The 144179-nt window shown below is 46.3% G+C and overlaps 2 protein-coding genes across 7 annotated transcripts; one reads left to right on the top strand and one right to left on the bottom strand.

The window, feature by feature from the left end:
* Positions 1-7955: 7955 nt before the first annotated feature.
* RGMA (repulsive guidance molecule BMP co-receptor a) lies at positions 7956-33281 on the top strand. Its single transcript, XM_027719890.2, has 4 exons — positions 7956-8261; positions 15387-15502; positions 27428-27939; positions 30135-33281. Exons 1-4 carry the CDS (start codon positions 8248-8250, stop codon positions 30828-30830), a joined length of 1338 nt encoding a protein of 445 aa, XP_027575691.1. The 5' UTR covers positions 7956-8247; the 3' UTR covers positions 30831-33281.
* A 2642-nt stretch (positions 33282-35923) lies between these two features.
* CHD2 (chromodomain helicase DNA binding protein 2) lies at positions 35924-105762 on the bottom strand. 6 transcript variants are annotated; one of them, XM_039385932.1, is made up of 43 exons: positions 105374-105762; positions 102675-102745; positions 101863-101948; positions 97756-97816; positions 89234-92391; positions 88764-88898; positions 76023-76230; positions 73258-73344; positions 67640-67701; positions 66544-66666; positions 66085-66231; positions 65041-65174; positions 64172-64397; positions 63345-63445; positions 62702-62746; positions 62365-62540; positions 61570-61694; positions 60734-60950; positions 60013-60102; positions 58894-59084; positions 57693-57881; positions 57013-57175; positions 56506-56658; positions 55955-56026; positions 54598-54747; positions 53837-53985; positions 53224-53320; positions 52397-52489; positions 51745-51918; positions 50685-50860; positions 49170-49211; positions 48026-48165; positions 47158-47299; positions 46867-47017; positions 45421-45543; positions 44982-45110; positions 44089-44229; positions 42807-42941; positions 41514-41692; positions 40856-40955; positions 40164-40380; positions 39549-39798; positions 35924-39435 (listed from the first exon to the last, which is right to left on the bottom strand). In XM_039385932.1, exons 6-43 carry the CDS (start codon positions 88823-88825, stop codon positions 39102-39104), a joined length of 5493 nt encoding a protein of 1830 aa, XP_039241866.1. In that variant the 5' UTR covers positions 88826-88898; positions 89234-92391; positions 97756-97816; positions 101863-101948; positions 102675-102745; positions 105374-105762; the 3' UTR covers positions 35924-39101. The 6 variants fall into 6 exon arrangements, with proteins under 6 accessions (XP_039241866.1, XP_027575665.1, XP_039241868.1 ...); XM_027719864.2 differs by having other exon boundaries at positions 47158-47296; XM_039385934.1 differs by having other exon boundaries at positions 102675-102741.
* Positions 105763-144179: the final 38417 nt, after the last annotated feature.

The following is a 144179-nucleotide window of genomic DNA, read 5'->3' as shown; positions in this document are numbered from 1 at the left end:
CCAGCAAAATGAGATATTTCACTGCATCTGATCCTCCCTGGGAGAGATGAGAACAAAACCTCCTAATGCACATTAATCCCATCACCAGAGCACTGCTGAAAGATGGTTGATACTTGGGATAGGAGCACTCACAAGGGATAGGAAAACCTATATCAGGACTCCCACATCCCACCCCAGCAGTGGCTGCCTATCAGTGGTTGGTGAAGATATTCTCAAATATAATTTTTCCAGCAGAAATAAGTCTGGAGCAAGGCTCACCCATGATCACACAGCACCATGGTTCAGGCTCTTTCATCTGCCTATGTAATGTGTTGCATCATGCAGGGAGGTGGCCTGGTAGTTTGGGTGATGGGCAGCAAACACGCACTGCTGTGCACGTTGGGTCAAATCTCCTCCTCAGCAGGAACACTTGTGCCTCCATCTCGGAAAAATGAGACAACCAGAATGAGACAACTTGCATCCATGGGACCTTCATGATCCACTGGTCTGGGGGAGAAGAAACCCTCTGGCAAACACACTGAAATACAAGCAGAGCCTGGATGAAGGGTGACACCTTCAATGGGAGGGAGGGAGAGTCAAGCAGCAATTTCCATCCTGGGGCTGGGGCAGGTGGCAGCAGCAGCCGGCAGGCTGCGCACAGACTTGTTCTCATTTTTGTCCTTTGACCTTCTCCCCCTCAGCAGCTGAGCCTTGTTTACTGGCATTTCGGCAGCCCATCTCCTGTTTCCATTAACCCTCAGAGAGGTGGGAGGCAGAGAAAAGGAATGGGTTTGCAAGCTGAATGGTTGGTGCTCTGCAGGAAGGGCAGCGAGCTGCTCTCAGGCAACACCACGGCGAGAGGCTCAGCCTGTATTTATCCACAGGGGAAGCATGGAGACAGCAACCTGGCAGGGACTTGCTGCTTTGCCTGGTCCACAGCACACTGGTAGAGACAAAACAGTTATAATGGCTCTGGAGTCACCAGCTTTGCCTCTGATGCTGCACATCTGTGGGGGTTTCACTGTTCTAATGATTAGACAGACAGTGTCAAAACTAGCCCTCCTTTGCCTTCAGGCTGTGTTTATTCAGCACACAGATGAGACATTTTCAGCATTCCTCCACCGAGTCTGACCTTGTAAGAGAATAAAATCCAAAGGACCTGTCCCCCTCAAATGACACCGTGGAGACTTCGGCGCTCCTGAACAACCAAGCCCCACGGGTTAAATCCGAGAGTTTAACGTACAAACAAAGGGGAAATATTGTTCTGTTGACAGTGAGAGCCACTGAATGCAACTGATCTGAGCCACTTCTGGCCAAACAGATCAGAGATGAATGATACCTGCTACAGGCAAGAAGACACATTGCCCATTTTCCCTCTGATAACACTGCAGTTACTACAGCATGGCTGGTATCCCAGGATATAGATCAGGATTATTTGTGGGGACAGTCCTCAGACAGCCCTGAGCCATCCTGGCTATGAGCTAGGCCAGTGCTGCCCTGTGAATACCCAATTAAACTATGCTCCAGGGAGCACACATCTAGGAAAAGCCCTCCCAAGTAATTTTCAATCCATAGTGAGAAATAAGCTCTGCTTACCTGCAAACTGATCGAGGTTTACAATTGAGATATTTATATTTGTGGAGTTTGGCTTACCTCTTCTTTTTTTTTTTCCTTTTTCCTTATTGAATCTATTGTTAACAACAAAAAAGAAATTTCATCTCTGCACCACTGCCAACTGCAAGGTATCAGGCCCTGGTTTGGAGAAACCCCATAAACATTTTACAAGATAAATGCTGAACCTAATGACAAGAAGCTGCCACGCAGTTGTTCAGGATGGATAGACAGACAGACTGAATCTCCTTCCACTCCATAAGTGGAAGGATCTGTTTCAGTCCTGATGCAGTCAGTCATGTCAGTCATCCTGGCTCAGCCATAGGTATATTTGTCATACAGGGACCTGAGGGATGGTGAAGGGCACAGATTTTCATTATTCCTGCAAGTGCAGGTTCACCCTCCCCACCCTGTGCCTTGGAATTAGCAAACGGCACAAAGAACAAATTGAGGATTAAAAAGACCCCTCGATCCCTGCAATGTCCTGCTTTGCTGCTTGGCCCCAGGGACTCAGCACTTCCCTTCCCTTTGTCTGGTCTGGACTTGGGCAGGTGGCGAGTCATTGCTGGACTAGACACCCCCCAAGCTCCAGGGTGCTGATGAATATCCATCTAATTAGAATTATGGATTCTCCAGACCAGCCCTTCAACTGCAGAAATTAGCTAGTTTATTCCAATAAAGATGCTAATATGGGGGGCTTTGTGAAGGGCGAGAAATTCCCATTGTCATTCAGAAGCAATTTGTAGCGGATTTGAAGCCTTTGAAAAGGTGACGCGCTGGTGGCTGGGTTTGTATAATACCCAACCCCGAAATTCACAGCTGAGCATTCTTTCCCTCCATATGCTTCAGTGCCGCCCAATTTGTATTCCCCCGGTGAGGAGGCGCTGGAGCGGAGCAGGGAGTGATAGCGAGTCACCGGCAGCAGTGAGGGGAGAGTGGCTGGTCCGGGGAAGGGGAACATCAGCCCTGCACGGTGGGGCTCCAACCAGGCTGAAGGGGATGGAGATGCTTCACTAACCTCTCCACTGGGGCGGGCAACACACAGCCTAAAACAGCCTCTTTGGGGGAGAAGGGTCTCAGATGCCTTCAGCCATCGGTATTAATAACTTAATGCTTCTTCGGGGTCTTCATGACATTTTGCTGGGAATGAGACTCTTCACACAGCTCCTTTGCTTTTTGGAACTCCAACCTTCATTACTTTTTATTCCTAGTGATTGAGACTGAAGTTAACACCATCTCTCCAGAACAATCCCAAAATCCTTAGCTGAACTTTCCAATTGAATTTCATTTTCCCCCACCACTCACTTCTCCAGATGCAGCCTTCTGAACTGAAGACTCTACAGCCTGGTGTCTTGCCATCTGATGGGACTGAATTATCTAGAGGAGGCCTAAGCTCTCCAAATCTTGGCAGGTGCCTTTTTACTCACCTTCTAGCCAGATTTGTCTCTAGCATACCAGTCTTTGCAGCAAACCTAATCAGCATTTTAGGAAGGAAGCACTTTTGCAAGCTGCAACCTAAACTCACATAAAATCCAAATGCCTCCCTAAACTACTCTTGTAGATTGCTCTAGGAGACATAATGAAGTAAAAATGTTTCTCTAACAGCTACCTGGAAATGGAGGTAGAGCTCTATACCACAGCGATGGACTAATTTTGCAGAGAGGGCATCCTCCTGCCACTGACTTTCTATCCTTTGCTCTTTCCATCTTGTGATATAAAGTCAAAGAATGACAGCAGAAACCACGAGCAGCTGGGGGTGCTCTCCAGAAGTCCAGATGCACTTGACTCCTGTCCATCTCTCTGTCCCTATGGCTTTATCCATGCACAGCCTGGCACCGAATTTCATGACTGAGAATACCTCAGTCAGGTATTCTAACTTGTGCCTAAATTTAAACACAGGATGTCCATGCTGAACCCAAGGGGCTACTCCCATGCCTGCTGCAAATACCTTGAGGTCAGACGGTTTAGAAGCACAGGTAAGGGAGGAGGAATGTTTCCACTCGCACAGTATCTTGCCTTTGCCCATGGGCCATGTCCCCACAGCATTGACCAGTCAGAGCCCATAAATGCTCACTCTCAGCCGTGGTGAAGAGCTTCACATCTCTGGGAATGAGCCCATTAGCGGCTGCAGCTGAACCGGAATCAGGTTTTGATGCTTTAAGCAAGCGTCAATTTAAAACTAATAAATAGAAGAATATTAATAAATAGCTACATAGGCAAAAAGGAGGTTTGGTCCCCAGCCAGGGCAGCTGATACATCTGTGAGATGTTGCTTGGCTGTGCGGCCTGGCTTGCCATGGGTCTCTCGTGTGACCAGAGTGCAGATGAAGATCATAACAGAGTAGGAGAGTAGTCTTGGCTGAGCTCAACTTTATGCTCTGAAATAAGCTAAATTCAGCTCTGAAACCCCCTGAGTAGGGATTACAGAATCTGTTTGTGATCACAAAGCACTACATAATTGTAACTGAACACTTCTTATCTTATTTGCAATATTAATATGAACTTTAATGAAAAAGAGAGGGAAAAAATGTTTCTCAGACATTTTGGCCAGCTCTGAAGCAATGCTTTGCATTATCTACCCAGGAAGAATAGCTTCATTAGCACAATAGCTTTTCTTTTTTTTTTAACCTCTTGAAAAATGGAGTGAAGATAGTATTTTATTTTGGGTTTCCAACTGGCTTCATTTTCTCTGCGGGGCTCAGAATTGGGGAGTTTTCTCTGGTCCTCGATGAGGATGAGGCCATGGTACCTTCCTCCCAAATGCAACAGGGAAAGGAGAAAGGAACCCATTTCACTGAAATGTCCCAAATAGGTAGGTCAGGCTAAAGCCAAGGAAAAGTGTAGTGATCAGAAAAGACCCACAGCACATGCTGACAGCACCTCCACACTGAATAGTTCACAGGGGAGAGGGGAAAGGAAAAGTTACTGTGTTCCAGGCAGTAAAAGCACAGCCTTGCAGTCCATCCCTCACTGATTCCCTGGTTCTCTCCTGTCTGGTGACATCCATGTCCTCCCCAAGATGAAGAAACCCCATACAAAGCTAAATGCATCCATCACCTGCCCAGGGGTCAGGTCTCACCTGTGTGTGTAGGTGTCAGTAGCTCTGTGGCACTGGAAGGATGAACACACCTCCCTGTTCCCTAGCCCTTCCTCTCTTCGATGGCTCCACATGCTTTAGCTCTGCAGTTCAGGATCTTAGGGACCCCAGTTTGGTGTAGCCCATGATGTACTGAATAAAGGAAAGGGGCTGGTAGGAAGGATGCCCTTCCTCTGACACACAGTCCCCATGGGAGGTTTCCCAGTGCCACCATCAGCCCTACCAACACAACTGGGTTGTCACCTCCTGAATAGTGCTATTGTTCCTGCCTCCAAAATAAAAGAGACACAGGAGGCGTTTCCACCCAAAGAAAACCAGTTTCCACTGGTGACTTCTCCCCCCTTACTCGAGAATCCTCCCTCCCTCCCTTTCAGGGCCCCTGTAGTTTTCCTTTGTGCCTCTTCCAGGATGAAAAGAGGTAGTCATTGATTGTATTAATAATTCAGAGCCTAATCTCACAGACGGGTGTTCACGGCCTGTGAGGTGGCAATCTTTCATCTAGAGATCAGGATCAGCCAAATCTTTTAGAGGTCAAGGAAGATAGCTGCAGCATGGAAAATGCCTTCAAAATAATAGGTTTAGGCAACCCTTATGCATGGATGAACATGGCAGATGAAAAGTTTGTGTGTCTCACACTCTCCATTGCCCTGGCATCCTGTGTTGGTGATGCCCACAAACACTTGAAGATGATTTCCATCAGCATCAGTGAGCTGTGGAGGGATCTCTGCTACATAACCCATTGCAGGAGGGCTGGAACTAGATCATCTTTAAGGTCCCTTCCAACCCAAACCATTCCATGATTCTATGACATGTCCCAACTCATCAACGTTCCCCAAGTCATCTGAGCCCTCCTGCTCCTCAGGACAGCCACCTGACTCCTGATAATGGATCTTCCACTACTGTTCTTCTTCTCCCATGACCAAACTCCCCCTTTAACTGCCTTACTTGTCTTGTCTTCATCATTTCTAGACGGACAAACTCTATTGACACTATTTGCTGTGCTTGTTTTGTGGCCAAGCAGGTCCCTGTTCAGGCAGAGGGGCAAATTCACTTCCAGTACAAGTAGGCGAAACTGGTCACAGGCACTAAATTGGCACAGACAAGCTAAAGAAAAGGGAAATCTGAATATTCTGGATTTAATTTTCACCTGGCTGTGCTTTACACACCGGGACCAAATGTACGTCAGTACTCTTGGAGCCTATCTGAAAGGACAACAGTCCACCCTCCACTGAGTCCTTCTCTTCTCCCACGATCCGCAGTTATCTGCACTAATGCCCTGCTGGCTGGGTGTTGCTCTCACCCCAGGGGCAAAGCTCACACGGAAGGGTACCCAAGAAGGGCTGCCGTTACACCCACACCTCGGCTCTGCACCTCGCCAGGTGTTTATGGAGGAAATGGGAAGGTCAAAGACATGCACCTTGCACGTGGAACTGGAGGTGCCAACTCCTGTGGTGATGCCAAAGATTAACGGCGCGCTGATAAGAGCTGGGGGAAGTGGCCAGCGGAGACTTCTGAGAGTTCCCACGGACGCAGCTGTGCTTTGCTGGAGCCTCCCTGCTCCAGGGCTCCTGGTTCCCAACAGGAACAGGCTCAGCACCAGTTTGCTGCCGCCGAGATGCTCTGCCGCTGTTACCAAGGCACCTCAGCTCCCCGTGCATTTGCATTCTTCTGCCTTGTGCTTTGTCTTCTTAGGGAAGCACTTCCACAGCACAACCAAAGCTGCTGTGGTTGCGGTGGCAATGCCTCCCCTGAAACGGTGGGGGCACAGTCTCCAAGTGCTGGGATTAGTAACGCTCCAGTGTGCAGTGTTTTACAGCCTGGGACTCACGCCCGACCCACTGTGCACACCTGCAGGAAGGCCTGGGCTTGCCATCACTTCTCCCCCACTCCTCTTTGTCTGCTGCATTCACTTGGGCTCCTCCGAACAAGCAGTTTACCTTCTCCCAGGCACGGTTTGTGCCTGGTTTCCTGTCTGTGCAGCATCCCAAACCTGACAGAAGCAGCTCTGTCTCTGCTATAGTGTCCAGACACCACAGTATCCAGAACTGTGGACTGATTTGCAAATAATTATTACGGAAGGAAGCTGTTCCTTCTATAGCTGATAACTTATCTGGTATACATCAGCCTTTCCCCAGTCTTCTCTCTGTTCTTGCTTTAGCCACTCATCCCCAAACACATTGTTCCTTTGTCATGACTATACACCCGTTGTGTACACATTTAAGAAAAAGCCCTTTTTGGTGGCAGGGTTTCTGTAGCAGGACCATTTATATTTGTTGTGGTTAAATCACATCCATTTTCTAATTTGTACCTAACACACACTCAAATCCCTCCTTAAGCCTGAGCTGTACAGGCACATTTTGTCTTTGCTGCTGACTTAATCAAGCAGCAGTGAGCTGCTGCGTGCTCTCTGCAATCTCTGTCTCTTGCACTGGGGGAAAAAAAAAAAAAAGGAAGGGGAAGAAAGAAACACTTTGCAAAGGGCTGCTATTACCCATGCACTACAGCAACAGCATATTTAGTGCTTGTGGCTCTGGGGCTGCAGTAATTAATTGTGTGTCTGACACTTTGGCTGGCACAGCCTTGCACCCAGAGCTTTCCCATCACAGCAAGCACCCCGGTACCCATTCATGCCAAAATCAGTCCCCGCAGGCCCCTCTGAAAGACGGGCACTCACCCCAGGCACGGTGGGGAGGTTGCGGGGGGAGCTGTCCAACTCTAGGCAATGCTGGGAGCTGGGGCAGCTGGGGTGGGGGGCTACACCAAGGGGCTGATAGGGAAGCCTGGAATCTCCATCCCTTCCCCACCTCATGAACACAGCTCTGCTCGGGGTCCTCCTCCCACACCCAATCCCAGTCTTGGACACAATCCTGTAAAGTCCTCATAAAGATGCTCTTTGCTCCTATACAAGCCCCACTGGCTGGAGAGAGGGTGTCTCCCCAAATCCCCCTTTCCTTTCATTCCCGTGGCAGGTGGAGCATCCCCACCCCTCCGGGAGGAGATGAACGCTGCAAGCCCTCCTCCATCTCCCCCAGCCCTGGCTGCCTGCACAAGGAGAGGAGGTTCTGGGGGTCGGACGGGGGGGTGTTGAAGCGGGGACCCTCCGCCCGCCCTCCCCGTGGCCGCGCCTGCCCTCCCTCCGCTGCTTCTTGCGAGCGACGCTGCTCAGCGTGTGCTGAGGGAAGGAGGGAGGAGGGAGAAGGGAAGGAGGGAGGAGGGAGGGGACCTCCCTATCTGGCTCTATCTTCTCCGCTGCCTCTCACATGCTCCGGGAGGGCGATGCGGCTCCCCGCGTCCCGCTGAGCGAGGCCGCCTGCACCCCGCCGGGGCTGCCCGCAGGGCGGGGGGCTGCCCGCGCCCCCCTCGGCCTCCACACCCCCGCCACCCCCGCTCCGACCCTCGGGGGCTTTTATTATTTTATTTCGTTTGGGTTTTACTTTATTTAGTTTTATTTTATTTTATTTTTGTTTTATTTAACCCTCCTGGAAAAACAAAACAAAACAAACAAAAACAAAAACAAAGCCGCCGCTGCCTGCACCGACCCCCGCGGGGCTGGAGAGGCTGATGCGGCCGCCAAGGTAAGCGGGGCGGGGGGCTGGGGGCCCCCCCGGCCGCATGTCCCCGGCTCCCTGCATGGCCCTTCCTCCTCCGGACCTGTTGAGGCTCCCGGTCCCCGCCTGCCTCCCCCCTCCCCGGCTGTTTTTTTTTTTTAAGGAACCTCGATTCTTCCCATTTTCCCTGCCCAGCGCTCCCTGCCCGGCTCGGCGCTAGCTGGCGTGCATGCGGTTATTCATTTATCCTCCCTTCTGATGGTTGCCACTAAAGCTGCTCCCTGCTGCGCTAAGTCAGTCGAGTAATTCCTTGCAGACCACTGATGAGAACTGAAAACATCCTCCCCAGTATCTCCCCCTTTTCCTTGGATAGCTCTTCCCGGGGATGATCGCGATTATCGAGACCGGAGCGGGGGCACAAAGCTTTCCTTGAACTCCTCTGGTTGCACAGCGCTGGGGGGTCTGCCAGCTCCGAGGGGAAGAAGGTCGGGAGGGTGACAGCTGGACAGATGTGGGATATGGCAGGGATGGTCGCGTCTGTGGATGGGCAGCTGGCGCGTAGCTGAGCAGGGGGAGAGAGTTTGTTCCTGATGCCCTGAGTCCGTAAATTGCACTAAACCTCATCCAGGGGACGGGGGACAAAATTCAGCCCCCAGCCGGGACAGTTCAGAGGCACCGGCCAGCGCAGCCCCTGCCAGTGAGCCCCGGGCTCACTGCCACTCTGAGACATGCATGTTGCCCTTCCTAAAAATTATATATATTTAAGGAAACCGGGCTGCGTTTGCAAGACAGGTGCTTTTTGTTGTGGTGGTGGTTGCGAGGCAGGAGATGAAAGTTTGGTGTTGTTTTGATGTGATTCTTGATTGCTGCCTGTTGGAGTAATTGCATCGCAATTGCTCAGAGGTAGAATCAATTTCCCCAAATTGAGATTTTAATGGGAGCTCGCAAGCTGCTGTTATGTCATGTGGTTTAAGGCGGCGTTGGATTGCATTTATTTTATAAACTGGATACTTTTGCAGGCGGCGCAGGGATAACAGCACCACCCAGCGGGGCCACAGCCCCGGCCCAGCCCAGTCCCAGCCCAGTTCCCCCCAGTCCCAGCTCAGCTCAGCTCCAGCTCCAGTCCCAGCCTTAGTCCCAGCCCAACCTCAACTCAGCCCAGTCTCAGTCCCAGCCCAGCTCATTCCCAGTCCACCGCAGTCCCAGCCCAGCCTTAGTCCCAGCCCAGCCCCAGCCCAAGCCCCGAGCCGGGCACACCCGGGAGGGTGCCCGGTACCAGCTCCAAGATGTTCCCCCTCCACAAAACTTCCCAGTTTCGTTTGCCAAAATCCTACAGAAGTGTTGGAAAAGTTGTTTGGGTTTTCCCCCCCTGCCCATAATAAGGAATGTCTCTTTCTCAGATATTCAGGACAAAGTTTTAAATCAGCTGAGGACACTGTCACTTAGTGTTTCATGACCAAGAGGGCAGGAAAGGTTTCCTGTGTTGGGTTGTATTTGGGTTATTTGTATTTGGCCACTGCTGTCAGGAATTGACAGAAGGGGACTTGGGAAAGGTGGCTGGGTTTCACAGAGCTTTTTCCATAGGATTCTTCAAACACCCCTTGCTCAAAGGGCTGCAGATGTAGATTTGCAAACACTTGATGCCATCTCCCACCTTTAAATGAGATGGAGGAGATGTCCTTAGCTGACCTGTCAGTCAGAAGCGGGGAATTAGAGAGCTATGTTTGCACTTTCTCAATATATCAGGATCTTTTAAAAGCAGCAGAGAAAGACTGTCCCATTCCACAGACTGGCTTCTGTCTCTGCTGATAAACACACAGTTCTCTGCAACTCTTCTGGTGTCCCTGCCCAGGGCAGAGGGGCTGGAACTAGATGATCTTTAAAGTCCCTTCCAACCCAAACCATTCTGTGATTCTGTGATTCTATGATTCTGAGCATTTTTTGGCAGTTCAGATTTAGCCATCTTTTCTGCTGAGCTAACATTTGGCCATTTGAACTCGGTCTTGGGAACCTCCCAGCCCATCTTCTCTGTGTTTCACAGGGGAGCCAAGATGTGAAGAAGATACACTAAAGAGATATTGCTTGATATTTACCCCAAAGAGAAGACTGGGCCAGGAAGACCAGCTCCCTGCAGAGAACTAAATATACAGATGATGAATTCCAGCCAGCCCTCCAAACACTGCCGAACAAGGGATGGCTACATGCTCCCATGTGTAGGAGTCAGGCTTTGCAAGCAAGGGAAGGGGAGAGACACAAATGAATGTCACCAGTCAAAAAAAAAAGAGTTGACTTGATGAACTCTGAAAATATCGCTGCTTGTTTTGCTTTCTGTCATGGGTGACAGCCCATCTTCCCTTCCCCTTGTCCAGCCTGGCTGGTTTTCAGCATTTAGAGGTGATTTTTATGGCTGTGAGCTTGAAGCAGGCATTTTGAGCAGAGAGGGTTGCCCACCACAACTTCAGTGGGGGCTGCTGATAATCCGCAAATCTACAGATGCAAAGATGCAAGTCAACAAAGCATTCTTATATTTTACTTATTGGTGGTACAAAGCTATATTTTATTCCACCTTCAACCCACCAGCCTCTTTTTGATGAGTTGATGAGTCTGTTGTTCACAGGGGCAGCTGTGGGGAGGGGGATTATCTAAACCAGCAAACTCCTCTCTGCACTTTGCTATGCAGGAGTGGGTCAGTCTTCTGAGCCCAGATCTGTGCCATCACTTCTGCCTTCCCCTTTCAGTTGCTGCCCAAGTTCACTGCAGGGCACTAAGGAGACCTTGAGAGGACACTTTCCCTGTCAGCTGCTCTACCTGCAAGGCAACTGGTTGGTAGGGAAGGGGGTTTAGATGTGTATTCAGCAGCTTTGAGGTGCACAGCTCAGGGAGAGCATATGCTTGTTCAGCCAGGGAAACTGTAAAATGATAAAAAAATGGAGTGATGAGTAAAAGGAAGGTCTTTGAAATTAACTGCAGTGTTTTCCACTATTGCAGACATCAGAGGTGGCTGTTACTGCATAAAGATGTTGGGGTTTTGTTGGTTCTTGTTCAGAGGTTTTTTTCTTTAATAAGGGCACTATTCAGAACACAAGTGTTTGGGTTTACCTCCACAAACATTTTGACATCAGCTGTCAAACTTCTCCAGACAAAATCTTGGGGGTTTACACTCCAAACTTCCTTTCCTCCTCCTTTAAGGAGCAGTTTGCTTTTTGCTGCTTCCCCTAAACACACATATTTCTCTGCAGAACATTTCAGGATTAGCTTTTTGCAGGGGTGATCATGGCTTATCCCAGACAGGCCATGAGATGAATACCTTGTCCTGAGGCAGAACAGGCAAAGGCACATGTGTGGAGATAGTGGTGTGAAAAGTGGCCATGCAGAAAGTTCATGGGAGAGTCAGGAGCAGACACGGAGCCTTGACATCCATTCCTCTAACTACTAGTTGCAGTCCTCAGAAATACCCATGTTTACTATTTTAGCCATATAATTACAGGTAGTGAATAATTCCATTAGGAAGGCTGTAAGGGGAGCTCTCATCTGCAAACCTTTGGGTGCAAATCAGCCACATTCATTCAGCCCCACTAAATCCCACAGCCACGGTGTGACGCAGGGCAGAGGAAAGTAAAGTTCGGGCTGGTGATCCCGGCTGAGTGTCCCATGGGAACTGGGAATCTTCCAGCTCATCCTGCAAAAACCTCGGAGAAGGCTGTGATTCGCAAGTCACCCCTCTGCAATGACACCAAACACGGGGATCAATGTGCAGATGACCGTGGAGGTGCCTGTGCCCTGGGGCTGAGCCGCTGCACGGCCGAGCTCTGCCGTGGTTGCGTTTTAGTGGTGGGTGGTTTCCCACACGCTGTTTGCAAAGAGCAGTGGGCTCAGTGCTGCCTAAACAGGGAGTCCTGGATGGGATTTAAGAGGGAAAACACAGTTGCTCCATGTTTCCAAGCCTGGATATCCCCATTAAGCAAGGCAGAGACCCGAATTTCACACAGCCTGTGATTCAGCAGGCAATTTAAAGTCCAGGTCTTTGATTGAGCTAATCAGAAAGGCGAAGGTTATTTGAAAAGCACAGGAGGGGGAGCAGGATCTCAGAAACGCACCTTATTTGGGGCCTTTTCCTCCCTGAAGTTACGGTTTGGACACATCTGTTGTTTTCTCCAGCGAAATCCGCTGCTTTGATCGGTGCCAAGAACAGCAATCCCATTTGCAATGCATGATGCAACGGAGCAAAATCAAGGAGAAATTTTTACAAACTGGAGCCAGGGGCACCCGACCGTTGCTTTATGGCAGTGCAGTTTTCCCTACACCAAAGGCAGAATTTCCATCAAGGGTCTTATTTTAAATATGAGGCTTCAAACTGGATTCCAGGCTATCGTTGCAATGTGTCAGCTTGCCCCAAAACGGCAATACCAAAGTGGTGCTTTAGGTCAAACCATCAAAACAGCCTCGCAGCAGCTATTTAACAGCTGGGTTTTAAAAGTTCATAATTCAGATTTTTTTTTGAGTTAAAAATAAATAGATCGTGTTAGATGTCATCAGTGGGGATAACAGCAGAAGTGATGTTTTTCATTTTGAAATAAAAGCAAAAGTCACATTGCAAGAGGCGAGGGTGAGAGCAAGAGAAAGGAATTTGGGGTCTGAAACCCCATCCCCTGGACCTCCCCCCCTTTCCTGGGCTCCCCCTAGCTCACAGATCCTCTCCCTCCTCCCCTCGGGCTCCTTCCAGCCTCCCAGGCCCCTTCCAGCTCCAGCTGCCTACACATCCCATCAGCAGGCATTTCTTCTTGGGTGGTAGGAGCAGCTGGCAGGGTTTGGACATATTTGCCCCTGTTTGACATCCCCCACAAAGAGGTGCTTCGAGTCGGTGTTCCTCCCACACTGCTTCTGCTACAGGTCTGGATCCGGCCTGCCAGCTTTCATCTCCTGCCCAGCTCTGCCCGCTCTGGCAGCTCCTCTGCACACAGAGCTCCTTCTGATTTTAGTGGACACCGTCTGACTGCAGCTCTAGGGCCAGCAGGACCAAGACAGATCTCCACTCAGGCAGGAAAGGCCACAGGATTTTTGGATCCCATCTGGGTCCCAGATGGAAAAGCCTCAATGTTTTAAAATTCCTGTTGCAGCCTGGATAAAGCCTCAGAGAAGCTCCTCCTTCATTTGAAGGCAGGGGGCTCACACCCCTCACAGAGAAATAGGTGTTAATAGATATCTTTGCTTCTTGGATATTTATTCCCACCTCTTCTTCCTCCTTCCATGGGATATTTGTTGTAGCTGAATTACAGATTTGACCCAAGACAGGGAAGAGATCACAAACTCTTGTTGGAGACTTTAAGCTACTGTCACTCCAAAAATCATCCTTAAGGATGTTTGTGAGGTGGAAACTAAAGAGGTTTCCAAGGACAACTAGAAGAAAAGTCAAGGAGCATCCCAGGCCTACAGCTTATAACAAGTTGCAGGAGAGAAGACCCATGGTCTTACAGAGTTGGAAGAAGGGTTATGTAAAACAACCAGCCTCCCTTCATTCTTTGTCTAAGAAGCCCAAGAGAAAGGAGATGAAACATCGGGGTGGCAAGGGGGCATTCAATCAAAGGAGGGCTAATGATCCAAAACAGGGAAGTTATTAAAGCCTACACCCTCATTCAGAAGTGAAATTGTCTTAGTTCACTGTGGCTAAAACATCCTTTAAGGGAAATTTTTAAGAGATCCAAGCTAAGTGGATGCCTTGCTCCTGGCCTAGCCCTCTCATGGGTGGAGCAGACCCCTGAGTTGGTGGGGATTAAGATCCAATCTGCTCACCTCCTCACGCTGTGAGCAGGAGGTGGAAAAGAGCAGGATCTTGAAGCCCAGCAGGCAAATACCTGTGTGCTCCAAGTTGCTGCTCTGTCCAAGTGGGTCATGAGCAGGTAGAGTTCTCCTAGGGTTACAGTCTCCCTGGGGGCAGCCCAAAGGGTCTCTGAGGGGGGCTTACAGAGTGAGACCCTCAGGACAATCCTACCAACACACCTGGTAAGACTTTCCCCCAGGAAATGCTGAACAACCAGTTCTATACGTGGGCTGGTGGTGCAGATGAGATTGTGATGGAGGTCCTGAGAGAGTGCAGGTACATGTTAGTCCACTCCATCAGTCCTTGGCAGGCTAGCAGCTGGATTTGGGGTACCTGACAGTTATTCCCTTATCTAAGGAGTGACAGCCTAATGATAAGGATCTATGAAACTTGCTGTTTGTGAGTCACCTGGCCTTACTTCACCACTGCCAGTGCCAGTGCAGGTGAATGACCTGGCACAGTTGTGAAACACTCACACCTACCACGCTGCCAGGGCTGGGAGGACATGGAGGAGCTCCTTGTGCTGAGGCAGTCCATACCCCAGCAGGCCGGGGTCCTCAGCATTGCTCTCACAATCAATCTCTGCCCCGCACCAGCTGTCTGGAGACTCCCTGACTCAGTTTCCCCCTCTGTTGTATGACAGCCCCTTTGCCCCAAATTGCTTAATTTTTGGGCATTCCAAAGCGCTCTTGTCAGGCCCATGGGAGAAAGGCAGAGAGGGCACAGTGGGTGTTGAGACCCGACGGGATGGGAGGAAGCCTCTCTCCCAAATTACCACCGAGGTGCGATGCGTGACGGTGGGGAGGAGACGGGGAGACATCAAGAGCCCTTCCCGCAGCCCATCTTGCGTAGGACCACTGCCACCCCCTTCCTACAGGGCACGGGAGAGTTTGATGGCTCCATCCACAGCAGTAACCCCCTTGCCTGCGTCTCGCCGGCTCTTTTTCCCCGCTCCTTCCCTCACTCCCATGGCCGCAGCCGCTCCCGCCCCTTCCCGCAGCATGGCCGGGGAGGCGGGCGCGCTCGCAGGAGGAGGCGCCGAGGAGGATGCAGGCATTGGGAGGCAGCGGGATGATTGATGGTTTGGGCTGGTTTGTAATGGGAGGGGACGGAGAGGAGGAGAAGGAGAAAAAGTCTGTGTAATCTTTCAGTGCGGAGCCCGGAGCTGGGGCCGCCCGTCCCTGCCGCGCTCCGCGGAGCCATGTGGGGCTTTTGATTTCATTTTTCCCCCAGTTCTTTCTTTCGATTGATTTATTTTTCCCCTTTTTTTCCTCCCTCTTCCTCTCTTCCCTTCTCCCCCCCTTTTTTTTTCCCTTTTTAAACTCTTCTTCCAGGGAGAGGATAGTGGTTAAAGCTCGAGCTGGATGGATGGGTATGGGGAGAGGGGCAGGATCCACAGCCCTGGGACTTTTCCAAATCCTCCCTGTCTTTCTCTGCATCTTCCCTTCAGGTAAGAAACAGCCTCTTTATTTTGCAGACTTCTTCCCTGTGTTTCTGGCAGCCCTTGGATCGCCGCCCCCGTTCCCCTGTCCCTGGGCCTCTTTCCCTCTCCCTCTCCTCGCAGCAGTTTGCCACATGTTTAAAATAAGCAAGTGGGGCTCAGATTTGGTGCGTGCCCCCCCAGTTCCCCTTTCCCCGAGCAGTTGCGGTGGGTGTTTTTCCTTGACCTCATCGTCTTTGTCTCCCCGCTCCTCATCCCACAAGGAAGGAGATGGTGGAAATCAAAGCGGCGAGGGCAGCCGGGGGGGTGTTCCTGACAGCGCCAGGTTACCTTGTTCTCCCCTTCCCGGGTGCCGTGAAAGGAAGGGGGACACGGGGGGGAAGGGCGGCACACTTGAGCACCCCGACGCCAAATTTCTCCCTTGAGAGCAGTGGGGTCCCCGCTCGGAGCGCCCCCGGGAAGGGCAGAGCCAGGGAGCGGTTGCGGAGGGGTTCAGGGGTGTCGTTGCTTTGTGCTTTGGGGAAGGTGGGGTGTGCAGGGGTCGCAGGGCCCCGCGGAAGGGGGAGCGCGGCCCCGGCGCTCACCTGGGCCGGCGGGCGGAGGATGCGCGGGCGCTCCGAGCGGGCGCCCCTTCTCCCCGCGGCTCCTCCCGGGGGTTTGGGGGCTCGGCATCTTTATTTGGTTGGAAATCGCGCCCCGGCTGGGCTGGGAGCTGTTGTGCTGTCCGAGGGCGGGATGGCAACCAAATGGTCCCGCGAGCATCGGCACCCCCGGGCCGGCCGCTCGCACCCGCCGCGGGGCTCGGCCCCCCCTCCAGCCCCAGCCCCGCTGTTTGTATTGTGTCAGAAAAGGGGAGAATTTCAGAATTACAGCTGAAAACGCCATCTGTTTCCAATGAATCCCCCATAGTTTTTCACAATGTTTTTGGCAGATCTCTGCCTGCAAATTCCTTCAAGCCCTGAGTGCTTGTTTTTGTTGGGGGAGGGGAAACCCAGTCCACAGAGGCGGATTTGTTCCTTCCAAAACTCTCCAGTTTCTTTACCTCTTTTTTTTTTTTTTTCATTTGCAAGGGGGAGAAAAAAAAGGAGAGAAAACAGGAGGGAGAAAGAAAAGCTCTAAGGCTTAAATCTCCCCATCTCTTTTTTTTTAGTTTAGTAAAACTTTCCTTTTACTCTTTTTAATTTATTAATTTTTAAATCGCCTCTGCCTTTCTTTTGCATAACCGTAGGTGAAGCAGTCTTGCACACACATGTAGGAAATAAATAAATAACTGCTTTCTTTACGCCCTTCCTCCCCTCTTGCCCTCTTCGCCCTCTTCCGAAGGCGAAAGGAAAACCTTTCCAGCGCTGGCCCTCTGGACCTCACTTCTCCCATGGGACTTCCCAGCAAGGCTGGAAGCTGAACCCCCTGTTTTTTCTGGAAACTCTGGAGCTGCTCCCATATGTGTTGCTTAACGCCCTTTTCGGAGCGGTTGAGTTGCAAAGCGTCGAGGCTGTGAGATTTACGGTGCAAGAAAGAACTTGATAGGAGATCTGGCTGGCTGCTTTGTTTGATTCTCCCTTCAGCAGTCAAATAAGGTGCAAAGAACTGGCAGAACGAGGCGATCCGGAGCCCGCGGGAGTGGGGCGCAGGCGGAGACGGGGCTCCCCGTGCCCAGGGCTGGGAGCACGCTGGGGGCTTTTTTGAAAGCTTTTTGGGGTGGGAAGGTAGGAAAAAAGGAGGGATTTATTCCTTGACATATCCTTTGCCCCTTTTTCCCTGCGCTTCCTGGGAATTTGTGGGTTCCCAACAGATTCCCAGCAACGAGGAGGCTTCGCACCCCTCCTGAGAGCCCTGGGTGAGCAGGGCCGCTGGAGGCTGCCCAGGCGGGCGCTCGGCGTGTCAGATCAGTACCTCGCCGAGTCCTGCCCTATTTATTTATTTGCTTAAACCCCCCCTACACTCACATCCCGGGCTGGATTCCCACTTGTGCTGCTTCGCCCTGCTGCCTCCTGGGCGGCCCCCACCAGTGAGTGCCCTCGGGCTGGGGGCACTGGCATGGGTCAGGATGACCCTGGGGCAGCTGGGGAAGGGGGTCTGGCCAGAGCAGGCCACTGCTGACAGTTTTCCTGGCAGAAGCCCTGCTTGGAGCTTGTGTCAGGTCTCAGTGTTGAATGCTCACGGGCGCTCTCCCCTCCCATCTGAGACCCTGATTTCCTGGAGTGCTCAGCTGACCCTCCTCTGTGCATCCTAGTACGGGCTGTGCTGAGTTTTCTTGCAAATTCTTTTGTACTCTTTTGTACTTCCAAAATGTGGCGCTGGGTGTTTTGCTCCAGGGGCATCAGGTTTTGCTCTCCCCCTCGTACTACGCTTTGGCTGTTCCCGTTTGTTTTCAGCTTTGCCACTCCTGCCTCCAAAAAAATTTGGAATTTTCTAGCCTTGGTCCATCCAGGCAATGCAGTAGGTTCTAGATAAGGGTCCAACCCACTGGGAGATGGATCTGATGAGTTGATAAATGACTTTTGTCTCAGTAGCAGGGAGGTGATCGCAGCATTAAGCTGAAATTGAGATGGGGGGCTTAGAGGCTGCTGAGGCAACACCCCCACAATGCTGTGAAGGGGGAGCCCAACCTGGGGAAGGTGGCGGCAGGGGAGGAGGCGCCAGTGCGAGATGTTGTCAGGGCAGAGAAGAAGGGAGGGATTCAAACGTAAACCTGGAAATATTTTGGCTTCCCTGTTTTGTTGCTTGCTCGGAGCTCATCTGGTACTTGGAACAGTGAGTTCTTTGCCATTGCCAGAAAGGCTTGTCGTGGGGCTGGAAGGAGGCACCTTGTTTTTAAAGTAGGTGAGGTGGATACGTTGCTTTTTTCCACAGAAAATCATTAAATTCCTGACCCTTGGTTACTGGGAACAAGGTGATATTAAGAATGACTGGATTTATCATGGGAGCAGCTGAGGTTTCTTTCTCTGGCCTGGACAGCTGTGCCGAGTCGGATGTGCACATGAAAGTGCTCACAGGGCTGGGCAGCCACAAAAACTTCCTGACCTGGGGCTCTCGGGCTCTGCACCGACCTGCTGTCCCTGGAGAGCCAGGCTGCGGCCCCAGTGACAATGAGTTTTGTGGTCTCTCTTCTGGCTCCCTAATGGGCACATCCCATGAAATATTGTAGACTCTGGCAGGGCTGTGTGGCCCAAGTGAGCCCCTCCTGAGCCCAGGGGATCCCACAGCCAAGCCCTACTGCTCTCAAGGGATGAGTGGTAGTGGGACAGTGAAGAAGGTCAAAGATGAGGGCTTGTGGTCCATTTGGATGAGTGTGATTTGGTTTGATTTGCTTTTCCTCTTGGAGCAGACACCAAACTTGGAGTAAGGGGGAGTGTGGGAACCTAGGACCAAAAAAGCCTCAGGGTCCCAGGTGGTTTGAAGGGGGATGAGGTGAACTCAGGGCTGCTGCAGTCCAGAAGTGATGTGTGCTAGGGTGATAGGGAAGGGTTTTTGGAGAGCATGGGGGATGCTTGGAGGTGCAGCTGTGGTGGGGCAGGTGAAGGGATACCTTGGCCTTTTTCAGGCTGTCCTGGTAAATCCCATCCTGATCAGGAGCAAGCTGTGCAGGCAGGGCCCTGCTTGGCCACGTGCAGCATCCGGAGCACAGTTGTTAGAGGAGAGCTCCTAAATGCCTTTAAAAAGCTCTGTAGCCTGCACTTGGCAGCTACTTGGATGAAAAGAAGAGGATATTTATTCCCTTGTCCGTGAGCTCTCAAAATAACAGGGCGTTCGATTGTAGCCTCAAGATTGCTTTGCACTCAAGTGCAGCCCGGCTGAGTAAATCACTGCTCCACCAGCTGAAATTCCTGCAGCAAGGGGGAGAATTGAATTATGGCCAACTGCAAAACCAGATGCCATCCCCTTGATGAAGTCATCGGGCTCTCACTGCGGAGAACAAGCTGGCTCCGACACACACAGCCCTGGTAGGCACAGACTGAGCCACTCTGTCTGACTGTGCTGTGTGGGTTGGCCAGGGGCTCGTGTCCCACAGCTGTGGGGACAGCAGGTCCTTCAGAAGGGTGTTGAGTCCCACTTTCTGCTGCATGAGCATCCATGGGAGCTTGGCCATTCAGTTCCCAGCAAGCAGAGCTATCGCTGACATACAGGGTTTTATGGGTCAGGCAGAGAGCAAGCTTCACTTGAGCCCAAAGAATTTTCTCCTCCCTCGGTTTCCTCTCCTTCCTGGACAGCTGTTGACTTTGGTCCCCAAAGCCCTAGTAATGATCTATGGCGGTTTGGGTTTTGGACAAGCTACCTTTTTCTCTTGCTGTGTGACACACTCCAGCTGGCCCTTTCTGAGATGACAAGGACATGTGGCAGGACATTTTAGGGATGGATCGTGACTCTGGACTTTGCCAGCTCACAGTGATGAGAGTATCACTGTGCTCGGGATGGGAATGGGGGAGCAGCGGGACTGGGGGTGTGGATTCAGTTAGACAGTTACTTTTTCTCTTAAAATTAAAACCTGAGCCCAGGAGGGGCAGCAATCGAATGCATTTAAAAATAAATAAACATCTGAAGGTCTGTGGCTGTGAAGGACGGACAGATATTGAGGCTTCTGTGGGGCCTGAGTGATGGGGAAGGGAGTCTGGTTCTAGGTGGGAGCCCAGCCTGCAGGAAGGGATCCACAAGATCCCCTGCATCCCTGGGCGTGGCTCCAGCATCAGTCAGGTGTCCACATGGATTTCTGATGGGCTCATGGGGCTGCTGCCATCCAACCGGGCAGCTGCCACCCCACGCCCTGCACAAAACCAACGCCTCCGATTGAGATGCCGCAATTTTTTGGCAGGCATTTAATTGTATAAATTTGCCTCATCCAGATTTATGTGCTCCAGGCTTTTCTCCATCTCGTCGTTTTGTATCTCATTTACCTCTGCGTTTGAAGGGTTGAAATTTCACAAGAGCACGGCAGGGATGATTATTCCTAGAGGGAATCCACACCTGTGAGGAGAAAGCGTTTCCCTGCCAGCCCCGCCGCGGCCTGGGCGAGGGGGAGGAGGGTGAGGGACCCACTGCCACACCTGGGGGGCCCCGGGCGCTGGTGGGTGGCAGCTGTGCCTTCAAAGGCACCCTGGGAAAACAGTTTTGGCATGGGGAGAGCGATGACTGCTGGAAACCTGAAACACTCAGCAGTGGAGGTGGCTGGCAGAGGTGACCTTATCCAAGTACCGCTGCTTCAGAGGGAGGGGGACACGGGTGGTGGTGGCTGGGGAAGGAAGCTGAGGGTGATGTATCGTGCAGGGATGAGAGTGCAAATCCACTTCTCTTCCCGCTGGGCTCATCTTTGGTGAAACCCTTCACATCCTCTGTGTCCTCATCTGTAAAACGGACTACTTCCCCAAGGAGTTTTACTGGCTCTTGGGAACTCTTGGTGAAAACGTCGGGGTGCTCTTCAACTGGGAAAGTCAGGTGTGCAGCTCCACAACAGCTTCCCAGCCTGCAGCACACTGTGGTGCAGAGCCAGCACTTTTAGTGCCCTTCTGCAGATGGAGAGTCAGAGGAGATCACTTCCCTATTGCTTCCCTCCTTCCTCATCCTCCACCCACCAGCTCGTAGTGGAGCAAAATCTGCATCCTCTGAACCATCCACTGGTGCTGCTTCCTCTGAGCGGGTGAAAGCTCAGTGTTTGTGGCAAAGGCAGCACTGAGGCGTCAATCGCAGGAGGAAGATTTGAGAGCAAAGTCTGCGACCCCATTGCTGCATTGTCTGATTCCTCCTCTCAGCCCATCGTGCCTACTGAACTTCCCAAGATTTTTCAGTAGTTCTCAGAGCAGCATGGCCCTGGCTGCCACCTCCATGGCTGATGGCCTCTCTGGTGGTGTCTGCCCACTCTTCTCCCTGCACGGGGATGTCGAGGTGAGGCTGGAAGAGGAGCAGGGTTGGCCGGGGGGGCTGGGGAGAGATGCATTTGCTCCCGCTGAGCATGCCGGGTCAGCGGTAAGCTGACTCTCCGAGCCAAAAGAGCTGACTAAGTGACAGGAGCCATCAAGGGTTCCTTCGGCAGCATCCGACAGTTTGTGCTGTAGCCGGTGAAGACACTGACTCTGCTTGTTTCCTGCCTGTACTTGCCCCGTGTCTCTGCGACGCCTGGAGAGGAGGGATGGGGGGCCGTGAACTCAGTGCTGAGGACAAAAGGGAGTTGGCCGTGGCAGGTCCTCCAGATGCTTTAGTGATTGACACAGGTTGAAACGAGAAAACTCCATCTTGTGTCGTTCTTTTGACTTAAAGGAACTGGTTTCTCCTTTCCCCAGCATCCTCTTGAGCAAGACAAGGATTGGGTTAAACGAGGCTGGGTGGATTGAGGTGTGTGTGCTCTCTGGTATATCTAAAGTTACTCTGTCATACGCAAGTACAGCCTTTGCCTGGGTTTAGTGCATGTGCTGCTTTTGCCAGTGAAAAAGAGCACAAAACCCCGGCCCCAGCGTGGAAGGTGGCCCCACAGAGCCAACCTCCCCACGCACACCCTTGCAAAATATGAGCCTGAGCTCTTTAAGAGTCAGGTTTATTTTTCTCCTTCAGTTCCCTCCTCCCGGTCCTGCCCCCACTTCAGTGCAACTGAAACCTGATCTAATCCCTTTGCACATGGGTAATTTATTGGTCTATTGGGCTTTTCTTGATGGCAAATTGCATTGTCTTTCTTCCTGGGTTGAGGCTTTGGAGCAGTTTGCTGCATTCCTGCAGCTTTTTTCTCTGGGCTGATCTTTCACACCCCCTCTGAGCACAGTCAAATCAGTTTTATTGGGCCTCTTTGTTATGCAAACAAGGCAATAATAACCAGGCTATTATTCTGCAAGATTGTGCTTGATTAACAGTTCAAAGGAGGTCGCTGGAAGAGCCCGGCGCTGCCTTCCCGCACAAATCCTTTCACCAAGCTTGGGTCAGGTGGCCCTTGGGTCTTCCTCACCCCAGGGTGCCCTGTGGGGCTTCGGGAGAGCTGCCCCTGCCCACGACACCCCATCCATCATCCCTCAGGGCTGCCGATGGCACCGACGGGCTCGTTTCTCTCCCTGGTGTGACAAGGCGCCGGTTGATCCGTGTCATAAAATAGAATCACAGAATGGTTTGGGTTGGAAAGGACCTTTAAAAATCACCTTGTCCAACCCCCCCTGCCATTGGCAGGAACATCTTGGATGTTTCCACGGATGGGGCACTCACCACCTCTCTGGGGCAACCTGTACCAGTGTTTCAGCACCCTAATTATAAAAAGTGTCTTCTTTATATCTGATCTGACAACCCTCCTGGGCATCAAGATGTGGCACCAGCATGGCCACCACTGGGGTGGCTCATGTAGACTTCCAGCAAAGGGCTGATGTTCGTTCTCTCAGTTTTTGCTTTGGACTCCCGAAACCTTGCTGGAAGGAATCCCTTCAGCCATGTTTTAAGCAGCAATGTGATTTATTTTTTTCTAACTCTTTTGGGGTCATTTTGGTGCTGGTGGTGACTACTGTCCGCCTGTGAGCAGAGCAGCCCACATCTCCTGGCAAATGTTGCTGGTATTTAGCACCTCAGAGAATCGTGCCTTTCCTATTGAGGTGTCAGCATAAATATGTTTATTTAGATTACTTAAATAAATATGTGTTTAGGAGCCTAAGTCTGGGTGCTCAGATCTGAGGCCAAAGGTAATTACGTTTTACTGTGTTCTCTGAAAAAGCCTTTTACTGCATGTGTGAGGCTTGCACATCTACACTTCAATCCATGTATTTGGAAAAACGCAGGATGATGTATTTGCATCACATGTGGGTGATGAAATACTTTCCAGCCCGTTAGTAGATATTAAATAACATCTCTTAGCAGTGAACACTTTAAAATTAACAGGTCTGGTTAAAATGCAATCAAGAGTCTTAAAAGAGTTGGCTTTTGCTTACTGAAATTAATTTCCAGTAATTCTCTTTGTTAGAGAAATTACAGGAGAATAGATGAAATGTTGATTTTGTGCTAGTTTTCTGAAAGCGCGTGATTTGGGTAAACGAAATCCAGGTTACCTGACACCAACTTAAGGGAAAATAGGGAGGCACTGGTAATTAAGTGCTATTAAAATTAGATGTGTGCATGTAGTATGTTTGAACACTTAATTTGACAGCGAGTAGTATAATGTACCGATGACAAGGGCAGAGCAGCAGGACTGGGGTCGTGTGATAACCCAAATGCCTGAGTGTGTGTTTGGTGATCCACGGGATGCTTTCTCAATGGAGGACCAGTTCTCTCCAAACCAGGAGCTCTGGAAAAGGTCACATCTCAGTGCCTGCTCAATTCAGTGTCCCGGTGAAAGGGGCAACCTCGGGAGAGCTGTGAGCGTGTCCTTTATCCATATCGCCTGTCGGTGTGGTAGGTTATGCAGGAAACAAGGCTGCTGGAGGGAGGTCTGATGGTGGGGCTGGGCAAACACCTTCCAATGAGAACTTAAAAGTGCAAACCGTTTAGCTTATCTGGAGGATTGACAAGGGACTTGATTGCAGTGTGTAAATATCTTTGTGGGAAACACACCGGTTACTAACGGACCTTTTACTGCTTTGGAGAAAATCACTGATTCTTTTTATGTCCTTACAATGAAGTCAGATAAAATCCACTTAGAACCAAGACCCGTGTTTTGTAAAGGTGATAAACTCCTGAAACAGGCCGCCGAGGAACGGGGCAGCTTTTCAGTCTGCGCAGACCGCAGGAATCCTCGTGGGAGGTGTACCTGAACAAATGGGGGGCACTGGGCTACACGGGGGGGCTGCCCTAGTCCAGGTGGTTTTGTGATTTCCTCTGGCTTTAAACTTTCCAAACCCGTTGGTTTCAAGATAACAAAGGAAATTTTGTCTCTGGTTTGAGTGCCACCAAGGTCTTGAAAGGAGATGATGGGGAGTTTGGAAGGTGGCTGGAGGGGTTGAAGTCACCTGTCTATGGGATGAAGGACTCTTTGCCATGGACAAGAATTCACCCAGACCTGGGGATGTCTCACAGATCCCAGGAGAGCCTTGCTGGGTTCCTGCTTGAGAGGGATTTGTTTCCGTGCTAAGTCATCTGTGGTTGAAAAACAGATCCATTGTGAGTCGATGGAAAATAGATTATGCGAAATTGAATAAACATCGTTTCTTGGCCTGGGTACAAATGAGCCTGCACCGCTGTGCCAAAGCTGCTGCCAGAGGGGAGAGGCAAGGCTTGTCGGGAGGGGTAAGGGTCGTGTTTGCTCTCCTCCACAGCCTTTGTTGGCCGTGGTCCCTGCCCAGCAGTGTGAGGGAATCACCAAACCTGGTGGCTGCTGGTGAGGTTGGAGAAATGTCCATGGGAAAGGCCAGGCATGAGTGGACGGGGAGGGTGCGCGGCCCCTGAGCTGCCCGTGGCACCTGGCCTGGGAGATCGGGCCTTATATGGGGCCCTGAGCGAAACAGCGAGAAGGGGATGGGTGCCAAAACTGGAGCGATAACATCTCAGAGCAGAACGCTCCCCCTTCAGGCCCAGGGAGGAAGGAGATGCGCTTCCCTGCCCTCCGTTTTGTTGGGATTTTTCAATTCAGTACCTTATAAAGTCATGTGTGACCCTGGGCAGAGTGGCAGTGTGGGATGCTCAGCACTGGGCTGTGTTTTGTACTGAGTGTTGGGGGGCTGTTTTGCAGAGCCCACTCTGCCTATAGGCAGCTGCAGCTCATGCCTGCATCTCCTCATCCAAGTGAATGAAGCAAGTCCTGAAAGAACAGGGGGCTGTGGCTTTATTCCTGCTAAAAAATTCCCCTCTACACAGCAGCTGAAGGGCTGGAGCAACCAGAGTACTACTGCAGCCTGGACTCTGCTCACAGGATGGGATGCTTTGTGCAGTGCATCCTGGTGCCTTACTGCGCTGTGAGGTGTGTGGGTCCTGTGTGTCCAGGGATGTGTCCTCCAGCTCTTCCTGAGGCTGTGCTGGCAAGTCTGTCTGCAGTGACAGTGCCTTCTGCCACGTGCAACCTCAAGGCATCCTCAAGCTGTACATTAGCATAACTACTAGGGAGCAATGACTTTAATTGCCTGATGCCACAAGGGTTTGGGATAACCAGCAGTGGTGGCACTGGTCACACTCCTTTGTGCTGTTTTGACTCCTACCTTCCACTATGATAGTCCTGGAAAACCATAGTCCTGGAATAAATGAGAGAGGGATATGAAAGAATAAATATTTTTAAATGTTTTCCATGCATGCAGAAGACTTAGTAGCAATGTGAACCTGTGTCCCAGGTCAGACCTTTTTGTTGACTCAACCTTTTTGTTGAGTCACCTCTGGTCGATGATGAGTTAAAGGCTTTCCACAATGCTTCTTGCAGGTTTAAATGGGATGCTGCCAAGACCAAACAGCTCCTGGGTCCTCGGTGCTGTTGCTAGCATCTGAATTTATTAAACATGAATTTTAAAACTGTGAGGAACCTGTCACCATTTCCTATTTGCACTTCACTCTTCTTGGAAACAGAGAGGAGACAGGCTTATTTCTCACAGCTGAATTGCTCAGTGTTTTATAGTCTCAGTCTCCCTTTCTGATTTTCTAGCACCAACTCTGTTTAGGTTTCCATCACTGTGATGTTTAAAACTAAAACATACTGTTTTCCCTGAAACAATGCTGGGTTTTGTAACTTTCTTTCTAAACAAATCTGAAATGTTTTTGGCACATATGCCTTGCCAAGCTCATTCTAAACAAACCCCGAGACGGGAATATATGGGTACGCCTGCGAGAGGCACCACAATAGCATCTGGAGATGGTGGGGCTTTTCTTCTCCTCCTCCTGCTGCCTTTTGTGCCTGAGCCCATCCCGTTTCCAAGCACTCCGAGGGGGTCGATTAAGAGGAGAGGAAGGAAAATGCCATGAATTTTAAGTGGTGTGAGCCTGGGTTCACCCAGCAAGACTCCAAATTGGCAGGGGCAGAGCAGTGTCTGTGACAGTTCAGCGATGGCCAATGTGCTTTTTGCACAGCTGCTTTCCAGGCTGCTCCAGGGAAGCCACACTGCCCCAGGGAGCAGACGTTGCAGGGGGAAAAAAACAGGATCTGAATTTTCTTTGCCTTCCTCCTCCTTGCCAGGAAGTACCGGGGCTCCAGCTGAGCCTGGCAAAGGCCTTGTAGCCTCTGGCTTCGCCTCCGCCTGGGCGATGCACGGCGGGTGGGAAGGGGAGGCGGGGGCTCACTGGCATCCCCGTACCTGCCACGCCGGTTTTTCTCCTCCACCTCTTGTTCTCTCTCAGCGGGCCGTGGTGGGGAATGGGCTCCCAGGGCTGGGCAGAGCCACACAGCAGCCAAGAAAGAGGTTTTTTTGGCTCCTGCTTCTTTCTGGAGGCGCAGGAACACGGGCAAGTATTGCACGTATTGCACCCATCACTGCTGCAGCCATGGGCATGGTGGGGGGGCCTCTGGCTGTGCTGCGGGGTGGGTCACGGTCCTGCTCTAACCTGGCATGTGGCTGGGCACAGCGGTCGTGCCAGCGCTGGGTTTTCCCATGCCCGTGAAGGAGGATAAGGAAGGAAGGCAGATTTTTGTGCTGGTAGACCTCAGTCTGGACGCAGCACCCAGAACCTCATGCAGCACAGAGCTTTGAATGTCAAACCCTAAAGAGGCATTAAAAACCCCATTGCATCTTCACACCACATTAATGGTCCTCCCTTATCGCTGCTTATGAATATGTCCCATTCTTCCACGCCATGGTTTTCCCCCAGGAGCATTCATCTAAAGGCTGGGTGCTCTTTTCTCTTTTTGGCTTAAATTGGGGCAGACTCTGTTGGTTTCTTTGCCTTTGATGCATGAGAGTTGGGTCATGTGAGAGGGTCACGTCTGGTGAGTGAGTCCCATCACGCGGTAGAGCCGGTGTCATGAGTTCGGGCCGCGGGAGGAGGACGCAGCCTCTCGCTGGGGGTAGAGCTGGGTGTCCCACAGGCGAGCACTGACCACCTTGTGTGCTTTCCTCCCCTCTCCTGCAGTGACGTCTCCATGCAAGATCCTCAAGTGCAACTCTGAGTTCTGGGCGGCCACGTCGGGGTCCCACCACCTGGGCGCGGAGGAGGCGCCCGAGTTCTGCACGGCACTGCGCGCGTACGCGCACTGCACCCGCCGCACCGCCCGCACCTGCAGGGGAGACCTGGCCTACCACTCCGCCGTGCATGGCATAGACGATCTCATGGTGCAGCACAACTGCTCCAAGGATGGCCCCACGTCCCAGCCCCGCCTCCGGACATTGCCCCCCGGGGACAGCCAGGAGCGCTCCGACAGCCCCGAAATCTGCCACTACGAGAAGAGCTTTCACAGGCACTCGGCCACCCCCAACTACACCCACTGTGGGCTCTTTGGGGACCCCCACCTCAGGACTTTCACGGACACTTTCCAGACCTGCAAGGTGCAAGGGGCTTGGCCGCTCATAGACAATAACTACCTGAACGTCCAGGTCACCAACACACCGGTGCTGCCTGGCTCCTCGGCCACCGCCACCAGCAAGGTGAGCCTCAGACATGTCTCCAGGGGCTTCTGAACAGCTTTTCTGTCCTCCATCTCTTCCCCCACTTGCACTTCTCCTTGGGGAGGGTAAGATGGAGCATGAGCTCCTCTGAATTAGAATGTTTGTCCCTAAATATGAGATGTCCGTTCTTCTTTTATCCCCAGCCTTGAGTGGCCTGTGGTTTCTTCTTGAGCACATCCAGCCCCATCATGGTGAGCAGGCTGAGGATACTGCAGCTCAGGGGGCCATCATGGCCAAGTGGGGGATTTCAAATTAAGAGAGCTCCCACCTTGGAACTCCAGATTGCTGAACAGCCAGCCCAGGAATGATGGTAGTACTTCTTGGGGGACACCCAAGGCCCAGGCAAACCCAGGACTGCCCTCTAGGGAGGCTACAGCTTGCAGGGAAAAGGCTGGAGGGAGCTGAGCTCCTCATGCTGCCTTCCCCTTTGCCCAGGCTTGTAATTGTCTCTGTGGTTTGCAGCCAAGTCAAGGCATTTTGTGGGGAACAGTCTGTTCTGGAGGTGCTTTGACAGCCTAAATAAACATCCTGAAGGTACGAGGCAAGCACTGAGAAAACCCAACTGAAAATGTGCTGCTGTCATAAAGCAGGACTTGTGTGGCACGGCCTCAGCTTCAGGAGAGACCTGGAGCTGAGGAACTGGTGTGCTACCCCATGGTGCGCAAGCTCTAAAGCTAACAGGGCAATTTTTGTGCCAAAAAAAAAAGGGAGGCTCAGCAGGAGGCATCTTCTTGCTTTTGGAAAATGTCCTGTCCTGCCACATCTGGGAGTTCCATGTCTTCTCCCTGTGTGTTGGGAGAGAAGCATGTGTAGGATGGGCTGCTTCTCAGCTCTGGATGTGACCTCTTTATCCTGAGCTGGAGCTTGCATTGAGTTTTTGACCTGTCCCTGATAAACCTCCTAAAGGATACTCTGAACTCCTTACTTGCTAAAAGACATCAAAACCTGCTGAAGCTTGCAAGTCTGGCTGGAGGAAAGTGGTCCTTAAGGACCTGCTGGGATCGCAGGATCACCATCTTAATTGAGCCTTTTCACTCCTTATCTGCCTCACAGGCTTGTGGTGAGGAGGTATTAGTCATGAGATGTGCAGCATGAGCTGTGGAGAGCACTGCTGTGTCATGGCTGGAGGACTTTACGCTGTTGGAAAGGATGGGAGCACTCGGCCCATAGGGCTCTTTGTATTCTCTGCTCACTTCTCCAGCCCTGCCTCACTCTGGCCAGGTCTCAGTCTGCCCCTCCATAGAACCACAAGGAAGGAGATCCCCTTTACCACTTCTCCCTCACAGGCAGAGGTGCAAGAAGAGCAACTCTGCAAGAGGTAGAAGAGGAAGCATCGTTTGTGATGATCCTTCTCCTCAAGTCTGCCCCATAAAGCCAGGTCAGCAAGGGAAGAACAAGTGCTGTGAGGTCCTTCCTCTGGCAAGGGACCTCAGCCAGGGGTGAGGTTGGGCTCAGTTTGTATCATAGAATCACAGAATTAATTAAGGTTCAAAAAGACCTCTGAGATTATTGAGTCCAACCATTAACCCAGCACTGCCGAGGCCACCAGAAAATCACCCCTAGAAGGGCCATCCCATGGGAACACACTGAACACGTGTGTGCCTATGTGGTTCTGCGTGGTTGAGGTGGAGCATGACATGTTCTAAGGCCCACAGGGGAAGAGTCGGTTGGTCTGTGAGTGGACAGAGAAGGGAAGAGGTCCCAGCCCTTGGGATGTAAATGTCATGGGAGTGAGAGAAGCTCCACTGCCTCTAAGGGAGTCAGGGCTCATCCCCCGCTGCCATCTGGCAGCCCTGGAGGCGAGGCAGTGCTGCGTGCACAGGCATGCCACCACAGGCCTGGGAGTAGGGATACTCCACCCAGCTCCAGCTGCAAGGAAGATCCTGCGTTGGGCCTGGAGATAACCTTGCAGATTCAGGTGGTACATTCAGTTCAGCCTTTGGGTCTTGACTCCATACACCCTGTCCATATCCCTTTGCTGGAGCAGGATGACCATGTGTGGGTGGCTAAAATTGGGGCTTTTAAGCCTGAGGCACCTGCCCATGAGCTGAAGGTCACTCTCCCATCCAGACTCAGCATCCAGCTCATCCACCTTCCACAGCACTCCTGGTGGCGGCTGTGTCCTCTCAGGTGGTCATCACTGGTTGTAACCCTGTCCCTTTCCTCCCCCACAGCTCACCATCATCTTCAAGAGCTTCCAGGAGTGTGTGGATCAGAAAGTGTACCAGGCAGAGATGGACGAGCTCCCAGCTGCCTTCGCCGACGGCTCCAAGAACGGTGGGGACAAGCACGGAGCCAACAGCCTGAAGATCACCGAGAAGGTGTCGGGCCAACACATCGAGATCCAGGCCAAGTACATCGGCACCACCATCGTGGTGAGGCAGGTGGGGCGGTACCTCACCTTCGCTGTGCGCATGCCGGAGGAGGTGGTGAACGCCGTGGAGGACCGGGACAGTCAGGGCCTCTACCTGTGCCTCCGTGGTTGTCCACTCAACCAGCAGATTGACTTCCAGACCATCCGCTCGGCTCAGGCCACGGAGGGTCGGGCTCGCAGGAAGGGGCCCAGCCTGCCGGCCCCCCCCGAGGCCTTCACCTACGAAACGGCCACAGCCAAGTGCAGGGAAAAGCTGCCCGTGGAGGATCTCTACTTCCAGTCCTGCGTCTTCGACCTCCTCACCACGGGGGACGTCAACTTCATGCTGGCTGCTTACTATGCCTTTGAGGATGTGAAGATGCTTCACTCCAACAAAGACAAGCTGCACCTCTATGAAAGGACACGGGAGCTGGCCCCGGGCAACATGGCTCCCACAGGAACACATCCTACCCTCTGGGTAGCACTGCTGTGTTTGAGTTGGTTGTGCTTGTTATAGAGGTTTGCTCCATCACACCATGGAGAGCAGGGAAAGGGGAGCAGGAGGGAACCAGGGATGAGATGGAGGTGCTGGAAACTGCACATGTTGTCCTCAGACCTCAGTCTCTCTCTTGGCTGCAAGTCCTCCACCTTCCCAGCTCTTGCCTGGGAGGAACATGCTGCCAATGGGACCAGTCAGGAGTTTTTGCTGGACTGTACCTTGTCTGGACCTTCCTTACCTCCCCCCTCCTCCTACTCCCAATAGAGTAGGTGCTGAGGAACCCTTGTAGCTCCTCTCCTCATAGCGCTCCCCCTGGTCCCAAAAATGCACATGGTGACTCTGACACTGACGTGCATGAACGTGGCTTTGTCTTCGGTGGCCAGAGCTTGTGAGGAGGGCACGGAGCAGCAAGACAGGGCCAAGCCTGGCCAGCACAGCAGGGCTGGACATCCTGATCGCCATGGCCGGACTCTGCTTTGTGGGCATGTCCTGCCCACAGCCCTGTTGTTGCAGAAGGTGATGCAGAGGGCCAGAGTGGTGGGGGATGATCCCACGCTTGCTTAGCTGCTAGTGCCAGGCATCTTCTGAGTGGAAGGAGGATGTGTTCCTCAAGCCTTGGCCTGCATTTGCTGTGGTGCAAAGGGCATAGTTCATCCGGCTGATTCACTCAGTAGTTATATTCCTGTCTCCCTTGTCTCTGCCCGGACCCACCATGGACTCTTGATAGCAGTGGGAGAAACCTGGCCAGTATTCAAGTGGTTCCTGCAACTTCTGCCCAGCGTTGGATGAGTTTCTCACAGCATTTGCTCTCTGGTCCCCTAAAACTGGCAGCAGGGCAGCTGCTCAGTGGGAGACCCAATCCACACATCCTTCCAGCCCCTCACCAGCTCGGCCTGGCCCTGGGGTGGAGCAGGAGTGTGGCATTCCTTTTTTGCTGCTAGGTCTCTGCTCTGCTCCCCATCCTGGGGCCGCGGCTTGCAACCCCATTGCAGACCAGTTGCACCTTAAGCCGTTCTGGGCTTGAATCAGAAATGGGGCAATGTTAGAAATCCAGCCAGGAGACGGGACGCAGCAGAGGACCCCCCCCACCTGCCTCCAAATGTCTGTTCCCTGTCTCAAAACCATCAATAGTCTCCTCCTCCACCACGTAATGCTGCCCATCTCCTCCTCTCCATGTTCCTCTGTGGTTCACCCCATTGCTCACTGAACAAATCAAGACCACCTTTGGTCTGCGCCTTTGAGACCTCCTGATGGGTTTCCCCTCCTTTCCTCAGGGCGAAGTTTCCAGAAACAAGCCCCAAAACACGTGTCACACTTGGGGGCACCTCTTTGCTCTCAAGGGAGGTCTCTGGGCATGATGAGACAAGCTATAGCACCAAAAGAGGTGGGAACAGGCTAGGTTTGGCTGGTGCCAAGAGGCAGCCTGGTGTAAATACTCAGCGTGACTATTCATTGTGTCCTAACAGCTCTAGAGCTCCATTTGTAAAGCAGCAGAGAAATGCAAACTTGTGTCAATGGATGTAATTTATATTGTCTCTTTAATATATAGAGCCCTGGCATTGATCTCGTGTGACTGTACAGATGAAGAGATGTAATTGGTTTTTAAATGTTTAAGGAAAGAAAAGAAACAAAAAGATGTGTTTACTACTTTGCTCCTTGCTTTGTTTGCTGGTGCCCCAGATACTCTGTTTAGGGAGATTTTGAAATAAGGATATCACAGTTTGGAGACTCTGAGGGGAGCAGCCACTGGACCATGGCACAGGACAGTTTAATTTCCCAATGCACTAGTTGTTCAGCCAGGCTGATTTGGACTTTTTATTTCCTTTGTCCAAGAAAAAAAAACAAGTTTTTATCTTCCCTAGAAATTCAAAACTCAAGTTTTAAAAGCCAAAATTTGTCTCTGGGTCAGAGGAAACATTTGTTTCTTGCAGTGTTGCCCCATATCTGACAGCAGCTGTGCGCAGCATCCCTCTGAAGACACGGTGCTGCTTGAAAGCTGCCTGAGCTGGCCCAGCCACAGTGTGCCAACAGGTCAGTAATTCCCCTAAGACCTCCCTTTCCTGTAAAACAATCACCCCACGGCACAATGTGCTGTGGTTTAGGGGTGGTTTCCACCCAAGGGAACTCTGGTTATGGCGTGGCTCAGTCCCTCTGTCCAGGTGGGCGCTCCGGTGGTGGCCGCTGGCGTACGGTGGTTGGGGCATCCCTATTTTAGAAGCAAACAGTGAAGCACTTTATTTTGGTTGTGTTTGACCCAGTCCTGGTTAAAGGTGAAGTGTGGCCAAGAAGGACCCGATACTTGGAAACAAAAGAAAAAAAAAATACATAGGCAAAGGGGGGGGGCATTATGAGAAGCCCCCCCCCACCTCCTCCCTGCGCTGAGACCCTCGGGAGTGTCACCATATGTACATACTGTAAATTATTTATTGAGAGAAACGCAAGTAAAGTTTGAGGTTTTTTGACAATAAATGAGTGGGTCTCAGTTTGTTCCCGGTGTGTTGCCTGGTGCTGTTCCCCACTTGGGATGTGAAGGCTGCCCTATTTCAGCATTCACTCCCAAAGCATCTCTTTCCCACCTCTAACCCTCAGAGAGCTCATTTCTGTCCTGAATTCTGCGAATTTTGTTCTGGGTTTATCTACAGCCAAGTGAGAAAAATGAAAAGGGGGTTGGGGAAAAAAATATAGATAATAAACCATTAGAACCTTGCCTCACTGGGAAAGCAGATGTGCAGCAATGGAGTCCAAGTGAGTACCATCACCCTTCCCCTGCTCACCCCAGCAGATTGTGTCCTGCATCTGGTAATGGTAATTCCTCCGTTCCACCTCTCCTGTCCCATTTGGGCTTGTTGCTGCCCTCTAATGAGGAAAAGCAAAATTGCAATCTTTTTTTTTTTTTGTTAAATTTTCCATTTTTGAAATCTGAAGGACTTCTTGTCACAGCAGCTGGGGACAGGGACATTCTGAGGGCAGGTGGAATACCAGCACCAACTCAAAACACAAATTATTTGGCCGAATCCATGCAATGACACCCAGTACCAGAGATCTGAAACCTGACCTCCCACTCCTTCAGAGCCCTGGAGAACTAGAAGCTTTTGGAAAGAGCCAAACCCAGTCCCTCTGCCACACGCTTCACCAGAGCTCAGGTTTAGCCAAATCTGCAAAGTCATCTAAAAGGTGCCCAGAGCACAGGGGCTGGGGGGGAGAGGGAGGTGTCTCTCTCACTCAATGGTCCCCTGCTCTCCAGCCTGGGGCAGCGAGCAGGCAACACCCACACATCCTGGTGGGACAAGGTGCTGATGTGAGGGCATGGTGACCCTCGAGGGACGAGGATGCCCCATCCTCATTAACCACACATGGCACTGAAGCTTCCCCAGGTGAGCAGGAAAGGCACAGGCTATGCAGGGACATTGGTAGTGGCAGCAATGGCCCTGTGGCACCTCGGGAGGTTCAAACAGCTCTGCAGACCATGCTTCGTGGACAGTGAAGTGCAGCCCCTGGGGGCTGCAGAGTCACATCCCATTGCCCTGCAATGGACCACAGCTCAAGTGCCACTGCCTGCCATCTGGAAGGGGTTTCCAGCCCCACTGTGGCTGTGCCTGCCAATCCCCTGGCCTTGGGCCACTGCCTCAGGTGGTCTGAGCTTTGCATCCGAGCACTCGGGGTGCGCAGCCGCTCCACACACCCGGCTGTCCTGTCCGGGAACAGCCACAACCGCAGGATATTGTTGTTCACCAAAAATGGCTTTTCTTCCGGGAACCGGCTGCCCTCTAGAGGGTCCACTCTGGCATAAAGCACAGCAGGGGGGCTTCCCAGCCTCCCCATCCCTTCACTGAGCTGGGTGCAAGGCAGGGCTGGAGGTCCTGCTCCCTGTGCTGGCATTGCCAGACACCTTGGGTCCCCTTGCCAAGGTGAGCCAGCAGAAGGACTATCCTGTGCTCCCAGTCGGAGCCCCAGCCCTGCCCAGCACCCTGGGATGGTCATGGCACTGCATGGACCACGTCCTTATGGATGATATGCTTCTGTGGGACTGACTGGACCTGCCTGGCAGTGAGATGTGGGGTCATTTCTCCATCAGCTTTGAGAAGGATTTAACTGTTCTCAGTGTGGTGCTGTGGAGATGGGTGGGCAGGGGATGCTGGGCTGAGCTGTGCCAGAGAGATGGTGTCCCCGGCATCAGGGTGCCCATATCCTTACCTGCCTCCTTAAATTAAAAAAAAAATAAAATTAAAAAAAATCACTGGCCTCAGGTAGATTCACCCCCCTGTGCTCCAGGCACGTACACCCAGACCAGCTCCCTGCAGCCCCTGTGCCTCCCTCCAGCCGAGCCCCTCTCCCTGCTGCAGCCCCATGGCTAACAGCCAGTCACTCTTTCCATTAGGAAATCCATTTTTCAGGAGCATATAACTCAGCTGTGAAATTTCACTCTTGGCTGAAACTTGGCTTAGCGGCAGAGAGGCTGGGAAGGGCTGGACCCAGTGGCTACAGGTGTGAAAAGTGCTTTTTACAATGAGCTTTTATAACTTGGGAGAAATGGCTCCAATCCCTGCTCCCTGCCCTGCCGTGTGGGCCTCAGCATGAGTGGTGGAGGGTAACAACCAAAGCAAAGCAGCCCACGGGGCGCCATCACATCCCACCTGGGGAGAGGCACATCCTGCCCAGGAGGGTCCAGAGACAGCGTGGAGAACTCCACCAACTCAGCAGGAGCAGAACTCCTTTTAGAGAATGGGGAATTCTTCCCAGAAAAGGTCAAAAATAAGTTTACATGTGTCCAGAGATCCAGAAAATATGGAGGCTGGATAAACACATAAACTTTGGTATCATCACAGTGAAATCCTGGTGGATATGGGTGAGGGAATGCCTGGCTCCTCCTGATCAGGTGGAAATTCCCATCCAAAAGGATTTCCAAGTCTCTATCACTGCAGACTGCGAAACTACGTAAAAGCAGCCAAGAAGAACATGCTTATTCCTGCACAGTGAAAATATCCATCGTGGCTTGCAGGAAAGGGCCCTGTCATCCCAAAACAGCCCCAGTGTCAGGCTCTCACCCCCTCGACCTGCCTTTGTACCCAGGGGCCGCAGGACCCCCCAGAGACACCATGCTGGGGCCGTTCTGAAAATCTCAGTAACACTTTTTAATATACAAGAATCAAAAGTACAGCAGTTTTACAAGGTAGGAAAATTTCATACATACTATATAAACAACATATTTACATCAGAAATCACTAGGACAGTGGCATTTCTTTCACAAATATAAATTAATATTAATTACTGTTTTTAGTCAACAGGTTCAAAAGTCCGCATTTTTTACAGTAAGAGTCCTTCTCTCCCTGGAGGGGAGGCAGAGGTTGGGAGGAAATGGGTGAAAGCAGAATAGTATTTTTGTGAGGATCACAAACCGTTCACGCAAGGACTTCAGTGCGTTGTTACACATCCGTTTTGGTTGGGACCACATCGCCTGTCCCCACAGCAAGTTTTGGTCTGCAGGACTTGCAACATGTGAATTCATAACTTTACACCGTTTCCAAAGAGGTCAGGCTAAAAAACTTTTTTGTTTTTTTTTTTTTAATAAAAACCCATCAAAATACTAACCCAAGTTAGTACTTTTTCCTGCAAAGAGGCTGGAGGGAATCCAGCAGCCGGTTCGGAAGGAAGAGCTGTACCAGGTGTTGACACAAGCACCACAGGGAAGTTTATGGCTGCGGACGTGTCCCCTCTGATCCCACTCATATCCAAGTGATTGGGTCTGGTCATGGTCCCTATGCTGAGGGGACATAAAATGCATGTGTGTGTGCTCAGGGAGAACTTTCTCCCAAATCTCATTCTCCAGCTTCACTAAAACCAAACTCAGCAAAGACCTGCCCACCACAAGTGGACAAAATGATGTGCCTTCAGCATCACTATGAAGTGACAGCAGGGACAACTCTCTGGTGGACAAGAGTAAAGCTGTTGCTGTTGCACAAGAAGGAAACCCAAACCAACCTCATACCTGGAACCCATGATGTGCAGAAACCCCCACATCTGGACACAGAAAATGCTTCTTGCTGGGGTTCAAAGTTTTCCTGCACCAACCCTAATACTGGCTGGCCAGTATTGCCTTTGCTACAAGAGTATGGCACGAACTTCCCATCATGACAGCACCGCTTGGGGACAAAAAGAGCAATTCTCTTTGCCCCCTCTGAGGTTTCTTCCATTTTCACATTAAAAGCTAATACCTCTGAAAAGAAAGGACCTCTTTGTTGAATACCACAGGCTGCAGTCACAGCTTAGTGGGAAAAGCTGCGGAAACATGCTCTCTCCACACCTCCCACTGCCTGGCAGCTCCAAGGGGGACTGTGGAAGACTTGCATTAACCTCACCCTGCACAGGTAAACACAAGTGTAACACTTTCTCAGGGCAGCAAGTGCCCCTAAGGAAACAAAACTGCCCTGAATTTGGTGGAAATCTTGCAAAATAAAAACAAAAAGGAAGAAAAACCCTTCCCATGTGTCCCGTTAAAGCAGCAGGCTCAGAAGGAGTGATGGCAGCAGATTTCCAGGGATACGCTGCGTGGAGGGGACATGGGATATATTAGTGTTGGTTTGCATGCGCCTTCCAAGGCACTGGCTGGAGTCAGGAAACCAGCCCTGAACACCCACCTGCCCTCAGTCTTTCGGGGAAAGGACATCACAGCTTATTAGGGTCAAATACTGGCATCTTAACAGGAGGCCCAGCTTCTATCTCTCATCAAAGAGGGGAGTCTGGAACAGCCTGGTCTTTAACACTGAGCTCTGGGAGGTGACGCATCCCCACACACCACACTCTGGGCAGTCTGTCTTTTGGGAGAGCTTTGTGGTGTCCAGGGAACTCCAACCTGAAAAATAATCACCCAAACTACTTCTGGCCAGCAATCTGTGCACAACCACAGCAGAGTCCAGGTTGGATACTGGTTTGCATCAAATGCTGTGGCTTGAATACTTGGAGTGTTTGCCCTGAAGTCCACTGAACTGGGCTGCAGACTCCTCTTTTCCCTCTGCCATGCTGGGCTCTTAAGACGTTTGCTCCAAGGATCGGTCCTGAATTCCTTATTTGCTCCCTGCTCACTGAGGTGCTAAGTCCCCAGGCTCATTTCCAATTTAGACAGAAGGTCTGTAAGTGCAGGTACTTTTAGCAATTCTGAGTCACTGCCAGAAGGGTGGCAGGAAAGTGACTATTCCTAAACAGTGGATTCCTATTTCCCTTTGTTCTACCATCCTTTATCCTTCAGTTGCAGTAAAGGTTTGTGATCACTGCTTCGTGAAGCACAGAGAAAAATTATTTGCCCAAAGACCGGAGCACTTCAGTGGGAGGGAGATTGGAAGTTCCAGGATCCCCAGATGCCCAGAGCCATCTTTTGATCATGCAGCTCCCAGCCAGCACCTGTTAGTTCCTGGACCACCCAAGCTGCCCATGCCAGAAGAGAAGCGTTTTGTTGTGAATTCCTGATCCCTGTCCACTGGGAAATACTGTTCTCACCCCAATTTCTTTACTACTGGTTAGAAGTGAACTAAGCCTTTGCTAAGGAAGTCAGTCTTTTTTTCACATATCCCAACTCCCGCCCTCCCCAGAGTCAAGATTTGCCAGTTCCAGCCCTGGAGATGGGAGGAAGATCACCCCCAGCTCTCCTGTTGCAGGGGACAACAGAAATCAAAGCAGAGTCAGTTTCTTGAAATGGATAAAGACATGGAAATGATAACATGGCCAGGAAAGTGATGGATTGTCACCAGCATAGCTCACTCTCAGGGACAGCAAGTCCCTCTTTCAACCAAAGTTGGCTGCTGAGGGTCTTTCCGTCCCTCCTTGAATACATCCTCCCATTGCCCCATGCTGGTTACACACAAATCCCAGCCCAACCAGTTTATCCTCAATCCCAAAGCAGCAACTGTCACATAACATCAAGTTGGAGCAGGCTCACAGCCTTCTGCACCATCCTAAGCAGCACTGATCTGCCTTCTCCTTCTGAGGAAACACCGGCTGGGGAAAATTCCCTTGGGTCCATTGGACTGAGGAAAACAGAAACAAAACAAAGACCGAGGCAGCAAGGCTGGTTCCATGATAGAACAGTTCAATGGTAAAAAAGGGGAAAGGAAACGGGAATCCAAACCAGAATCAAGAATTAGGGAAAATCTTCCTCCACCCACTCCCCCATAATCCTCCTTGACCCAGCCAGATGATAGCAGCATGTTCAGAATTTCTCGTTGCTGGCTTGGAGAAAGCAGCCACCGCCACACCAATCCAAGTATTTCAGACGTGCGCTTCCCCCTCTCAGTCTCTTTATGCTTTCCGAATGTTCCAGTTATAATCTGGATTGTTTTTCTGTTCCAATGACCTATCCAGAGGTGACCTGTGATCGAGAGGTGACTTGGAATCATGGGGGGATTTCTGAGAGGGGGGAGAGCGAGGGTCCGACACTGCAGGGTGAGATGGAGGGAGGGGCTGTTTGTAATCTCCCAGTTTGTCTGTGTGGAAGGACCTGTAGTGGTCCGAAGGTCCTTGGCCATGGTATCCCATGGGCGGCCTGTGATCAGACATCCGTCGGAAATCCTGCTGGTGGTAGTTCTGAGGCCTGAAGTCATCAGATCGTCGACGTTTGGACTCGTGGTGGTGCCTGCAGAGGGAAAACAAACGGATGGAGATCAGTTTCCCAAGGCAAGCCTGGCCAACACGGTGCATCCTTTCGAACTCCTCCCAGCCTGCCTGAGGTGGAAGGGAGTTAATTACCTGTCATAATAGTCTCGGTGGCCCCTGTGGTCTCGGTCGCTGTTGTACTGCTCGTACGGCCTCTTGCGGGAGAGGTTGTTTGGTCTGTAGTTCCCGGAGCTCCGGTGGGGATCCCCCCGTGACCGCCGGTCCCCGTAGTGGTGGTCCTTGTACCAGTGCTGCTCGTACTGGTGGTGCCTCTCCCCACCCCACATCTGGTTGCTGTTGCCACCATAGTTGAACTTTCGATCCCTCTGCCAGTCTCCTCGGTCTGCCACGAGGAAAGAGCACCTGTAAGTCTCTTTCATACTTTAGTTTAAGCCCATTACTTTGCTGAATTCTCACAGAAATTGTAACTACTGATGCCCCTTTAACCTTCTCCTCCCTAAACTACGTGGGCCCAATTTTCTCCTTTGAATTTCTTTATCATTATTCTGACAAATCTTATTGTGTCCCATTCTTATATTCTTTTCCTCACTACATCGTTATGTTTTCTCGTCCAGCAGTAAGTACACAATGGTAATATTTGTTCTATCCCATCACCTTTACACGAGACCAGTCACAGTTCCCATAAGGATTAGTGTCCAGGAGCATTAGGTTAGAAGGGGTGGTTTCTCCTGGCTTGCCAGCACTAACCTGTGTTGCTGAAGTGTCTCTTGTTTGGGTGGCCATAGTTGTCACGTGGGTGCCCGTGCATCTGCTGCTGGGTGTGGGAAGGGGGCATATGGATCTTCTGGGAATGAGGATTGTGAGGCACGTGAGACTGGGACATCACGGAATCGCGGCTGGAGCCTGAAGGCTCTGGGCGGAACGGCTTCTTCATGCTGGACGTGTCCTCCTTCTTTTTCTGCTCCTGCAAGGTGGAAGAGAGGGATACAGCTCAGCTGGTCTTCCATCAGAAGATTTGGACTCTGTGTGGAATGGCCTTGTCTGTCAGGCTCTGGATTTTCCTGCCTCTTTGAAGACTTGGTGAACCAACTGTGCCCGAGCACGGTGCAAACGTGGTGGAGGACAGGCACGGTTTTGCAGCTCTGCTTCTACACTTATTTCTACAGGGCAGCATGCCAGGTTTTTCACTCTAAAGGGCAACTCAACACCATATGCCACACCAAACAATGCTTTTTCTTGGTCAGAACAGCCAGGACAAAGTGACCAGAAATGCCACATGAAAGAGAAGGCAAATGCAGCCAGACTGTTTAGATGTTGAGAAAATCACACACTGACAACAACAACTAAGAACACCCACAGTAAGAGGCAGAAAGTATTGGCACTTTAAGTGCAGCAACATTTAAAAACAGCAATCAAAGGAAAGGCACTTCAGCTCTCACCTCCTCTTCCTGCGATCTTTTCTTATGAGCCATCTTGTAGAGTTTGTGTAGTTTTCTGGCATCAAATTCTGTGAATTTTGACACAAATATCCATAGGTTCCTAGAAGGACATGAACGTTTTCTGTTAATTGCTACATCAGCAGTTTAACTGCCAACTGCTTCCAAACCAACACCAAATCAATTTGACCCCCTCTGGAAAACGGTCTCAACCCAGCACACGACAGGATGATCAGGAGGGCTGGAACCAAGTTCCTCAAAGTAAAATAAAGAGGTTTGCACTGGTTTATCTAAACTACCTTTGAAATCCAGGTAAATGAAACCAACACTTGCAGAAAAAACCCTCACCTGGGACTGGTCATGGAAAACCATCCCTGGAAGTGTTCAAGGCCAGGTTGGATGGGGCTCTGATCAACCTGGTGTAGTGGAAGATGTCCTTGCTCATGGCAGGGGGGTTGGAACTAGATAATCTTTAAGGTCCCTCCCAACCCAGAACATTTCATAATTCTTTAATTCTATGAACTGAGTGGGCTAGAGAACACAAGATTTCACTGGTTAAATAACAAGCAAATGGCACATTCACTCACATAAAACTCAGCAGCCTCTAACTACCATTTCAAAATATCCTAGACCAGCCAAGGAAAACAAAATGATCCCTCACCTTCTCCATAGCTTGATGTGATCCTGGTCAGTGTAGGCTTTAAGGCACTCAGAGATGCGATCACCAATTTTTAGGAGGCAGTTGCGTGTGTGCTCCAGCTGTTCTTGAACTGTCAGTCCTTTATCAGGCTTATCAAGCTGCTTCAGTGCTTTTTTGACTGGTCTCATCCTTTCCTTGCACTTGAAAGAGCAATAGAGAGGAGAAAGTCATTAATTTGGCACAGGTCTCTACACTGTTCCCCTGTTAATCAGAGCTGCAAGAAGTTCATTAGAACGAGATATTAGCTTTATCTGACCATTAGACAAGGAGAAATCAGCTATAAAACAGCAATTTGTTAGACATGCTGCAGATAATAATCAGGAAAAGACAAGAGTCTCCCCATCTCCACTGCCTCTGCCTTTTAGAGGGGAACAATTTGCCTTGCAAGCCATAACCACACATGGTCTGCTCCCACACAGATCCCACAGCAGGTAGAGAGGCATATCCAAGTATCCACACACTGAACCAGCATCCCCAGCTGAAGGAGAGCTCACTTAATCCTGTTCATCCCTATATGCAGTCACTTTAATGCTCCCTTTTACCAAAACTGGCAGGCATGAGATGAAATCATCTTTTTCAGCTGTGCACATCAACACTGGGCACAGACAGGAAATCAGACAGGTTTCTACTGCCTGACTGGACCTTCCATGTATCACAAGAGGGAAAGTTATAGAAAAAGACAAAAAATAACATAGACCTGAGGTGAACATACAGCTTTGCCTTGAGAGAACTGTTTTTAAGAAGTGGTATTTCAGCCAAGGAGAATCTGCCATGACAACTTTTACTAAATGGTTATTTTTGCAACGAGCCTTGTGGGCACATTTGCTGTGAGAGCATTTACACAGCTCTGTACCTCCCAGAGCCATACAAGGTCACCCTGTAAACTCTATTTCCCTGCCTGGAAGAGCCCCAAATGGCTCCTTGGCTTCTATAGGGAAGGGACTGCCACATAAGGCTGCAGGGTCTTCTGTAACCCAGGGCTGCCAAATGAGAGATGGGAATTTACCAGCTGAAGCAGAGAGCTCTTGTGCTTGCTCTGCTGACACGCTACCAGTGGGTAGCACAGAGGCTGGTGGTCAGATCTCATCCAGGATTGTCCTGCCCTGCTCTCAGATTGACCAGAGGAAATCCCTGTGGGGCATTTGGAGAGGGTTCACACCCTGACACCTACAACACATCCTTTTAAGCAAACCCCAACCGCCTTGGGCTGGACTCTCTGCCACTGCCCTCCCATCTCCCGAGGAAAATACTCACTATGCTGAATGTTTCTTGGTCCAGATCATCATCCTCATCTTCGCCAATGGGGATCGGTTCACTCCCTGCAGTAATGTGGACGGGACCTTGTGATCTCTTCCCTTTGCTCCCAGATTTGGCCTCTCCACCTTTAGGCTTTACAAGGACAAATTACACACATCACATGATGAGCCAGACTGCAGGATCCCAAGTAATCCAACTAACAGCCTCTGCACTATTGTTACTGGCAGTTGTTAAACCCTGGGCACTGCTCCTACAACTTTCCTCCCAGAATCAAAAACTGTTGAGCTGCAATGGCTCTATTTAGCTTTACATCACCCCTAAGGGAGCAGAGGGAAGTCAGAGCCAACAGTTTGGACATGAATATGATATTCACACTCATGGAGAGAAAACCAAGTGCTGAAGACTTGGAAGAGAGTGTAAGTGAAAGAATATCCCTCCCTTGCAAAGGACAGAGCTCAGGGTAGTCTCATGTCTACAAGGATCTGCAACTTCATGTGATGTCACTAGTTCTCAAACCATGGCCTGTTTATGTAAAATTTTACTTACATGACTTATCTGCAGTCAAAGCCGTACCAAATATCACTGGAAAGAAAACCTTCCCCTACATACTCAACAAAACTTCTTGGTTTGCACTTATGACCTCAGTGTCAAAGCACACTCACATGCAGCACATACCTGTTCCTTGGACAGGTACTTCAGGTCAGTGTTATGGGAGCTTTTACTCCCCTTCCAATTTGAACCCAGCCTCAGGGCAGTTGCACCCAAGATTCAAGAGACATTTTAGTCTCCAACATACCAGGGATGTTGAAACACTCATTCTGGTTGAGTCCTGAACAGTGACAATGACAACTTTTCAGTCTTGATGGTGTGGGCAGTTGGGTCATTTGGGTGAGTTTAAATTAAAGGGGAATAAAGACAAGGAGCTGCCAACTCTGTGATAAATCACAGCTGAACAGAACTTTGATCTGAGTGCTCCAGGCTCTTCCCCTGTTCTTCCTTAACATCAGCTATGTGGCCATATCACTGTCACAGGGATAGCTGTACTTTAAAGGCAGACTGACAAAATCTCTTCCTTTTTGTTTCATGTTCCATCAACCTTTAGGACATACTGCCTTTTCTACTTTTTATGGCAAGAAGGGCTGAAAACGGGATACCACCTCACCCCCCAGTGCTTCATTGATGTCTCTTCACACAGGGCCTTCCATGAATCCTAAGTCTCACAGTTTGTCCTTCTGCTCAGGGACTTTCCTATCAAACGGCTCCTGAGAGTACCACATACCTTCTCTTTCTTGTCTTTTGTTTTCTTTTTCTCTTTATCACTTTCCTTTTCTTTCTTAGAGGATGTCTGTTTTTCCTTGTTCTCTTTGTTCTCTTTCTTCTTCTGTTTCTTTTTCACCGGGCTCTTGTCCAAGCCATCCTCCTAGAAAACCAGCCACAGCACAAAGTTGGAGTCCTCACCTCATGCACACTTTCTTCCAATAAAACTTACAACCTTAAAATGCAGGCAACTTTTGAGGTACATCCAAATTTGCCCTCACACCTCTTTAACCAGACAGCAAGCCCTGCTTAAGCAGCTGCCATCCACCCAAACTTGACAAAAGGGTATAAAAACCAGAGGAGCCCCAGCCTGTGACAAGCTAGCAAGCTGCAGATCTGCACTGCTTTCCTGTGCCAGCTGTGCTCCAGAAGGCTCAGCCCCTGAGGTAGATACTGATCAGCACATGAACAAAAAGCCTCAGACTACAAGCCAAACCACTCAATGACAGAACGTTTTCTAAGCAACAGCATGACCTTGGTAAACTCCAACTTCACCACTGGCTGACGTGCCCAAAAGGAGAGAGAAACAATTCTTCTTTCTCTCCTTTATAAGGGCAGCAGGCTTTGTCCTAACACAACCTTTCCTCCAAGTCAATATGTGGATGTGTGTGGCCACTCTAAGATGCCCAAAAACACTTAAAGCACTGACCTAAAAGAATAGGTGGGAAAGGTGCCTCCTTCACCCTGACAGCTGTATGTACGTTTTTGTAAGTCTGTCAGTCCTGTGGAAATTCACTCTGTAGTGCCTCCTGACTCCCCAGGGCTTTGCTGGGGGTGCTTCTCAAGGTGAGTTTGGGCAGTAATAGCACAGCTCAAGGAAACCTGGAAAAACCACTATCCACCAGGTTGACTCACCTTGACTTCACCTTCTTCTGACTGGTTGTCCGAGTGCCGAGGAGAGGAGAGTTCATTCCCATGCTCATCTTTGACTTTGGGAGCCTTGTTCTCTTTCTTTACTCGTGGTTTCCTCTTCTTTAGCTTGCCCTGGTGAAAACACAGAAGTAGTCAGAGCAAGCAAATAGCTACTTCCTGGGGTCATATTATATCTCCTGAACACCTTGCAAACAACTGCAGCCCTGCAGGATGGCAGGAAGCCCGATGAGCCCGAGTAAGTGCAATAATTACCTGCCCCTCACTAATTATCACTTCAATATCACAATGCAATCAGACAACAGACAAGCCCATATTCCCTCACGGAGATGATGTTCAGTGACCTGAGAACACAGGCTGTCCCCTGCCATCAGCCTGCCATCACTCCTCTTGAAATCCCCAGAATCAGGCAGCCACATCTCACCTCTTCCCCATCTTTCATGTTTTCTTTCTTGTCCAGGTCTTTCTTCAGCAGTTTCAGTAGATAATCAACTCGAGTCTGGAGCTGTTTTCCCTGAGGTTTCTTATCTGTCTCAACAGGTAGGATCTTCAATAAAGCAGAAAACAAAAATATATACCTTCATGCACAAAGCTTGACAAAAGAGATACACGCTATCAGCAGTCCTTCCAGGCCCAGCAAAGGGCTGGAGATGCTGCACCTTCTGGGGGAACAAGCAGGCTCAAGCATTCCTTCCCCCCTCCTCACAGACTCTCCCTGTCTGGCTAAAAGTGAAGCTCCCAGCAAACAAGCATCCCTCCCCTTGGACTTTTGCAGAAGTTGAAGGACCCCAAGGCAGCTCTCTAGGTTCTCTGGGATCTTTCTTGAAGAAAAAAGATCTTTTCTAGAAGAAAAAAAAACCTTTACAAACTATATTTGGGACCTTGTGTTGCAAAACTGAGTCCACTCTCCTTAACACATCAGATTTGTTTGTGACAGCCTTGTCACAGCAGGCTGGTCCCCCTGGTAACCTAAGACATTGCTACAGCAGTGGTACAGATGCAGAATTTTTAGCGGAAAACAAGGCTCCAAGGGGCCACTTTGTGGGAAGTATCTCAGCTCATCAACTAGGTTAGTTTCATACTTCATTGGAAACTGGGTGGTGTGTCTCAGGCAGTTGTTTCCACTATAAGATGCCTTTCTGAACTCCACATATTAAGGGCTCTCAGCCACAGCATGATCTTTGCTAAAAGCACTAGTAGGGATGGGAATGTCACATACTGGCAGCAAAGCTGGCGTGGAGATTCCCGATGCTCCTCAGCCCTGTGCTGCAGTTTGCTCTTTCCACTGCACTGACACAACGGATGGAGGCTTATTTTTAACCCAGATCATTTCAACATGGTCCCCACAAACTGTTCTTGTGGGCATGACTGAGGAACAGAGGAACTAGATGGAGGCTTTCCAGCTGGCTGTGCTGCCATCACCAGTCATGTAACTATACCCTCAAAGCTAACACAGACCAGTCTTGACATAAGCAGTGTCAAATCTGTGAAAAATTACTTCCACGCAGAAATTCAGACTCAGCTTCTTGTGCGATGCGCAAGGAAACATCAAGTCATGATTATGCAATGCAGCCTCTTCTGTCCTGTGCATGTAACCACACATGTCAGCATTGCCATTTTCTTCCTGCATCGTTTCAGTGTGGTTCATGTGGTACTGCTCAGGGAAAATGTACTGCCCATCAAATAAGACAGCTCTGCTTTCCATCGAGCATGCAACATTCCATGAAGGTCACTGTTTCCCTCATTATTATTTATTATTATTATTTTTGGAGTAGTTATAAACACAAACATCTGTTTCTGGAGTAAATGAAGCATGTTCTCTATGAGCACTGCCATGGACCCAATGGAATCAGCAAGCGAAGCGACCTACCTTATCAGATAACTTCAATTCCGGATCTGTTTTAATTAGCTCCCAGTTTCCATAACCATGCTCGTAAATTCCCACTAACAAGCGAGAATCCTCCTCCACTCCCCAGTCTACATCAAAATGAGCAGCTTTGACACGGCACGTCAGGCGGTACCTAAAGGCATTTCAAACACGAGCTACTTTTAATGCTGTGGAGGATAAAGCAAATCCACATATCCAGGCTATTCACTTTCCACTACAAAATCCAAATTCCCTGAGCCTCTTTCTGCATTGCCTAACTTTAGCCAAACTCACTTCTTCCTTTCCTCTGGGTCTGCAGGAATGGATTTATGCAGCATTTCAAACTCCTCTTCGTGCTGGATGATGGATTTCACGTTGACTTGGACACCAGAAATCTTGATAGTAGGACCTCGTCTTTTTCCAGGTCCTTTCCCTGCTCAACAATAAAACACAGCAACTAAGAGAACTCTTACAGAAAGAAGTGCCTCTGTAAAAATGGCTTCACAGACAGTGATCAAGGCCTTGCTTCAACCACTTATTTAAACATAAGGCCCAAAATATAAGTTTTCTTACACTAACTCACTTAGATTTGCAATCCAAACACCTCCCAGTATCATTTTCTTAAAAACACATCCAAGTATGCTCGAGCTGTTGCTTCAGCAGTTTTGTTCAGCTGCAACAGGCAGAGACCCAGCAGGAAATCCAGACCTGACCCTTTATCTCTAAACCAACAGCACAGAACAGCCATACAGAGAGCGGATGATGATTCCAGCTCTGGGAAGTGCTAACTGTGGATCCAGCTTTACCATGGAGTACATAGCACCAGTTTGCTTCCCAGTCCCCGGAGCAGTTAAAATTTGGGCTTTGTGACCCAGCATTAAATCAGCTGATCACTTCAGTCTCTCCCCATGAAAACACATGTCCAGCAGAAACCAGCAGACCCAAGCAGCACTTTCCAGTCTGAGCAGAAGGCTCAGGAGTTTCTCTCCATTGGTGACAGCTGCCTGGCAGAGATGGGATGGTTTAAGTGTGTGCTTGTTTTATTGCTTCTAAGTCACAAATGTGGCACACCTCCCCAGCCAGCATGGCAACAGTTTCCTCTCCAGCTCCATGGAACAATCCCAAAAACATCATAACAGCAGCATACAACCCTCTTGCCTACCTTCCCCTGGATTTTCTTTCAGCTGCTCCTCGTATTCTTGCATTGCTGACACACAGCTGTTGTGGATGAGCTCCCCTAAACGTTTCAGATCAGCCACAGATTTATCCACCAGCTCAGCATCTCGGGCAATACACTCCAACCTGGGAAAGGGGGAAAGTGTTTTGTATTTGATAGAGAATATCTCCTCCCAGTCATCTCCTAATCAACTGTTTCACAGCTTTTAGTACTCAATACTGTACATATACGAATGTATGAAACACGCACAAGTTGAGTTTGTGCAGGAAGCAACTCAGTTTTTTGGTCTTTTTTTAGGTCTAACAGCTGCAGTTCAGATGTAGAATAAGTGATCAAATCCTTTGGATTTTTTAGTACTAAAGCAAAGGTGGGAACTGTCTGTCTTGGGGACAACAGGGGCCCTCTATGACTGCCCAGTGTTCCCTCAGGCTTTCCTAGTTCCATATTAACTCCATCTGATGGTCCAAAGCTGCCATCTGCTGTCCCTTTTGCCTGCCTGAAGACTCACACGCAAGCCTTGTGTTTCACAACAGAAGAGTACAACCAGCTGAAAAAACACTGCAATTCTCATACAATATATGCAGGGAACCCTGCCTCAGCCCTGAGACCTCAGCAGGGGCTTTCCAGCCCCAGCACATATGGCATCTCCCTTCCCCCCTCACTCATGCTGGGTCACAGCACTCAGCCAGGGCTCTGCTGACCCACGCTCGAGGATGGTCTGTGCCTCTCCCCGTTTCCCTTCAAGAGGGATAGAGCATGGAAAGATGCTCCAAATTCAGTTTTGAGGCTAACGTGCAGAGAGAAGCTTGGCAAGCGTTTTGGGTAGTATTTGCTGTTCCAACAGCTGCTCCCTCTCTTTTCTAGGCTGAGTGGGAATGCCCCAAGGGCCGGACTCTGCCAGCAGGACGATGCTGTTACAGCCCGGCGCCACGACTGCTCGAGATGCTTTTGGCCAGCACTCATCAGTGCCCATCAACTGAGGCACAAGGGACTGCACAGCAGTGCTTATGTTCCTGATGACATGACAGCAAGGTTCAAACACCCACAGCAATGTGTGTGTCTGGCTCTGCTCAGAAATACAGTGTCCCTCCGTGATTCCTCTCTGGAGCAGGGCCAGGGTGGGACTCACCTTTCAAGAGGCAATCCAAACTTCTTGTAAGCCTTGATAAACCTAAGGAAAAAAAAATAAGAAGAAGACTAAACTAACTGCCATAAAAAGTAGGTCCAGTATCACAAATACACTTGAATATATGAATTACAGTCTGCCAGATTATCACCCTTGCATTCCCCATTGATTAGCTCAGTATCCCTCAGCACTGGGAAGCTTCATCCATTAGCCCCCACAACGAGTTTTGTGACCTTGGCTGGAGAAGAACACAATATTATTATGAATTTTGAGTGCTTGACAGATGACAAAAAAAAAAAAAGGAGAGTCATAACTGTAGTGTAAAAAAAAAATAGAAGAAAATAGAAAGAAAAAATGGAAGAAAGCAGTGGCTCACACCATGCTGGTAATTATTAACTTCATTTTTCCAGGAAGAAAAGAGGCATTAAATCAATGTCATTAGTAATTTTAAGGCTCAGGCTGTAAATGTAGCAACCCATCACAGAAGAGCCAAGCGTGGTTCAATCCATCACAGAGGTTTGCAGACAAGGATTGCTATTTATTTTTATGTCTTATTTTTATTGTGAAAGTCCCTGCCATGGCTAACACAACTTTAGGGCAAGAGTCAAATGTTGCTGCAATCAAACAGTGCCTTGTGTTAGGAGTAGACCCAATGGCTACAATTACAGGTTATTTTTTAAATTAATTATTTTTTTGCCTTCTTTTTTTCATCTTCTGCTCTTTCGGCCTCTTTCTGTTACATTACAATAAATGGCTGCTATATTCCATATTGTAACATGTCCTTCCTGCTCCATGGTTTCAAGATGGATATAGGGCAGGTACCACAGTCCAGAAAATCTGGTATCTCCTGCTTAAAAATATAGCAACTCAGATATGGAAAGAGTCAAGGAAAACTCATAGCCCTCTCTTTTCCATCTTTGGCTGAACATGTGGGAAGAGCTGTAAGACAAAGATCTTTGGGAAGCATTCAAGAATTAGAAGATAAAAGAAGAAAACAATACTCGAATTCAGCCCCCAGCTGCCTCCAAGGAACTGACACACAACTGCTGGGATCAGCGGGACCAGTGCTTCTCATGGGGTCACTTTGCCAGAGCCTGCCTTTCACTTAGAGCTTAAATCAGCAGGATAACTGCCAGAAAAATGTCAGGAAGGCCAGAGCCCTTAGCTTCTCCAGCTCTGTATCTCATGGCACCTAAGATCTCACGTGTTACATGGAATTAGCTCAATCCCCTTGGCCCAGGAAAGGCAGTTACAACAAGGATTAATCTCAGGAAGGCACCAGCTTCACTGTAGCCTGACTAAAGACAATCCAGTCCATTTTTCACTGACCTGGATGTTAAGGTCAGCTGGGAGCAAACTGAATTATATAAAGGTGCAGAAGCTGTCTCAATGAACCAGCTCCACCTAACCATTGACGTGCTTACAGGTGAACGCGTCCTGGATTAATCTGGGATTTTCTCCACCTGCATGGCATTTCTATATTTGTTTTCTGAACTGTCTCTTGTGCTCAGCACTGACCTCCTGATTTCAGCATCAGTAAATCCTTCCACAGTGTCTTTTCTAACACTCCGAGGACGTCCCCTGCGCTTTGGTCTCTTCTCGTCATCGGTGTCGTCAGTCTCGCTCTCTGATCCAGATGATCTCTGCAGCCTTCTCTTAGTTTCTGCATCTGATTCACTGTCATTTGTCTGAGCCTGTATGTACCAGAAGAACAGTAGTATAGTTAACAACTGCTAATCTAATCAGCTAACAACCTTTTCTGTCCCTCCTGCACTGGCACTATTTAATGTACAGGCTGTAAAACACCTTGGCATTTATTCCTAAAGATGCAAGAGCTCATGTAACCGTCCTAGAAAGGCTGCACACCCTTGCAGTTCCCAGCTGACAAAGGCTCTAGTGGTCATCCTCCCTGTAGAGCCAGCAGTTTCACAACTGTATTTTGATTTACTAAGGTTATGAGACATTAAAACACACTGATTTCCCTTAGACTATTTCAAAAACCAGGACTCCATAGAAATTAATCTGGATTCATCCAATATGAATTATCCTTCTCTCTCTGTTTTTCCCCAGCTCATCCAGAGAACAGTGCATAATCCATTAAAGTCCCATATCCCAGAAGAACTTCCTTGCACAGCCAGCTTTCTTTTGGATTGGGGTAGATCCCATGACCTAAAGAAGGACTCAGGAAGACACCATCTCCTTTGGCCCTCAAGATCCACATTTAGGCAAGAGCAGCCCAGGGAGCTAGCAAGTCCGAGGAAAACAAACAGCCAGAAAATGGCAAAATCTGCAGTAAAATCCAATACAGTTGGATACTTTGCCTTGTGGTCACTACAAGTTCTCTTTAATTTTGTTTGCTAAGATGAGTCGGACCAATTTAAGTCTGGGCCCTCACACTGCATCCCAAACCATGGGCCCAATGCATGATGCCAACAAGAGGTCAATGTGCTACCTCTGTGCTTTATTCCCAACCAACTTTGGAGGAGGAAAAGAAGCTCGATGGCAAGGAGGCTTCCCTTGAGTGTTGCCTTTGCCAGCTCTTGTCTCCTGCCTCTCAGCTCCTCGAGATGGGCTGTACCTTTTTAGTTGAGCTCCGGATTCGAGGCAGCATGTAGATTTCCTCCAACTCTTTCTGCCTTTCTTCCTCCTCCACCTTTTTCCTCTGTTCCTCTGGAATGATATCATCCCAGTCCTTCTGGGACCGCTCATCCAGCTCCGTCTCTTCCTCCTCCATGGTTGCAAAGTTGGCGACCTTTCACAAGCACAGGAGAAGTTTTAGCAATTCCCTCCCCTGGCAGGAACACTCCTGAGCTGTCTGCTAAGCCTCAACTCCTGCCCCGTAGGAATTCTGCCAACACTTCCATAAACTACTGCATAATTAATTCCTATGTCACTACATTCCTGGTTCCTTGCCACGTTTTTGGACTTACAGCTTTTGAGGAAGTACGTGCAGTTTAAGAAGTCCTGCTGAGCCTTTGTTAATTATTGGCTTTGCTTCCAAATTTGGTAAAATCTGAATTTGATTCACAGCCTTCAAAACCACTTACTCGAAAGCAAATTAATACCTACATCGGGGGGGGGGGTTGGAACTAGACAAGGTCCCTTCCAACCCAAACCATCCTGTGATTCTGTGATCTCTCAGAGGTGTTCCTGCCTGTTACTGACCTTACCATGGCAGGATGTGGGGAGCCACATTCCCACACCCCACTACAGAGCCTGGGGGTCCATACCTTGAACTGGGAGAGGAGCTCGTCGGTGGCACTGGTGGACACTTCATTCTCCCGTGTTTCAGCCAGACGCAGAATCTCATCGATGTCCATCTCCTACCAGTCAGGGAGAAGGAGGGATAAAGCAGAGGATACCGAGCACAGCGGGAAATAAGAGGCTTTGAGAACAGACTCGTGTGCTGATATGCGCTAAATAAAGTGCAAATATCTGCAGGGTATCATCCCCGAGGGCTGGGATGAACTATCTCAAGTGGTACAACAGAGTATAAATAAGGTGACAGGACAGAAGAAAAGGACTATCGAGGCTGAACAGCCCGGAAAATTTCCAGACAGTGAGATATATGAACTGTGGACTGTCTTCCTCGGGAGAAGCTCTGCTGCTTGGGCCATTTAGAGAATCGGTCAAAGCACTCCACACTAAATTGTCAAGCAATGCTGCACTGAGGCAGAAGAAAGTGACCTATTCACTTCACTGTGCTGACTCCTGCTTCTCAGAGAACAACCAAAAAAGGATGCTGAGAACAAGTGCTCAGAAGAGGCAGGGAGAGCAGCTTTCAGCAGGCTGTGCTATAACTAGCTAATGAATCCTCACCAGACAAGGGACTCCCTTGGTGACCTTTACTATTTAATCCCCAACAGCAAGGCTCTCCTCAACCCCCTGATCCTCCAATCCCAGACTCTTCCTTCAGCTTCTCCAGACTCACATGTGTCCTATTCACTGACCTGCTCTCATGCACAGGACAAGTACAAAGTGGGGACAACCACACACAATCCCTCATGCAGACCTGCAGATGACAACAAACTGCTATGTGATTTCAATTTCAAACTACCTGAGGCTCTGACTCTTCCCCTTCAAGCTCCTTGAAGAGATCTTCAGCTCCAAACTTCAGAATAGCTGTCAGCTCCTCTTTGTTGAAAGGATTTGAGCTGCAAGAGCAAGTGGGAAGGAAAAGGTGTTTTGAGTTGTTAAGTCAGCACTGCTACAGCACAAAACCACACCAAAGTTTTTCCTAATTGAAACAAGGAGTAAGTTTTCTACCCAGCACTATAAAAGGCTTTTTTATTAATCTCTTTCCTGCTCTAACAAGGATAATGACTATAAAGGGAACCACTTCCATCTACTGGGGGGAAATGGTGAGAGTCTGAGGTCACTGCCAAGGTGCAGCTTTTCCACAACCACTGGTTCCCTCAGACCAGGTGATCTCTGGGTGGAAGGCAGAAGTAAAAACAAGTAATGCATTAAAACTAGGTTTTAATTTTTGATCATCTTTATCCTATATGTCCAAATTAATGGCTGCATAAGCCAAATCAGTGGAAGCTGCCATTATTTATTAGCCTTCTGCCCTATACCCTACCCAATAAATATTGGGAAATATCAGCAGGTGAGGCTGGTTATGCCACGCACTGTTCCAGACATCTCTGCCTCCTGACACAATCACATACTTGGATCTCCCAGAGTTGTTGTCCAGAACAGTCCGGCCAGTGGTGTCCATACGCTGGATAACCAAATGATCCAGCACCATTTTCTTCTTGGCTCTCTCAATGATCTCCTCCTCCACTGTCCCCTTTGTGACCAGGCGGTAAATATTCACCTAAGGGGCAAAAAGAGAACAGAGCTATTTCCTGGACCTGAACATGCTCTGCTGACACAGCAATACAACCCTCAGCTACTTCACAGGAGACTGGTCTGCTGACACTGTCTATTCACACACAGATGTGGTTTTACAGGAGAAAAACAAGCACATTCTCTTTACATCTCAGAGGACCCTGTTAAAATCAGGATGGTTAACACACATCTTGTAGTGTGCCTAAGCACAGAGTAAATTTTCTTCTGAAACAATCATGCTAAATCCAAACTAGCACCAAACTTTTCGCGTATCTAATAAACCCCCAGTAAAGGTGATGCTCTACTTGCTAAGTTTTTCTGGGCAAGAAAGAACAGAGTCCACTAGGCAGAGAAGTGTAACAGGTTGGGTTCTTGGTTTTGAACCATCTCAGAATCCAAAGCCAACACGAAGACTTGGCATATGACAAATCTGGACTGATTTTTTGTCTCCTTTTTTCAGTGAGATTCCCTGAGGCTGGCAGCACTCTCTGGAGTCAGGACTGGGGCAAAAAGACCATATTTTCTCTGGTGTAGTGGGAGCCTGTTTAGATGCTCACACTGAAGCCACAGACAAAACGACCCAGGCAGCTCTTCTGACCTGCTTCTTTTGTCCAATCCGGTGAGCTCGGGCCTGAGCCTGAAGATCATTTTGGGGGTTCCAGTCCGAGTCAAAGATAACAACAGTATCAGCAGAGGCCAAATTAATTCCAAGCCCTCCAGCTCGTGTTGACAACAAGAAACAGAAGTCCTGAGGGGGGGGAAAAAAAAGCATCCATGAGTTAGCCAGCCTGTAACTGTGGACATAAAATAGCAATGGTGACTCAAAAGCTGTACAAGCAAATGTAAGGCTCTGTTGCACTCATGCTTCTTAAAGCAGAAAAATTATTTCCTTCCCATACACAGGCTAAGCACCAGTGGTCTTTAAGCCAGGACCCATGGTGAGGCAGTGCTGGCAGGGCTTAAAGATGTGCTAATCCAGGTATGCAACAAAGCAGCTCAGAGCAAGGGCACCTTGGAGTCACTTTTGAAGGTCAGACTACTAGATTCCTACAAGGGCAGAAGACAAACATCTGCTTTTTCTTGCCTGAACCCTGTTGGGAGTGAGACCAGTAACTAACAGACTGTTCAAGTTACTGCCCAAGGGCACAGGATGCCAGGTTAGAGCCAAAACACCTGAGCCCCTACAGATGCCCTCAAAAGAAGGCAAAAGGGCAGGTTCTATGGGCATTCTTTCTCCTTTCCCACTCACACTGCTGTCTCCTTCTCACTTTTATTTGTTAACTTTCCCACAACCATGAAGAGTTTCTGTATCTCCTGTGCCAGCCAAGAATTCCCTTCCAGCCCAGGCTTCTGGAGTGAGGAAAGGTATTTGTCATGGCTGGGCTGACTGACACAAAAACAAGTGCCTTGCACCAGTCACTGTGAGTCAGCAATCCTGGATGAGAGGTTTGAGATGTCCTCTCATATTACACTGCAGACTTTCACCTCCAACACCAGACTCCACTGCCTGCCAACACTAAAAATCCTCCTTTTGCCTTTGCTATTTCATATCCAAAACCAGCTTCAGACTGGAATCATTTAACAACCATCTCTCATTGTTCAGACCAGAATCATTTAACAACCATCTCTCATTGTTCAGACCAGAATCATTTAACAACCATCTCTCATTCTTCAGACCATAGGGAGAGCATTGCTAAACTCTGGCTCTTCCCAGCCTCTTCTGGACTTTCTGGAGTTGTGACTTGCAGCCCTGTTCCTTGGACATGGCAGATTTAAAACAAGCAATACGGCCAGTTGCAAAACCTGCTATATCTGTGTCTTCAAAAGTATCTGGGGTCCTGTAAAAAGAAATGAACTGAACTAATCCCCTCTTGGCAGTCACAACCTGTGGCTCAGCCACAACACCCACTGCCCGGGCAGCCCACCCGGCCCCTCCTGAGGCAGGACTGTGGTACCTCGGAGCCGTCGGCGTTGAAGTGATCCAGCGCCTGCTTTCGGATCTCCCCCTTGATCGAGCCGTCCAAGCGCTGGAAAAATCAACAACAGTGATAAAAGAAAGAAGGTAAAGGAGCCCTGAGGAACTGGTGCACCCAGGTCCTGCAAGCCCTACAGCCCCTCTCGCAGCCTGCAGCGTTTGATTGTTAAAAATAGCCTCCAATTAAAAATAACTGCACTGCCTCAGCTGTGTCACAAGGACAGGGGGGATGCTCACACAGCGGGTGACACCACAGCTCCCATTACAGGCTCCCAGCCAGGCTCTCTGTGTTCACTGTCCTCTCCTCAGGGTTTATCACAGGACACAGGCCAAAGGGGCCTGTCAAAGGAGTTTTGCAGAGATATGGCCACACTGAAATGAAGGGACATGCCAGTTCCCTGCAGTAAATGCAACCTGTAATCCCAGCCATCAGCTTCTAGGAAACTCAATGACTCCTGTTGCTCAAGCTCCCTCTGCATTTTCATACGTTTTCAAGAGAACCCCACTGTTCTGCATGCTGATGTTTCTCACCTGAAAAGGGTAGTGTTTGATAGTCAGGTACTCTGCCAGGATGTCCAGCATCCTCACCATCTGGGAGAAGATCAGCACTCTGTTGCCTCTCTCCCGCAGCCTGGTCAGCAGCTTGTCCAAGAGAATTAGCTTTCCACTGCTCCTGATCAGAGACTGAAGAAATAACCATCATTTCAGCTGATGTTTTCCAATCTTACATTATACAGACATGCACAGAACTGCTTCTTTTGGGGTCATGCATCTCTTGTACATCTTTAATCAAATCATCTGGATTTACACAGCAGAGGCCACACACAAAATGAATCATTCAAGACATGTTACACTGCCTGCAACTCCTGCTCTAGATGTCCACAAAATGTTGCCTCCATTGAACTCTCCACTGAGAGTTCAAGTGGCTTAGTTGTGCAGACTAATTCTAAAAGAGAAACCACAGATGTTATCTTGCTAGGAGGACAGAAGGAAGAGGGAAGTTAAGGAAAAAAGGTGGTGACCAAAGGCACCACTCACCTGCAGGGTCTCAAGGCCATTCTCTCTCTCATTTTCCTCAGGAGGTTTGATAAGGTAGCAATGGTTGCAGCACTTTTTCAGTTCCATCACAATGTTCAGGAAACCAGATGTGCTTCCCCTTGTTCCCTTTGAAAGAGCTTTGTAGTTTCTTGTCAAAATCCACCTGCAGGCAGGAAAAATGAAAGTCCAGATCATTTCACAGCCCAGAGTGCACCTGCTGGAGTCTTGGAGGAACAAAACCTTCCGGGAAATCTCGTTCAGGCATCAGAACTATCTCTATCTATCTCTCCTCCCTCTATCTCTCCTTACTTCTTTTACAGGATGTTGCTCACTAGAAACCATGACCTTAATTTCCTATTGATATTATCGCAGTTTAATACTGAACAGCATCACAATTTTGTGCAGATCTTTACTCCCCCAGAAAAGATGTAACCTCTGTCCTGCAAAGCTCGCCAACTGAACTGTATTATTCTACAAGAGCATCTCCAGTGGTCTGGAGATAATTTTTTAGAAGGAAAGATACCAACTACCCTACCTCAGCTTCCTACTGGGAAGCTCATGGTACTACAGGTGATGGCTGTCATATTGCACTCTGAAGGCCACAGTATCCACAGTATATTGAAACACATTCCCAAGGCCCATTACTACTGGCACTCCCAATAACTTATTAAATGACTCACTTGTAATACTGTTTCTGCAGAGCAGACATTTCCACTCGGAGGATCTGCTCCACTTTGGCTGGCAAAGATTTCTCCACATCCTTCTTCACTCTTCGTAGGAGAAAAGGCTCCAGGACTTTGTGAAGGCTTTGGTAGCCATTCTCTCTACCTTTCCCATGATCCTCTTCAAAATCCTCCCAGAACTCAAACCTAGCAACAGAAATGAGGATCAGGGAGAGGTCAGAATGTCTTGTCTTACGGCACCACACGGCATCTATCAGATATGCTCCTGCTGCACAGGACAGGAGATCATCAGTTCAATGGAAACAGTGGAAGATAACAGGTTCACTCTGCTCTTGCTAACTAAGCAGATTGGTGGCAAAGCTAGAAGCTCTTTGGGCTTAGGCGCCTTCCTAACATCTTATATTTGAGCTCCACGCTGCCTCCGAGGACCCAAACTTCCAAGTTTTCCAGTATTTTACTCTGCTGACATTTAACTGGCAGCAGTTTCCAAACTTTCCACAGTGCCTTCCCCCAGGCAGGGCTTTGACAACTGGACTACGTTTTACCCTGCTCTGAAGGCTCTTTTAGATTGCTGCTTCCTCTAACAGCTCCTTTGAAATGCGGAGATATGCTCCTTCTCCTCCACTTGGGAGACCCCAAACCCATCCTTCTCTCTTTCTGCGATCCAACAAAAAGAATTTGGGGGACAGCTCTTTTTTCAGTCAAACATGACTTTATTGAGCTTTGGGGCATGCTTGCCTTAGCCTTAGCAATGCCCATAGATCATTTTATTTTAAAGAAATCAAAGTATTTGTTAAACTGTGGACACACAATCAGCCAGACAGCACTGTCCTGGAGTGACACTCTCAGGGCCTGCCATGAAATGGTTGGCGAGGGTGCCTGAACCACAGTGTACTGGAAACCTCAGAAATGGCTGATTGCTTGAAACAAATTTAGCTTTTTAGAGATGTCTCAAAGACAGCAGACAGATTTAAAAGGCACGTATCAGGTTTCCCCATTCAGTTTGCTGCCAGAAATACTCCCTGTGTTAGTCATTTAACCTCTGATTTTCCCCAGCAATGTCTGTTCCCCTTTCGTTGCTGTCACTCCACCAAGTTTAATTCAGGGATTTAATTCAGGGATTTCTGCCATCCTGCACTCCCTTGAGCCTATTTTACAGACAAGAATGGACATGGAGGTATTTCTTGGAAGGACTCACTTCTCTGGCATGATGAAATGCAGCAGGGACCAGAGCTCCTTGAGTGAATTTTGAAGCGGGGTGCCGGTGATCAGCAGCCTGTGGTTGGACTTGAAATCAATCAATGTTTTGTACAGCAAAGAGTCGTCATTTTTCAACCGATGGGCTTCATCCACGCCTAGAAAGGCCCAGTTAATACTTCCCAAAACAGTCTGGAGGAAGAGAAGAAAAAAAACACAGGTGCCAAGGAGACGCTGGGTCAGACAAGCCCCACCACCCTGCCCAGGCCTTTCTCTCCACGGCCAGTGTGTGCAGCCCAGGACATCCTGCCCCAGTCAGACTTCGTCTCACAAGAGTTTCTTGCTAACAAAATGTGGAGACCAAGATTCCTACATTAGTTTTTCCTCCCCAGAAATGAAAAGGTGAATGTTAGCCATGCCATGTAACACTCCTGCCATACCTGGACAGTCCTGCAGTAAGTACACCTATCTTAATCCTCCTTTGCTTTACCCAGAAAGCACAGTCCTCCCCCAGCTCTTTATTTCCCTCTTTCTCCATGCCCTTGGGACCTTGGGTAGCACTAGTCCCACTGCAGCAGCAGCAGGAGAGCAGATGAACAAGACTAAAAAGTTGAGGTAATCTGAGTTGTGATTTTTTTTTTTTTTTTTTTTTTTAAAAAGCTTTTTTTGATTCCTGCTAGGACTCAGTGATGTACTGACAGGGCTGATGAGTATTTCCTAAGCAGACAGATTTCTCCCAGGTGCAAAAATACAGATATTGCTAACACTGTGGCCAAAGGGTCAGGTGCAAAAATACAGATATTGCTAACACTGTGGCCAAAGGGTCAGTGTAATGTTTTGTTCTCTTAACAAGCCTAAATTAAATCAGGTAAAAATCCAGCTACTGTCCTGCCAGATGCCTCACAGGTGAAAAGAATAAAACAACTGTGCAGAGCAAGAGAGAAGAGACTATAACATGTGTCCCACATTCCCTGTGTATTACTGGCAAGTGAAAGGAAATAGTAGCTGTATGTTGTCCATCACCATAGAGGGAAGAGGTGAAACCCACTAGCTAGGGACTGGCTTCCCCCTTTGAAATGAGAGAAAGTTTAAGTAAAAACATTCTTGGACCATTGCTCACCTTATCCTTGAGGAGGATCTCATATGTTGTGATAAGTGCATTAAATTTCAATCTTTTAGATTGAGAATGAATCCACTCATATTCACGTATCTGTGAGGGGAAACAGATGTTAGCTTCAACCAAGGTTATCAAAAGGAAAGAGTTAACAATCATTGCTTTAATGTAGCTGTACACAGAGACTCCAACCAAGTCCAAAACCCTGTTGTTCAAGGTGCCATTTGATGAGCTCAGGGTGCCCAAGGAGCAGCTTGTTTTACTGCACACATGGTTCAACTGCCCTTGCACAGGTAACAAAATAAGGTCAACTTGCTCTTGTAACTTTAACCTCATCAGCTAAATGAGTGTCACCTCACTGTGGACACCACTAGACTCCCAACACTTGTGTGCTCTGTTGTCTGAATAATTCCAGACACAGGAGACAAGCACTTTTACACTGCTGGACTCCTCACTGCAGCATGTTTCAGCCCAGTAGTAGTTTCTAGACTCTGAGAAAAAACAGTACTCCTGTGCTCAATCCAAGAGGGAAAACAGGGTATAAAATTCCCTGCAGCAGAGGATTACAGCCATGAGCTGTTACACCAGCTCCAGCTGCCTGCAGTGCTGCCAGTAATATTCAGCAGCTTCTCCAGCAGAACGTGTGTCACACACATCACACAGAAGCTGCTGCTTTGCACCCAGTGCTTCAATCCAACCCCTCACCCTTTGCTCTCTGATTACACACCATGTTCCTGCTCATGAGGTCTCCGATGTAAACCACCACGTTTATCTCGGGTGCCCACACTTCAAACTCCCTCTGCCACGAGGTGAGAGTGGACAAGGGCACGACCACCAGGAAAGGGCCATACAGCTGGTGCTGATGGAACAGGTATGACAGGAATGATATTGTCTGAATCGTCTTGCCCAGTCCCATTTCGTCAGCCAGGATCACGCTGTTGTTCCTGGGAAAGAGGAGAACAAACAAAATGGTGACTGAGTGCAAGTTTCTGCCACTAGCAATTTAGTGTGCTCCACAGAAACAGCAATCCACAGCAAGGGTAGAGATGGGCAGTGCAAAAATAGTTATCTGAACACTTCCAAGTGGATCTCAGGGACATCCAGACTGTACATGGCACAATAACATTCAAAAATGAACTATGATGACTCCAAACTGGAGGACAAAGGCAAAGGGAGAGGAGAATCAGTGGCCTAATTTTAGAAGGACATGTCTCAAAGATTTCAGTGAGTATATAAACGTGCTAAGACAGAAACCTTTTTTTCCATTAAGTCAATGGAAAACTAGGACTGATGTGTACCAGGCTCACACAACAGCCAAATTCAGCACATGAACAGGCCCAGACAGGGAAAATGCTTTTTGTTTTCACACAAGGTTTCTAGAGTTCATGCTTTAGATAGTTTCTGCTTGCAGGGTCTGCAATGCAGCTGGGCATGATAACATTTGAAATTCTTCAAGCTGCAGAAGGAGGGTGGGTAAGGACCTCACTCGAAAACAGGAGGGCCAAATCCTACTGGGGCAAAAACCAGGAGACACAAAATGAATGTCACAGCATCTGTACATACTTGCACCAGGAGTGAGCGAGCCAGTTGAGGCCCTCCAGCTGGTAATCCCGCAGCTCCAGGTTCTCACCGCCGATGTACGAGGGCTGCTTCTTCAAGGCAACAAACCTCGGCCTCTGCTTCAACACCTGAAAAAGATGCTGCCATAAGTCCACTGAAGAGAAGGACAAAATAGTCAGTGGTTGAAAGGCTGAAAATTTAGCAATGATATCTAGGAATTCAGCAAAGACTGCATTTCTTTTCATTGATTCAAGTCCCAGCTAGTGCTTGTGTCTGCATTTCTTGTGATTTGCCTGCTGTTGTCTGGTTCTGAGGATCAGGATTCTGAGTCCTCCCAAGAGCACAGTAAGCTGCGCATAAAGCACACAGATGGAAAAAACTCCACTTTCTTCTTTGCCCTCTTTTGATTTTTCTCCCATTATTTTTGTCCCTCTCCTCCACTGTATCAGCATCTTGCAGGTTTCCTCTTTTACCAGGTGTGCTGTTTTTTCATCCAACTGATATTAAAACTCCTGCAGCTCCTTCTGAGGAGGAAGCACTTTGCAAGGCATAATTAAGGCTCCCACTCCCCAGGGGGGACATAATGTTCTCACTGTGCACAGAGTAAATGAAACTTAAAGGGGTTCACATCTCTGCCTAAAGTACAATACAAAAATAGCAAACAACGCTTCCAACACAGGTGGGAGGATGGGAAAATGTTCTCTGACATTTATCCTGACAAAACTTCATGTTCCCACTGCTTGCATCACCCCCCAGCCTGGAGAAACCCAGTAAAGGAGAGGAAAGAAGCCAGCAAACCTTGCAGTCCCGGGTGGGAATTGTTTTGGAGTTGTTCCGACTATTGAAGCTGTCGATGCAGTGCTGAAATTTCTTGCTTATCAGAGCCTCATCTTCCCAGCTGCACTCAGCATAGGGCAGCCCCATCCACTTACACAGGTATTCGGGGTCATTTGAGGATGTTTTGCGACTGTTTGCTGTAAAATATGCAAAAACAAAGCCCAAACCTCAGTACCTGTGGTTGAGCGGCTGAACCACAAGCGCAGTTCACAGGCACAGGCTGAGCCACCCCTACAGCCACGAGACAGGTCTTGACAAAGTAGGAAAAGTGCAGAGGGACTAAAAAATGCTCCTTTACCTGGGAAATCCGAATGTCCCGTGGCAGACTTGCTGGTCTTCACAGCTGTGTTTGGAGAGAGAAGGGACAACAGGATTGGTGTGCTATCAGCCAGCAGAGGGAGCAGGGTAGGCTGTCACTGCCATACACCACAAGTTTTTATAGGAATTCTATTGGAAACAGATTAAATAGCTCTCCAAGCCAGTTCCCAAAGCAACTGAGCGTTGGCACCTCTAACTGACATGACTGTGATATTACCAGTGCTGGTTTTATTAATTAATCATGACAATCTAACCCTGAGCTGCCTTTCAGCCTAACCACATCCTCAACAACAGAAAGTGGTCGTCACAAAAGCCAGGCCTGTACTGCTGCTTAGGATACAAACACTTTGCATCCAGAGGGCTGAAGTCAAAGAACTTCAGCAGCAGCAACACTCCAGAAAGGGAGAGTGACTGATTTCTATTGCTTGTAAATACAGATCTGTAAACCTGGATTCCTACTGTCCAAATTCCTAAATTTCACACAATGAAATACACCATTTTTTTTAATTCGGAGACACTGAGGGACAGGGAAGATGAGAGAACTGTACAGTCATTTTGCTTTCATAGAGATTAAAGACCCCAATCTTACTTCATGCCTTTACAAAAGCATTGGCTTCACTTACCAATTACTCTCTCCACTATTTGATACTGTTTGTTCAGCTCTGAAGCCAGCTCTTGTTGGCAGTTGAAATATTCCACATCTTCAGGTGATACTTTGCCCAGCCTAGATGGAAAAAAATCCAAACAAAAAACCACTATAATGCTTCTGTCATAATGCTCGTGGATGTCACATATAGAAGATCTACTTTCCTATATGGTTCTGTCATTCAGACAAGCCACCGGAGCAGACTACTGCTTATATGACGTGTTTCTTAAATTTCCCATAATTATAAATCTTTACTGGAAGCAAATGTCACAGATGTTCAGACTGTCTACCTGTTAAATGATGCCTTATTCTGATGCACAAGTCGGTCTCAAAACCTGAATCAGAGAGAGATGGAAGCTGCTAATCCAGCTTTAGCACTTTGGAAACACACCTTAGCTCCCCTTATAGTTCCTGGGGCAGCTGGACATAAACTGATGCAAAAACTTGCACATAGACAAGCCCACAACTAACAAGAGTTAATAAGGCTGCAAGGCCTCACAGCACCTCTTGGGCCAGGCGAATTTGTGCAACATTTACTTGTCATCAGCTACCCCAATTCTTAAGCCTGGGAAGTGGCAACAGTGTAGATTTCATGCCTCTTCCTCTCCATTTCACAGACATCAACACCACAGGTATCATCTCTACGAGCGGGGATGTTCCTCAAGAGGGTTAAGAGAGACCAGAGTTTTGTGCACATGAAACACACTTTGCAAGAAGAAATCAAATGTTTTCAGTCTCGGCTCTGCAAACCTCTGGCTAAAGATGACTTGCCCGAGGCCAAATCACTGGTTGAATGAAGCCTACCATTGCTTGATCTCCTCCTCTTTTTTCTTGAAGTTTTCTAGCTTTTTCAGGCCCTTCACTTTCTGCTGCTGCAAGGACTCTTCGCTCTCCCAGGTGCTGTGGATGTATGACCAGCCTTTCCACTTGATCAGGTACTGAACTTCCCCCTCGTCCTTTTCAGGATCGAAGTCCGCGCTGGGGTTGCCGTTGGCTTCGGTCGCATAAACGGTGGTGGAAGCACCAATGGCTGCAAGAGAAATCAGGCTGCAGTTGGTACCTTCCTTATCAACCACTGGACTTCAAATGCATTAGAGCAGAAAGCTACTCTTCTAATACATCTTTTGTGGAAGCACAAAGACTATCCTACAGATTCTTCAATCCTATAAGGCAGGAACACAAAAGTTTTCCATACAACAGAATCTTTTAAACTCTCTCTCTCGTAAGTACCTTTTCTTTAAGTATAATCAAAGGTCTCTTGAAAAGTTCACAACCATTCAGTTTTACAAAACACTTTTGTAAGGGCTTTGAGAACAAAACATAGGCTTTATTTTCATTATGACTTTGTCAATGGGGCTATGAAAACTGACTCCACTGGAAGATCTATTTTATATTTCAAAGAAGAGAAAAGCAGGAATTGCAGAACAGTGACTGCATCTTTAAAATGTGTGCAGGTTAAATGAAAGCTGAACACATAAACTAGAGATTCTAGGTTTTTCAATACTACATGTTACCAAAGCTGCTACAAGACATAAATAAGAGGCACAGAGGAAAGGGTCAAAAGCACTGAAATAATCCTTGATCCCCCTCTGAAGTCCCAAAAGCATTGCACCAGCTCAAGAGAAACTATGAGTACACAATCAGAAAAAAAGGCTTTTTCCAGAACTACGCACCTCCTTTTTTTCCAAGCCTGATGTCCAAGACTTTCTCAATAGTTTCACTGTTGTCTTGCTGTTCATCAGCTCCTTCCCCAGTCATCTCTATCAGGTCATCAGAATCTGTCTCAAAATCATCATCTTCTTTGTAACTGAATAAGAACAAAACCAAACTGATTTAAAACCCCCGACTCCTCCCAGTCCACAAACACACAGAACAGCACAGACTGTGGAGCATCTTCTCCACCATTTATCCCAGGATTCAGTGAATGTTCAGCACACACATGTCTTAAGTCATCTACTCAGTATTTTTCCCCAAGACACCCAGATAGCTACACTTTATCAGACTAATCCTATATCTTGTCCAGGTAAGTTTTTCTGACCGTGGTTAACATCAGATGCTCCATAAGGAGGTGGAACAGTTGCTGCAGCAGAAGAAAGGCTATCAACAGAGAAAGTCTCCACTATCCAGGGAAAGATTATTTTTTAAAAACAGAGGTTTCAGAGCATCAAAAGCTTGCATGGGTGCCTATACTGCTCTAGGAACTACACTTCTTATCTTTGATGAATGTTTAACCACCACAAAATATTATTTGAGTGGTTCTTTGCAACTCCCTTACTAAGAGTGCTGAAAGGTAAGAAGGCATATTGGGGAATGGACAAAGCTTTACCTCCACCGTGCCTGAACGCTCTGTCCTAAGGCACAACCCATCAGCCACTCTCAGATAATTGCTCCAATCCAGGACAGCTGCTCCCTTTTGCTCATTTTCAACTATAATTTGCAATTATTAATCTCATCTGAAGCTTCTTTAGAAACATTACACAAACCCCCTCACATTTCTCTAAGAGGAATTGGTAAATACTCCCTCCTTTACAGATGGCAAAACAAGGCAAAGGCAGATGTTCACAGCATGAACCTGTCAGAATAACCACACCTCAGCCACAGGTATGTGCAGGGCAGAGCAGGGTCTCTGCAGGATCACTCAGGCAGTCAAGAGTCCCCCAGTGCTCCCTCCTCCCCACCCAGCTCTCATCATTGAGCAACCCCACACTTCTTCATACCTGACATTTTTGGCTGCTCTTCGTCGAGTTTGTCTCTTGGGGGTCTCATCATCTTCGTCATCATCATCATCTTCAGATGAGTCTGGTTTCTTTCTCTTCCCACGTTGGACTTTGTGGGGCTTTTTAACACCAGTTTTGGCCACTGTTCTAAAATAAGAATTAATAAAGCCATAATACAGCATGGTTTATGTAAACATCTGCTTTAGTAAGTCTTTTAGAATGCATGAATCTCAAATATTAGACTCCTCAGGGCTTTAGTCTGCTCTAACTATCATGGAAACCACTGTGTCACTCACTGGAGCACTAGATGGGGTGATGAGGAAGTACTAGGCCCTAGGTTTACTAGGTCGTAAACGAAGTTAATATTACAGGAAAAAAGCCACATTCTTTAGTGACAAATAGACATTTTCTCTCTACCCAGCACAGGCAGGAAAAGAGACTGAACCAAACAGTCCTTACCTCCTTTGGACAGGTCTTCTTGCTTTAATTTTCTTCGGTTCAGGCTCACTCTCTCCACTGGTGCCTTGCTCCCCTCCATCTTCATCCTCCTCTCCAGCAGAGACCTCTCTTTTCCATTTAATTCTACAGTCAGAAATGTAGGTCATGAAGGGCAATGATATTTCTACACAAATACTTGGCTGAACAGACATCCAAGCCATCAAGGCCATAACTACAAGAGAAAGTTCCAGGCTGCACCCTCGGCTGCTCAGTGCAATGCAGGGGGCATGTGATGGTGCAATTCTCTGCTTTTAAGAGGTCTTAGGCACCTGTGTTTTGATTCACAAAGTGGTAGAACTGCCTTGATCTCTTGAGTGAGAGTAGCTCTTACCACATACAGTGTGCTGGTGGCAGAGCTGTACTGCTCACACCTGGGTGGGCAAGGGCTTCAATTGATTGATTTGTTTTCTCTACTTCTGCATTTTTGAAATGGGCTGGAAAGATCTGAAGTGCTCACTATCGCTTATGGAGTATGAGCCACAACATTCACAGTTCCATGAGCTCCCTGGAGCCCAGAAAATGGAGCAAGAAGTCTCTTGCCATCTAAATTCAGGGGATTAAAGTTTCCAAGTGTGAAGCCAAATCATGCTGTACCACTAGTGGAAGGAAGCATGTTCTCTGTGGGCAGCTCAGAGCAAAGCTGCAGCTCCAAAATGCCATTGGAAGGAGCCCCTCCTCTGTCCGAGGGGGCATGGAGAGTCCACAAGGATCATTCCCCTTGCCCAGGAGAGGTCCATACTACCACAGTCCTCCCTGTGCTTTATCACCTTCCCTCCTGCACTGATGTGTACAGCTAAATGAAGAGTTAAAAGACAAAATGCAGGAGAAAGGGAGCAGAATCACGTGGCTGTGCTTAAGTTTTCTCCAGCAAGCAGCTCACAGTTCCGTGGTTCTCTTTAGTGTTTGGAAAAATTAAGTATTTTTACTGGAAATATTAAAATTATTTATTTTACAAATTCGCCATGTTGACAACTCCCAGCAAGCAATCCTGTGCACTGCTGTTCTGAAAAATAAACCAAAGTACCACCATTCAAAACCCTTTCCCTAGAAAACTTACTTTCTTTTCAACTGCTTCTGACGTCTTCTTTTTGGGCTCTCATTTTCAGATTCGCTACTTGCCTTTAATTGAAAAGAAAGAAAATCAGGTTGTAGGCTTCACTCGGGACTGACTCCTCAAGGATGCAACTGAAACATGTGCACGTGGGCTGAGCCCAGGCCCTTTCCCTGCAGGGCTGGAGGTGCTTTTGAGCAACGGGGCTGTGCAGTGTGTGCAACAGCCCATGGATTACAAACACACAGGGTGAATCTGTCCACCAAATGAATTATGATCTAGAAATTGATTATGATTTCTAGAAGGAAGGAAATTCTCATAAAAAGACAACATTCTCATCACAAGAGTGTCCTTGCTTTGCTGTTGGTTTTTTCTCCTACAGCCAAAGTCACTGAGGACCTGAATGGGTCAGAGCCATGTCCTGCTGCTTTCCCTCCTCCTAATCCTGCAGTCTCACCAGTGAGACTCTCTCTGGCTAAATATATCTACAGCTATTCTAACTACTTGCTGTACTATTTTAAATGGGCGTCATTAACTCCTACAGACCAAGACAGCTAAAAAAAAATATCTTTAGGCTGGTTGTACACAACCCCATTTTCGTAAAAACTAGTCAACCATGAAAACTGATCACCACACTTGCCCCAGAAAACACAAATAGCTAGGGACAAAACTGAAGAAACCCATATGAGATTTCTAAATGAGTATTAAGATGACAGAAGTAGCCTCCAAGGCTGCTTTCTCCGCACACTGGAAATCTTCCACTTCAAACTGCTTTTTGCTGCAGTATTCATCTTTGGCTCTAGGTACTGTCTGTCCATCACCACGGGTACCTCAGTTTGCATCCCCTGACACCCTCACACAGCTTCAACTGAGAGCTGTTCACACAAGGATTTTGTGAAACAGTATGATCTGCAACATGAAAAAGTGGAGGTTCTGGAGAGCCATGGCTCACCCCTTTGTTCTCTTTCTGCACCCTTTATTTCCATTTTCCAGCTTTCCTTCCACCAACAGAAATTTCCCTCTCACTTGCACAGTGCATCCATTAAAATACACTGAAACACTGGATGCCACCTTAGACCAAGAGCTTCTCTGCATTTCACCGTGGTTTGGTGTCAGATTTGCACGTGACACAACACCACCTTTTGCCCCAATATCTCACTATAAACACGAGTTGATCCACCTGTTTCACAGCCCTGTGTGAAATCCCTGTCTCACTTACGAAGCATCCAGGAAGCAAGTGACTGGCAAACACCACGGAGAGCCCTACCTACCCTTACAACACAAGCCAAGCATTCCACAGATTTCAGTTTTGGCAAGCAAAAGTCCTCAGTTTCCTATTTTTCTCTTTCAATCTCTTATCTGCTTTCTGAAGCTTTGCCATTCCAATTTGGCACAATTTTTGAGAATCTGTCCCTCAGCGCACGTTTACTTTTTTCTGTCCTTTGGCAAGCCAGAGGCAAAGAGAGGTGGATTTCTCTCCTGCTCTGTGTCAGAGAAGATCACATTTGGAGAAAACCAAATACAACCTTCAGTTCTTTGAAACTAACTCCACTTCTTTGCCAAAATCCCATTTTTCAAGCTTCTAGGGTGCATCTTCCTAATGCCTGGACTCTCCCCCTGCTCTGTCACTGTCTCTACAAAGCTGATGACAATCTCTTAATGACTTTTCCTCCTCTCTTCCTCCTTGAAAAATTTAACTTGTGACTGCAGCTCAACTGCCTTCAGTTACATTTTTCAAAAACACCACTGTCTGTTTTGGATGTGTGTCAAGCCCAGCAATATCTCCTCTGACACAGCCAGTCCCCAGCCTGAGTCATCTGCCTGACTTGTGCTCCCACATCACATCCTCCCTGTCCCAGTAGAGAGTGTCAGGAAACACTGTGCCTGCAGCTCCTCAGCCTCTCCTCCCTGCTCCCTTACCACCAACCCTATCTCCTGGAAGCAAACTCCTCGGTTAAGGAAGTGCAGATGCAAACCAGAGAGCTGGGGGAACACCAGGTCTGGAGTGTGTACCTGAGGTCCCATCTGCACTCCAGCTGCCACACACCACCATCGGGAAGTGGACTGGTTGGGAAATCACATGCAACTTGAATTTTAATAACGGCACCTCCCTGAATGATACAAGCTAAGCCAGCGAAGTCCATCCCCAGTCCTCAGTGGGATTTTTGTCAGCCCAGCAGGAGATGCCAGGGCACACTGCTCGCCCTCAGAGCCTGAGCGCCAGCGCTGGGCTCCAGCTGCCCCTCTTGGGTGCTGTCGCCACGGCCAAAGGGAAAGATGACTTGTCTTCCCTTGTTCTCCCCTTCCCAACCAAACACCACAGATGTGCCCAACTTATTCCTGCACCACTACTTCAAACTGGACTAGGAAGTGGAAAACAAAACAATTTGTTTTCCCCACCTCCAGCTGAAGGGATCAGCCTTCCCTCTCTATGCGTCGCTGACTCTTCACATCTAATTAATTCTCTGTCCCAACACATAAAGTGCATATGATTTTACTACTTTAATTAGGCTGCATTTTGCCATGGAGCAACACTGTACAAACATAATGATGCTGCATATGTAGTAGCACCAAGCAGAGCAACACAGCAGCAGTTTTAAAGTTCTGTTCTTTCAGATGGTCCGTGTCATTACTAGCACAGGGCATGAGAAATGGAGTCTCCAGACCACTGGAAAGGAGGCCCAGGTGAGCCTCTGGAGCTCACGATGCCTACTAGAAGAGATAAAGACTTGCTTAAACAGAGGCAAGAAATATTTCAGACTACAGTCAAAGTGAGAATTTGCTCATTTCAGGCTTAACAGTGGTCATGCTCTAGTGCTCCACAAAAGCTGGAAAACCTCAGTTCACCAGGTTAGTCTTATGTCTGCTGAACTTCTCTTTCCTAGTGAGACCAACAGTGTTTGAACTTTCAGCAAATACATGAGGCAAAGCATTGACCAAAATGCAAATGAGCAGATTTTTTTTTCCAATAATAAAACCAGTTGTATTTTCAGAATGCTCCGGTGCGTGTCTTGTGGCCTCTCTCTCTCACAGAAAAGATGCACTGTGACATTTATTACTAACTTCAATCTGAAACCACCCTTTTTAAAGTAAAAAGATCATGTCTGTTTTGGGGCCCAGAATGACGGAATTATAAAACAGTTTGGGTTGGATGAGACCTTACAGACCATCTCATTCCAACCACCCTGCCATGGGCAGGGACCATTCACTAGACCAGGTTGCTCAGAGCCCTGTTCAGTCTGGCCGTGAACACTTACAGCGATGGGGTACCCACAGCATCTCTGGGCAACCTGTGCCAGGGCCTTACCACCCTCACAGCAAAGAATTTGTTCCTTATATCTAAATTAAATTTCCCCTTTCAGTTTGAATACTCTGAAAGGCACCTGGCTTTGCACGCCTCACATCCTCTGGCTGAAACCTGAAGCTGATTTATTAACTGCAAAGAAAATGCCCGAGGAAGTAGTGTTTTTACTAAAAAACTCACACATGCTCTTGTTCTTGGAGACAGCCCTAGTCTTCTGAGCAGCTCTGTGCTCTCATGCACAGCTGCACTTTTGCTTCCTGATAACTCAGCCCACGCCTGGGTATTGATCACGAGTTATCACCCTCTCTGATCACAGCTCGGGCACCTACACAATCTGTCCAGAAATCCCCAGAAGGCAACCATTTCTAACACACAAATAACCTACTCAAAGTGCTGCTCTTGGAGGACACAGTGATTGAGCAATGCCCCAAAACCTGAACCAGCTCCTCCTACGCGCCATCTCCCTCGTGCAGGTGAGTCACGGGACGGCACGTGGGGAGCTGTGATGCCTCATCCTTGCTCTGGTCTCTGAGCCTGCCACGCTGCCTGGGTGATGCTCTTTGCTAATCTGCAGAGAAGCATTAGGGAAGAAGGCAATTACAAGCTCCCAGACACTGTGCTGGAAGTCCCAAGCAGCAGGAGACAGGAGCAGGTCACTGGCGACAGGATTAACCCTGCAAAGGTAAAAAGCAACCTTGAGAGGTGTCAAGCGCCTTGGGTTTCTGCCGGGTCCAGCAGCAGCAAGGAGTGCTCAGCACCACGCAGGCTTGAGCTACATTATTTCCTCCCTCTTGGTGTTTAGGTCTTCCAAAAGCAAGACTTTCCATGTCCTCCTGCTCCCTGCGAGGCCCCAGCACTGTGCTCCTGACACGTCACACCCTCCATCGGACTCTGCTGCAGATGGGAGCTGCCCTACGAGGACGAGTCAGTGTTGCTTTGGGGAGAGAGAGGGGAAGGGGGTGATCCAGTTTTGTTAATTTTGGCTTTCTGTGTCATAGAAGTTGCAGCGGGGTCATTTGGAGGGTTGGATGTCTTTTTTGTTTTTTACAATATTTTGTGGTATAGCAAAGTTTTTGCATCTCAGATTTATTTTTTTTTAACTTTATCGTACCTTAAATAGTAGGAAATAAAGATATCGAAAAAGAAACCAACATTTGCAAAACCACGTAATATTGTAAAACAAACAAAGATGGGACTTACCTGAGCCCCTAAGAGGGCAGTGGGGTGTGCAGCGGAGGTCTGAGGTGGGTGTGACGTCGCCGGCACAGTGCAGGCGAGCCTGGCCTTTGCCGAACTTGAAAAGGAAAACAAAAGCTACGTCAATGGTGTGTCCCAAGCCCCTTCCTAACCTGCTGCTCTGTGGGACGTCCAGCACAGGAGTCTGGGGGGGCAGGTGGTGGCACTGGAGGTGCCGCAAGGCTCAACAATAACACACCAGAGCAAGGAGATCGAGACCCGCGTTTGCCGTGTGACTCAGACCCCTCAAGAATTCAAATGCACGGTTTGGTGGTGAAGCACAAACAGCCGGAGTCACAGAGTACCACTTGGCTCCTGCTCTGCTGAAAGTCTCCCACTTATCTTCAGATTCCTAGCCCTAAGCCCCAAGCTTTCCATGGAAGCCTCTTTCTGATTCCCTTTCCCCTCTTCTACAACTTGACCTTCCTGAAGACCTGCAGATTCAGCACTCCATGTACAAACCCTGTTAGATGCAAATGAAGGTGGCAGCTAATTCCTACATCTTAAATAAAAAACAATGTTCTAAAAAAGGAACGATTAGGAGGTTTGGCTGCCAGGCTCTGACCACTGTCACCTCCAGCTGAAGCACAAAAGACTCCCCAATATTCAATCAAAGAAAAGTGATGGCTCATAAAGCTGCAGACACGCAAATGTATTTATTAGTGGGATCCATTCCAGTATGGGCAACAATGACTGTTTTGTTGCTCTGAGGTGTTTCTGGGAACTTTCCTTTATTCCTGATTGGATTTGTGTTGTGTTTTGGTTTTGTTCTGTTTTCTTTATTACGCAGACTCGTTCTCTCCAGGGTGTTCCTACAGCAGAGCATGACTTGCATTACACCCCGTTCCAGCAATCAGATCAGCACATGCAGATCTCAGCCCACGCAGTGTCCCACTGACTCCAGAGGTCTCAGGCCAAGAGGATGCAGCTGCAGGACTGGGACCTCAACTGTGAGCTCCAACAGCCAAATACCAAATTAGGACTCAGAGTGTACAAAGCAATGCAGACGAGACCTCCCTTCGCTCTTTGGGTTTAGTTGGTTTCATATGTTCAGTAATCCCTCATCCTTTTTTTTTTTCCTTACCTCATCTTTTATATTAAATCGTGACGGTTCTTGTCTGCTTCGGTTTGACCTCCTAACCCCATAAACATCAGGATATTCTTCCCACATCTGCAAAATAAACAGACCATCAGAAGGCCTGCTTCACCCCAATTATTTCTGACATTTCTGAGAAGTTTGATGGTGTTTTAAAAAAATGAACATAAAACCATTAGCAACCAGTAGCTGGACACTTTAAAAACTGGCTGAAAAAGATTATTATTATTTTGGGGTATTTGGCAAGACTCTAAAGCAGCATGTTTTATCTCAGTGCTATCTTTACAGTGGTCCATGTTTCCACCAAGGTACAAACCACTCTCCAGCACACTGAGGCTGAAGGACAGAGTGTTGAGGTAGCCAGCCCCCTGCAGCAACGGTGCCAAAGGTAAGGAGGCACATGGAATGAATGGACCTACCAACTCAACAGGACAATTCTCTGCTAACAGATTCCAATCACAGTTCCTTTCCAGAAGGAAAACCCCATCAGCTGCCCGGAGAAATTGTCAGTAGCAACCTCAAAAGTGAACTCTGTGGCCCAGTCTGGATGGCAAACTGAGCAGGGCACCCTGTACTTTGGCAAGGTGAAGTGGCAGCTGCTGGTTCCTCTCCTGAATGCACTGATGACAATATGGTTTGGCAGCACAGGAGACGTGGATGTGGAGAGGTGACTGCTGGGAATAGTTGTGCTCTATGTGCTGTAATGAGGCTCTCACCAGTTTAATACACCCTGTATAGCAGCATGCAATTGTTCTTGTGGAAGGACAGGAAGAGAAGGGGGAGATAAGAATGGATGCCCTAAGGGGTGTGAATGCAGAGCTGTGCTGGTGACACAGGACATCCGAAGAGCTACAGGGCAGATACAAACCACCACATAACCCTCAAACACCTACAACAGCAATTCCTCTCTCCCTCAGCAGAGCTCATCCTGTTAGTTTCTAAATCTATTTATTCTCCTTCTTATTCTCTCTCCCTCCAGTCCTCAAATATCTCTGCAGGCCACTGGCAGGAAAACGAAATCAAAATACACTGCCAGATGCAGCAGTGATTGGGATTAAGAGCATGATGCACACAAGGTTGCAGCCCAGCAATTTTTCCCTGCCTCTGCTAAAGGAGCAATGGGATAATGGACAGACTGTGAAGGTGTGTGCCTGCTGGGCATGCAAGTACAGAGATAAATTCACATGAAAGAACAAATCAAAATACTCCCAAAACCATTTGAAGAACTTATCTTTCCACCTATTATATAACATGGGTTTTGAATATGGGATCAACTCCCATGACAAATCTGAATAGCACCTAACACAAATTAACCTCACCTTCATGGGTGTATTACACAAACATCAAATAAACAGTAATATAATAATTAATTGCATTGGTTATTCAAAAGGAACAGGTATCAACACGCCTAGGTTAGGCCTAGCTAAGGAAAACATCCATTAACAGAGAAATTAGGAAGGGAGAGGCTTTCTTATTAGAGGTTGCCCTGACCTTTTCATGTTTCATGCTAATTATCACCCTATGTATGGATGTGCTTCCTCGTAGGATAATGTTAACATTTATTGTTAGGGACATGCTCTTAGAAGCCCTCAAAGGAGGAGAAAACTTCCTTTGGTCCCCACTTATCAACAATAAACCAGAAATTTTAATATTGTGTTACCACAGTTGCCTTAGAAATGCATCCTCCCTTGCCAGTCTGAACACTGGAGGGTTTAGACATGACCTGAACCAGCAGCCTGGAGATTTGTGAGAGAGAGAAACTGGTAACAAAATCCTTCACTTCTCCCTGGCAGGTACATGGGGAGCACAGGCTGGAAGCACTGCCCTTCCTTCTGTCTTTACACATATAGCAACTTTCTCCAGAAGCAACCTGTGTGCAGTGCAAGCCACAGCTAAGGAGAACTGGATGGTTACACACCCCAAACAAACAAACAAACTGACCTAACCTGATTTTCTTCCTTCCAGCTGAACTCAGTTCACTGAGTTCCTGTCTCCAAATGGGTATTTGGGCTCCTCTTTCTCACTTCACACTACACCATGTTACTCAGGTGCCCCTACCCCTCAGGCAAAGCAGGTACCAGTTTCTGCACTGGGAGATGCAGAGGGACACCAGGTGCATTAACACCAAAAATCTCATTTCCTCCTGGGCAGCAAGTGGAAGGAAAACCTGGCTATCTGAAGGGGGTAGCTGGGAAGCTGGAAAAAAACCAAAAAAACCCCAAAAAACCCCAACAACAACAACAACAAAAACCTCCACTGTTCTGGACATATTAACCAACAGAAGTTAAATAGCTTTTTTATTCCTCCTTTTTTTTTTTCTATATTTTTTTCAGAGGAAGACAGTGACGTAAAAAGAAAGGGGACCAAACACTAGACAAGCCTTCTCCACTGCTTCTGAGGGAGAGGGGAGACAAGAGTGGAAAGACAGAGGGAGAGGATGAAATGACAGGATCACATGTTGATGACAGGCGCCTGCCTCTCATTCACCAGTCAGCTCCACCACTGTCTACCTGGTGCCCAAAGAGTTGTTCCACAAACACACCAGCTCCTGCTCACAAGGGTGACATCAGCAGGGCTCCAGCACACAGACCAAGCAACCAGAGAGTGACCTGGGGACACTGGAGGCCAGAGGCTGTTTGGTCCATGTGCAAAGTGGCTGGGAAGCTGGAGACAGCTTTGTTGGGGTCCTGCTGTCTGACCTTCCATAGCAAGTACGGCAATAACGTGCCTGTGCAGAGCAGCAGGGGTAATACCTTTTTAACATCTGCTATCCTTTCCTTCTTAGAGGCTGGTTTTTCTTTGGTTTCAGGAGGGGTCTGCTGGGATTTGGAACCCGTTGATTCACTTTCGGATTCAGACTGACTCTCAGAGGACTCCGAGCTGCTGTTTGATTCGCTGCCCTGCTCGCTTTCAGACTGGCTTGCAGAGTCAGAGCCAGAGGCTTCTTCGGATGCTGAGTGACTAATGGTAGAGAAAGAAGAGATTACATTTTAACTGTACTGTCGCAGCCTTGAAATATGCATCGAGCAAACCTGAGACATGTCCAAGCCACAACAACAGGCTTGGAATAGCCTAAATGTTAAGTGGGAACGTTGTCCTGAACAGACACCCCGCAATGGCATTTTGCAGCAGCGGCAATTCCTTCCCAGGACTGACAGTGAACACAGGGGTGAGAATGCAGCCCCAGAAATCCTTGTCCAGGGTCTCCAGCTCATCAACAGAATAAAAACAGCAGTGGTACCACGGAGAAAAGCATTAGTAATACCAGCAGCACAGGTAGTCCTCTGGGGATCTGGCTGTCTTAGAGCGAGCAAGAGCAAGGTTATTTTGGGAGCTGGAGCATCTGGAGACCATCCTGCTGTATTAAAGATAAGTACTTGATCCAGCATGGCTCTCCACTGCATCCTAGTATAGCCAGTAGTTAAAAAAAAATCTGATATCCAATTTCTGGTAGAGGCCAGTACCAAATACTGTACCTGTAACACCGTAAATTATATTAAATATAATGTTTCTTGCAAAAAGAATAAATTCAGCAATGGAACAGCAGAAAGGAGTTTATATGGGCTTGTGGATCAGGTAGCTCCTGTTTAAAGGATTACACCAGTGATGTGCAGACCGCAGTTCCCAAGCCAATAATGGGAGAGTAGAACATCAAGTTGTATTTCCCTCCTTTTTTTTTAATCTTTACATTAAAATGGGTTAACACACAGAATATTCTCTTAAATAAAGGCTCGTCAACAAAACAATGAGAGGCCAAACTATTTTATGTGGGCAAAATATTCCAATACCTTTGCCCAATCACTTCAAAATCTATTTTTTCGTTTAAAATCCAATAAAGAAAACTGAAAACTCAGTATACCATATTAGACACGTGCAAAGCAGCATTTAAACCCCTCTATCACAAACAAAAATGCAGTGTGGTGATAATCTACAATCTTCTAGAATTAGGAGCATCCCCCCTTTCCCAGTCAGCGCTTCATTGGCAGCTGGATGCTTTTGTAATATTTAAGAGCTTACTTAAATGAAACATTATGAAAAAAGAGTCCAGAAAACTTTGCAGAGGGAAAACAAGACTTTTATTTTTCTTTTACTTCTGTACAAAAGTAGCAAGGTACATCAAAGGCTTTGCTCAGATTTCAGGATTCAAGGAAAAAATAATAAAAAATGAAGAAATTAAAAAAAAAAAAACACAAAAAAAAAAAAAAAACCAAAAAAAAAAAAAAAAAAAAAAAAAACCCACGAGCACGTGTACAATTACATACAAAGCCACAGGGACTAATGCGCGCTATGGAGACAGATCTCTAGACCTGGCTACTATTCCCGGGGACCACCATATGCAGATAGGGCTAATTCACACCACGACAAGACACCTTCCACTCTCAGATAAAACAAACTCGTGTAAGGGATGTGTGAGCCCGGGGCGCGGACAGGGGGCAGCAGCACCCGCGCGGGTCCCGCCCTCAGGCGGCGCCGCGGCCGCCATTTCGCGGCCGCCCCTCCGCCGCCATCTTGCGACCGCGGGGCTATTCCCGAGCACTGAAGTGGAATCGCCTGGGGGAAAGGGAATCCGCGGGGAGAGGGGCTGCCTGAGGCTGAAGGGCCAGAAACGGAACCCCTTCCGCAGGGAGCGAGGGGAGGCATCACCCATGGCTGCTGATCCACCACCCCAGCCTGGGGGTATCACATCGCTGCCTCGAAGCAGGGCTGGAAATTCAAGTTGAACCACGGCCATTCCAGGCGGCCCAGTCCTTCCTGCGTGTCCCTGTCCATGGATAGAAGCTAACCACGATAACCAAAGGCACAGCTCCACGCACAGTATCCCACTGCACCCCTCGTTGTACGATCTCTACAACGGTCCCCTCTTCTCCACCACAGCCCTCCATTGCTACATGTGTAACCTGTGGTTGTGCCACCCCACTCCAGGGAATGACACTCCAGCAGCTCTGGGGACACTTGGTCCGTGGGTAGGACACAATCCCACTGAGCCTCCTGCAGGGATGGAGGCTCGACCTCCACAAAACAATGGGATCTGGAGGCATCCAAACCTCTACTGTCACAACAGAAAGCAGCAACTCTGTCATGCTGGTGTCCCATGTTCCACAAGGACACACAAAAGAGGAAGAGTGTTTTTCCTTCCATCGGATTTCTTAGCAATAGATGGAAGGAATTGTAAACAGCTCAAGCTAGACTGAGGCCAGGCAGCTTTGGCAGTATTTGTTTAGAGGCAGCACAGTAATTAGTCTCCTCCTCCCCCTCTGGAGCTCTTTGTTCCTCAAAGCCCTAAGCTTTATTTCAAGGACATCTGGACACAGGCTCTCTGCACATCAACAGCCGTAATTCATGTGCTTTATCCACAACATTATCTGAGCACTGTAATTCTTTTTTTTTCAAGCTGTGAACTGTGTCATCTGAAAAGAGGGTGACTTCTCTAGAGACATACACATCTGCATGTGCAGGCATTTGCCTGCACACGTGCTTGCCCTACTAAGGAAAAACGTAGATGAGAAGTGGTTACGTCCTTCTGAAGGCTGTTGCAAATAATTTATTTTTTTTTAATAAACAACTTGGAAGTTATCAAGACAAAAGAATGTGCGTTTGTCTTCATTCCTCCATTAATAGAATAAAAAAAGACAAATGAAAAGGTTATTTCCATAAAATAATCCTTTCTAACTGTCACTGGGACAATCAGGAAGCATTCCTACCTGCCAACGGAGTATAAAATATTAGCAACATTATACATCAAGTCAGGCCTTACACTGTACGTACCCGGAGATCCAAGCCCTATTTTCAGAAGTTATTTTTGGAATATGCCCTGTTTTAATGCCCTTAAGTTAGCATCCAAACAAGACCTACTTTCAATTAAACTGGGAGGGATAAGCTATAATTGATTGTCAAAAAAATCACAATTCAACCAGTTCACCCTCCTTCAACTTCAGCAGAGAAACACCCGAGAACATCAGGAAAGCTACAGCTGGACTGTTGGTAACTCCCTAAAGTGAAAAACCCCTAAAAAATTTGAAATCTGCAAAGACTCAGCCAAATACATTACCCTGGTTTCTTAGAAATACTTCAGGCTATAATTCTGTTTTAATTAAGAGCTTGTTCCTGACTTGAGGTGGAAGAAAACCAAATCATTCCTTACCAAGAAAGACACGTTCCTTCCAAGAAATAAGTAGCTGAACAGCAGTGATAAGACCCTTTACAATCAGGCATCTAAGTTTAAAAGGAAATTACAGCATGCCTGAAGACTCCAGACTTTGCATTTAGTATTTCCCATTACTTCATTTTATAGGGTATCATCTTTGCTAACAGCAACAAACCATTTTATAAGCTCTCAGCAAGTACAAACAGTAGATGTGAGACAGCTGAAAAAATGACCCCAACACACATTTCTGAAACGAAAAACTGACAAAGGAATGGTTCTAACTGGGACCATTCTGCCCCAAAGTTTAAAATGTGACTTTTGAGGGACAGAACTTGAATTAAGCCAGGGGAATAAAGGCGGATTAATGACCCAAATGGAACTCCTCCCAGTTTTAAGAACTGTTGTGAATGTTTTTCATCTAAACAAGTTTGAATTCAAACAGCAACAGTCCACTGGGCTTCACAAGCTCCACAGGGATTTGGCACCAGCAAAACCACCCCGTGAAGGCTCAGGAAGGCCCTTGGCACATTATTCCATGACTGGATAATATCAGGGGCTGGATAATACAAGAAACCGATATGTTTAACTCCTGTTTAAGTGGCTCTGTCTTTCTAAGTGACCTGCATGAACTGTGGGACACACAGGCACAGTGACAACCCAGAGAAGACATAAACACACCGACTGAGATGGGCACCATGCTGCTGTTAAATATTTCCTTTGAATATTTGAGCTATAAATGTGATGTTCCCTATTATGAAGAGAGACTATTTACAAGGGATAGTGACAGGACAAGGGGGAATGGCTTCAAACTGAAAGTAGGTTTAGATCAGGTATTAGGAAAAAAATTCCTTACTATGAGGGTGGTGAAGCCCTGGCACAGGTTGCCCAGAGAGGTTGTGGACTCCCCCTTCCTGAAGTGTTCCAGGTCAGGTTGGATGGGGCTCTCAGCAACCTGGTCTTGTGGAAGGTGTCCCTGTCCACGGCAGGGCGTTTGGAACAAGGTGAGGTCCCTTCCAACCCAGGCCATTCCATGATTCTATATAAACATATGAAATGTCTACATATGTTGCAATACAAACAAGCACCGTCAATGCTGATATGTGCACTCGAGTCACAGGGTAGCTGTAGAAAGGCTCCAAACCACATGAACAAACAAGCTACTAAACCAGCCAGGGAGAGGAACACAAGATGATCTCTGGCTATAGGTCACTGGATAAAGATGGGATAATACAGGTACCACAGGGGACTGAGAAGAACTGCATGGGATCTATCCTTTGTCTGGGGTTGGGCAGGGAAATGAGCAAATGCCATAGTAATCACAGACAAGGCCATACAGATACAGCACACAGTGCAGGAGAGTCAAGTGAAAGACAGATTGTGACACTGAAGATAAATGCCTTCCTAGCTTTTTGAGTTCCCTTGATTTTATTCTGAAAGTCTGTTAAAAAGTGATTGGTGCTTGCCTGTCTCCCAAGGCAAAGCGTTTCTGAATGATAAGCCTTGAGAAGGTTCAGTCAGTGAAAGAGCTTTTCCCAATTTATTTCCTGCAGGCAAAAGTAGAAATAGGGGGAAGAGAAAGAAGAAAAATACTCCGGCTCCTCCACTCTCCCTACCCATGCACAGTATTTCTAACAATGATCCTCCAAGCAGGGACTTAAATGAGAATATCCAAAACACAGCCAGACTCTTCATATGGCTTAAGAGTGAGTCTCAAACAACTGAATGCTCATGGTATGATACGGCCAACTCTGGGCCATCTTTCAAGGGGCACAACAAACCCCACAGTTATAGGGGTGCCCCTTCCAGATTGCCAACGTGTCCTTCAAAAAACAGAAAAATATTCCCCAACCTCACTTTGTGACCAGCAACCTTATTTTCTTTTTTCATAAATAGGCACATGAGAAGTTCATACGGAGAATCCACACCTCTTCCACCTGTGCCTGCAAACGTGGCTTGCAGCATTGGGTGTTAATTACATTTACACAGCACGAGGCACAACTGGGCCACGGTGCCACTGTACCAGCTGAGGGATTATGCACCCAGCAGGCATCCCATCCAAAACACCCACCTGAACTGGGTTGTGAGCATTTCCAGCCTACTCTGGCCACTGCTACTTACCCCAGCACAGCACTCCCAAATGCCAAAGGCAAAGCAATCCTGAGCTAAATATATCCCTCACTGCTCTGCTGCAGCTCAGTAAAGCACTGGGCTATGCTGAATGACAAGGATTTTCCAAAAGTGGGTTGGGTTTTTTTCTCCACTACAAAGACACCGCATTGTGCTTTCATAAGCAAGCAAAAGGAGCAGTTCATTCATGGTGGGGAGAGCTGGCTCTCTCACTCTCTGATCTTTAAGCCAGAGGCCAAAAATGCTTGGGATGTTTAGTGGGGGAGAGAAAAGAAAAAAAAAGAAAAAGCCAGCAGAGAGACAAAAGGAGTCAAAACCTGTCTGCTTGATTAAGGAGCACCATTGATAATCTCCAAAGGCAGCATCCTTCCCCTTTCCTGCACAGAAAGGGGAGAACAATTGCGGTTCTCAGGGTTTGAAAGGGCCCATCTCTCCCTCCCCGGGAAGCAGTGGAGCGTTTCCGGACTCCAAGTCCCCCATAAGCGAGAGGATCCAGTCTGAGTCCTGGCAGCACCCAGCACCTCCTCACCTCACACAATGAGAGGAGCAGCAGCCTGGAGGTGCACACCTTCCTCAGGTGAGAGAGCAGGCAGGGTTAACTCGCTGTGCCCTCTGCAATTCCAGCTCCTGCCACGTCCCCACTGGGTTGGAGCTCCATGGCAGCACAAAGGGGACTCTGCACACAGCTGCATCCCGCTGGCAAAGGACATGGAGATGCACGGAGGGGATGGAGTGTGCACCCACAATTACGGTTTAAAGTAGTACAGAAAGAGTGGTTGGTTTTGTTCCCTTCACATCTGCAAACTTCCTTTAAAACCCCTCAAATTAAATCATGCAGTGTACATAGAAATTCAGGCCCAAAAACTTTGAAGAGAAACCTGAAGGTGCAGAAATTATTTTCTGGTTTCAGGTGACCTGCAGTTCAGAAAAGGTGAGTCTGATCTGGCCTGAGGGAGTTATTCCAAGTGACTGTTAAAAGCTCTTTTTTAACCAAGAGATTTAAGGCTCATCATTAAGCTTCCATTTTACGAAGAGCACAAGGCATTCAAAGCTCAACTGGTGACAGCTCTGCAGTGAAGCACAGAGATTCCTTCCCATGAAAGATTCCTACAATTAACATATTAGCAATTCTATTAAGTCATCTATACTTAACAATAACACTTGCAAGAAACATAAATAATTACAACACTTTTTCCTACGGAGTCAGGTGTTGTGGAGTCAGTGGATTCTTGACATTGCAATATCCTTCTTCATAACCAGGGTAAAGGTTGGTGAGCAATGAAGTGTTCAGCATCCCACCCCATCCCTTCTGTGGAGCTTGGCAGACACATTCCACAGACACCCTGCCAAGACCAAACGGCAAGCCAGCACATCCAGCACAATACCAGAAGGGAATCTGAGACCACTGCTTCAAACTTTTTATTTTTTAACCCTTATTAGTCAAGGGCACAAAATCACATGTACTACAGTGTACGTTATCTCAGACCACAGATAAATATAAAGCGAGCTGGAGACTGAAAATTATAATTTAGCAGCAGCACTGCACAAGCTGTGATTTAGTAAGAGCTACTGCATATTTGGAAAGACTCAGCAACATTTGGCTAATTATATCCAAAAGACAGTATCTGCTCCAAGAAAAGGAGGCATTAACAGCTTGACAGACCTACAAAAGCTTCACTGCAAGTCACTAAGGGCTTTTTTGCTTTCATTTCAATGCTCCTTTACAAGATGTAAAGGTGGTCTTTAAACACACACCAGCACCTGTTGAAAGAGCATCTTCACGGCATTTCAGCATGTATTTCAATAAAAACACAACAAAAAGATTGATGTAAGACACCCTGTCAGTAGAACAGCACATCCTTTGCTAGAAGGCTGCTTATACCTAATTATGGTGATCCAGGCCATCCCCTCCCCCAGTGCTGTGCTGTTTGTACTTTCCTTGAAGGAGACAAGATAAAGCAGAAAAGAATCTTTCTCCATCCCTTATCACCCCCTTCCTGTGCCGGATTTCAGCTGGGGCAAGGGGAAATTGAGAAGCCTTTTCCATCTTCAGAACTCAACAGTCTAATTTAACAGTGCAATTCCTGCTGGGACTGTTGTGTGCAACATAAAACAAGACACCGCGGATATACACACCTCCAGGTTATGTATCAGGAGATGCAATTCCACCCAAAGTAGGTTTACTTCAGCTGTCTCAAGCTCAAAAGCAACCAGGCCATGGCATCAGAAGCTTCAGTTCAGTCCCTATGCTCCAGCTCACGGTCCCAGGGACTTCACCTCATGACTTGTTTGCATCTGCCACTGGTACCCTTGCCTGGTCCTCAAAACTAGCACTAATAGGTCTGAATCAAGAGAAGTGCCAGTATAAAAATTCCTCAGAGACAGGTTTAGCAACTCAGAAACCTGCTAATCATATGAACAGCTTTCTGAGGTGTGACACATGAAAAATATAGTAACTGGTTTACCCCTATACCGAATTGGAGAGATTAAACATTGCTGCCTTCCTGTCCAACCCTCCGAGCCCTCTCAGAGCTAACAGGGGAAATGTTTTGTTGGTTTTTTTTAAATGCAGAAACGAGTGTGGTTATTGTAGCCCAAGGTACAGCAGAAGGGATCAGTTTCTTGGAAATGCCACCCCTGAGCCATGGCAGAGCTCTGCTCCAGTTCGTGTAGGAAGTGGGGGAAGGTGCAGATAAGGGCAAGTGTTGCACTCAGAAGTAGGTGAAACACCAACCCGACAGAAAGTGTAACAGACTCTCATCTACAGTCTGAGCCATGTCACTGTCCCCTGGCTGAAGGCACCGGTGGATTTGGGCAGGAGTGGCAGGAACACGCCTGCACACACGTGCTCTCAGCTACAGCAACGCCCCAGCCCAGCACACGCTGTGCCACACTTTGGCAGGGTTACAGAAGTACCCAGGTGAGCTCTTGATTCCTTTTTTTCCATTTTTATTCAGCAAAACTCATGCATCTAGAGAAAACATAAAAATTTGTTTAATTAGCTTAAGATGTTTAACTGAAAAAGAATGATCCGGAAGATAATGAATTCCAGCTAAATGTAGCCTTCTTGCAGTTGGTGAGCCCTTTTTATAGCTCTGTATATACTGTATCCATCCCTGGCAGCAATCGCAAAACAGGGAACAGAGGAGTTGAAAGCCTCAGGATTGTGCATGCATAATTAGATGAGACATTTCCTCCATGAGGGTAATGTGAAACAGAAGTAACAAAGCAAAACAAGAACAATCTCCTTTGTGCTGCACACAGATTACATCACGATTCATATGAATTCTTTGCACATTATTCCTTTTGTGTCCTGCACTGATCAAGGGTTTTCCCTTCTCAAAAAAGGCTCCTGACAGTTTCATAAAGGGTTAAAGCTTAAAAAGGGGGAGGGGAAAAAATCCTCGCTAAAAAATCCAGCAGCGCAAATGAAACCGAAAGCCTGGGGACACGCACGATGGCCACAACAGCTAAAAAATAACCCATCAGCTGGATAAAAAGTTGAAACCCACAGTTAAGAGCATTTTAATAATTGCGTTTAATGCTTCTATTCATCTCAAAGAAAATCCATTGTAAAAAATACACGTGGAAAGCTAACAGTGAGTTTTAGTAATTTAAGGATACTGAAAAAAAAACCGACAAAACAAACAAACAAACAAACAAAAGAAGACATGTTCCAGGAATACTACGGTATTCTGCAATTCCTTTTGAAGTTAAAAAAAAAAAAAGGCACCAAAAATAGCTCTGCTCTTTATCAAGTCACTTCTCAAAATAGCCTGCACTATTAAAAAGAAAAAAAAAAAATAAATGCAAGCCCACGCCCGGCAGATGAGAGGAAGCGGGGGGAGCCGCTCCCGGCGCAGTGATCCCGATCCCGCTGCCGCTCCCGCGGGAGCGCTGCGCGCGCAGCCCGCGCGCAGCCAATGGCGGCTCGGCCGGCCCAGGGCGGCCTTTGAACCCCCGCACGGCTCCCGCGGCTCCGGCGCGTCCGTCAGTGCGGCACAAAGAACAGCCATTTTGTGACTCCGCTGCTCCCGCACCGCCGCGACAGCGCTGCAGCCCTCCCCGAGCGCTACCCGAACAACAAAGGGGTGCCCTCGGCTCCCAGCGTTAGCCAGGGACGGCAGTTTTTGCTGTACATGTTCATTTCCCTGCTCTCCCCCCCGCGCCAAATGCTGTTCCGTATGTACAGACATCTCCATAAAATGGCTGCCACGTCAGGCAGGGTGTTGTGCTGTGCGAAGGCTGCACAGCCCTGCTCTGGGAGGCGGCTGCTGAGCAAACAAACGCCATTTCAGACCTCAGACCCCCAGCTCTCTGCTCAGAAAATGGGCTGACAGCTACCCCATCACGACCTCTTTTTTCCAAAAAACAAGATGTTTTAATGCTAAAGCAGCTCAGAGCTGGATACAGACACAAAGGCTTGTCCAGCCCTGCAGCAGAAACCAGTCCCACATGGGATATTGCAGAGGTGGGAGAGCAACTGCAACAGATGCAGGCCAAGGAAAGGAAAACAACAATGTATCCCCTGCCTGTTACTTGCTATCCCTCTAAAACCACTCCAAAACTCAGCTTCAGGGAGACTCCCGCCTGCCTCTGGCTCTGCAATTCCAGTGAGGGCTGTCCATGGATGTCCACGACCTGCCTCTCAGAAATACAGCACAGAAGACGCTAGAAAAGACATCAGATTGTGTTCAATTATTTAATGCAAGCCCCAGGCATATAGGTGATGGTCAGCAGGAACTGCAGCAGACCCACAGCAACTTCAATCCCACGTGGGGAAAGTTGCATGAAATCCCTCAGCTCCAAGTTTGGATTTACTGTCACTGCACAAAGGGCGGTTGTTGCTGTTCATCTGGAAAGGAAGCGAGTACACCCCTCAGCTTACAAACTGCAAAGAGATAACACCATCTCCCACCCAAGAACAATCATCTGCCTTGGGACACTCCTCAGGTATTTGTTTGTTCAGCCAGGACTTTGCATTTCCTTAGGACTGGAAAGGTGGGAGTCAATTCCAGACATACTCCTCAGTTAGGACACTACAGTGGTGTACAGGAATTCTATTTTCTTCCACTTTAACACCCTTCTCTAGTCCTGCAGTTTTGCTTCTCCAGGTGAATGTCATCTGCCACATCCACCTCCTCACCACCCAGGCCTCCCACCAGGGACTCAGTGACAGGACTTCACCAACTTCCACAGATGCCAATCTGCCTCAGCACCACGTGAAGTGCACACACCAGTGCATTTCTGGGTTACAGTACAGCAAAGTGGAGGCTTTACTTCCTAGAAATCATTTCCCCTACAACTTCAGGTCAACCTCAGGAAGTAAAGCCCATTTTATGACATTCAGCTGACTCACAGCTCAGAAATGAGCTCGACAGGGTTCACTTGCATATATATCCTGTGTTCAATTGTTCCCACACTTCAGGTGAGTTGGTGTTACCCACAGCAAGTTTATCTTGAGAAAAAAAGATGTGAAGGGGGAGAAGGATAACCTCACACAACAGGTGTTACATGTAAATGGATCAATTATGATAAAAATAACCTTTCAATGAAAACCCCAAAAGCACTTGAGAAACTATGCAAATCCCATACCCCTAAGGACAAAACCCCAGAGATCTTCTTCCTGTGGGACTACATGGCTCCCATTTCAGCTTCTATTCAGCATAATATTTCTAACACAAAAAAATACCTTTCGATTTCCTGAACAATTATGCCCGTTACTGCTGATAATTTGCACTTTAAAAAAAGCATAAAAACTTAGGTAAGCTGAATTATACGTTTTTTCAAAGTGTGAATTTTCACACAGTATTTTGTGTGCAGCATTTACAGTAAAGAAAGCACAGTCTTGAAAATCTGATGTATTTTTAAACTGCATTATTGGAAAAGCTCTGTATAGGTGCTACATATAATACTTCAACAATCCCTGAGGCTAATTCAGTTAATAATAATTTCAGATTAAACAGACTTACCCATATCCATTTTAGGACTTAAAATTTGACTGCAATTTTAATACACCCAGAATACCATCCAAGTTTATACTAAAACGTTAAAGTAATTTGATAATATATGTATTCCCACAGTATTTCAAGTTCGTGTGCATAAGGAAGGTTAAATCAAGACATGAGAAATACTATTCAAACACCTGAACATCACATAGAGCACATGTGATACAACAGACAGTTCAGAATTCTTTTTTATTGATGTTAGTTAAAAATGACTGAAGACAACACCAGAGAAAAAGAAACAGGCCATGATTCAATTAAAATTGACAAAATGCAAAACTCAAGAATATTTACAAACTAGAAACAAAAATGCATATAATTTCCAATTTTTGAAAGAGCCGACCCTTTAAATACAAAATGAGTGATTTGGTAATTGTGCATTCCCAGCAAACAAACATTTCCAGTATTTCAATGCTTTTCCCACATCAAGGTTAAGTTTATAAAAATCTGTAAAGAATCTCATTACTCGACAAAAGTAAATAAAAAGACTGAGCAAAAATACATTAAACAAAACAAGCAAAGCATTTGGTACCTCTTGTTAACAGTAGTCCCAGTGTATATTTTATGATACAAAATGCCATCACCAGTGGGACAAAGTCTAGTTAAATTGTATAAAAATACTCTAAAATACCTCAACAGTATCAAAAGTTCTACAAGCTCAAATAAAATTTGAAGTAAGGGGTATCAGACAAACAGGCACTTTCCAGTTTATATTTTAAAATGAGCTTTTTTTCATTCATGTAACTTTTTCTTGTGTCTATTTACTATAATTTACTACTACACCAGGCTTCTGTATGGCCCTCAGTTAAAGTTTAGACTTCTGAGATTCTTCAAAGAAAAATTTGCCTTGTATGTAAAATGGTGCAATGCAGCAATGGCTAAACCGACAAGGTCATTTTTCACAGCACAAAAAACCTAAAAACTGAAATTCAAAAGCTGGAAAAACATCCTACAGAGGCAAGGGCTGCCCTGAATAAAGGTACAGTACCTTTTGCCTAGGACATAGGCCCTTAAGTCACAACACAACTTTCAGAAATTGCTACCAAAAAAAATTAGGGTGTGGCATGCTAACAATCTCAAGGTCATTCCTTAAAAAGGAAGCAAAATCAGTAAAATGTTTTCTATTAAGCACTGACAGTAACCCAAGGCTGTCAAAGTAAACAGGGTATTCACAGGTTTTACCAAAAAAAAAAAAAAAGAAAGTTGATAGGTCATACCTCGATGCATTGCTGTGGACTGAACCCTCCTCTCCTTGGCTTTTGTCCTTATTTCTCATCATCTTTTTATTCTTAAAATATTAAGAGGGGGTCAGGGGTGTCTGTTTGCTTTGAAGTCCTGTGCCCAGGTATTTACTGTCAAAAGTTGAAAGAAAGGTAAGGTCCCAGTTCGTTTCACTGGCTTTCATTATCAGGAACAAAGTCCTGACGCTGCAATGATATTGTTATAACAATACACAACACTGATCAACACGGCAACACGGAGATTTAACACAAATAATCATTTTTACAAGAAAAATCCGAGAATAAACACAGTAGAGGAGCATCCTGCAAACTTTCCCAAAGTAACACTGGATGCAAATAATCTCTGTATCTTATTGCGTCATCCCAATACAGCAGAAATCGGTCGAAAATCAAAGTACACAAAACGGCAGATATCTAAAAATTATTATTATTAATTGCTCACCTACCTGATCCGTGCACCGCCGCCAGGACCAAGTCGATATTAGTTTCGGGTAGTGGAAAAACATTAGATCCAAAATACTTAAAATTATACGGATAAAATACAAATTTCAGAAAACAAAAAAAAAATATATATACTAATCCCAGAAATATGCTGCCGATAAAGCAAAAGAAGCAATAATTAGTACAAAAATGTCCGGGGGAAAAAGCTCATTAGGAGAGCGCACAAAAATGGAGGTACGCCATGGCTTCTAAGCTGGAAAAACAACGACCTGGGCTCTCTCCACGGCTTCTTCTTTCCAGCAAGGCACGAAAAGGGAGCCCTCAAAAGCTGCTTTTCTGCCCGAAAAAGGTCCACTCAGCCCCCGATTAGTGCCTAGGAGAGGCAAGGGGCTGTGGGGGCCCCCTGAGGCTGCCCGAAAGTTAGGGAAAGTTGCGTAAAGTGTTGGGGAAGGCACGGAGCTGAGCGCGCTCTCTCTAAGGCACAGCCGCCATCTAGAGCTCCTTCCCAGCTCTGAGCTCTGCCTTTGATTGACACTCTCTACATTTACCCCACAACTCAGGTGATGTACCATAGACCCACCCCTTCATTTCTACCAAAAAAAGAGAGAGCCTCCACCTAAAGGGTGCCTGCTACCCCACAGCCCTGACTCTTCCCAACTACCCCAGATCATGGGGCATCTTAACCCCATGTGGCTCAGGCACCCTTTGGAAACCAAAAAAAAATGGAATTTGTGCCTTTTGTTTAAAACATTTGCTAAATATTTCAGTGCCTGGGCTAAAATTACTTCCTCCCTGGACAGGAAGTGGTGCTATTACAAGCCATTTTGAAGGCATGGGAGTGGAGCTCACAGCCATGCAGGCACCAAACAGCCCACCCTGGGGGTCACCCCACCCAAGGGGGAGCATCCCCCCAGTTCAGTGGCACAATCCCCAGACAACAGCTCTTCCCTTCACCCCCAACACTGACACTGGCAGCGTGGGACAGGAGTATCACTCGCTCCCAATCCAGCCCAGTAGGGTCAATATTCCCCTCCAGCTCAACAGCGCCTCCCTAGTGGTTTTCCCCACCAACTCAAACGCAACAGGCACACCATTTCCATCTGCTCCACTAAGGCACTGCGGTCAAGTCAGTCCAAGCCCATTAAACCAGTTACTTTTAATGCACTCTCTTAACCCATTCATGGTCTGTAACAGATTTTAACATGATAAATTAATTTTAAAGCTGCACAATAGCCAAGCTGCAGAACTGGAAATCAATGGACATCTCCAACACAACCTCCTGGAATTGAGAGGATGTACCACTGAGGGAATGGAAGTGATCCAAGCAACCCCGACCACTTGATTCCAACCACCATTTTTCTTCCACGAGCAAAACCAACTCCTCGAAGCACAAGGACATCTTGAATATTCATAAGCATCGCAACAATACAGAGCCATCAGACACTGGGGGACCACTGGAGGGGAAAGGGGTAATGGGCTAGTCTGGGGTTCTATGGGGACATCCATGGCACAGCATCCCAACAATCCAAAACCATTGGCTTCGACCAGTAGAACCAACATAGTCCCCTTCAACTCCTCCACACACACCTGCCATTTGCATCCTCCAACCACCCATCCTCTTTCCACAAGGGGTTTCATTAGGAACACTCCATTGCCACAGTCCATTTTAAAGAATTCCACAATTATTTACATAAGACCCCTTGCACCTCAACTGCAAGAACCAAAAAACCACAATGCAAGACTATTCCAAGCAATTTTGGGTAACACTAAGGAAATCCACTCATCTGAATGGGGATCCCTTTAGGTTGGTCCCAGTATCCAATTCCACCACAAACCAAGACACAGCAAAACCAATCTGGAGCAAGCGTGTACCATCAAAACAGCAGGATGGGGCAGGTATGAGCAACTCAGCATGACAAAAATGGGTATTTGCAAAGAAGTCTGAGCAAGGGAAATGGCTAACACACAGTGAAGGAGGGTTTGTTTGGCTTTTCAAAGAGAACACCAAGGTTATCTCAGAACCAGGTGTGTCATCTTGGCCCTCCAGCACAAAACAAAGACAACTGTGAGTTTCAGGTAAAATACATAGAGAAAAGTGCCTACAATTCAACTATTTGATTCACTAGAAAGCTGGAAGGAAACTGGGGTTTTTTGAAATTCATTTGCAAAGGTTAACATGTCATCTGAAGCAATATCAAAAACAACCCCATTCTTTCTCCCCAAACACATGGTACAGTATTGCCGTGCTAAGGCTACATGCAAGAGCAGGGAAGCAGGTTGGACACTTGCACAGAGCAATTTTAAGACCAAAGAGACTGTTTAGGAAGTATGTTGTCAAGGAAATATGTTGAAAAGTTTCTGTACCCACAACCAAAACATACACAACCAAAGAACATACCTAAAAAAGTTACACAAAACATTCAAGTACTCCTTTATTGTCATATTTTTCCCAGCCTTCAATTTGTATCAATTCCATCTTAAAATAACTCACAAAGTTCAGCAGCAGGGCCCTGACAATAGGCCAAGTACTGAAAACCCCTCATATTAAGCACCTGAATGAACAAGCCAGCAAATAAAAATTCATTGGAAGTCATGGCAAAGTGAGCATAATTTGCAAATGAAAACCACATTTGAAATCAAGTACAGCACAAAATTTTGCCTTGCCTTCAGTACTTAGTAGTTTAAGTATTCTCACTTTAATAGCAACCAAAAATGTAACCCACTTCAATATCAACATAATAAAAATATTCAGCCAGAAAGGACAAACACAAAGTGTGAAAGAAACCAAAACCTTTTATTAAAAGTCAGTTTAAAAATTACATTTTCTCCAAAGGGGTAGCAACAGATCTTCAACCAAATTAATTTGCCTGTTATGCAAACACAATCTGAAAGGAAAATTCTGCCACCCAGTCCTCAAACAGATCCATCACTGGATAGTCACTGATTAATTCAAGTGCAAAGTCCATTTTGACAGGATGATCACAACCCAGATCTTCTCTGGTTTAATAACACGAGAGTCCACGTTTTAACATCCTTTTCTTGGACAGACACATCACAGCACTCATGCATTAGTCCATTTCCTCAACCTCTCAATCACCAGTGGAACTGCCATCTTGGTGCCTCATTCGTAGACTCCTTTTGACACTCTTCATCTGATTGGATTCTTTATGGAAAATTAAAAGAAAAATGCTGTTGGAATACACATCATAGCTTTAAACTAAGACATTCAACTACTGTACCTTCAAGATAGTTCAAACATATAGCTGATGCTTCATTCCATATTACACATTCCATAATATCTGCTTTTATCAGGAACAATGTCAAACCATCAGTTAAAGAGTCAAAAATATAAAATTTAACCAAAACTATAAAAAAGGGAGAAACAATTAGAAGTTCAAGAAGCTTTGGATGCTCCATAAATTCCATTTGAAATTTCTTCAGTGTTAAACCACTAGAGACACCAATGGTGGGAAATCCAAGATATTTGCTCTTGCAACCATCTTCATTGCACTGACCCATCTCCTGAAGCTGACATTGCTTAGTAAAATACCAAGGCTCTTATAAGCCAAAATTTGTAACTACTGTCCACACTCCTTTCTTCAAAGACACAGATCCATCAAAACCAATGTAATAGGCATAAAAACGGATTTCTTATAGACAGATGGTGACTGGAGAGAAGATGTTCCACCATCTTAACCCAGTTTTCCAGCTCAGGAAAGACGTACAGTGCAACAGCAAATGCATTTACAAACAAATGGAATGACTGGTTTAGTTACTGGTGGGAAAGGACATATCAGAAATCAGATGAAAATGGTAACAAGTTACACTAGCTGCCTTTAGCAAGGCTCCTCATCCATATTCCAACTTTACTCATCACAGAACAGCAACCAAGCCCACAGATGAATGAGAAACCAAACCCAGCAAATGACATCCACAGGGGCAAATACAAACCCAATATCCCCATCTTTCCATCTTCCAAGAAATACAAGTTCAATTTACTTTAAGAAAAACCCTACTCCTCCTCACATGCAAAACTCAAGAACGGGAAGTTACTAGTTGTTAAGAACATCATTTTGAAACCAATGCCAACTGTAGAACTGACATGCAAAAATGGTTTCAACATGTCTTCACGATTTTGAGTGTCTGCACTCCAACATCAATTTATTCTTTTGAATATGTGTAAGTTTAACCTCATTTTACTCTGAAAGCCAAATTCACTACTACCCTGTTCCCTGATAACCATGGGCTGATTCTGACAAGTGATGCAGAAATTACCCACTGCCCAGTAAAAACCAGTGGGGCCATCTAGTGGTCTCTGCCTTGGCATCCCAGTTTCCCCAGTCTCATCTCAAAATTACCAGTTACAGTGAAGCAAAGAGCACTGCAACCAGTGCAGCAAGCCCCAGTCTGACTTTTGCATGTGTCCTGTTTTCTGTTGCTCTATAGACTTCCTTGTTTAAAATACAATGGAAAACTACAGCACACAGAAGTGGAATATGGGATCTGGTAATTCCCTTTGCACTGTGAAACATGCGTAGCTCTAAGAGTGTTCAGCCCCAGGATCTTCACATTCTCAAACTGAACATTCAAATTTACAGAAGTGCTGTTTCAAGCATTCAACTCATCCTGAGTCAAGACAGGTATTAAATATTTTGGAAGATTTTTTTTCCCACAATAAACTGAATGAACAGTTTTTGGGGTTGCTTTGGTTTTGGGCTTGGTTTTTTCTTTCCCCCACTGTTCTCATTAACCTAATTTCAAATCTATTTCAGTGTTTGAAGATGAATTAAAATTTTGCATGATTTTTAATGTTAATGCCTTGACCAAGGTATCAGAGCATGGAAAAAAAACCACAAAGCTGTCCACTATTGTCACAATCAAACACTCAGAAGTACTAACGTGAGTGCAGTGAAAACCCCACAAATAGGACCATTAAAATAATTTTAATATTTATATATTATTATATTTTTAATAAGCTTAACATAAGGAAATTTAATTACCGACATTAGCTTTCCCCACCTCTCAAAAAGGTAATTTAGTTACATATTAGTCACCCTTGAAAGGCTCTTTCCAGTTGGGTTGGCCTCTTCCTTAGACACTCACAAGACCTGCCAAAACCAATTTAAGGGCAAATTTCCCTACCAGGTTCAACTACATTGGTTGTTACCAAAAACTTTGCAAGTAACCCCACAACTTTCATCTTAAACTCTTCTCTCAACCTTGTAAAGCAATTAGCAGTAAACAGATCTGATAATGTATTATAATTACGAACACGTTCTTGTTCTCAAAGTTATTCATACATCAAAAAGATGCCACAGGAATGGCCAAAATATTAATAGCAACCTCTACGCTTTTGAAATCTACATTTCGCTTAAAAGACTTCACAGTGGTTGTTTACTTATGAATTAAGGTACATTTTACTAACAAGTTTCAATGATGTTATAAAAACATCTTCCTCCACTAAAACACAGGCAGTCATCCTAACTTGAGGTAGACACTGAAAAGCCCAATTTTTTTTCTTAACTGTCACGAGTCTTTCATTCCTTCTGTAACATCAATGAGGCGTCAGCCCATTTTTCAAGCTGCTGTTATCTACCAGTTCCTGGTTTGGTTTCCAAGCACAGTATTTTGGTCATGATAAAATCAGAGACCTGGGCAGTCATGTTATAATGACAAAGAGTACTGACACTCCCTGTCAAGAGAGAGAAATCATTCCCAACCTTGACTAGAGGTTCAAGGCAACAATTGTGAAACAAAATTTACAAAGTTTTTTATTGCAATTCTCTGTTGCTCTATTAAAAGACTACAGCAATGAAAGACCAAATGAATGGCCAAACCCATGGCTTCAGCCACTTGAGGTCTATTGAAACCTCATGTCCTCAGGTGTGAGACTGAAATTCAACACATACAACACCCATGCATAAGACACCAACACATTGACCAAGTTTTCCAGAGTGAAATCTGAGGCTTCCACTTAAAAACTGAGGTGACCTCCCCTGGAAACAGAATTCACTCCAACAGAAGGAGCTGAATGGACAGAATGAGGTTGTGAACAAACCAAACCTCAAGGTCTACATTTCAAAGTTCATTAAAGCAAGGTTTTATTCTCAAAGACACATCCCTGGTAACTTTTACACTGGAGGAAAGAGCAGACGTGTCCTTTCTGGCCAGCAAAGTCCATAATGAGTTACTGTTAGAGACTGCACAGAACATAAGTGCTCTGGACAGCCCTAATTCTGCTTTTACCACCATTAGATGTTCTGTAAGCACAGCAGTAAAAGCACAAGTCGTGTAGGTTTGGGTATTTTTAGCTAAGGCTGTTTGCCAGGTTTCTCAGATTTAGAGAGGAATTCCCAGTAAGATGTGACTTTATTCACAGATGCACTCTTTTTTGGGTGTTATTTTGAAATAATAAACTTTACTGCATTAAGCAAAGTATGTCAACTTCAGTAAAGCTCCTGGTGTTTTCAAGTATTTTCCCTCTTCTCTTAAAAAAATTGAAAATAAAAATCAGTGCTTCAACTAAACATTATCTGTGCTAACCAGAGAGGGCAATACTAGATCTTTTAAGATCCACACATTTGGATGCTTTTCCAATTGGTTTTTGAAGCAACTTCTTTTGTAGACAACTGTTTCCTGAAGGAAATCAAGGCTTTCACATTCACCCCCTTCCTTTAGGTAAGGATTATAAACCAGAAAAGGATGGAAGAATTACTCGGTGTGTAACTGAAAGGCCAAAGTCCTACTCAAGAAACCAGATGTGACAACAGCTAATTTACAACTCAATGAGAAAACAAACAAAAATGCACATAGAAAGATTTAGGAGTCATATGAAGATTAATATAAAAATGGAACATGAGTCACATGTTTTAGAGATTCTAGCAGATGACTGGGGGCTAGAAAGGCGTCAGTGGATAGCATAGGAAGAGTTTTGAGGAATAGCTGGAAGGAGACACATGGCAAGAAATACGCTGTTCTACACAGACCTGCAGTGGGAAAAACAGTTTAAGACTTCTGAAGGAACAAAGCAATAAAACTTACAGAGCCCAGTAGTAGAAGAGATTAAATACTTGCCAAAAAGCATCAAAACTAAGCTCAGGTACATGCATTAAGAACTGAATTCCTCCAATTCACGAATTCCACTTTTTTGCTTCAGGACTGAACTCAGTGATAAAACTGGTCCAAAATGCAGTAGACCCAGAAGCAGCACAAGGCCACACTAACATGGCCTAGGCAAGGTTTGCACCTTACCCCTACATACTCCTTTTCCCTTCTACTAGAGCTCTACATCAGTCCCCACATCATGGGAGTGGATGAGAAGAAAGCACGGGACTTTGGAGCAGCTGCTGTTCAGCACATGAGGCCACATAGATGGCAGTGGCTGCTGGAGGGCACAGCCATGGGACAGCTAAAAATCACTGTCATCTATCCACTAAAATAAGAGGATTTGCATCTCGGAACATTTTCCCAAGCTGCGTGCAGCCTAAGGAAGGCCTTGCTCAATCACGTATCGTGTCAGACTGAAAGAACTGGCTCTAAGAAACTGCTTCTTTTAAAGAAATGCATATATTCCAAAGCACAGTGCTACAGGAATATAGCTTCCCACAAAAAAAGTTAATCCATGTACACAAAATGCAATGGATGCCCTAATTAAAAATGCAGAATCGAGGCGTTTTTGAATTTTAAGCAGCCAGAAAGACAAAAGGACCTGTGTCTTTCCACAGGCAACTCCCAAGAAAAGTCAAAAAATGTGCCAAGGACAACAAAAGGTCAAGACCAAATTCCTTTTAGTTAAGGAAACTGGAAAAGATTCTGTTCCCATATTCATCCAGTATAGAACTGAATTAATTTTTCTACTCAAGCCTGCCAATTTTGTGTTTTGACTATATGAGGAATGATTTGAAGTCTATCAGCTAGCAGTTTAATTTAAAAAAAAAAACAAAACCAAACAAACAGAAAACTGTACTGGCATTACATATAATTTTGTGCAAAGCCAGACCTTTGTGAATGAAAAACAGCAAGAGAACAACTGTAGAACAGGAGACAGTTACTGTCTGCTCAAAGACTCTCACTGATCCTGACAAAAGCGTAAGGACAAAACAAGATGCATGTGAGGCAAGTTCTTCCTGCTGTACTTTCCACACCATTTGTTACCCAAATTGTGTAGTGCCTCTCTAGAGACTCATCTGTGCACCAACCCTTCTGAACCAGCAAACCTACAATAGAAAAGCTCTCAACGAATCATGGAGTCAAATCACAGGAGACCAAAGAACTCCAGCCAGATGTGAAGGCTGTTCTGCAGTGAGACAGGGGGAGAGCACTATCCAAGTATTGCCCAATTCCCAGAGCCCAGCAGGAATGATCCCAGGATCTTTCTGAAACACACGTGTGCACACGGCCACGCACAAACGACCTTCAGAATGTATTCAACCAAAAGCTTCAGCCAGTTAAACATTATAGCCTTGTCTGGTTGACTGGGTTTTTTTAAAAAGCTAAAAAGTAAATGTTATTAGGAATAACAACTTACCGGTACTTCAACCAAGAGCAGCTATTTTGCTTACAGTGAGCAAATCAATTCCTCCACACATCTGTAGGGAAAATGGGATATTAAAACACTTGAATTAAAATTAAAAATAATTAAAAAAATCCTAAGGACCAAGCATTAACCTATGAGTATTAAACAAGTCCTATCTCCGAATGAAAAAAACCACCCAAGCATTACAGATCACAGCATATGCTACAAAAGACATTTTATAAAAAACTTTGAAGTATCACTAGGGAATGTGTTATCAAAGAACCTGTGCAAAACACCCAAGAAATTCAGGTCCAGTCCTGTACACAAATCCCTTGAGAAATTACCACAAAAAAAACCTTTTTTATTCAGGCAGGCATCAAGTGGAAATGAACTTTAGCAAACTGACTTGCCCTTTTACTAAGAGGTAGTATCAGCTGGATGAAGGGCAAATAATGTAACACATTTATATGGAACCACTTATCTACTCTGTATCTCAAAATTATCCCTGTATGGGCAAGGTCCGAACGTGAAACCCTGACTTTGAAAATGCTTACTGGCAATCTACATCAATAAAACTTTAATCACAGACATCTTAAACAAAGGTTAAAAGATTAAACTAAGACCTAAAACTCTGAAACAACTCATGAACTTCCTTTTTACTGTAAATTTGGACCGTGTGAAATTAGCCATAAAAGTTATCCTCCTGACATGTATGAGCAAACTGCTTCTCTTCTGATCTCTCAGAATCTACTTATATTAAAACATAGCCTCAAATACATAAAAATTAATGACCCTATCCAGTGACAGCACACTGTGCAATCCTTTAAATTCTTCTCTTCCATTGGTATCTACTCAGATGCACAGAAAGAAAGCTGTGATGAACAGAACTGTCATTTGTTTGTTGATGTAATTTATTTGAAATTATTATGGAAAAAGATCCCTTTAAAAAGGGGAAATGACAAAAAATTCTATTAGTAAACTGGCATAAACATGTAGAATATACAATGGAATGTTACATTTAAAGGTTTAAAACATGTGTTTAAATGTGCTCCAGCAGCTGTTATTAAATGGAAGCACAGAACTTCTGCAAAGTGCCCATCCACCATTTTAGAAGAAACACAACATGGCTGCTGAACTCTGATCATCCAAGAGGCCTCCACCAGTCATTCAAAGCATAAAAATGAACCAGGTAAATACATTCATTTAGGCCCTTTAAATCTCCTTCTGCCCTATATGTAACATTTCCATCAAAAAAAGCCACTTAAAAGCTACAATCTGATATATGAAGACAGGTACAGTTAAAGATTGCAAGATTTTCAATTTACAGCTCTCAACTTCTTTATTAACTCACAGCACAGCTACACATTCATCACCTGCATTCAAGTTGGTTCCTCTTTAGAGTGAGCACACAGCTACGGTAGTTTCACAGAAACTTTAATGAGGATATTTAATATGACCTTCTGTCACCACAGAGCAGCTTCTTCTAATGACAAAGACTCGACCGAGTTGTGTTCTGACCTCAGCACCATTTTGCAAAAGCAATCTAATGTTTGCCAGAATGGTACCACTCAGCAGTAGTGACACTTCTCTACTTGCAAGTGAACAGGTGAATCAAACAATGAATTTTGTAAAAACACCGCCAAGATGTTGATAACACATTACATTTCATTCACAGAAGTTATTTTTCCACTATTACAAAATATACCACTGTATTTTTGAGTTTTCCAGTGTTAACATCCAAAAAACAATCATTACCAAACTACAGAATTAATCACAAAAGCTGGAGTTTATGCCCAGAGCCACAAATCACAGAGCTTGGAAATACAAGTCTTGGTTGAAAAAGAATTAACTTTTCAGGTTAACATCTATATTTCCTATATTTAATAAACATCAAAGTCTTTTAATCAGACTACTTGCAGTAATTGTTGTAGCCCATGTGATTAAAAAAATTCCACCTCTCTCTAAAAATAAATATGAAATTAGTTTTTTTAGGTAGTCTAATAGCTGTGGCTTATATTTATTTTAAAATTACAGATGCTGTAAGTACAGCACAGCCTCTGGCACACAGAACACACCCTGAATCAAAGGTCCATGGCTCCTTCACACCAAGACTGGCAGAGCTGGCTCCAACCATCAGGACAGTGTATCTCCTTTTACAGCAAAAGTGAGGTCAGACACCCAAAAGCTATTACCTGATATCAGATTCTCTCTTGGGATTATTTAGTCTTTTGGCAAAGATTACGTGTATCACCACACCAACACTCTTCTATATAAGATGTCAAAGCTACAAAAAGCAATTCTATAAGAATACTTAACTTTCCCAGAGGAACAGCTTTCTCTACTGAAAAGGTTATTGGGACTCAACCAGAGAGGTTCTCCTGACTCCCTCAACCCTCAGGAGCAGCTGCAGGGTAGCCATAAAGATAAAACTTCCCTCAAGTCTCAGTACTGTGCATCTAACCTACTGAGGTCTACCTAACGTAGAGATCAAGCTGTCATGTGCTAGATAAACATATATTGCTCTTACAAGAAAAGGCAGCTCCAAAGAGCTCAGAAAAGTAACACGAGACAGGTAAAACTGCCTTTATTGTAATACCTATTCAGCACAAACAGCATCAGGACAACATAGGAACGGTGCAGACTGAAGATCTGATTAAGATTGAAGTGCTCAGTTTCATATTTATCATGGAACATGCAGGTCAGCCAAGATCTGCTCCTGACACTGTGGGTTTTAATTTTAATATTTAATTTTGCTATTTTTTGAAGAGCAGGTCAGTTAAGAGTTGCACCTTTGTACATTTTGGGATATAACATTAGGAACACACGTCTTGGGTCTGACAGGCTCCGTCCCCTCATCATCATCATCAGACTGGTCTTGCCTTTATTGGAATAGACTGTGCAATATCTGTGATTTTGACCCTCTAAACTGAAAATACACATGGGATTTCAGATATACTCTGTTTTTCTTAAGGTATGTGATCACTTCTAAACACAAACTCTTAGTTCTCACAGATCCCATCAGACAGTTACACAACAAAGTTCTAGAACATACTGACACATACATTTGCACATTAGCCATGTTTGCTGCAGGACATCCATGATGATGGACATGTCCATTATCTGTAAATATTATTTGAATTCTGCCTTGCACATCAGCAGTGACTCACTGCAGATAAAGGTTTAGTACAACCTGGAGAGATATTTTTATAAAGCTTTGCAAAATTGGCCCGTGATTTTTTACATGAACAGGCTGAAGGCTTCATCCAAGCCAAAGAAAACAGCTGCACTCAGGTAGGGGTTCACAACTGTATTCTTTAATTATCATGATCAATTATGTAATTTTAAAAAGCAAATTATCAAGAGTATTTTTGGGATTCCTGATACAGGTGTCTTCACGAAGACGCCTTATACTTTGAGGTCTTGAGTACGCACTGACGTACCTGAGCATGGGAAGCTGCGAAAAGGAACCAGTTCAGAGAGGCAAACAAGCTCTCCAACTTTTAATTACACAGTGGTGAGAGCCTGACTCAAAGGAAACGTGTTACTCTGACTCTAAATGCAGAATTTTAAAGTGTAAAAATAAATAACAAACATTAGAAAGCTGATTTGTTTATACTGCAAGGAAGAGAGCAAGATACCTTGTAAAGCTTTAGGTTTTTAGAGTCAAATTTACACCAAAAAGAGAATTTCTAAGTTTATTGTATAAACAATTTATTGGAAAGGAAAAGCTTATGAGTGTCCCTAGCTAATAAACAAATACCTTCAACTAAGGAAAAACATTTCTGAAGTGTGGTTAGACAATGTCCTTAGGAGATGGCAATTCTTAGAGCACAGCCTGGCTTTACTACGTGTCCACATGGTCACTGCAGGTTGTTAAAGTTGTATGTGAGTGACCATAAAAAAAAAAATCTTCGAAGGTGCGGGAGACACGAACATTGCTGTAGTCAGTACTTACTAACAGTTTTCAAATGCACTAAGCTTGAAAGAAAATAAATTCAACAAGGTAAAACACTGGAGCTTAAACATTTAATGTTTATTTTGAAAAAAATTATTTCCAGCATAAATTTTTTTAAAAAAAGACGCAAAACAAACAAAAAGCCACAACACAGTATAACATACCTGGCACGAACAGTACAGAATTTTGTTCAAGGTCTTTTACCCAACCAGTCATCTGAATCTTTGGAAGAACAATATCCAGTGAGAGCCTTTAAAGAAAAAAAAGAAAAAATAAACCCAAGTTTGTCTGAAAACAAGGTACACACAGATCTTACCTATAGTCCTGATGTTCTTGACTGACAAACTTTCTGCAAACACGTACGGTGTCTTTCAATTAATAAAAGTGTTACCTACAGTATAATAACTATATTCTATCCTTGCCAAGCTTTAACCTTTGTGTTCCCAAAAACAAGAAACAGGCCCCAAAAATCTCCTCTACAAGTACTTGAAGTCTCGTGGTACTGCTGTTACTGCTGTCAAATATGAGTTCTACAATATCCCCAACCGTTAATGCTACAAACTCATTAAGTACAAAATACAATCAAAGTTTAATGCAGGTTCTCACTGGTGAAATAGACCATTTAATGAAGTGGATTTATATGAAAATACTGTCCTTTTCCAAGGAAATACAAGACATACATATGTATATACACAGATTATACAAATGACAATCCGCTTAACAAATAACCTTGGTAAACTAAAATTTATAAAGAAGTAGCAAATAAACATGACATTATTTGAAAACAGTCTACCTGTACCTGCAAAAAAAAAAAAGGTAGCTTTCTTAAAGTCCAGATACTTTACAAAATGGATCCCCTCCATGTAAAAAATCAGATTTTTTTTCCTTCCCATCTGCACAGCAGCAAAAAGATAAATTTCAAGATAAAAAAAAAAAAGGAAATGAACATACTACTACAAGTTATAGCCACTCTTACCTGATAAAGTAAGTCATGAACGATTCCTCTGAAGTCAGTCAAAAAATAAGATATTCTTCATGGCATTCTACCTGAAAAAAAAAAAAAAGTATGGAAATTTTCAGCATTTTGCTTTAGAAAAGCAGAACAAGTCACATGCCTGAAGTGTATTGATCTTTAGGTAATTATTAAGTCAAGAAAAACTTATGATAGCAGTAACTGTATCTTTAGAACTCAACTCTAAAAATAAAAGTACATTCTTGGCTGAAGAAAAACACACTGGAGATGAGAGTGACTGACATACAATACACATGATCTGTGTTTTTCATGAATAACTGCGATCTGCTCTTCTGTCTTCCATTACTTTAATTCTGCAAGACTTAGAGATCAAATACAAATTTAAGATTTTTTTATTGAGTAACTTATCACCCAATACTTCTCACCCCTTGTACTTTTTTTCACATTAAAGTCTTTAGAAGTAGGTTATGCAAAATTAAATAAAACCTTTAGTGATAGCAAAGTTATTTCAAAATGGCTTCTGTCATCAGCTTCTCTGAATTTTAAGACCTGACTTGCTTGATCTCCCCAAAAAAAGCATCTTTTTTGCCCTTCAGAATACAGTTTTAAAGCCTTCAGCTTCTTTAACCTTTAATCAGATCCCAAACCATGGTCTTTAACACAAAGAACACTATATTTGCACTACCTCCAGCCAACTTTTCTTGCCTTTTGTGAAGGCAAAAATGTTATTTTATTTTACAGCAGTTATATTTATCATCACCACTACTTCATACTTAAGAAGAAGTCTGGAATCATTCGGTAAAGGACACAGTTTTAAAAAATGTTTATTGCTAAATTAAAAGGTATCCAAATATAAATTCTAATTCCTATACCTTAAATATAAAAAAGCAGAACTGTTCAACAAAACACATTACGAATTAGGAGGAATTTATTTTCTGCGACAATTACTTGTTATTTTATTTTCAGTTGCTAAAAGAAACCAGTCAAAGCTATTAAAAAAAAAAATCCCCTAACATATTTAAGAAAAGAGAAATCCAGCAGACACCCACCTAAAGCTAGAACTTTCTTTAGGGCAAATTATGTATGCCAGAACCTGTTCTATACTGCAGAACTGTTGCTGGGGTTATAAAACCACCACAATCTAAATCTAAAATAAAGACACTGAACACTTTGCATAAAGGTGAAGAAGTCCAGCGGCTGCTAAAACCTGTATTTCTATTTCCAAAAAAGGGCAAACTTGTATTGTTCAAATGACGGATCCACATTTGCAGAGGAAGTACCGAAAAATGTAGATTTACCTCCAACTGCAATGTTTAAAACCTGCGCGGAGTTTTATAACCTTGCTCAAGTGTACACCATAGAAATCCAACAAACATGGCTATACACAACCTCCAATTAAAACTAAAGTTCTTAATATTTATCTCTTGCTCTACCACAGCGACTTTTTATACATTCAGAATTACAATTTTGCCCTTAAATTGGGAATTGCTGAATGCGAGCCAACGCATAACAAACGTCAGGCATTCCATTTAAACTTGCATTTTTAGAAAGTCTTGCAATACTAAAAACTTCTAAAATTATTAAGCACCGAAAAGACGATAAAAAACGCTTCGTAAAGAGAATGACTGTGAAGTCTCTGAAAAACGCATAAACTGAACACAAAAAACAAACCTGACACCCAAGAAACGTTTTTAAAAGCTTTCCATGTAACATACAAACTCATCCGTTTCCTCATCATGTAATTCATATTTAAGTAACTACCTTTTCTTCTCGCAGCGTCGTCTAAATCAAAACCGCAGTATTTTGCCAACTTTAAACTGTAGACTTGGCATGACTGAGCTTTGTTTTTTTCAAGCTTCTAAGTTTCTGTATTGCCGTTTTAATTGCAAAATCAAATTGCACGTAATTCTTAAGAGTTTTCTTTAAAGTTCTGCACCTGAACTGCTGTTTTTCAAGTGAAGTCAATTCTTCTCTATTGTTTCAGCCAAGTACTAATCTGTCTCATCCGCAGCCTGTTTTTTTTCCTTACTGGTTTACAAAGAGTTAAAAGCCAACACCCCACCAAAAAAAAAAAACAACAAAAAACCAAAAAAAAACAAAACCACCACACCAAGTTTTATTTTTAAGAGAAAAGGACATGGCGTCTTTGTTCTCACCAACTACGAAAACATATCCCCATCCGAGCAGCGACGGCAACAAACGCTCTTTACCCCGACACGGGGCTAAACATTTAAGTGATGGTGTCGTACAGCCTTCACCTCTCCCCCCTCCCTCCTCTGCTGCATTGGAGTTCCAGGCTGGTTTGCAGATGCCCCCCTCGTCCGCCGCGCTGGGGGAGCCGCTCTGCAGCCCCCCCTGTGCCCGGGGCCGCACCGGGGACCCAAAAGCCGCCGCTGCCCCCTCGGTGCTGCATCGGGGCCGGGGCGTGCGGAGCCCCGCGGGTGCTGCAGGGCAGGGACGGCAGCGCCGCAGCCGCCGAGGGGCACCGGGGCTCCCCCGGTCCCGCCGCCCCCCTCAGCCCCGCGCGGGCAGGACACGGGTGGGGGTCCCCGAGAGTCCCCGCGGGTCCCCTCATCGAGCGGCGGGGGGGCGAGGAGGGGGCAGGGAGAGGCAGCTCCCCCTCCCCCTCCCGCTCCAAGGACATTTTGTTTTTCCTCCCAAGGACAAAGGACAATGAGGAGCGCGAAGACTCCGGCACTTACCCGGCGAAGAGCAGCCCGCTGGCCGACACCGGGGGCCCCGAGGACAGGGCGCTGCTCCCCTGCTCGCCCTTCCCGCGGCCAAGGGCGGCCCCGCGCCCGCCCGACGAGGGAGCGGCGCGAGCAGCGCTCCGCAGCCCCGGCGCCATTACTGCCTGCCCGTCGCAGCTCCTCTCGGCAGCCCCGCTCGCCGCCCTCCGCAGCCCCGGAGCCCCCAGAGTGCCGGGCCCAACTTGGCCCTCGAGCGCGGCACCCGGGGCGCCGGCCGGGTGTCCCCGGAGCGAGCGGCGGGGAGCGCGCCCGGGAGCCGTGCGGGAGCCGCGGCTGCTCCCCGGCCATCTTGTGCCGTGTGTGTGAGGGAGCCTCCGCCGTCTCCTCTCAACTCCTTCCTCCCCTCCCCCCGCACAACATGGCCGCCCGCTCGCTCCTCACTGCGGCGGGGACGGGGCGGCCCCGCGCGCGCGCCCCGCCCCTCCCCGCGCGCCGCTCCGCTTCGCCCCGCCCCCGGCTGCGCGCGCGCGCCGCGGCCGCGGCCTCCTATTGGCCCGCGTTTCCCGCCTCGGCCGCTCCGCATTGGCTGCCACCGCCACCCCGCGCGCGGCCGCAGCCACCGCCCCTCAGGGGGAGGCGGGAGCGGGAGCGGGAGTCGGCGCTGCCCCCTCCCAGTCCCACCTGGCCGGGCCGAGCCCACCTCCGCCCGCCCCAGCCCAGCCCTGACCCCGCTCGGTCCGAGCGCCGCCTTCTCTGGCAGACCCTTCTCCAGACATCTCTTCATACCCTCGCCTGCCTGCACTGATACACAGCGTGGTTCACCCCCCCCTGAGGCGGCTGCTGGCGCCCCGCATGTCGCGGCCCCGCTTGCTGCCATTCCACAAACAACACCTCTGTTCTCGTCAGCCCTTGACGTGGCCTGGCCCAGGGGCAGCTCGCCCTCCAGGCTCACCACAGAGATCGGGGCCACAAACCCCTCTACTCTGATCCGGGTACACACCCTGTGTTGTGCACCCTCAGCTCCTGAGGGACGGAGCTACAACAACCCCGCACCCGCCCCTTTGCCACATCAGTCCCAGCCCTGGTTACCGCTGCTCAGAAACAGCACAGACACCCAAATAAAACTAGGTGTCCTGCTTTTTTTAGCCAACACCATAGAAACTGTCTGTCGTGCCAACCTCACCAGGACACTGTCTCCTATTTTGACTACAGTCATGGAAACCACTTCAGATATCAGCAGGATGGAAGGGCATCCCCCCCATTTCTGGTCACTGCCATCAGTGCTGTCCCCAGCCCCAGCTATGGTGTTCCTGCATGAGAAGCACACCCAGCAAACGACTAGAATTATTATTTAAGTACTTCAGCAGTCACTTTAAATTATACACATGCCTTTACCTTCTTTCATTTCCCAATTTACTCCATTAAACCCAGAAATTTTCCCATTCTTCCTTTTTCATGCTAACAATGTGAGTAGTTACGGCAGAATTAAACCCACAATGCTTTAAGTGATTATGGAAGGTCTCAGGAGCCACTCTGGCTCTTGAAATCCCACAGTCGGACTTTTAGCAGCTCTCTCCTGAGCTGGGTCCTGGAAAAGCCTCAAGGAGGTGGTCAGCTGAAAAGAATCAATCACTATGACTTTGAGCCGAGAGATGTATTTCCTTTCAAAATACAGAGAGAAGCTGACCTCGTGTATAGGATAGCAGGGGATATCTACTGCTTGTAGATAGTGGGATAAGGTGTTACCATCTTCAAAGGCGAGATGGTGGAGGCCCACATAAAGGTACCACAGCATGGGAGCCTCCAGCCGAGGAATCAGTGGTGGAACAAAACAGCAGATGCAGCTTCTCACTGAAAAAGGGCAAAAGGCCTTTTTTTTTCCCCTCACAAGAAAAAGAATTGAAGTTTTGGTCTACAGAGACTATGGAGATCAGGAGGCCTGTTCTGCAACTTCATTGCTATTCAGATTCCTGCAAAAGCTAATCCTCTTGCTCTCAGTGGAAGTGCTCACATGTAACTGTATGTAAAGGTGCTTGCATGGACAGAATCCAGATGTTGTCCTCCTTGGAAAACCACCAACAGAGAAAACAAGGGGGAAGGCAGGAACTAGATAAAAGCAGGGTGCAGCAACAGCACTTCTACTGATGTCAGCATTTTCAGCTGACCCTGGAAGGTACAACTTCGTAGCATGGACCAAGATTTGGAATTCCATGTAAAATTTCCAGCCTTTCTATTGTTTCTCCACAGAACAGAAGTACATTTCTAGAAAAATATATAGAGTGTGATCACTTGCAATAACCGCATGAAAGAGGGAAAAGAGATCAGGCATTCTAGACATAATTGCACTTTGTAAGACTAGTGTGATTCCAGTCAGGAGAGTTTAAGATTATAACCAAACAAGACCTAACCTGTGTGCTCAGACTGTTATCTGATTTTCTCTAACTATACCAGACTGTCTAGTATAAGAGACTGTTTCTCTTTAAAAAAATATATCCGTGTACATTTATAGACAGAAATGTTTTTGGAAGTGCCTTACTCCATTGCTGCTACATGTAACCAAAAATTACTGGAAGTTAAACGTATTCAGTGATGCTCTTTTGTTTCCTGGCGCACCAAAGCCTAAAGCAGCTCCAAAAAACCTTACAGGAGTATCCATGACCTCCTCTGTTTCTTGGCTCCAAGCAAGTTGTATGGAGGTGAACACAAGTACACTCTCTCCAGAGCCATGGTTCTCCTCACACAGCTTTGCTGTTCCTTACCAGTAACGGTCTGTGTTCTTCTTCCTAATGCAACAGTGGAACAAAATTGTCGCTCCTACTGCTTCTGCAATTACCCCATTCTTTTTCTTCTAAATTCAGCATTTCTACACTGCAATTTCCTCCATACAGTTCACTCCTTCTCTTTCAGATGACACACTTTCTTCCTTTGTGTATCATTAGACCAAATACTTCAGCCATGTTTTATGAACCACACATCTGATACTAACGAGACAACTTAATGTTTCCATTACTAACTGGGGAAGTATTTTCTGAGATTGCATCTGTGGCTGGAATTCCAGATAGAGGCACATAACCTCACTTTCTGGTATTCTTTTTTCTTCTAGAACCCTTTTTCCCACCCCCCTAGCCCCAATGTTATTATCCCTTAGGGACAACATACAAAGGCACACTGATTTCACAGGGCACCATCCCTCCCCTGCTTGCCCCACCGTGTCCTCTGTACCAGAGGATACCAAAAGGTTGGTGAAGCGGCTTGTTCTTCGTGATACACAGGGTGCAAGGGTAGCACACAACTCTCTAGAGACACAAATACAGTGGAAAGGCAAACATTGGACAAAAGAGTTAAGTATTGTATCTGCCTTTTGAAGTGGAAAACGGGAGTCTAAGCAAGACTGAGAGATGTGCAGTGTCACCAAGCTTTTCTTCAACCAAAACTCTCACTTTCCAGGAGAAATCAGGCCCTAAATCAAACAGAATAGTTTAGATTGCTTCGACAGAGACTACGCAAATGGGACATCAAATACCCTTTGAGCACAGCAAGCTATTTGTGGGAGGCATTTAACTTCCTGCAAACTTTGTGTTCAAAATTGTCTCTGTCCCAAATCATGTAGAGCTCTATTTTGAGTTTTTGTAGGTAACGTGTTAACATGTTGGTCAAACAAACAAACAAGTGGGCTTCTTTTTTCTCCTTCTGTTTCCTTCCTCAGTAATTCACTATTAAACTGCACAGGTAGATACAAATTTGCCTTCTAAGCATGGAGCCACCTTCCCTGTGGGACTGGTGGAGGTGATTATGGTGTATTGATCCCAGCCAAAGCTTTTTCCTCCTGTCACAAGACAAGCAACAAACTCAGCAGCAGCAAGGATAAATCTGAGCTCTAGCAATGAACTCATGCTGTTCATTCTGCCAGGGGCCTGGAACTGGAATTCAAATCCAGACTTTTGCTCCAGCCAGTAATGAATAATTGCAAACACATCTACACACATAGAGAGAACTTTTACATATGCCCTTTTTGTTCCTAGGATTTAACACTGGAAACTGAGATTATGTTAATAAGGAGGGTTTGCTGGCACTTTTATGGGGCTCATGTTCAGAATGAGGAACCTTGTGTGCAGCAAGAAAAAGATTTATTACCATGAGTAATTAGAAACAAATTCTTATCAGTGTCATAAACATATGGTAAAGAAAAAAATCTTTCAGTCTAAGCCAAACTCCAGTGTTTTTTTCATTTTATTCAAAATGAAGCTACTTTAACCAAGATTCAGCTCTTTTTATTCCTGTTTTCAAAGGAAAATAAGTTATTAATAAAAAGTATAATGACTAAATGGAAGTCAAAAAAGGATTCAATGTATTCTGTGGGATTTGATGATCTCTCCTAAGCAAATTTTTAACTTGTTGGTCACAAGTTGCATCAAAGAATCGGTTCTGTTGCTGTACATGTGATCTTGTGGCCTGAGCTCAAATTTTAGATCTACGAGCTCCTTAACAACCAACCTACATTGCTGTTTCAGTTTTGCATGAGTTCCTGTGTACAATAAGACAAATGACAGAACAGCAACTATTGTTTGGTGAGAGGACTGATTATCACACTTTGACTAAGGAATGTGTACACATTTTTTTTTGGGAAATCGAGTCCACTTTTTTAAGGAGGTTTGAAACTTGAAGTTCTTTGTTGTTATTACAGATAATCTTCAAATTATCCCATGTTGCCATCTTAACTGTAGGAAATAGAGATCATCTCTATTGACTCTAATAGAGTCAAGGTATTTATGCTGTATTTGGTCAACATCTAACACACAGTTACTGCCTTAAATGGCAGCCTTAAAGGTGTAAGAAAAGTCAGAAAGACACAGTAGTCCTTATTTTGATGATATCTTCCGAGACTTTTAAACTCCAGACTGTTTCAAACTTAAAGAATAGGGGTGATTGGAATAATATGTTTAATTGCTTCTTAATGTAAATCATTGTTCTTAGAACAACAAATCTGTTTCTTCACCCCCCTTTTTTAAACCTTGCTACTTGTATGCAGTGATCTGTTTTTTCAAGGTCAGCTTTTAGGTAACAAACTGTTCTGCTTGGCTTGAAAAACTTTTATAAGAGGACTGGGACATGGTAGAAAAAACACTGACTGACTATTTTGCCTGTACCTACTTAGACACTGGAATTGATAAAAGTGTTAACGAGTTATTACATGTCTCCTCACACGAAAAAGAATGATGCAACTTTGCTCATTACTGAAATCACCCCTGAAAGCAAATAAGAAACTCAAGTGCACCTTCCCAGGGATTGCAGTGCCCGTGGGTACAGCATGAAAAGGCAGGTGCTGTGACCTGACTTACACACTAAGTGCTCTGCACTGATGAAATTCGCTGCTTGGAAACTTGCAGGACCGGAAACATGCAAGGATTAGTAACAGTGGTAGGGTTTAAAATCACTTTAAAAGGTAGAAGCTGCAAGCAGTGTTCTTTATCTCACCATCTTGGCTGTAAACATGGTCTGAAGAGTTACAGGAGTGTTCTGTGGTCATTGTTTTATCAAGAGTCTGTTAAAAAAAAAAAAAAGCATTGGCACGATTAAGAGAGTCATACCCAATCTTGTGTTTCAAAATAAAGACACTGTTCTCCCATTTTCCAACATGCCACAGAATTGTCACAAAAAGAGTCAGAATATTTCGTAGCTTTTAAGCCGAATCTTCAGAATATTTGGATTTCAAATGTAGTTGTGAAATTACATTTTTCGTATAGACAATGAAATTAAGAATTTAATTTTTAAACTCAGATATTTGAAATTCTAACATGATTACTTCCTTATGCACATTTAAAGCTCATTTTCCAAAGGCATTTACCTGTCCATCCTTGAAATTTATTTGCTGCAAACATGAGCCAGTAAAGCTTGATTGCTAAAGTGTTTGAGGAGTATGATCAGAAAAGGGAAAACAGGCTTAGCACAAATATGTGTTAACAATTAAAATCAAGGACAAAAAAAAATTCACAACCATAAGCTCTAGTTTTCATTTTCTACCAGCTCTCCATTTGAGTTCTAGTGGAGACTTTGGAAAGTTTAGATGATGAGCATAACAACAACTATACTTTCTTGGTAAATCTCCTTGGAGTTTTGGAAACAAAGAGTTTCATACTAGCCTTGGAAACATGATGAATTTCACTCAAATCGAACAAGATGAATTACGGCTACTCTAGAATGAAAAGAAAAACAGCCCAGGCCTCCAAAACCACAAATATAGAACTGGGATCTTTATTTCAAGCAAGTTTCAAGCCTGTTTCCATAATGATCTTCATTCCTGTCTCCTGTGTGCAGGGAGCACTGTAGGGCATTTATCGATTGCTCTATAAGAGTTGACAAAATGATGCATTATTCAGCAAATTGCCACATGCAGGGAAAAGAAACTGTACCTTTTCTTCTGAAATCTTACAAGCATATAATTTTTTTATTTTTATAGACAGTCTGAGAAAGCCCTGAATCACCCTGTTGTAATGCACCATATATATAAAAGACCCCTTACATTACTAACTCAAAACAAACTTCTTCATATTTGTCAATACTTGTTAGATGTGGGGTCCAGTCAATTTTTGCTGTAGTGATTCACCACACACTTAGGTTAGAATGCCACCTGAAAAGAAATAGCTCCTGTGTCAGGCTCATGTTTCCCATGAGCTTTTATATTTTCTTCCTACAGTCAATTCACTATAAACTGGCTCCTGACAGAGCTTTACCCAGCTGGGAGAGCTCATCAGCCCAGGGACTAGAGCAGCCCTGGACATGTCGGCCACCTAAACTCCAGATTTAGCAGCTTTAACTGTTGCAGGAAGGAGATTTACATGCTGAAACAAATACTCTCTCTCTCTCTGACCAAGCCATTAACAGTGACAATCTTGTCTCAGCTTAAAACCATTCACAGCTCACTTTTTTTTAAAATATTTAGTAACAGATTACTATTAGACAGTGAGCTGGGAGAAAACATAAGCAGTCCACAAAAACACTGTTGGTGCAGTCCTGTCACAAAATGAGGTCAATGGCTCTTTGTGCAATTAAAGCAGCACAGGAAATGCAAGATGACTTGGGTGAGACATCCACAGCACTTAATCACCACCTGAAAAATCTGACTGCCACCTTCATGGCCATTTCACCCAGTGGAAGACCCCAACAGGCCTAGAATTGACTTATTTTCTTCTAGATTTAATAATTCTTCTAAAAAGAAGCTATCACCTCTCTCTACAAATGCGTCTTGGATTAAGGTCTAGAAACATTGAATTTAATGACAAAAGCTGAGCTTTTTTACTCCAAACACATGGAGCTTAAGTTATGCGCCTGTGCCTTTAATTCAGCACTGAGTAATTACATTTAGGTCAGTGGAATCACTCCAGGTTTTTCTTGGTGTGTCTAAAGTGAATGTTGTCCTAACGATTTGGAAGCATATGAAGTGAATTTAGGAATGAACATGTATGTCAGTAGTTGGAAAATGCAACTGAAATTAGCTATCCCAGTGTGCAGAAGGAAATAGAACGTGAAGCAGAGATCTAAATTTCAAGAGTAAAAGCAAGCCTGTAGCTTTGCACATGTAGGTATAATAGCATCAGTATTCCCTGTATTTTCCCCAACATTTCTTCTTTTTTCCTATTTTTAATAATAATGGCAAAAGGAATAATATAAATTTAAGTTGTCCTGGGTACTTCAGCTCTTACTCATCTCCTTCAGTAAAATTTTAAAACTTTTCCATAAAACAGAATATTGACTATGAAGAGACCAAATGTTAGACTCAAGTGGAAGGAAATAGGTCAAAATAAAATGCACTTAATTGAGAAACTATCTTAAATTTTCTTGTAATGCACCACATGCTACTGGTACTACACAGTGCATTTGAATACTCTGACGTAGTGTGTAAGACAAAGGAAACCATAGAACACTTTGGGGTGGAAAAATGCATGGGAGACATAAGTTTCTATGTGTAGGAGCTAGTCAAATGCTTGAATAATTTAGAATCATAACATGCACAAAAATGAAACACTGTAACTTTAATAACCGGCTTTTTTTTCCCCTTAAACTCTAATTATTAGGATATTGTGGTCCAGGCAGCACATCAGATAATGAACATTCAGAGACAGGACTTTTGCTGTACGAAAGAAAAGTGTTCTGCTCAAAAGATTAATAAAGGATTATCTTCTTGTGTATACATATATATACACACACTGAACAGAATGAAAATTGGAACCAAAAATGAAGTTGAAGTCTACTCAGCTGTTGTTAATAAAATGGAATTAAGTTTAGGAGAAAACATAACCTAATTAGGACTTTATAAAAGGCACATTAGTATATGCTGGAAAAGTAATTTTTATATATGAAAACTATTTTACGCTTTTTATTATCTGTATAATACACAGTGTTACACAAACAAACCAAGGATGTGCATGATGTTCACACTAAAGCTCTTTACTATATATAATGCTATATGTGATCAGTGCATGCTGCATTCATGTTACATTTGACCTGCAGATGTAATGTAACCTCAGCAGAGTACAAGAGGGCAATCCAGAAAATAATGATCTTGGGGTGGCAAAGAGGTTTCTCTACATTGCTTTTCTGTATTGAAGGAATCACTGTCTCATAGAAATCTTTTCGGGTGACAGGCTTGAAAAGGAAACACCTTCGCACCCAGAGTGAGGAGATCAGAAACCTTGCAAAATTCAGCTGCAGCTAATGTGGAGGAATCTGACTTAGTCTTGGTTTTAAATATGACTGATATTCCTTGCAAACTTCGTTGGGATTTGAATCCATGGCTGGAAGTTATCAAGTCTTTCATGAGCAGCTGAAATAACGATGGCTGCTTTCCTAAGAGTAGGCAGCCACACACCCAACTGTGCTGCACTGCTGCAGCATTCTTGATCCCGTGCCATATTCCAGCAGAGGCTGTGATATTCCTGAGCTACACTTTACTGACCAGTCAGTTGGGTCAGCAAGGAAAGTGAACAGAGACCCTTTGCACTAATTTCGTAGTTCTTCCTTTAGCAGATGCACTAATTTGTTTCTATAACCTGCAGCCACCCCCAAAGTGCAGAAACTCCAAAAGTGAAATTTGTTGAAGCTGAACATCAGATCAAAAGCTTCAGGCCTCTTGCAGCACGATTTCATTAGCTCTGCCTCCTCAAGAAGTCAGAAAAAAAATACAGCTACATGAAAAATAAATGAGCAGCTTTTTCTGACTCTGAAACCAGAAAATAATGACATGAAACCAAAATCAAATGCAGCACTATCACTTGTATTCCAAATGCCAGCATTAATTCTCTCTCGCAGCTCCCAGAGACTTGTTAAACAAATGAGCCCTATAATGTATTTTGCAAGTGAAAGGTCCTGGAGTGGATGAAGTCAACTCCAATACAGAAGGCCCTTAACAGAAACACTGCAGTTTGCTCTAGGAGTTTTGCACCGAAGGGGATCTGCCTGACCTCTCTCCTGCCACAATCCCTATTTTCTCCTTTGATCAAACAAGCAGTTCTGCAGCACTAGCAATAGCCTGAGCTTTTAGATCAAAACTAGTATCTCAAAACCTGGAAGTCAAGTGGGCTCATGAAAATCACAAAGGGCTGGTTTTGTGTATGCACAGACCAGTCAGATATCTTTTCATACCAGAGAAAAATTCTCTATTTAAAACATGCCTGATGAACTGCATTTTCCCTGCACACCTGGGCCATGCCTGGGATGCTGAGTGCTCAGCCATGCCTGGGATGCTGAGTGCTCAGCCATGCTGTCATCCTGATTATCCTCCCTATGCCCTTGGGGGCATTTTGGGAGCCAATTTACACCTCTAATATTTTTTTCTCTCCTGGATAGAGACCTGATTTTGCTTGTACATTGTAATCCCTTCAGAAGAACTTTTCCCTTTTCCCCCTAGTTTTCCTCACTTGTTGTTATTACTTTTTTCCCCTTAAGTTTAAAAATTAAAGCCTTTGGACTGAAAGAGGGTGAAGGAAGAATGAAGAAGCTTCAAACCAAGGAGAAAAACCTTAAAATCCGAATTTCCATGAAAAGCACAACATGTCTCCTCCCGCTGCATTAATGCCGCCTCACGAAATGGCGACGGCCTCTGCAGGCAGCTGCCTAAAAACACCCACGGCTCCTTGGGAAAACAGAAATGCAATTTTTTTTTTTCCCCCCCCTAAAGCTTTCATTTTTTTTTCTTTACATTCAGCCCCTCGGTGACTGCCCAGAGCCCTCTGCAAAGCCATAAACTGACGTGGAGCTTTTGGATACCCCCGGGATTCTCCCCTGTGCTGGCGTGGGGCCCGTGGGTGTGTGGGGCTGTGGAGTCGAGCGCCTGGACGCTGATAAATAAATATCAGCACAAATAAATGTGCTGATTCAGCCACTATCGCCACGTTCTTGCGTTTCCAGAATTTTCTCCCTCCGCTTCCCAAATATAAAGGGACTTTTTGTGCTGAACACCAAGCCGGGAGCGCTGACGGGCTCGGCGCAGGGCGCCATGTGGTATTTGGTTTCTTTACAGTTCATGTTTTTATAATGAAGGGGGAAGGGAAGGAAGGGAACTGCTCCTACCAGCATGCCAATAATCTGTTGCAAAGGACTGGAGCTCTCAGAGCCAATTAGTCCTCCTGTTAACCATTTACCTGCTGAAATAAATCCAGTCCGAGGCACAGAATCAGCAGGATTCGGGACAGAAAAGCCTGTGTGGGTACGCAGGGCATTGAGCTCATGCGGATTTGTGCCCAGATGCAATTTGGCTACACTTTAATACTAAGTGCTTTTGATACACAAACTGGCCACCGAAACTCCCTTGGGTCACAGCATGCAAAAGTGGGACAGCTATATCCAGAACACATATACTACACAATTTTTCAAAGGTGGATCAGAATCTGTGCCAGCCTGTGGTGGAACCATGAAAGCCACCCACAGGAGATGCATTTCCCATACGGATATCAGGTGGGGACAAGTCCCTGCCACAGGAATGGTAAATCCATGGTGGAGTGGGAAGGGTCAAGATGCTGCCCTGGCAGAGAAGGGTGGATGTGTCACTGCAACATCTCCCAGCAATGCTGCTGTGGATGGAAAAATACCATTAAGGTGGGACAAACTTCAGGAAAGCAACGCCAGAGTCTGTCTGCCTCTAAATGTGATGTCTCCATCATCCAGACACAAAGCCATGCTTTGGACCTCCCTGCACCAGTCTTGTTTTTCCAACCCCTTAACCGCATCAGAACAAGACCAAAATATTACTTCTTTTTATATTCTGCAGTTTAATTTGTCATAAGCTTTTAATGCCTGAGGCAGTCTAGCTCATGGCTTGTTGTGCACCATTGAACAAGCCAGGGAAAAAGACACACAGAGAATTCTCATCCTCCATCTTTTTCTCTGGGGGCAAGTCTGAACATGGCCAGAGAGCCCAGACAAATTAGTCCTAATGCACAGCAACAGTAACATGCTCCCGCTTGACCCAGAGGGTTGATAAACCTATTTTTGTCCTTTTTTATCCCGTGACGTACCAGCAAATATTGGATCAGACTCCCAGGGATGCCAGAAGAACCAGCAAAGTTTGCACAGCACAGTGGAGTGGCCAGCGTAGCAGAAGCAGGCTCTGCACCCCAGCTCAGCAGCCCTGGCAAGAAGCAGAGTTTATTTGCTTGGGAGGGGCTGTATTAGTGCGGCATATCTGCTTCCAGCCCAAGCAAGTACTGCAGTGCACATGAAAGGCATATTCCGACATCACTACCCTCCCTAATGGACGAAAATGAAGTCAAATTTCTCTGCCATGGAGAAAATCCGTGCCCATGAAAGTTGCGTGCTGCCCCACTTGAAGGGCTACAGCAAGACTGACACTGTAACACATCTCACTTTTAAGCTCCAAGAAGGATTCCGACTACATTAAAGTATAACTTTACATTCAAATTAAAAACACTGGGAGCGTGGGTGGAAACGTAATGGTAAAAAACCAGCAGATTATTTAGGCATGTGAGCTGTCAGAGCTCTGGCAATACAAGAGATCTCTTGTTCCTGCTGCCTCCCACAGCTGCATTCACTAAATATATCCTGGGCTGAGAGCTGCATTTCTCCACCCCTTCCTCAGCCCAATCCCCTTTGCACAAACACCACCCAGATCCCTTGGGACAGGCAGTGAGGCAGCAGCAATGCCCTAGTTACAGACAGCATGAAGGACAGAAGGGACTACTCATGCCTGCAACCAGGCGAAATTGTAACATCCGCAGCTTTTTTTGAAGAGGGAGTGCATGCAGCTGATCCGTACTTAACTTAAAAATAAAGTCGTTTGTTCTCCATAAGGATACACCCCTTATGTATGACAGAATCAGTTACTGGAAGTTATTCCCATCAGATGATTTTCAATAGCTTATGGAAAAAAAATATTGTGGTCTCGGAGCAAATTCAAGCAGAAGAATGGCCACCTCTGTAAAAAAACAACCAAACAAAAAACCCCCAGAAAACAACAACAACTAAAAATAAAAATTGAGCTGGAAGATGAGGAGGTGAGCAGTGGTCTACAGTGCCTTGGGGACTGTGAGGCTCACATAGAGCAACCCATTTTGCCTCTGTGGCATGTTGCCTGATCATACATCCACCTCAGGGGGAAAAAAATCCATACCACTGAATTTCCGTAGGACTAAGGTGGTTCCCCCATGACCTCCAGCCTGCTCTTCACATTTCTCCTATCTTCCCTTTGCATCCTTTTCTCGCAAGGACACATTCTTTGGCTCAGCACAACAGAACCTTGGTCCCAATCACAGTCTTGAGACACTGCTGCAGTCACAGCAACAAAAAGGGGGAAGAGCTGCCCCTTCTGATAGAATGAATTCTATAGTGGATCAAAGTGGCAGAAAAAAAAAAGAGTCATCTCGGTGTCTTTCCTCACTTCCAAGCTGTGAGCCAGCAGGGATTTTGACCCTCCTGGTCTCTGCTTCTTCCTTTCTTCACAGGTCCCCGTTTCTTCAACACCTCCAGTTCCACTAGCAGCAAAGCAAATTTGACAGAATCTCGTTAATTTTTCAAGCTTTCTCATTTTGAGAAGTTAGTGGGAGCAGACTGTATCTTGCAATCGAACCTCACAGGAGGGAGAATCAAATATCTCATGCATGACCTTAATCCTTAGGATTTTGCAGTTAGTTGCTCTTGTAATCTCAATACCCAGAGCTTATTACACATTCAAAACATATCTACAGCCCTAGAACATTTTGCAACAAAAGGAACCCAAATTCATTTTGATATAATTATTCAGTCACACCAGTCACATGCTTGCTGTGGAATAAATATAAATACTGGGCCTTTGGGAATAACTGGCAGACTTAAAAGTGTAAAAAAAACCAAACCCAAGAAGGAAATCATCTATTATATAAGGAAAAAAGATCAGTCAAGGAAAATGGCAAATTATGTATGAAGAGTCTTTTTTAATTTTTTTCTATCTGCAAACCAAAGAACTGAAACTCATACTTAAGCATCTACATAAAGTAAGGAGTTTATTTTCAAAGGTAGGAATATCATTTGAGGCATTTAAAACCCCTTGAAATCAGATAATTCATTCACCAAATGGCCACAGGTCCCTAAGCTTAAATTGTTGAAAGCTAAATAAAGTTTAGAAAATTGTGCTGTGGTTTTTGTGTCTTTCCTGAACATTCTTTCCTTTTCTGCTTTTCTTGCCTTCTTGAAACAAAATGTTCTCAAACACTCTTCTAATTTTGTAGTTGGAAATTGTCACTCTTTTAATTAGGGATGTTGTTGTACAAGAGCTACACTGGCTGTACTGGAAACCAACCCTGTTCGCTGGAGACAGACCTGGGTTTGCCTGCTCTGATCTCTAAGGTCTGCAGGATCCTGTGGATTTCAGAGCACACGTAGGAAGATGCAGTCCCATCTCTGTGCTTTTAAGAAGGAAATACAAAATGTGAAACCAGATGTTAAACCTGAGCCACAGAGGAGCGGGGGGGAGCGTGAGTTACCTTCAACAGAAGGTAACCTGCAGTTCTAAAACCAAACAAAGGCATAAGGAGCTGGGATAGAAGGTTTCATTTCTCAAACAAGGCAGCGACTCACCCACATTCCTAAGTGTGCAAACAAGGGAGGCAAACCCTCCTCCTGGCAGACCAGATCCTCTGCATTTTACTGTGTAGAGCCAATCCCAAGCAGAGGCAAGCTATGGTGGTGGTGTGTTATAGCAGGCACAGCACAGGGCAAATGTATTTTGGAAAAGGACCCTCCTTTGTGCACCTCTGCGTTTACATGTGCCTACTTGAAAAAATTAAAGAGTTCAGAAGTTCCGCTTTTCACTTCTGAAAACACAATGAAAAGGAAAAGGGCTACTACTAGCAGTCAGTTTTCAAGAGCCAAACTCATCTTTTCTTAGATACTAAGGTTTTCTGAGACTGCTAAGAGGCAGTAGGTTACTTTAAAAAAATAAAACAATGCAAAGACAGATAAGACAAGCCAAAAAGTTCACTGAACAGAGAGCCAAGCACTGTGTAGTGTGGATAAGGTGCTGTTTCTAACCAAGTTATCCATACGGGAAAATCTGACATAGGGATACGGAAACTCACCATCCTAAATGTCTGCTCAGTCATTCCCATCACACAAGGCACACTTCACTGATGAAGGACAAGCATATTCCAGGTGACAGATGGCATGTAGCCAGGCTGCTACATGCCCAACTCCACCCTTCCTGCATGGCTCTCCAGGAGGTGGGGAACACTGTGCAGGTCCCCAGATGGTCGTGGCATCAACTGAGCTGCTGGGTGGCAGCAGTGGAGCCCTCAGCACCAGGGGTGAGGAGGAGGTGATGGAAAGGCTGGATGTGAGAAAACAGGACCAAAAAGGAGCCCAGAAAGCAGAGAACATTGCTAATTTGCAAGAGAAACTGCAGGAAGCCAGTATCTTTAAACTGTAAACCTCAGAGAGGTTGTGGTTAGGAGACACATGTTGCAGGGTGACAGGGCTGCAGGGAGAGCTATGCCTGTGCCCAGGAGAGACACCTCAAAGCCACCATGCGTGTGGAGCCCCTCAAGGAGCAGCGCTGGGTAGGTGGTCCCTCTGTAGTTGTGCCAGGGCTCTGCTGGGTGATGTTTGTTCATCTGTGTGATGAAGGATGTGAGACCGCGAGCACAAAATTCCCCTTGGGCTTCATACTTCATGAAGCAGAATTAAGGCTGATGCTCAGTGTGTTCCACTTTATATCAAATTTTTCAATTCTCACATTTCCACACCCCCAAATGACATGTTTATTCATACTCTTGAAGGTGCCTGGAGCTGCTGCAAAAGGCAAATGGCAGCGGAGGGGGGTAGGGGGAACACACACTTGTTTGCTTAACAATTATCAGTGTAGGTTTGGCTGCTGGTGCAGGGAGAGTCCTTGACAGCATGGGCTGCTAGAAGGAACACAGAGCTCTCTTATTAATGGAAGTATCAAGCCTCACACAGATAAAATAAGCTATCTTGGAGCTGAAGCCATGTTGAGACATCATGGAAACGCCTGTTCCAGCCATGCTGCCAAGTGCCAGCGAGCAGGGACAGCACATAGACCTGCTCCTCCGTGCTGCTGCAGATTCTGCCAGTGGCATTTGAAATATTTCAGATATTTCAGACAACCCTCGGCAGCCTCGAGCAGAGACTCTCCTGTCAGGACTCCAGACCTTACATTAAAAAAAATAATCCGCTTATCAAGTTGCAGAACAACAGCAATCCGTCTGGTTTATTAGACAGAAACAACAAGAGAGGGGGAGGATTTTGCTGACAGTATTTCTGCCCAATTCAACACGCTGCCTTGATTAAGTGCCGGTTCGGATCAGTGCAACAGCAAACAAACATCATGAGCTCGTTACATTTCCTTGTGCAAAGGAAGAGAAACCATCACAGGAGATGGACTCCACACATATTATTATTAGTATTATCACTGAATATTTTGGCTGGCTCGTGCTGTTTGGAAAGCCCAGCTCTGCCAGGCTGCTTGAGAAAATCAGCATTTGTCCCCAGCTTTCGGCATGAAAACACAACTCAAATCCCTTCTCGGGGAACAAAGGTGCTTCCCAGGAGCCTGGCGTGCTGCCGGCATGCCGAGCGCGTAGCCAAGCAACGGCAGCCGGATTGGAGCTTGCGCCTCACCCGCGATGCTCCAGCCTCCACAAACAATTCTTGCCACGTAGACAAGACTGTGCAGGGTAATGGAAAATTACTGCAGGCTTTTTCTTAAAGGGCAAGAACCTCCATTGGCGGAGAAGGTTGATCCTCAATCCTGTTTCCCAGCGCGCCCCGGGGTCATTCTGTGTTTCCTGCGCAAGGTCTGCAGTGTGTCACCGCACACCGGGGCATTAATACAGTGAAACAGCATTTGCGTGATATTTCGGCCTTCTGCAGTGATCGGAAGTGCAAAGCAGCGAGCTGGGCTGCAAGGAAGGCGAGGGAGCAGAGCAGCCAGAGCCGAACGATCGGCTGCGGCCGTTCTTGAGCTGCTTCAGACGCAGCTCAAACATGGCGACTTGAGCGTGGAGCAGTTAATACGGGCTGATGCCGAAATAATCCTCCTGCGCTTGGCAGGCACGATGTTTTAATAACTGCCTGGCAAATTCCTGCCTGCAAGGCTGCTGGAAGAAAAAAACAACCCACCTTTAAAGAAAGAGCGAACTTTGCTAGTTAGGCTGTTATCAGAGCAACAGCACTTTTTACAAATTATGGCCATGTTTACCTCCAGTTTCTGGTGTAAAAGAAAGTTTAGTTATTAAGACATCATTGTGCTTTCCTAGCTTTAAATAGCCACACAAATAGCTACAGCAGCACCAAACAGCCCGTTCAAGCCAGTGCACTTTTGAGAATCACAGATATGCAGAGTTACCAGTTGGGCAGGGCATCGTCTGCCCCCCGGGTACACGGCCACAGGAGCTGCCTGGAAAGAGGGCACAGCACCAACCTGTGCTCTTTGCAGTGTTCCAAATTAGGTCCTGTATCCATTACAGGATTCATTTCATCTCCTGCAGGAACAAACCACACCACCTGTTCTTGGGGCACCCATGGGGAACCAGCTGTGTCCAGGCTGCAGCAAAAAGAGAAAGGCAAAGCTGCTCCTCTTGCATGCTCACTGCATGCAGCTCATGGTGGCCCTGGTGTGCCTCAGGATGCAGCTGTGCTTTCTGCCCTCTCTGAAGCTGCCAGCAATTTCAGGTATGGTTTGCCAGACAGGTTCTAGGTCATCTCCTGCAGCAATGGGGCTTTTTTTCTTCCTGAAGTTTTAACTCTCCTGCCCATTTTTGCTCAGATAAGCACTGGTTAAAGTCTCAACCCAAATCTTTTCACTTTGTTGTAGCCAGCAAATGAAAATTAAGCCCCTGCACCAAGTCAGGGGATTTCTTTGTAACAGAAACTTCCTCTCCCTTAAATAGAAACCTTTGTTGTGAAGCTGTTTTTTATTGCAAGCCCCACAGGGAAAGTCATTACATTTAATAGAGGTTGACCTCATTTTCTAGTCCTCAAAATTAAAGCCTATAAGGGGGGAACATAATTAGAAGCGGTGAGTTCTCAACAAAGATATACAGTACTTGTTGCTGCCTCCTTCTTACCTAAAGATTAATCTAATATGGCTTGGAAAGAGTAACTTGAAGCAGCTTTTGGCAGATAAGTGAACTCAAGTAAAATGCAAAGATCTGGTTTCCAAGAAGCCTTTTACAAGCTGTACAGAGAAATGAAATGAAACCCTTCAGCAGCACACAAGGCTTCCTGCTGAGCCTCCCTGGAATAGCTGCAAACCTGCATTCCGGTGAAAGCTAATCTCTGTCCGAGGATGGAGTTACATAAAGACATGAGGACTGCTGGTCAGGCATGGACCTGCCCACGTGGCAGCCTCTGCTAGGCTGGAGGGAATTGCTGGAATATTCTACTGCATTTCTAAGGCTGTGCTCTGAGGCAAAGAAAGTGACTGGGTTTGAGCTCAGTCAACGCACGCAAAGGAGGGAATGCAAAGATGCCCTGGCTTTGTTAGCTTTGCTAATACGACATGGGTTTCCACACAGTGGACACTGTTGTCACAGGGCAATGGGTGAACACAGCACTGGCTACCACTAAATAAACACATTTTCCAAAGCAAGGCAGTGCACAGCAGTGATGGATGTCCTGCACCATGTCAGGGGCCTCACTGAGCCCAGCTGTGCTGGGGCTTTTCACCTTAACATGGCTTGAGCTTAAAGCACCTGTTCATAGCCTGCTTTTCAAGTAACCCCTGCACTTTTGCAAACTGTAGAAGATCACTTGAAATACACATTTTGAATTCATTTTCCCAGCACTCCTCATATCCCCATTGCTTACCCACCTCCTGAGCATCCCCGGCATTCCCAGTGCTCTGGGTCCTGCTGGCGAGGTGTCATCTCCCTGCTGAAACTTCTGCATTGCTATGAGAAACTCTCATTATGTAAAAAGAAAAATTTCTTGTTGAAAGCCCCAGGCTCCCTTTAATTTCCCTTTAGATTCTGTGGTTTGAACAAGAGTTTCTGCTTCAACAACACTCAGAACTTCCTGATTTCTGCACAGTTCTGCCCACTGCAAACAGCTGAATTTAGCTCTGCTATAAACTCAGCTTTGGACTTGGTTTCTTGAAAAATCACATAAATGTTGGTGTCCCCAGCTGAAGAACTTTCACATGGCATTAAACAGCAACTTCTTTTCTGTAGCACCAGCTCTCCTGTGCCCACACCTGCAGTAGGTTTGCTCTGCTGCCTGTTTGCCCTGTGGTTTGTGGCACAACATGCATTCCAACAGAAGAAAAGAAAAAGGCAGCTCTGTCAAAAACATCATCAGAAACTCCCCAAAGCCCAAGAGCATGGTGGCTTAGAGCACCCAGCCTTTGTTCCTCCTCCCTGGGAACGTATTTCCACTCCACACAGGCAAAAGGGATCAGAGTCATGGAAAATGTGTGAGAAAGCTGAGAGCAGGACCACAGCAGCCTGGCACAGACCTGGGTGGATGGGCTGTGGGGCTGGTGGCCAGCGTTTCTCCTCAGGACAGAAGGACACAGCACAAGTAAGACACCTTTACTCCTGCACTCTACATCCCTCCGCCCCTCAGCAGGGCCAGGGTTGTTCTGGCTTAGCTAGTTTTTCCTCATTCCTTTTAGATGTAGAGTGTTGCTAAATCACACCTAACAACTCCCATCACACCTCAAGCAATTAACCCTATCCCATGGCACTGGGGAAGCCCTGGACAATGTCCTGGGACTCCCAAGAGCAATTTTGCCAGACATTCCATGTGAAGAAGGCTGGGCGTTTTGCATTTATTTTTGGAGCAGTAAATTATTTTCAAAGAGCCTTTCTGTCAGGCTTGTCCCAGTATGAGCTGCCAAGTTGGCTCCTCCAGCAACATGGGCACCATTAGTAAGGCTGCCCTGTGCTGGAGTGGTGTCAGCACTTCCATTATAGCTCCTTTCCCCTGCTCCAGCCCTGTTATAAATGGGACACAAAAATCTAGTTCTGGCTGAAACACTCAAGAACCAACATGGAAAACAGTCATCACCTTAACCTGATCCTTGCTAAACTTCATCTGTCCAGGGAGAGAAAGCGGAGATTTAAAATATATTTTCTCCCTCCCACGCCTAAATCCTGAATTTTAAAATCCAGCTGTATCACACTCAAATTACTCAGGGGAAATTTTTTTTAGTTTTTTTTTTTTTGTTAACTTATCCATGGTAAATGGAGAAGGGGAGAAGTGATCCTTTCCCTCCTCTGCCTTTTCCTTCTGCACTTTTCAAGTGTTTCAAGCCAAACACTTGATTAAAAGTTTCCATTGTCAATCCTACTAATGAAGGCCACAGTTAACAGTCATCTTAATTGGGCACAAATCCATGGTAGTGTTAAGGGAAAAGATGGATGTCCTTCTCACCACCCCTGGTGACACGCAGCCACCCAGGGTGCTGGGGCAGGATTAATTTAGCTGACAACTCACCAGGAGCTTCCAGCCAGCTCAGCCCTGGCTAAAACCACCAGAGAGCAGAGCAGGGGCACTGCCAGGTTGGGAAACAGCAGCCAAGGCTGGTGGGAAGCGGGAGTGCTCATGGAAGATGTTTTTTAATAGCTGGCTTTTAGATCAGCTGCTGCTCAAGGAGAAAGCAGCCCCTTCTTTTGTGGAGATGCTTCTTATCAAGTGGTCTTGCCATCAGCCAGACAGATGGATTCATCCATCTTTTTCTTTTTTTTCTCTACTTTTCAGCTGGATCAGTTCCCTGAGCACACGAGCCAGCACACACAGAGTGGGGATGGGGGACTGGGACAGAGGAGTGAGTGCAAGATGCTTCCTGCCAGTAGCATCAAGGATTCAGGTGGTGCACACAGACCCCAAAACAGCCCCCACAGCTCTGGGCTGGGGCAGTTTCTCTCTCCAAAGCCAGGACACAGCGAATGCACTGCGAAATCAGCAGGGGAAGAGAAAGAGCCCGTGGCTTACTCTGCATTGTCTTAATGCCAGAGTGAATTACTATCCAGGGGGCAGGTATGTTAGAGGAACTACAGGAAGAGGAACTACAGGAGGGAGCCCACCAACTCTTTCACTCTTACAAAGAAGTTACGCCACTTGTGGTTTCAATATTTACACATTTTCTAAGCCCAGCGTGTATTTCTGTGTTACCCCAGAAAAGGCAAAGTTCGGAAACTGCTCAGGCTCCAGCCAACAGGAGCTTGTTCTGGCATAGTGACATCTGCAACTCTGGACTTGCAGAGGGTGTTTAGGAGATGCAGAAGGTAGAGGTTCTGTGGAGTCAGGTGAGACAGCAGCCAGCTCAGCCCAGCCCAGCCCTGCCATCCCGCTTTCCTATGGGAACACTGTGCTGCACCATCTGACAGTGTCTCCTACAACACTTGAAGCTTGTTGCTGCACCCAGCCACACTTGAAAGACACATTTTAGAGCCAAAGAGAAGTTTCTAAGGATCTCCTGAAAATTCCTTCCCCCACTTGACCTCCAGACAGTCGGGATGGGAAGACTATGAGCACAGCCATCTGCCATCCCGCTGGGCTGGGCTGCACGTGCCTCTCAGCTGCTCACTAGTGTGCATGTCATCACATCACACACTCTCTGCTTGCTGTGGGTGTGGTGGGAGACACAGGAAGATTATTTTTGCAGTGGAGTCTGGTAATACAGGACACAAATTTGCAGCAAATGAGGCTTTACTTCCTGCTCATGGAGAATCATGTCCCACTTGTCTGGTTAGTTCTGGAGGAGTATGCCAGAGGATGCATATTCCTTCGTAGGACACACATAATGCCAATGTAGCACCCTCAGGTGCTAACACTTGTAAGGGGTAACTGTTATTTTGGCTGATGTTCTCCATTTCAAGTCTTTTAGAAGATGAGGAGGTCCCTCAGCAGGCTCAGTCAAACCTTGGTATCCCAGCTTTATCCTGCTGTTAGCATGGCTGTGGTGGTGACTGCCATGGCTTTTCCTCTTCCACCCAGGAACCACAGTTTTCCCTGTGTCATCAAGTGCAATGCAGTGAGGCATTTGGCAAAGCTCTTCCATGACTTGCAACTGACTAAAATTTGAGTTGTCCTAGGAAGAATGACATGCTACCCTGTGTAAACAGAAACCCTTTCATGGAGAAATAATGTCAATAGCAAATGGAGGTGAGAGGTTAAAGCAATGCTCAGAGGACACTGGGTTTCACAGGGATTTTGACTTCACCTCTGATGCTGAGGTTTGGCTCAGCACTGGAATTTATTCCTTTTAAATATGTACCTAACGAGATCACTGACCTGCTGGGAGAGTTGCATCAGTTTCCACCCCTGATGTTCCAGCTTCTGTTAGAGGTTCCATCAGAGAGAAAGGCAGTCCCTCCTGACACGTGTCTGGAGTCTGGCCCAGGGTGAGATATGAGACTCGTGTCTCCTCAGCTTCTCACCTGGGTGTGTAAGTGCAAGTCTTGCACAGGCACCTATGGAAACTGGAACCAAAGAGGTTGTACTGACCTCTCTTGGGAGGGGTTTGCCAGGAACTGATTAATGTACACTGGTCCCATTTCCTTCTTCCATGTGGGTCTGGGACTTTTCCAGCCCCTAAACCTCTACCTGCTCCTGACTGGGGGAGATTTGCACAGACAGGTCCACGCCACGGTCCTGTTGTCACTGTGAAATGCTGAGGTTCTCTGTGTAGAAGTAACTAAGAAATACAGAAAGATTAAATCAAAACTATTTCAGCAGCTGGGCATAAGCTGACTCCAAAGACTGTTGCAATTATGAGTTGTTGCAATTATGAGCTGTTGCAATTGTGAGTTAAGTTGTCATCTGGATTGTGCAATTTCCTAGTGTTTGAGAGTATCCCAACAAAGAAAAAAACAACAAAAAAAGAAATAATGAAACATGTTCTGTTTGCCTTATCAAATCAATAGCAGTAGACTTAAATCCCTCCTGTTCTGAGCCAAGGATAAAGCCCTGGCAAAATGAAAAAGGACTGTCTGCTTGTCTAGTGATGCTTTCTGTCCAGCACCAACCACAATAGGGCACAAACATCTGGTGTACACCTACAGACATATAGGGAGAGGTCAGACCTGAAATGCAGCCAAAACCAACACAAAGTGTGAAAAGGAAACACATCTTTGCCATGTAGTGCTTTGTCCACAGCAGTAAACTGGAAATGAATTCTCACTTAGGAATTAAGACATTCCTATTGCAAAGGAAAAAAAAAAGAAAAATAAAGTAATTAGGAAGTCAAATGAAAGGGCTGCTAAAATCTGCCATACTTGCTCAGTGTGTTAACAGCCAGGAGAATTGAACTACACCAGATATTCAAATGGACAGGATGAAATGAAGCACAAAATTTGAGAGAAAGTACAACTAAGCTCCCACAGATCTGTTTGGGGATCCTGGAGGACAGAGGTAAGAGAGAACAATTTTACCACCCAGCAGAAGTGGCACAGTGTCCTTAAACCCTGATCCTGCTCAATCAAACCCTATTCCACCTTAACACCCCACCACTTGTGCAGAACATTGCCCTTATTAGAGACTGGAGCTAAGTCACACCCACACCCACACACATCCCCATTCCCAGCAAAGCACAGCCAAGGGCCCTCATGGACAATGTTGAGGGGGAGTGATAGAAAGGCACCTCTCTTTTTTATACTGAGAGCAGCCCTGCCAAGAAGGATTTGGGAGTGCTGGTGGGCGAGAGACTGGACATGACCCAGCCATGTGCACTTATAACCTGGAAAGACAGTTATATCCTGGACTGCATCCAAAGCAGCATGGGCAGCAAGGCAAGGGAGGGAATTCTGCTCCTCTGCGCTGTTCTTGTGAGACCCCACCTCCAGCTCTGGGATCTCCAACATCAGAAGGATGTGGATCTGCTGGAGTGAGTCCAGAGGAGGCCACCTACTGTGGAGCCAGGCTGAGAGAGCTGGGGTTGTTCAGCCTGCAGAAGAGAAGGCTCCAGGAAGACCTTAGACCCCCTTACAGTGCCTAAAGAGGGCTTGTAGGAAAGATGGGGATGGATTTTTATCAGGGCCTGTCAGGATAGGACAAGGGAGAATGGTTAAAATGTGGGGGGATCGGTTTAGATTAGATTGTTCCATTACCCAGTATTTACAGGGATCAGGCCCACGGCAGTCAGTGTAAGATGCCATAAATAGAAAATTTTAAATGGCTATAGATACACAGTGCTGATAATGTTGTTCATCTCCTCTATTATTTGCAAAAGGAAAGGTCACTTTTTGATTTAAACTGTAGGAGAGTTGATTTAGATTAGATATAAGAAATGGTTTTTTTTAATAATGAGAGTGGAGAAACTGGCACAGCTTGCCCAGAGGGGTGGTGGATGCTCCATCCTTGGGAACACTGAAAGCCGGGTTGGATGGGGGTCTGAGCAACCCGCTCTAGTGGAAGGTGTGTCTGCTCATGCCAGGGGGCTTGGAACTGGGTGACCTGAAAGGTCCCTTCCAACCCCCAAATTGTGATTCTGTGATTTAGAGCAGGGGCAGCTCCGCAGCAGCGCAGGAAACCTGGGAGCCGCCGGAGCCCCGGGAATCGCCGGAGCCGCAGGATCCGCAGGAATCCCGGGATCCGCCGCCTCTCCCGGCCCCGCTGGAAACCGGCGGCTGCCCCCGCGCGGAGGGAGCGCCCTGGGACGCGGGGTCCGGGCGAGGTCACACAGACAGAAACACGGGGGACACACAGACCCAGGGCAACTCCCGGAGAAAGGGGAATAAAATGTCTCTTCTCCCCCCTGGGGCGAGCAGGGCCGAGCCCAAGTGTCGCATCGCCGGGACGGCTGAACCTGACTGAAACTTCGGTCTGCAAGCTCCGGCTTCAGCCTCAGAGAACTGAAAGGCATAAGGATATCTATCGATCTATCTGTCTGTCTATCTATCTATCTATCTATCTATCTATCTATCTATCTATCTATCTATCTATCTATCTATCTAATCATCTACCTCCCTGTCTGACAAAGCAGCATGTTAGGCGGTGTGAAGATTCCCTCCCCTCCCCTCCCCTCTTTAAAAATATATGTAGATCAAAAGGGCAACAATACTTTGATTTGATTTTTTAAAATGGGAAATTCAGTGTCAGTGTGTCTTGCACAGCTTTTAGCCTTCTGTAAACTTCTTGAAATAAGGGGAATTTTCCCACCTGCAGATCCCTTAGGGATGTGACAAGTGTACTCTCCCCATCCAGTGCCAAGCTTCACCAAAAACTGTTGCGTTTAAGTGGGTGTGTTATTTCTTCTTGGACCAAACAAATGCATTCTCCACATGGAGGCTCATTTTACTATTAGATTTATAGAGCATCACTAGATATATAAACCCAAATCACTGCAGTTAAACAGCCTATGAAATTCCTGCAAACATATGAAAGAACACATAAGAACAAAATGGTGAGCACAGCTTTCCCCTGGCATTTTTAATGCCCGAAGCAAGCGGTGGTTCCCCAGCAGTCGGTGCAGAGAGAGCTCCCTCTCCTGATGAAAATCCTCTTTAGCCCATGTCCACCCATGGGAGACTTGTTCCATTACTCAGTATTTGCAGGGATCAGGCCCACGGCAGTGTGAGACACCATAAAAAGAAAATTTTAAACGGATATGGATACACATACTAAGCATGCCTACAGTTATATACTGATGGCCCAGCGTTTCAGAGAGGGCGCTGCCATGGGGGAAATCATGAGAAACTCTGTCCTTGGTAAAAAAGAGGCTTTGCTTTGTCAGCCTCTGGAATATGAGTGTTGCTTAGGGCAATCAGGGGAAGTTTCAGAGAACAGCACTTATTATTTATCAAATCAATCAAATAAATTAGAAGTTGTTAGAGGCTTGCTCTACCTCCAGCCGTAAATGTCTGTCCTCCTTACCAGGCGGACTGGCACGACCTGGCTCTCTAAAAGATGCTCTTCCAATCTTTTGGGAGTTTCCATACATGCCAAACAAGCATCCTTGTGGGAAAGGGAAGAAACATGCAACAAGAAAAGCAAATAATTAGAGAATAGCTAGGCTAAACTTGGCTCATTTAAGTAGTACTTGATATACACTTCCCCTGTGCGTACCAAGTGGTAAAATGTCTGTCTCATTTCCCTATTTACAAAATCCCTAAGGAAGAAAGTTGCCTGCTCATCTTCCTGTAAGGAAGAGATGAAGGAAAAAACAACAGTGAAAACTGGGCAAATTAATTTTTTTAAAACCTCAGGGAAAAGAATCCCCAAAGACGTCTTCTCTACAGTCAGTCAGCTTACCACCCCAGGAACTTCACAGCAGGTTTCCTCTGCCACCACATTAGGATCTACATGCAGTTCAAGCAGTGGCACATCAACCTACAGGATAAGCCAATAGGAAGAGAGGTTTTAAACTTTCTGAACCACTTCAGTCTACTTCCAGTCTGTCTGCTTATCCCTACAGATGCCTTCATGAGCAGATTGAGCATTTCCCAACCATGGCACTCTCACTGCCAGACCCTTCTCCAGCTTCACTGTAGATCCTAATTGCCTTAGGATCTACATGGGCTCTGAGGCTGTGGGTACGGCGGTGACTTGGCATGGGCTGGGAGGCAGGCATTGGGGTGACTGCTGCCAATTGCCTTGATGCCATGTTGAGGCCTGGTGGCTCCCTGGGGAGCTTTCCAGGCATAGATCTTATCACAAAAAAAACTCTGTCCTTCATACCGTCAGGAAAACTGGAATCCTGATGCCTTCAAATCTTCAGCAAAAACCACGATTCAAACTATGAGCACTGTCTTCTGTCACCACTGAGCCAGTTGTAGAGGGCTGTGATTTAATGAAGCAGGAACCATCGGCCCAAACCCATGGTGTCCTTCAGGTGTGCCGTGTCCTGTGCGTCCTGCTTGTCCTGTACTGCTGCCTGCAGGACAACTTCCCTCTCAGCACACCCGCAGCCCCAGGCTTGTTTGGGAAGTTGAGCTCTGGCTGAGGCTTTCCCCAGGAGAAGCCTCATTTTTCTCTCCTCAGGGCAGTCCCCCCAGCATGCAGCCAGGATAGGGCACAGAATGAGTGGCCCCAGCTCTGCCTCCCCAGGGGTGTCCAGGCATCGGACAAGGCGTCTGCTGTTGCTGCATCACCACCTCCCCTCACCAGAATGGATTTGGAAGGGTTTCCAAGCAGAGGGAACCAGAGGGGATCAGAGGGAAACCTCAGGGGTCCTAGAGGGACTGGAGGACAAAGAGAGCGTCTCGGTCACCGCCACCATGGCAGAGGATGGGCCTATGCTGTCCCTCTGTTGCACCGGTACCATTTTCGACGTTTACTGTGGATCTGTGCTCTTACACTGGGACAGAACATTCCATGGCTGCATTGAATGTTGCAGCAACACCAAAAGGGATGATGTTTCGCCCTCTCCTGGCACAGCCTGAGAAATGCAGCAGTACAAAGGGATGCACGGCATGATGTCCATTATATTGCCTCTCCTCTCTTCCTTTAAATTGCCTCCTTAAAACATCCACTCATGTCACGCTATAAAGGAAGAAGGAATCTATACTTAAACACTTAATTCAGGGATGTCTCCGGAGTGCTCTGCAAATGGGATGGTGTGCTGTGCATTTGCCATTTAAATATAGCTGTTTACACACCCTTGGCCTCCTGAATGGCTGAAACCCTCGTAGCAGGTGATCACGAGACTTTCTATAATTGAAATGAACTTAATCCTGACAAAAACGTAGCAGCAGCTGCTGTGAAAGCTGTGGCTGCTCTCCAAGTATTTATTACATTCCCCTGATCTGTATATTAACACGAGAGTGATGCCATGATGCAGAATCCTGCCACAGAGTGTCTCTTACAAGAGAGCTTCTGTATTTTAGATTTAAGGGCTTTGTTGTATTTTTCATAAGAACGCTCTTCTCCTGTGTGATGATTGTCATACAAGGATCTGAGCTGCTTGGATATGAATTACTTAGGGCCTGCAACAATAAAGTAAAAGGTAAATACAGAAATTCACTCTCTTTCTCCCCCCCACACTATAGCAGTACACATGGGTCGTTGCCTGTATGGTGGGATGAAGAGGCAGAGCTGTTTTTAGAGGTAAAGATGAGCTGCCAGCCCAGAGGATGTGTGCAGGATGCTGAGAGAAGACAGCAGCCAGCTGGAACGTACGAGAAATGACTGTAGCTGTCCTCCCAATTTAACCTTCATGACACAAATCTCTGCCTGAATCACAATGTGCTCTGGAGGAGTGGGACAAGGGTCAGGTCCTTCTGTAATTCCTGATTTTTCACTGATGTTTCAGAACTCTTCTCTGCCTTGGCTCCTCCAAGTCCTTCCTCCTCTCCTGCCTCTGGGCATCCCTGAGCTTTGCTGAGTGGGACCCAGCATTTACACAGCATCACCAAAGAGCAACCATCAAGCCACTTCTCTGACAAGAGGAACGTCTTGGCCTCAAAGCCAAGCAAACTCAGCAGCAAAACCCCAGGGAAAGTGGGGCTCAGCAAGTGTGCAAGAGGGACTGTGTGGAGCAGCACTGAGCTCCTGCTCCCTTGGAGCGACTGCAGTAAGGAGGGGGTCATGGCTTTTGAAAAATCCTCTGAGCAGGAGTACAACCACTAAAGTGAAGGTGCTTCACCTGGAAAAGCATTTGACTGGGAGCGATTTGCCAGTGGTTTCCGGGGCTCGCTGGTCCCTGCAGAGATGGATTCACCCTTCCCATCTGTTGTGCTGTCGCTTCTTTATGGCTTTAACTCCTAGCATGGAAAACATTAACTCAATCTTATTCAAAGTGTTCCTTAGCCCGGAGCTAGCCAAGGCACAAGCTCTCGTTTGCAGCATGACATCGCAGTCTGTTTGAAGGGCAGGACAGAAGATGGTGCTGCTGAGCCAACATATTTTAACAAGAAAACTTCTGGAGCTGCTGGTTTTTTTGACAGCCTCTGTTCCAAAATAATCTTTGTTTAAACTAAGGAGTTGTCAAGGAGATAAGTTTAAGAAGCACATGAGCTACAGATAAACATCCCACAGCCTGATCCCTCGTGGAGTAGAGCTGTGGTGAAATATTGATGGACCAGGCTCCCTAATTACATCTCCTACTGAGGGGCTGGCTTGAAATCTGGAGCTTTCCTGCTTTGTATGCAGCACCGTCAGGATAAAGTGATGGGATCCCTTGCAGAGCTACATGGGCAATTGGGTTGGGATGTATGTGGCTAATGAACAGGCGTCAGCCTTGTGGGAGCTAATGAAATGTTCAGTACAAAACGTGTCACCTCCAGGTACCGTCAGTGCCTCACTCCTGGAGTTTAATCCTCTTCCCTGCTTGCCTGGGCAGATGCGCTCCCTGTTTACTGAATCTTCTCCATGTAAAGCAACAGGGGCAGCAGAAAGAACAAAAGTACCTTTGATCATCAAACTGGGTAAAACGGTGTGAAGCTTTTAGGCTGTGCTTTTTTTTTTTTTTTTTTTTTTAATTGAGACTTATGTTATCCAAAAAAGTAAAGCAAGTAATTTCCAAAATAGTGCTGGCAGCTCCTTATTTTTAATAGAGATATTTTGTCTCAAAATGAGAACAGGAATAGAAAACTGTTTTATCTTTCACATCCAGGATGCTCGCAGGCTCCACAGTTCACCTGACTGGAAATTTCAGTGGTTTAGTGGAAAGAAACATCCTAAATTCAGAGATACCTGCTCTAAATCCAATTTACTCAGCAGCTGTAAATGAAGTGGCTGTAAAAGAAGAGGCTGACCCACAGTATTTAATTTCTAACTCACATGGCACCTGTAAATGCAACTGAGCACAGAGCACTAAGTATCTAATGCAGTGATGCTGAGAACAAGGACCACACTCTGCCTTGCTCCTTCTGGCAATCTCATACTTGGGGAAGCATTACAGGGCTGGAATATTACAGAGCTGGGAATCAGAATTCATGCTGCACTTTGGCACATCACTGTGCTGAAAAATGAGGCCTGTACTGTTAATTCCTCTAGCAAAGGGGCCACACAGAGGTACACCCGTGGCAGCACAGATGATGACAGCCATCAACAGTCAGAAGCCTTCACTGCTGGCTTTAACACAAAATTCTGTGTGAGCTCAGTGGAGCCACTATATCTTTTTGCTTTCACTTCTCTGGCTCCAGAGCAAGAATAATATTTACCTATTTTACAGGACACACCAGAAGGATCAGTTAACTAATGCTTGCTGAATACTCTGAAGACCCAAAGCAAGAAATGCATTTAAGGGGCTGCTTTCAGCATGTCTGAAATCAATAGATTCTTGGCAAAGACACTAGTGAAGGAATCTGGATAGCGTGGAAGCATGTGGGCACTTGGATACACAGGTCGTGGTCCTGACCCACAGGGGAGAGCACACACATCCACACACATACCTCTGCACACCTCTGCAAATGTCCCCACTGCTCTTACAGCGGGATGAAGGATATGCTGGTACAGCTTTCTGCTACACCAATAAATTCAAAAGCAATAGCAGTTCTCCCAGACAAGGCAAGAGGCTCATCTGACCATTCATGACCTGAAGCTGTCTGGGCCTGTGAGGGGTGGTGGATCACTCCAGGAGCCCAAGCCAGCTCATGGTTTTTCCTGCCTCAAGCAGTTTTTGCTTTCCAGGGAGAGATGCAGCATGGAGCAGTTGTGAGCCAGCACAGTGCGAAAAGTTTTAGTAGGCACAACAGAAAGAAAGAGAAGAAGTGGATGTCTCAGGCTCCTGGCAAGCAGCTGGAGGATTAAGAATCAGTTCCATTCACTTCTAAAACACTGTTCCAAACCTGAGCCTCATGTAAGAATCATTGGCTACAGCTGCGAGAGCGAGCCAGGGTGCAGCTGCCTGGTGTGTGACTGAGCAGCCAGCGGAGCCTTCAAAAATCAAAAGCTGTCCACAATTAAACTGACTCATTATCTAAACTCTCCCCTTGGCTGTGGATAAGGTCCCTTCAGAGCAAGGCTGAGGGATCCAAACACAGCAGCCTTCTGCTCCCTGTGCTGTCCCCACTCATGAGGAAGGAGAGGCATGGCAGGAACAGGCAGCAGGAGAGGGACTGCAGCCCAACCAGCAGCTCCCCTTGCACAGGCAGCCTCCTGCTCTTGTGGCTGCCGGCTTTGTGCCTTCCCAGCAAGGAGGTTTAGAGTCCCATCCCTGCAATGACAGTCTCCTTTGCAAAGACCCATTTATGGTCTGCATGTACCTGTTGAGATACTGGCATTAAGGCCTTACAAACTCAGGTATGGCTTCACTGACAAGCACAGGGGAAATCTAATTTTTGCTCTTTTCTAAATATTACCAAGACAAAGATGAGATTGGGAGGCCTGAAAACAAATTGCAGAGATGACAGGAAGGACTCCTACCCTACTGCTTCCCATCTCCTGACAGACAGTGTGCATAGACCTTGTTCCAGCACCAGGAGCTGGGAGCTATGGAGAGGGAATGGGTCACTGAGGGATGGAGGACTTCCCTGCAATCTCATGCACTGAGAAGTGCTGTGAGCTTGTCTTGTGCATCCATGTGGCCTCTTTTGGCTTACAGAGCTTGGTCTAAGCTTGACACTAGAAAATCAAGCAACTATTTTATTGTTTTTCTTCCACTCCACATGAACAAGCTGGTACTTTCCCATACACACTGTCTTGGGGACAACATGAGAAAAGCCTTTGCCTGGGAAGGGCCAGAGAGTGTACTGCCCTCTGTGAAAGCTCAGAGTTACAAGACACAGGCTGAAACAGCCACTGTCCATCGGTGTCCTTCTGCACTGCTGAAGTTTCATGGATCAAAATTTGACTCTTTCTTCCTCAAGCAGAAATACTAAACCAAAGGTTAGAAAAAATACTTTTGCTCTGTTGACAAAGATTTGAGACAAATTCAAAAGGTTCCCAGTGAAGAAATATAAAGACTAAGAGCAGTGAAATCCTCATACATCTTCCTTCAATATATGCTTAAGCTTATATGCCTAAGTCCTACATCTTCTATCAATGGCACTCTGAATACAGAATTTTCTGGAATACCAGTTCATTGCCTCAGTTTCCCCACTGCGTCTCCAGAACTGCATTAATTGGGAGGATCACAGACTTTCACTTACTATTTTGTCTCAGCATTCATGAACACTATGGGAATGGGTGTATGCAGTTCAAACACAGAGACACCAGGCTCAGGACTGGCCCTTGAACCTGTAATCCGAAACCAGTTAGCAGGAGCCAACATTTGTTTAACGAGACCATGAGACTTCAGCTGTTCCTAGAAAAGTTGAAAGGAGAGGAAAAGGCAGTGAGTCTTCCAAAACATGACAGCATTAGAGGCCACTTTTTCCTAATGCTCCTATATTTCTCTCATCATTTTTTGTGCGGCAGGTCATTATGAATTACTAATTACCGGAGCAGGCCAGGTGGGTCCATTGCTGACTGCTGTGTAAGCTGGGCAAAAAAACTTCTCTGCATTGACTTAGTGTAAAATATGTCTACTGAAGAGGCTTGAAGCTTAATGTAGGTCTTGTTAAGTGTTCATAAAGGATAGTAAAACCCTTAGATTAAGAGGTACACCAGAGGAGAATGATAGGGTTATAAAACCTATTTCGACATATAACTCATATTTAGCTAGTGCCTTTCAATCTAACAGACTCCAAAGCTTTTTTTTCAGCACAACACCCTGATATACTGTGTTCACTTCACCTACCAGTTCAAGGCAACCCCCTCCGAAGTGAAATGTGGCAGCTGTTTAAAAGCCCCGAGCAGTAGTAAGTTTAATAATAGCAAGGCATTTATATGGCCTTACAAACTTCAAAGAGTTAATTCTCTGCCCCTCCAGGAGACAGACAAGGTTTATTATTCCCATTTCACAAAGGCAATATAACAAGAGTGGACAAGAGTGGAGAAAATCTGCACTCCCACAGATTTATAAAGCAAATTTCATGCATGGGCCTGAAGTGCTTTTAATCCCACATAGAGAAAACATATCAACATGTCTTATTAAAAAAAGTCCTTTACTAAAAATAATGATGTGGAGAGAGCTCTGATCTGGATTCTAACATCTGCCACTTCTGGTGGAAAAATTACCTCCTTAAGCATGTGTTGACATTGAAACATCACAGTCCACAAATGCTTCTATGCCATGAAACAAATTGGGCGCTCGAAATATACTGCCAAAAATCAGACAATTTGTTTTAAGAGGTCCCAAGAGTTACTAAAACCCTCTTGAAATACAGCAGGAGAGAAAGCTGCAGGAGCTCCAATCCCCGTGGCAGGCTGGCATTGTTCCTGCCCCACATGCAGCTCCGCAGTTCTTCCTGGCCATCCTGCATCGCACGGCAGTGGTGCTTCCAACGAGGAGGAAAATTTCCTTCTGTTATCCCCAGAGGTTCTTCAAGATGGTCCTGAACTTGGGAAAAGAAAGTTACAAAATTGCTTGGATTAAACCACTTACTCATTGAGAACTGGAGTCCTGTCTCTAGATGATATCAATGTTTTCATACTGTTTCTTGACTGCACCCCGATACGGATGAAGTAGGAGCTTAAAAGGACCATCTGATCCCTGGGGTCCCAAACACCTTTTCACATGGTAATACAGAAGTCTCCAGCTTTCATTCTTCCTTCTGTTTCCCACCAAGGATTTGCCCTATTGTAACTTCCACTCCTATTTGTAGGCCACACTGAGAAACACCCTCTTTCAGACCCCTTTATCAAAATCTGCTTATCTTCCCCAGACCGCACTGTCTGTGGCATAAAGTCCCTGCTGCCTCCCTGCAACCATGGGCAGCTTTCAGTTGTGGCTGAAAAGCTGTTTTCAGCCGCACTGCCAAAGCTCCCAAACAACTCTAAGCTGCCCACAACTGGATCTGGAAAACCTTCCATCCAAAAAGCCAACCCCATGTAGATGCCTTGAGTCACTCCTACAACCTGAGCGATGCTCAGGCTGGTGGAGGGGTGAGCTGTGGCCTCTGTGTCTGGCAGGATCTGGGGCAGAGGGACGGGGAAGTGGGAGAGATGAACTGACCCATGCTGAGCATCATCAATTCTCCAGTAAAGTGATTTCTATCACTGGAGCACATTTGCTACACAACTCACATCCCATTCATCACTGCAGTTGTCTGGATGTAAGTCTGCCATCCAGGGCCTTGGCCTCTCTCTCCAAAAAGCCCCTTAGGTTCTGTACAGCAGCTTTACCACGCAGGATGTGGATCACTGCTCCTGCCTGAGTCACTCTCCCCCTTCCTCACTTCACAGGAGCTGCTCCCTTTCATCCCTCTGCCTTCACAGTCCCTGGATAAACCTGTGCCTCCACAGTCTCGCTGCAGCCTCTCCTGTGGAAGGATGGCCAGGGAAGAAAAGATGGCCAGGGAAGAAAAGATGACCGGGGAAGAAAGGATGTCCTCCCCACTATTGGCACTAAGCTGCAGGCATGTCCTGTGCCCTCCATGTCCTGCCTGGAGCTGTGCAGCCAGAGAAGCTGGTCTGAGAGCAGCATACTATGGGAAGCTCTTTCAGGCCCCTGCCAAACCCCCTGGCCTGAATTCACAGCCTGGAGCTGACGCTCATTTAGGCACACGAATGACAATGTAGAGGTCTGGTGCTCAGATGTAAACTATGAGCCTTTCTGACACTGTGAAACTCAAACTCAAGAGCAAAATCATTTCCTCATGCTGTGGCACTGAGCTCACAGCAAAGAGCTTCTCACCTTCTCCACTTTCGGAATGAATTCCTTTAACTTCATGGCATTTCACTATGATGCAAGTCAAACATGCTGGCAAGTTTCTAGATGATGGCCCAGCGGAGAAATCTCCTTGACATATTTGATGCCTTATGAGACAATACAGATGGTCGTGGAGGAGATCCTGTGACTTTGCTTTCTTGGCAACCTCGATGCCAGGAACCTGAACATGCCACTGGCTCTGTACAGCATCCAGCCGTGTTCATCCAGTGCTCCAGCCCTGGAGAGGAAGCACCCCAGTTCTGCTGATGGCCTTGGTGGTGATGTGCTCACCCTGCTTTCCACCTGCTCTGCAACATCCCAGCTCTGTAGGCAGTGCTGGGCTTTGCTTTCAGCCCTGAGTAATGAGCATAATGAAGTGTGTTCTGCTGGGTCTGGCTGGCAATGTCAGTTGATTTCTCAGGATGACAGGGAGATTTGCAAGCTTAAGATAGCTTACAGGTCCTTGTTTACAGCTCTCAAGATGAAACCCAGACCTAGACAACCATATATTTGTGCTCAGAGGTTGAGCAAGTAAAGAAAATGTTTAAATGTCTCTCTCTCTTCTTGATTCCCTGTCTGTGGGATGACTGTCCATCACAGGTACGAGTGTGAGGATGGAGCTGCCTGTCTCTTCTCCACTAATGACTCTGAGAAATCCCTGAATCCACATCATGGTGGGTGAGTCACTGTCCTTTCCATGGACAAAGACATCATACAGCCCTTGTTGGCTGAAATGAAAGTACAGAATGAAGCCCAGATCATTCTGACCACAATTTATGGGGTGAGACAGTGGAGCACAGGAACAGGATGCTCCCAGGCTTCAACTGGTGTAAGTCAGCAGAACTGCCCCCAGTTATACCATCTGAGAAGTAGGCTTTTTCCATTAAATAAATCCTACAGCTCTTTCTTTCCTTTTTTCCCCCCTTCCCTCTTTAACTTCAAAAGAATCCCATTTAATCTGTAAGGGAGCTTTTCCTGAACAAAAATCCCCACCAGGCTTGACCCTGACCTTTGCGAATGGAAATATGATGCAGTGAGAATTGGGAGCTGAGAGTCAACTGGCATCTTCTCTTTTGCTGCTGAAATAGAGCAGGTCGTTTCACATTTCTATTATGAGCCTCAGATAATGGGGAAGAAAATTAGGTAATTCCATTTTTTGGATTAGTTGATTTTCTTGTCAGCTGGGAGATGGGATCTGATGTATGTGGAGAATGACTGGAGGCACAGGATGAACAGAACAGCTGGTCACAGATATTGTTTGGGATTCTATTTCTGCATGACCTGCTCCAGAGATATCAAAAGAGATTGTGGCTGTCTCCCCTGACGTTTAGACCTGTTTTCCACTGCTGACTTCAAAGCAGTTGCTCTGCATTTGCCCACATTTGGGTGAGTTGGGAATCAGGACCATTGTTTAAAGATAGTCTTGAACGTTACCTAGGCTTTGAAATGATTGAAAATGAGTTATGTATGGAGACATGAAAATTAAAGTACATCAGGAGCGCATGGGCAAAAGGAAGATGTGCAGGACAGGGAGCCTTGCCAGAGCAGGCAGATAGGTTTTTTCAGGGAGAATTAGAAGCTCTAGTTCGAAGGCTGCAAATTGCCCCATGAAAGCAGGGCCTCCTCATCACAGAGATTGATATCTACACACAGGTACATATGAAGAGTTTGTAGAATCAAGAGCGATGTTAGTAAAAAAAAAGAGAAAAAAACCAAAAGGTCACTGAATGAAACATCAATAAGCACAGTGAGAAACAATGGGATACCGGGCAATCTTTAATCTGAGAAAAAAAGACACAAATTCAATGTCTAGAAAGTAAGATCTAGTATTTTAAAACAAAAAAAAAAGGCAATATTTGTGCTTAATGAAGCAAAGTCTTTGATTTTTCATCTCATGGGGTCTTCAAATCTGGACATTCTGGAAGAGATGCTTCAGTGATACTATTAGCAAACTCAACCGAGGATTGAAAGGAGCAGATTTGATGTTCTCATGCTTCTTTCTGATCTTAAAAGTCTGTGAGCCTGTTTGGACTTGGTAAAGCATTTGATAACATATCATAAAATTTAGCTCTTTGGATGATCTGAATGCAATAATCCATGGACCAAATCACAGCTGAGCAGCTGCAGACAAAGAGAATACTAAACAGGGAGTAATTCTGTTACAGAATTATGTTTATTAGAGCATCACAGAGATCAGGTCTTTGGTCTTTTTTGACATTTTTATTGATGACAGGAAGGATTGATCAAAAGAATGACAGGCATTCACACAGTGACATGAAGTTGAAAGGGATCACAAACACCAGAGAAACCTGAAGGATAATGCAAAGGAATCTGGATAGACTAGAAAATTGGGGTGAAAATATCTTAGTGTAATGAATCTGAGACTTGGGCAGATTGGAAGTTTCATATCTGCTGATGCCTATAGGCTCATTAGGATGATGCCATGGGGGGGAAAGCCTAAAAAGTGCCGTGTATGGGGAAATGCTCCATCTGAAGCCCTAGAAAAGTGATACAGCGAGCTAGAAGGAAAACAACAGAAAATCCTTTAGTGCTTCTGGCAGGCAAGTCATTTAATAAACATGTCTACCAAGAATCTTCTATAATAAAACTCGATGTATCATTTCCGATCACCGAGCTGGTGTCATGTCTGCAAACTGCACACGGCTTTGTCTCCTCAATGCATTAATTTCCATCCAAATGCCCAGGCAGAGCCTCTATTAGCAACCTCTGTTGACAGGAGTGAATTATTCAGGGAAGCGTAACTAACTCTCTCTTATTTCTCTGAAATCTACAACCTCTCCTCTGCTGGTAGATGAAAATTTAGAAGTGAAAAAGCCTACTGCCTTTCCTTTGGTTTACATGTATGGGGCTCGATTTAAAGAAGGATTCTAGAGATTCCAAAAGAGGCTTAGGACTTGAAATCTGCCATGGCATGTTGGCAGCCTCAAGTTCCCTTAACCCATCACCCAGCACCTCTTGACTGGAGGAGGAAGGGGCTATGACAGGAAGAGGACACTCTCAGTGGCAGATGGATCATTGATCTGGAAGTTCTGAGGAAACTGGGCAAATGCAGCCAGTTAGAGCAGCTCTTCTGTGCAGATTTCCCTGCCATGCTGTGGCATCCCTCCCTCCGTGAGCCTACGCCAGCAGCCAGGGAAAGATATTCTGGAGGAGCAGTAGGATGGAGCAGTATAGTCAGGGAAATGAGACAAGAGAACACAATGCCAGATTGCTTGAGGTGCTCCAAAGCGCCCAACGTTAAAGGATTTGGAGTAGGTGGGAGCAGAGGAATGACCTTTGCCTGTAGGTCCACCCCACCCTGCCTGGCATCAGCTAATGACCCTTGCCTGTGGAGCAGCTCTTTGCATGATTTCACTTTCCTGTGACCTACAGGCCCTTCCCAATTCACCACTGACATCCTGTGCCGTGGCTCTGTCCTCCCCTGGCCAGCACTGCTGCCCAGCGTGGCTTTATCTCTCTGCAAAATAAAGGTCATTACAGTGTTGTGCAGGTAGCGAAGGCTTTGAAGACAGGCTTTGAAGTACACTATAGAAGTAGACATTATTACCCACTGCCCAGGGATTTGGAGAATGTTTAGTCTGATAAAAAAGGCTTTGCGTTCTGCTGGCAGGAAGCATGACATAAAGTGGAAAATTTTTCTGAGCTGAATTCAAATGAGTCGATTTTTCTATCAGCCCTTCTCCGAGAGAATGGGTGTGCTGTTCCCTGGACTGGGTGAGGTTTCATGCTCTAACGAGGTTCATCCTACCAGTAAGGATTCACTGTCCTCAAAGTTTGGAACTGAAATTTTAAGGGGCTTGATTTGAAATTAAGTGTATGGTACACTGGAAGGCAGTAAGTACATCTGGCTCAGGAGAAGGGCTTGTAGGGTTCTTGGTGCTCAGGATTTAGAGGCATAGCAGATTTGGCAGGGGACAGGAATTGAAGTAGAGGCTAAATTAGCAAATCTTCATAGCTAAAACCCCAGTGCCTCCTTAGGGAGGATGCACATTATATTTGGCTCCAAACAGTGCTGTCAGACTCCTACCTCCATAAACACCACATTCTTTCACAGGTGTTTCAGTTGGGGGAAAAAATTGGGAGAAACGGGACAGGCTTATGGCCTAGACATCTTTCATCTGAACTGCAATAAACCTATTAGCATCCCACAGGTGAGGAAGGGTTTGTGGCACTCTGCTGATAACAGTGCTGACTGCAGATGTTTAGTGCCAGGCAAATTCTTCACAGCCAACTTCATTTGAAGTGCTGCTTCCAAAAATCATCAGCTGTATTTGGGGCGAAGCTGAAAATATTTGAAATAGTGTTTCAGGCAGCAAAAACATGAGATGGGTAGAAATTGCAGCTCTCAAAGGCTGGCTTAAGTGACAATTTGTGTGGTGGGAAGCGACATTTATTTAGTTGATTTGAAGGGAAACAAATATATTTTACACCTACTCTTTATGTGTAACAGAGGCTTCAAAATTTAGTTGAAAAAAACATGTTTGCTATTTGAGAGCTATAAAGACATTTTTCCTTTCTGCTTTGCTTTTTAGACAATGTGGAAGGTAGGTGTGAGCTTTTCTCATAGTGATGGGATACCTGAATCTCCTGAGCAGCTTGATTCTTACCCCAGGTGTCTTTCCAATATTTAAATTAAATACATGATAACAAGCAACAATGAGTTTCTAGCAATTTAAGAAATAATCCTTCATTTTCTGATTGCTTATCTTTTATCTT

Source organism: Pipra filicauda, unplaced genomic scaffold, assembly GCF_003945595.2.
Source record: "Pipra filicauda isolate LSUMZ 115617 unplaced genomic scaffold, ASM394559v2 scaffold44_size3831614_pilon, whole genome shotgun sequence".
Taxonomy (NCBI): domain Eukaryota; kingdom Metazoa; phylum Chordata; class Aves; order Passeriformes; family Pipridae; genus Pipra; species Pipra filicauda.
Note: the sequence above shows the minus strand (reverse complement) of the source record. Positions and strands in the feature narration are given on the sequence as shown.

Coding starts and splice junctions, on each gene's coding strand:
- RGMA (XM_027719890.2), top strand. Junction 15,503..27,427: donor TCTCTGCATCTTCCCTTCAG/GTAAGAAACAGC, acceptor CCTCTCCTGCAG/TGACGTCTCCATGCAAGATC. Junction 27,940..30,134: donor CGGCCACCGCCACCAGCAAG/GTGAGCCTCAGA, acceptor CCTCCCCCACAG/CTCACCATCATCTTCAAGAG.
- CHD2 (XM_039385932.1), bottom strand. CDS start 88,825: ATGATGAGAAATAAGGACAAAAGCCAAGGAGAGGAGGGTTCAGTCCAC. Junction 60,103..60,733: donor ACCTCATGAGCAGGAACATG/GTGTGTAATCAG, acceptor TTCCCCTCACAG/ATACGTGAATATGAGTGGAT. Junction 50,861..51,744: donor TCCGGAGCTCAACTAAAAAG/GTACAGCCCATC, acceptor TGGTACATACAG/GCTCAGACAAATGACAGTGA.